The following is a 144179-nucleotide window of genomic DNA, read 5'->3' on the forward strand; positions in this document are numbered from 1 at the left end:
GTGTCCTTTTCACTAGTCTCTTCTGTCTGTGTAAAAACACTAGTCTGCATTTTAGGCTCTGCCCTCTGTCACAATGAGAGCTTTTTGCACACACTTGGATATGTAGAGCAGATAGCCACTGATGTCAAAGGGCCATGTCTATCCTTTCCCCCTTGGCCTGACCTATCCTTTTATGAAGTAGTCATTTTTAGAGTCAGATGAATTTTAATCTTTTCTCTGTGGGCAAGGAGTTTAATCTTTCTAGATCACAATCCCAGTGCATTCATTTGTATTGATGGACTAAAGCACCCACGGCTCCCTTTCAAATATATATATACGTATATAATGTATATATTTATAATACACATGTATGTAATGTGTGTATATATAATATATAATGTGTATATACAATATGTATATAATATATATGGATACATTTATAATGTATTTATAACGTATATAATGTGCATGTATGTGGTTATGCATTTTGCTCATGAGGGGCCAGGGATAACACTGTGATATGCGTGTGGTGTGTATGTGTATGGAATATGTGTGTATGTGTTTTTATGCCATGTGCTTATGTACACACACATAGAGACCAATAGAGGATGTCAAGTGTATGGCTCTGTCACATTCTACCTTGTCCCTCTAAGGCAGTGTCTCCCTGACCCTAGAACTAGGCTGGTGGCCAACAAACCCCAATGATCCTTCAATCTCTACTCCCCCTACTGGATTTACATGGACCTGTGGCCATTCCATACACTAACATAGAAGTGCTGAAATGCAAACTGGGTCCTAACATTTGTACAAAAAATGCTCTTACCCCCTGAGGCAGCTCCACCAGAGAAACTTTTACAGGACCCTGACATTGTATGCAGTAGGTGCTTTATCTTCCAAGTGAACAAATGATTTTGCATCGGCAGAGATGATACTAAATTATTAATGGTAATTAGAAAAATCAGGGCATGAAGGAATGAAGAAGCTATTTCAAATGATAGTACAACACTGAACATAGCACAAGAATTGGTCATCCATGAAGCTGGTCTGGGTGGTGGTTATCTTTAAGACTGGGATTATAGAGCTGCTGTTCCATATTTCAAACATTCTATGAACTGAATATACTTGAAAATGAAGTAGGAAATCATTTCAGAACTAACCCCATGGAGTAAGAGCAGCAGTATACGTAGGAGAACCTGCACAAGCCTATCCAGACCCCAGTGCTCACGCCAGAGCACTTGCGCATGTGCAACAGACACTTCCTCCCTGAGCCATGCCACAAAGCCAGCCTAAATGCCCAGAGTCGCTGTCAGAGAGACACCTGACCCAGAGACACCAATGAGGAAAGGACATACAGCAGAGTCAGCTGACTGAGCCAATAGGACCTTGGGAGGAGGTATAAAGGCAGGCCTAACTTCCTTAACGAGTCTGCAGCGTGCCCTGCTACTCACTGACTCCCGGTGCATGAGGTATTGGTGCTGCATCTTTTCACACCCTCCCTCAAGGATTGAGTAAGGTAACCCGCAACATCTGGTACCTAAATGCAGACAGAGTTCATGGATCCCTTGCTGGCATGGGTCTCAGCCCTTTTGAATCAGGGTATATTCTTTTTTGTGCTTTTCTTTCTTCCTTCCTTCCTTCCTTCCTTCCTTCCTTCCTTCCTTCCTTCCTTCCTTCCTTCCTTCCTTCCTTCCTTCCTTCCTTCCTGTCTGTCTGTCTGTCTGTCTGTCTGCCTGCCTGCCTGCCTGCCTGCCTGTCTGTCTGTCTTTCTTTCTTTCTTTTTTTCTATCACCACAGCTGTTTTTTTGTTTGGGCCCTGATCTTTGCCTTTTGTTGCTGGTGGTGCATTGTTGTAGCCTGCATTGATGCATTTTCACATTTTCTACCTGCACCCTTTCAGACTCCTTTTCACTCTCATGGTGTGTTTCAGCACCCCCTCTTCGGTGACTTGTTTGGTGAGTTTATCCCTGTGTGTTTTATGTCCTTGGTACTCACAAAGGTGAGTGTGGGGACCCTCCTTTTTCTCTGTCTTTTCCTTTGTGTCTATCTGCTACCCCTGGTGCCTGCACTTAGGTCTCACACAGTTCCTGTTTTTATACTCATCCAACACACTTCCTGTTTTGTCCTAGACTGTCTTTGTCTGTTTTAGACTTTGTTCTTGTCTATATCTGCTGCCATTAAGAGAATGGGGAACTTACCCTCCCACTGTAAGGAGCCTCAGGAGGGGGCATTAAAAATCAATATTAATTACCAGGGGCCTTAAGGTTAAGACTGTTGAGCTGGAGGAATTTTGGGATGAGGCCATGGTGTTTGCACCCCCCCTAGATCTTACCCTAAAACATGTGAGAACCTGACCTCTGGATGTGTGTGCTCTTTCTTGCCTAAAAGTGCGATGCTGACTCAGGAGTGACCCCCTTTTTACTTTTGGGGGTATTGTCTTATTACTAATCACTCTATTTGTTTCTTACAGTGTAATTCCACACTCCAGGTTCTCATAGCACTTTGACACCCAGAATGTGGTTCTCCTTGGGAGGTCTCTTGAGCCTGGCTCACAGAAACTCCTTAGGCATAGTTTGGTAGGCTTTCCTCCCACCTGGGCATGCTTCCCAGAGATGTCATCCTTCAAGAGCCACTAGTCAATGACGGGTAAGGACCTATAAGGCAGTCCAACCTAAGACAGGCACAGTCTATCTTGCTGTATGCTCTCTAAGGTGGGAACAACAAGGTTACAACTTCAGCTCCTGCTAAGCTGCACATTACAAAAAAAAAAAAAAAAAAAAAAAAAAAAAAAAACACCTGGATTCAAAAGAGCATGAGACCCATGCCATCAAGGGATCCATGAGCCCTGTGGGCACTAGATATTGCAAGTTATACCCTGCTCGGAAACCCCTTGAAGGAGGGGGTGAAAAGACTCAGCACCAATACCTCAGGAACTGGGAGTCAGTGAGTAGCAGGGCATGCTGCAGACTCCTTTAGTAGGGAGGTTAGGCCTTCCTTTATACCCCCTCGCAAGGTCCTATTGGCTCAGGCAGCTGACTCCATTGCACATCCTTTTCTTGTTGGTGTTTCTGGGTCAGGTGTCTCTCTGTCAGTGTCTCAGGGCATTGAGGCAGGCTTGGAAACTTGACTCAGGGAGGAAGTGCCTGCTGCACATTCACATGCTCATGTGGGCTGGCCTGGGCATCAGGGACAGGGTGACTGTAGCTTGGGTACTCTGGCCACAGTTTCTTCTACAAGCATGCATGTCAGACCACAAGACAGGAGCTCCTTCTCCTGCTTAGGTGACTGTGTACAGTCTTGTACAATCTGTGTTTCCTAGTCCCGCCCCCCCCCCAGTACTGTCTCTTGATGCTAAGGGCACTTGTTTCCTTCCAGTTCTTGGATGCTGAGACAACCCCTGGGGAAATGCTGTGTGAGGTTTTCTTTTCTTTTTTCTTTTTCCCCCCAGAGGTTAAAAGAGTGTGGGAGAGCAAGGTCTGCCAACATTTCTTTTTTTGGAAGAGTTCCTGGCCAGGCTCTCAGGGGCACCACCCTCTTTGCAGAAATACCCTCTTGGCAGCAGTTGGTAGTTGCTCAGGGATGGATGCTCTGTGTGACTCTTAGTAGTGTAGAAGAGGCAGTCATGTATGTCACTTTAACTCAACACCTCAGTCCTGAGTTGGGCCTGGCTAGGAGGGAGGGGAGCGATGTGTGGTATGTAGTTCCCTGTTTTCTTACAGCAATTGCATGAAGACTACAAATATTTGAGCTGATTGTACTTGCTTACACGCAGCAATGAATCATCTGGTGATGAGAGGCCTGAAATATGCTGGGATGAAATTAACGTCAATTGAAACAGAAAATGGATTCTAGCTTCTTCCACAATGAGCCTCAGAAGATGGGCTCAGAGTGTGGGGAGCTGGCTGTAGCTATTCTTAGTGACAAAGAAGCCCATGCCACTGGTATTGCTTTTTCTATTTTTATTTTCTTAAAAAGCTTCTTTTCAGCTCCTCCTCTGGGGGTACCTTTTAATCAGGGACTTTGTCTGGTTCAGGCTCCGTTTTGACTTCTTGGATCTCTGGGGATAAAAAAATGTTTAAGAAAAAGGAACTCATACAGACCTTTAGAATCTGAAGGAAAAGAAAAATTAGGACCTTTGTCCTAAAAAGTTCACATTTCTTCCAAACATTAGATGAATAGTGCCTAGCTGCTGAGGTGTGTGATTTTTGTGGGCAGGTGATGGGAGGATTCTGAAACACTAACCCATGTTCCCTCTGCAGCTCTTCACTCCCCTTCCAGGCATCTGCTTCCATTGTGGACTTTTATTTTCATAAATACAGGCCCTCTAGGAAACAAAAGAAACTGACGCATGGGGTAGACTTAGAGACTCCATGATGGGTCTGAGTGAAGTTTACTAATGTAGCATTGGAAAAGGATTCCCTGGCCTAAAGTGAGCACAGTGTGGGCTGATGGTGGGTATCTGGGAAAATCCTGGGGCACTGGGTCCTTTGTAACCCTGGAAATCTCCAGCAGGATGTCTGTGTGGTGACTAATTTGGGTTGTCAACATAATATACCTGGGAAGAAGGAACCTCAGCTGAAGAATTTTCTTCCATCCAATTGGCCAATGGTGCATTGGTTTGGTCTCGAATTGATGTGGGAGAGTACAGTTCATTGTGGGTAATACACTCCTAGGCAGGTGGGCCTCACCTGTACTAAAACACTAGCTGGGCAAGCTTGAGGTTGCAAGCCACTAAACAGCTTTCCTCCATGGATCCTACCTCTGCTCCTACTTGACTTCCTGCTTTAACTTCCCTTAGTGATGAAATAAACTCTTCACCAACATGCCTTTGGTCATGGTCTCTGTTTATCATAGCAATGGAAAACAAGCTAAGACACTCTAATTTTGATTTGCTTTGCCTGTTAGTCTAGGTCTGTGGCCTCTGCTCCTTGTATCCTTCCATGCTTGATGGGAAGGCTGCTCACAAACCACCAGTCTGAAGATCTCTGTTGTGGGATATTTATACACTGTGTGATAATGTATTGCTGTGATTGTAAAATCAAAAGCTGGACATCTAATAGCTAGGCTGAAGGTATAGGTGGGGCTTCCAGTTACAAAGAGAGGAAGGAGGAAGTGATAAATGAGATGCAGGAGATGATAACAAGACATGGAGTGTGTTGGGCATATAGAATGAAAGAAAGGTAAAAAGCCATGAGGCAAAATGTATATTAATACAAATGAGTTAAGTTATGAGAGCTAGCAGGAGAAGCCTAAGCTAAGGCCGATCTTTCATAATTAATAATAAGCCTCCTTGTCATTTGTGAGCTGGTGGCTGACAACAAAGCTTGTTACTATGTCTATGCAAGTGTTCTGGCTACCATGGATGATATGAATCTACCCGGCACTAATTCAGGAATTTGAAGTTTGAAGATCAGAAAGACTAAGGGTCACTAGCACTTAATTTCACTGATCTTTGATTTTTCACAGAAGTGAAATGGGAATAATGCAGTGTGCTCACCAGAGGTGAAGATACACCAGACTCCACTGTCAATTCTGTTATGTCTGTGTAGTTGCTCACCAATAGTTTAGTAGCTTTCCCAGCATCCCAGTTAATTCCCTAGGCTCTGCCCTGAGCCCTGGCACCTTTCCTTAGCATTGTTCAAGCCTCATTCTGACTCCACTGAAAAATCTTAACATTCCAGCATCACTTGGGACTGATTCCATTTAAGCAGAGATGCAAAGGCACAAGCTTTGGAGGTTACAACCTGTGTTTGGCAATTTGATATGTTCTGGGAAGATGAAACCTTGACCTCTAAAGAAGGGCAGGCCTGAGTAAATGTCATATGGACCAGCTTGTAATGGCATTTAGGAGATCAGTTGTTTGCATTTGAATCTAAATATAATGCCTGAGAAATACAAATCCCTACTCTTGACCTCATTCAACCCATTTCTTTCACCAATGATTGGATAATAATCATGACTGTAGCCTCCCTCCTGGATGATGAGGAGTATATGGGTCAACACCTGACAAATACTTAAGAAAGTACTAGGTATATAGAAGGGATGGCTAGTTTGGACCACAAATCTAACAATATCATTTTCCTTTCCTTCTTTTTCCTTGATTTATCTTGCTGATTCAGTTAGGCTTTCCAGGTGATAGAGACTGGAAACTTTGTCTTCTTCAAGGAAGATTGATTTCTCTATAATAGTCTTGGGAATAGGAATGGACTTACATAGCTCTGCAGGATTGAGCCACCTTTGGAGAAGAGGAGCCTCTATAGCCCCCTCAAATTTCCTTCTGCCCTTTTTACTTGCATATCTTCTCTGCCTCTGCCCTCTACTTCCACAGAACCTGATTTCTCTGACTCTCTTTCATGCCTTTAAAAGTTCCACAGATGGATTCTAGAAGCAGGCCATGACATGAGGAGTCACGGGCAAGTGGCTACTGGGAAGTGATTCCAGGAACCATATGGAAATGGCTGGGGGTAGTGGGAGCAGAAAAGCAAGGAAACTAATAAGGGCGTCTCATCAAGTAAATCACTGTGATGGATAATCTGAGCCTAACCCCTCTTGGGGAATCTGTTGTTTCAGCATAGAGAAAGAGACTCCAAGATAGTTTACATGAAGGGCATGAGAGCTGAGAATTTTATATATCAAATCCTGTTCAGTTTTCAGGTCTGACTATAGGAAGCCTATCTCTTAGTCACCTTCCATGCTCTCTTCATGTTGGCCAGAGTGTGGATGTTTGTAGAAAGCCATTTGTGGCACCTCTAAGTAGATTCAGGACCTGAAGGGTGAGAGAGTCAGGCATCCAGAGCACCCACCACAATTCCTCATTGTTAGATGACAACTTGTCTCTTTAATTCATATTTCTAGAGGTGAGGTTTGAGCGAAGGGGGGAAGCTGAGGAAGAATGAAGGGTATGAGAAAGATAGAGGGAAAAGGAAAGCAGGAAGGAGGGATAGCATATCAATCTAGAAGATGCCTTTCTTCTCATTCCCTCCCTCACCCTTTACTCTGCTGAGCAATGGCCAGAATGGAGAAATCATATGGTCTATGTGAGGAGACTCATTTGAATGGCCTGTTAGGTTGACTATTCCATTTTGATTTCTTTTGTATAATATTCCATAGAGGGTGAACATAAAACTGGGTTTGCTCTGACAGCTTGAGGCTCAGAGAGGTGAAATCAGATGGTCTCAGCCTTGTTCCCATGTTTCTCAGCATCCGCATCGGCAAGATTACTGAATTTCTTCCTGCTCACAGATGAGGTGATGAAAAGTCACATCAAGCCAGATGAAGCCCTGGGACAGTTGCCAGCTCAGAGCAGTTGTTTCACCTTAAAACAAGCCTCATCTTGGCGGTGTCACCATTGTGAGCAAAGTCACACATGGCTATGTTGTCTTCCCTTTCCTTTGCAAAAAAAATTGGATGAGGAAGTAACAGCTTCAATGCCTTGACATGTTTTTTTTTTTTTTCTTTCTTTTTCATTCAAGATTAATCTCAGCTAGGAATGGCAGAATCACATAGCCAAATCCTACCAGGAGAAAAGTCAGCAATTATTTAATGCATGGGAAACCAAATAATGGAGGGTGCTAGGTAAAGGTCTTCTAGAACAGTGAAACTGAAATGTCCATGAGACACCTGGTGATGGTGCTAACATGTAGGCTCTGATTCAGGCAACCTTTGGTAAAGCCAGGAAGTTTGTGTCTTCTGACTAGCTCCAAGATGCTGCTGCTGCTTGGTCCAAGGACTTTGAGTAAGTTGCAAGGGCATCATCTTCCAAATTAAGGATGATTAGATTCAAATTACCCCCAGTTATGGGGAACTCAGCAAGTTATGCAGCATACTTCAACTTCAACTCTTTGACACTGAACATGTGGAACAGAATTCCCACCACTTGTGAAGATGCAAAGGGTTATTATGTGCTGATAATCTCACCAAATATTCTGTCTCACAGTTATGGAAGAGCTGGCATCAGCTCATCTTACCTTTACTCTATTCATGGAACATTCCCCACTCTACTACTTCCTGATTCCAGACTCACAATTCTGTTGCTGGCTTCCCACCCTTGTGCCCACACAAGGGTTTATACACACTGCTAGGCTTAAGTTGCAAGGGCTGCTTGTCTCTAGGCAACAACCTTCCCTTCATTTCCTAGAGAGGATTTTCCTTTCTCAGTCTCAGTTTCCCCATCTCTACAATGCTCAGTGTAGGTCAAAGCAACTTTATATATTTCTTTCTTTAGCAGTAGGGTTGGCCACAGTAGCCCTGTCTAAACTCATTTAAACAATTTTCTTTTTATTTTTTTGTTGCAGGCCATTTGATTCATAGCCTGCCTTATTGCCAGGCCATATACATGTAGGAGTGTCTGTTTACATAAAGTGCCCCCTGGAATTGTGCAGTGCATAGGATGTGCACTATGTACTGGGACCTTGTGTAACTATAACTTGGAAAATTTGTTGTACATTTTGGATTCCATAATCCCATGCTCTTGATTCCAGACTCTTTCATTTCCATTTCCACTTTCAGATTTCAAACCCTAGCATGCAGTAAACTTCTGGATTTTTCCTCAGGAGTCCCCAAATAGAGCTAATGAGGCTTATATCACACCAAAGAATTAAGGCACAAGTTATGTGTCCATGGAGGCAGATGACCAGACCAGCTATCAGTATAGTAAGCCCTTCTTGCGTTTGTGCCTCAGGCTTAAAACTGTCTCACTATCTTAGTGAATATCATAATTTGGTGTGGTTCAGAAAGCTGTCTTGCTCAGCCAAGAAAGAGCATGGCAAATCAATTTTGGTCACTGGATAACAAGCTCCAGTTGTATAACAAGCATTTGTCTCTGTGGCAGCCACAGTAAAAAGGCAAATGGCAATTAGGCATCTATCAGCCTCATTGCTAGTTCCTTTTAATGGAATTGACTTCAATAGCTTTGTTTTTAGAATAGCTCTTTTTTTTTTTCCCAGCCACAGGCTCAATGTCATTGTTCATGTTTTGATGTTCATGTTTCAACATTCATGTTTCAATGCCACTATTCTTGCCAGCAAGGAGCCCGTATTTTGTACTAGAGTTTTGTAAATGTGAATTGAACAATAAATCATACTTAATGTAGGAAACAGAAATGTATGGCCTTTTCCAACCCAAAGAATATCTCAAGGACATGTAAATAAGGGGGAGGAGGTGGACAGCCTATGAATGGAACATTAAACCACATACTTGACATGGCTCTCACTAACTATGATTTCAGCACACACTATGTGGCAAACAGGCTATGGACTTCAGAGCAGATTATATCCACTTCTTCCAAGCTCTTCTTTTAGACACACTATGTTAGTGTCTTGAAATTGGCCATAGTGAGAGCATTTTCACCATGAAAATTGGTCAGTGCCTCAAATAAGAGCTGTTGTTCTTTTAGATATTTTATAAAATGTTAAATGTTTTCTAGCATACTACTGCAAGAGGGCTGCAACTTCCCCCATCCTCATGCAAGACAGGCCTCACCAATAGATCCCAGCATACTTTCTCTCAGCACACACAAGGCCTGGGACCTTTCCCAGTACATTTTTCCAGTAGCAGTTTCTAATGAACTGGTATGAGTTCACAGTAACAATTTGCTTACATTGGTCTAATATATTGTGCATAGAACCTCACAATAATATGAAATAGTAGGCTTCAGTTTTTTTAAGGCCCTTAAAATGTCACTAGTTTTTTTGGAGTACCTTGGAATAACTTATTACATGGCCAACTAAGGAGATTAAAATACGATAACAATGAAATATCATCAATCTTCTGCCATAATCATTTCAATCAGAAGGACATTGTCTTGGCTACTTTCTTGTCATAAAATACCTGTACAAAAGCAATCCATGGGAGAAAGAGTTTTTTTGTTTTTGTTTTTTTTTTTTTTTTTTTTTTGGCTTATAGTTCCAGAGAGATACAGTCCATTGAAGTACAGAAGTCATGCTAGTGGAGAAGAAATGACAGCAGGAACAGAAGACTGCTTACATTGCCTCTCACATAGGAGAGGAATTTGAACTGGAAGTCTACAGGCTATAAAGCCTGACCCCAGTGGCCCATTTTTTTTTTTTTGTTTCTTTTCTTTTTATTCTTCTCTTATACATTACCCCCCCCCCCGCATAATTTCTTCTTCCTCTACTCCTCAATTTCCCTTAAAACAAACACAAAGAAAACAAAAAAACTGAGTAGGCCTCCCAGGAGTACTCACCAAATAACAAGTTACAATAAAACTAGCTGCAAACCCTTATATCAAGGCTGGATGAGGCAACCCAGTAGGAGGAAATGGGTCCCAAGTGGAGGCAAAAGAGTCAGATCCACCCCTGCAACACTTCCACTGTTGTGAGTCAGTCCCACAAGAACATCAAGCTATACAACATAACCTATGAAGAAGCGCTAGCTCAGATTCATACAGGGTCTGTGCTTGTTGCTTCAGTTTCTGAGAGCCCCCATGAACCTTGGTTATTTGATTTAGCCCTCATTAGTTGATTATGTGGTGACCCATTTTCTTTAGTGAGGCTCCATGTCCTAAGTGTTCATCAATTGTCCCAAACAGTGTTACCTGTTGGGAACAAAGTGTTCAAACACACGAGGCTGTAAGGAACAATTCACATTAAAACCATGACTTATTTTAACAGGTTGTTCCAGACACCAGTGTTTTCCTCAGGATAACGGACACATAAGTAAAGGAAATAAATACTTTTCCATTTTTCTCATTCTAATGCAAAGTTTCCCTTGGACAAGACTGAAGTTCATTGTTAGGCTTGGGGGAACTACATGCTTTCACAATGTGGAGGACATTGCCTGAGCCAATGATTACAATTTTCCATTCTTCCTTTATGGGGCTACAAAGACAATGGAATAGGATGCCTTTCATGAAACTACTTCCATTAGTAGAAAGAGTTGCTAATGTCTCTGTATTCATATTTGCAAAATTAGAGAATACTCTCCCATGTTAATAAAACTATTACACTAAAATCAATCACACTAGTTTCCTTGGTGAGATTTAGGCTAGTGAGATGAATCTGTTTTTGTTATTGGGAATGAATTCAGTGAACTACAAAAAAGGAAATGATTTCCTGCTCTTTTTCTCCTTCCTTCCTTCATTCCTTCCTTCCTCCCACCCTCCCTTCTTTTCTTTCTTCCTTCCTTCCCTTAAGTAATATCCTAAGGATATATACTAGCTGTGTTAATGGGACATACCTTTAATCCCAGCACTCAGGAAGCAAGGGCAGGCAGATTTCTGTGAGCTCAAGGCCAACCTGGTCTGCACATTGAGTTCCAGTACAGCCAGGACTACATAGGGATATATATATATATATATATATATATATATATATATATATATGTGTGTGTGTGTGTGTGTGTGTGTGTGTGTGTGTGTGTGTGTGTGTTTACATATATATGTATATGTATATGAAAATACATGACCATTGCTTTGTCTGCCCACCTTGTTTCTTCTCCTGCTATGTGGCAGGTCAAGCTAGCAAATGAAGAGGCAAGTCTGTCTAGGTCATTATCCTGTGGAAATCTCTAGTAACTCCTCCTTGTCCTCAGAGAAATGTAAAACTCCACATGGGAAACATAGCTATTTTATAAAATTTGGTCATTGCCAACTCCTGTAGCTTTCAATCCTCCCACTTTCCAGTAAGCATGATGTCCTATAGCTATAGCTAGTTTATTTTTCATTCCCACATTTGTTCTTTCTCTCATATTTTTTCCTCAATTTGTCTATGCTCTCCATCTAAGTTACACAAATCTTTTGTGGCTCACTCCTTTCTTCTCTTATGGTTTAAATCAGGGATGACCATTTTTTTTTTTAAGAAAAACTTTCCATCTTCTTTTGGGCCTGTACCAGGGCACAAATCTTATGTACTTGAATGGTTCATTTACATGTCTTCACCACTTGTCTCAGAGATCCCTGAGGATATAATGCCTTATGGTAGGTGCGCAAACATTTGTTGTACAAATGTGTAGGAGTACATTATGCAGAAAGAGAGGGAAAAAGTCCCCTTCAAGGGAATAATCTCAGTCAAAATAAGCCAGTGAGGGGGAAGATGACATACTGTGAGGGAAAAACAACCAATATGTCTCAGAGGGAGGGTGTGTGGGCTGAGTCTGCATAGGTAAGGCTAGAAAAGTGGTCTGGAGGTAATTTCTAAAGAATCTAGAACACCCTGCCTGGGGTCTTAGAATTCATCCTGAATGTAGAGAGGTTTGAAACCCCAATGAGGTGAAAACGTAAGCCTGAATTCTTGAAACTGAAGCAGGGCAAAGGATGATGGGATGAGAGAATTGGCATAAGATAGAACAGGTATTTTGCTCTTGTCACTGTCCATGCAGTGGGCTATGATAGAGTCTAAAGCAAGATACTGTGGACAGACATGGAAGGCAGGGTGCATTTAATGTATAGTTTTGTGCATAGAGTTCAAGTTTATTCCTGGAAGTAGCTTCAAGACACTCTGAGCAGATGTTTCTTTGTAGGATGTAGCTGACAAAGCAATCAGGTGTGTGGCACTAGGGAAGCCTGAGATATAAATTAGCACCACTCAGAAAAACCATCCACGGAATCTGAACCTGCAGGTTAACATAGCTAATTTTGTTAGGAACAAACAACCATGTTCCAGTGACTGCACGCTGGGGGTATGTAGATTTGGAACACATCTTGATGCTTTGCTTTGCCAAAAGCATTGCTTGGAACATTTTTCATTAGAGCAAATTTGTTTCAAAATTGTTAGCAAATTTTATTGCATTTCATTTGAAAGAAGTTTATGAATTAAAATATGGAACTGGATATGTGTTAAGCAGAAGTTAAATTACCTGCAACTGTGGGGTGTTCTTTCTGTGTATAGATGGAGTTACACGTGTAAAGATTTCAGTGCTGGGACATTTCTCTACAGATTTCTTTGTTCAGCAATCCCAAAATAGATATGAAAGCACAGAGAGGGAAAGGAAAATGCCTGAGGTTACATAGCAAGTTCATTGCAAAGTTGGAACTGGTTTATGTGTCCCGATACTGTTTTTTGATGAGATAGAAGAAAAAGTATATTTCTGAATTTCCATGTCACAGGCTATCCAATCTACAGACTACTGTTGAAATAACTTGGCATCAAACAGATTCCAGGACCGAAAAGAAAAAAAAATGCCTAAAGTTGTAAATCTCTGTGTTATCTCACAATGAAAAATTCTAGAGAGGATAACAAAGCTATGCCCTTTCATGTTCAAATGTGCAGCCTACCACAGTCCTGCCTTTTGATGGAATCTAGCTTTATGAATCTGTTTTGCTTGGCTTCAAAGAATCTTGCATAGATGAACATCAGGTTAAGGACTAACCTGATGCTGTGGTCTCTTTCACCCACCTTATACAACCCTTTGCCAAATTCTGCTGATTACCTCCTAGAAATCTCCAGGTGCTTCCTGTCCATTGCATCCATTTCCTTTGAGTTGAAATAGTCCCTTGGGAAGGAGGAGGAGGGCTCAGACTCAGGAAACTGAGGAAATTTAACAAGGCTCAGTTCATTCACAAAACTAAAGAGGTTAGGAAGCTCAGAAAGCTGCAAGAGTCACAAGGCCTTTCTCAAGGCTATGCAATAGTAATACTTATTGGGAGAGGAAGATCTCTGGTAGAACTACCTTTGGTTGTTTGAAGAACTCCTGTGATTCAGTTCTCATGAGTTCTCACCATGAAAGGGGCCTTTCCAGTATTGTGTGGCTACCTTTGTCAATCATGCTTCTATAAGAAGCTCCTCATTTATTCTCTTGTAAGTGAACTCAATAAGCCCATTGGAACAGAATTGTTTCATTGCTTCTTTATTTGCAGCTTATCTGGAATGAATAAACATTTGTTCACATCCTTCCAGGAAATGCCACACACTATTTACTGAAATTCAAGTTCATCACTCACCTTGGGTCATTGCAATAACATCTAATTCAGTCTATTTTCCTCCCTTCTTGGCAAAATCTATAGCCCTATCACCACACAGCATCCAGATTTAAACATTTAAAGCCCACTGGATGGTGGTGGCACATACCTTTAATCCCAGCACGCAGGAGGCAGAGACAGGTGATCTCTGTGAGGTCAAGGCCAGCCTGATCTACAGAACTAGTTCTAGGACAGGCTACATAGAGAGACCCTATCTCAAAAAACAAAACAATTAAAACCCATGACTCATGATGCTCACCTGTTATTTCAGCTTAAATCCTCACCATTGCCTGTGCACCATCCTCATCCCATTCTTGGTTCCCATTCTTTCCTTTCAATCATCCAGACTTCCAGAGGTCTCTCTCACCATAGAGCTTTTGTATACCCTCCTCACTTGCCTTTGCCCTTTAGCTACTCAGTATCAACTCATTTGCTAGACTTCAAGCATGATTTGTCTCATGTCTTTGTCTGATCTTCAGACCAGATAAATTTCCCAAATTATGTCCTTGCACAAAGTCATGGAGCTTGTTGGAGTTACTTGTGTAATTTTTAGTTAGCACTGAGACTCCCTATCCATGCAGAGTGTGCATTCTAGAGGGGATTTTTTTTTCTGTGTTGTTGAGTATTGTGCTATGGTTAGAACTTATCACAGTGAGAGGCTCTCAGCTGTATACAGCTGAATACATGTCTTCCCAATACAAACATACTCTGGATAAAATAGCTCCAGCAACTTGGGTTCACTATGGAAAAGACTGTATTTCTAAGTTAATGCCATTGGTTCCCAGGAAACATTAACAAAACAAGGGGTTGTGGCTGATATACTGGCTCATAAACAGACTTAGCATCCTGCACAGTCTCTGATGCCTATGAATCATTGTAATTGTTGCTTTATAGGTGAATCGTTGTTATAATCCTAGGTGTACCTTTCATTTTCCCTCCACTTTTCTGTTCCTGGCAGGAGTTAGTGAGACAGCTTTCAGCTACAGGATCTGGTTAGAGCCGGTCCTGGAATATATGAGGAGCTGATTTCAGAGTGAGAAAAAGCAGAGAATGAACACTACTACAATGATCTTGGGATGCTGAGCTTATACCTGGGAGATGCTGAGCAAACCTGTAAACAAAAGCATAGCCAACCAGTTCCTAAGCAAGTTGAACCCTGGGGTAGGAGTTGAAGCAACAGCTTCTTTTTCTTTCTAAGCAACAGCTTAGTTCTTTTTCTTATTAAGTGACTAAATACCTGACAAAAACTGCTTAAGGAATGCAGGAAGGAAGGATGAGAGAGGAGGGGGGAGGAAGAAGGAAGAAGCAGGAGTTTATTTGGGCTTACAGTTTGATGGTACAGTCAGTCATAGCAGGGAAGTGATGGTGCCAGGATCTTGAGGTGGCTGGCCACATCTCATCCATTGCCACAAAACAGAAAGAGATAAATGCTGGAACTCAGCTCACATTGTCCTGTTTTTGTTCGGTGAGGAACCCTGCACTATAGAATGGGACTGCTCACATTTAGGGTGGGTCTTTCCACTTCAGTCAACCCAATTAGCAACTCCCTCACAGACATGCCCAAAGGTTTGTCTCTAAGGTGATTCTAGATCCTGTTGACAGTCAGTATTAACAGCACAGGCAGAAACAATACACACATGTCCACTATAGTAGAGAAGACAGCAGACCAGAGGTGGATATTCTCTTGTGGAATTTGTGAAGGAGTGCTTTAAATGCTGAATGACCCAGCAAACATTCTCCAGTTCCCTCTTCTCATCATGGGTTTTGATTCTAGTCCAAGTCATCTCATTCTATTCTGGCTCCATTTCTCAATTACTCTCTTTCTATTTAACTTATAATTATTGTTCTGGAATCTCCTTAGCTTGTTATGGATATAGTATTGGGCAGAGGTTCTTAAAAATGTAATGTATCACCAGGCAATTCTGTAGTTGTATGGGCATTACAGAATTGAGTTACATAAGCTAAAATGTTACTTGGGTGATAAAATCTTATGGAACCACTTTTTCAGATACTGTCCATCATTGACGTTGACTAGAATGCTATTACACAGTTCATGTTGGAGCATTACTTATAGATATGAACAGTATATTGCCTATTTCCTCTAAGAACATGTATTCTCTTTATGGAAAAAATAGTAGTACATAGGGATAGCTTTCACAACATTTCTTCCATAGTGCGAAAATATCAAATAAGTCATTCTTAATAGAAATTTGAGGACATGGGAGTGAAATAAAACTAAAAACACACCTCTGTAGTTAAAGAAACAGCCAATCAGAGAGAGAGAGACAGAGAGACAGAGAGAGAGTCCCACCAGTTACACATGAGAAGATGGTGCTCTTAGAACAAAATCAGATAACTGGTCAACTCAATGCTGAGGAGGTCAGGCACTGAGGAGGCAGAAGGAATTCCAAGTAGCTCTGCTTTGTTGCTAGAATTGGAAGGTAATACCCTGGATGGAACACTGGACAGCTGTGATGGAATCTCAAGGTCCCTCAGCACTGCCAGTACTTGGTCCTTTGTCTCTGCTTTTAAATCCCTGCTCCTAGGGCTCAGTGCCATGAGGACAGGTGTTCTCCTCATGTTTGAATATGGATGGTTGACCAACTCAGGATAGAAATGAAGTGGTTAACTTTCTGAGAGCTAGTTTAGTCAATGGGGACAGAGATTAGAAGAGTGCTGGCAACAATGCTGTTTAGCTGTGCTTCCATAGAACAGCTGAGAATAAACTGTATCATGAGGACCAACATTGTCTTTCTCAAAGAGAATGAGGAAAAGGCAAGGGATGGAAGCAGAGACTGTAATCAGAGATGATGGCTTTAGCTTTGAAAAGACGGTTTCTTTCTCCACCACCTTCAACCTTCAAAAGCATCTGCACTAGATAAATGCTTTCTATGCATTGAAATTCAGTTCAGTAGTTGAATACCACTAACACTCTCTCCAGCTTGAAATCTGAGAGAGCTATTTTCTTAAACATCCATCGAAGGGGCTCTTACCCACCTGTTGAGCATATCAGTCTGCCATTCGTATTCCAATGTATTTGTGAAGTGATTGAGTTAGTGAATAAATAAACAAAGCAAACAAAAAGAGTTTCTTTCTACTAATAAAGGATAGACTATATGCTTATTCACTTTAAATGTGGGATAACTGTTTTTTGAAGTGATGACTCTAATCAACATGGCACTAGGAAATAGCTTAGTGGATAAAGTGCTTACTATGCTGTCATGAGAACTGAGTTTGGATCCCCAGCACAGTGTTAAAATCTGGGTGTGGCCGGATATGCCTGACTCTGGGCTCACTGTAGCTTAGTGGAAATGGTTCATCTCAGACTCAGTGAGCCACTCTCATATATCACTCACTCACATACCTCCTCCTACTAAAAAATTCTGCTCAACATACAGATATGACTTACATAATGACTTGCTTAATAAGTAAATACTTAACCTTGACCTCATGGTGGTGTATTTACCTTCAGTTACCACTCTACCTCTTCCTCAAAATCTGTCTCTACACTCTTAACTTCCTCATCCCCCCGTTTCTACTCATGCCCCTGCAAGTGCAATGAGTTGCTTTCTGAGGTCACCTTATTAATCAGTTTTGTTGTTGTTGTTGTTTTGTTTTGTTTTTGCTACTGTGACAATATACCTGTGTGTGTGTGTGTGTGTGTGTTTGTGTGTGGACAACTAAGGGAAGAGAGATTTACTTCGGATTTTGGTTTCAAAGATTTCAGTTCATGGTTGGTTGACTCTGTTGTTTTGGAGTTTATGTGTGATGAGGCAGAACATGGCAGCAGAAGGGCTAAATTCCTCACCTTGTGATGGCACGAAAGCAGAGCATGTTAGGAAGATGCCAGAGCAAGACACAGTCTCAGTGACCTACTTCCTCTAGCTAGGCCACACCTCCCAAACTTCCCTGAACCCCAAACAGTACCACCAGCTGGAGGCTAATCCTTTAAACCCAGGAGTCTGTGGGGGACCTTTTATAATTAAGCCACCACAGTCACCAAATAGCTCAGTGCAACAATTTCCAATACACCCCTTTCTTTCTATGATCTCAGGGACAGTTGTTATGCTGCCCACGGTTTTTTATTTGAGATCCTTCGTTGTTCTCTGTCTGACCATCATGTGCACACAACTCTGACACTTTTATATCTAGATCTGCTATTTCTAAGTGCTTTAGAATATTTTTCATTTACTTGACTAATTTGCATTTAGAACTTACCATACAAGGACCGAAGTCTAGATCACCCACTGCAGACGTCTAACAATCTGTATTCTCCATTTTGATAACTACCACCCTAGATACTCGCAGTATAAACACTCCAACTCCTCTCCTTTTCTGCACATCTCTTTCATTCTTTCAAGGATTTCAACTGCTTTTATGATACAATCCAAGCCACTTCACTTAAATTAGCCAGTTATGCTGAAGATGTCATGAAGTGGATGGACAAGTGTTGAAACAGAGATGGGAAGGGGAAAGACATAGCCAACAGGGCAAGCTCAAGGGGCTATAGAAAATGCAAGTCAGAACTGAGCTTACATTAGCATTTGAAGATTTATGTCCAGGGGTGAGGCAAAAGGGGGCCTGGACCTAAACTTGGTAAAAGTCTCAACCAGAGTTTTGGTAGGGATGGTGTGAGTATAGATGGAAGGTTAAGGCTCAGGTGACCTGGATTGTTGTCAGGTTTGAGATTTAGGTCATTGGTACCCAGTTCTCTCTTTATCCTAGGGATAAACTTGTACTGATCCCTGCTGGGTTTTTAAAGATATTTCTGTTACACTGGCCTGGATTTTGTGGCTTGCAAGTTTAGAGAGGTTAGAGTTTTAATATTAGCAGCTGGAATGAGTAAGGGTGGGAGGTGGCTGAAGTAGACAGTGTCTGCCTTAATCTAGATCAGGTCACCAATTCTTGGTGAAACAAAGGAAGACGAGTCCTTGGCTCTTTCAAATTTTCTCTCTGGTCTGCTCTCTATGAACAGCCCTATGTATTTGACATGGTTCCAAGGGTGAGCCCTTGTCTTTTGTAAATCATCACTGTCTGGTGCACAGACTCACTCTCACTTTTCCAGGGAAGAATGACAAGGATTTGTCATAATTCAGTGCTGTCCTCCTTCTGTGGCCAATGCTCCCCACTGGGAGCTCTGAAGGTCTCAGTGGTTGAAAGAATGAGATGGGATGGCATAAATGAATGTGCCATTGCAAATGCCTCATTTTTAAAGTTTATGATTTGAGATCACATTTCACTGAATTCTGCCAAGTCACAGAGTGATTTGTGATAACACATTCTGGTGATGATTTAGAAGAATCCAAGCAATATTTCAACAAAGCTGTAGGAAAAGTTAGGTAGGGAGAAACCCCATGGGCCTTCATTCAGTACATTTGTTTATGCCTCTCTTCCCTTAGGGATGTGAACCTCACCTTACCAGAGCTCTGTTCCTTTTAGATAGGACTGTAGGACCAGTCTTAATCTTTCTACATTGCTTCAGAACCCTCTAGAATAATCATAGTAGTGATGAGAAGACTTAGTATTCATTTCATACCTATATAGGGATTTAAAATAACAAAGGCATGTAAGTGAACATTTAATGATTTTAGTTTGTAAAAGAGGAAACTGAATTCTTAGAGAGTGGTTGATATTTTTGAATCCAGCTGTGTGGTGGTATAGATGTAATCCCACATCTGTTAAAATGCAGAGTTCCCAGGAAGAATTGGTCCAGTGGACAATGAGTAAATAAATGACTGGGGACTTATACTATGGAGAACAGGTCACATAAGACCTTGTCTAGGGGTACTGTGTGTCCCTGTGCCTCCAGGTCATTGGTGAGAAATTAAAATTTGCTATAAAGAAAACTTCTTCTGATGAAATGCATGGACTTGACAGGGCTGTACCACCTGTGCTGGGGTTCCAAGGAGATTGGATTATACAGTAACTAGGTCTTCTAGAATCCTAGGACTCTACAATTCTGTTAAATGTTACAGCTGTATTGTTCAGACCTACAAACATCTACATGCAACAGAACAAACAGTTCTAATGGAAATTGATTGTTTACAAATATCGTATGTGGTTTCCATCATGATAAGATTATATAATTATTTTAATCTCTGGTGTTGCTACTAGGTAATGTGGAGGTTGTAATGGTAGCTGAGGGGTTTGGATGATGAAGTTAAAGTGTACAGGGCTAACCCTAAGAATTCTGTTAACTCTGAATATGTTTCCAATTTTGAGCTCCATTTTCTCCTTTTCCTTCAGCATAACAGTTTAGAGCTCAAATGTCTCAATATGATGGAACAAGTTTATGTGTGAACCTAAGCATGGCATTTGCTTTCCTTATCCCATTTCCTTACCTAGAAAATGAAGTTTGCAGTGTCCAACACACAATTTCTGCTCAGAGCAAATGGCAGAATGCACACAAGGGTTTTGAAGTACTGCTAGGCATACCGTGCTCAGTAAGTGCTCCTAAAGTTCATTGTGATTTGTTCCATATCAGTCACAATGTGTTCACACTTCACAGCATGATTTCTGGGCTTCGTGATGAGCTGTATAGTTTTTTTTTTTTTTTTTTAAGGAAATAGTCTGTGGGCCCAGAAAGGTTCTGGACAAGGAATACTCAGATCACATAGGGTCTTTCAATTCCCACTACCTTGTGTTCAGTGCCCTTTCACTGTCTTGATGAGTGTTAGTTCTCCAAAGCCTAGTGATCTCCCACATGTGCTACTCACCAAGAAGATCCCCATCAAGGTTACTGACTGAGTGCCTAAGGATCTTGTAATCACCACAGTAGAAGGAGCTCATCCATTTCCTTTCCTGAGAACCCAGTCTTCTTGCTTACAGTATAAAAAATGTTCAGAGCAAATGGGTTCTCTATCCCCTTTTAGTGGTTAATGGGTTCTGCAATAGAGCTAGACACAGAGTATGTATCCTATGAACTGATCTACATATAAGACCACTTTGGAGCAAGGTAAATGAAACATCTAAAGAGTATAAAATTTAAATGGGTACGTAGGTTGGCGAGCACTCAAATGTCAAGATATCTGAGAAAACATCCCAAACTGCTTTTCTCACCCCACTCCCAAGTCATAGGGTGGGAGTGTATGTATAAGAATTAAGCACTCAAGGTCTCTGGAACTTTTCCTATTTTTAAACAACCAGAGTTCTGCACTATGATCATTTTTAATAAAAACTGGCTGGTACTTTGAATAACTCCACTCAAAAATACATTCTGAGAAAGGCTGCTATTCACTTGGTTATGTATTTTAGGCTTCTGGGGAAAACAGTAGGGTATGAGCTTGTAGAAAATAGAAGTGCCATGAACGGGAAAAGATGAAGCTGCTGGCACAGCCAATAGACTCACCAAGACACTAATTTCCAATGATATGGTCATTATTTAAACAAGTGTCTCCCCAGAAAAAACAAAGCAGACCAATGGAATTTTCACACTTACTTCTTTGGTTTAATTGTCTATTTGTTTCAAAATGAAAGCTAATTAAAAGATTATTTTCATATGCTTTAATCACACTACAACTAACTGTTGGAAAATTTGCAATTAATTGATGCAACAGTTGACATAAGAATGCGTTTTTTAAAAAATAACATCACTATTTGATTATACAGAGTGAATCAATTAGTCCTTCATTAGTTCTGAGTTATTTCACTACTTTGAAATACTGGTGTGTTTAATGTTTAATAGTCATGGAAATATAACTGGCAGGGGTGCTAGTTCCAGCGTCTGGAATTAAATAAGGCCATTTGGGGTTGAAGAGAGCTTAGGGAGAAAGATGTCAGCCTTGCAACGCCTGGATTTGGGCAGTCCCATCCTCTGCTGAGCATATGCATGGTGAAGACTGTTGTTCTTAAGGTGTCCATACTTGTCACTTCACTAGGATGACTGCAAGGTGATGTCAGTTGTAGTTATAGCTGTAGTGGGATAGAGCCAACCAAGGCAACTTGAGTCTAGCGGCTTCTCTTGGACTGCACGGGGTTTCACAAGCTATTGAAGAAGGTGAGGGAGGGACTAGAAATTCTGATGTTGGACATAGCCTGGCAGTCCTTTCCATCCACAGGAGATGTATTCCAAGACTCTCATTTGGATGGGCACTACCACACCCCACATGCTATATTCTCTGTCTCTCTTTCTGTCTCTGTCTCTGTCTCTCTCTTTCTCTCTCTCACACACACACCACACTACACCACACCACACCACACATCACACACACATTCTGAGGAGTTCTGTGCAGCTTTGCTTATAATTAACCAGACCTTTTGCCTTTTTACAATTAAAAGAAGTAATTTCCCATTTCTCTTGAGGGCATGTGAATTGCCAAGCTTCTCTACCCTTAAGCATTGGTGCTATTGCTAAGATAACAGTGATTGAACTCAAGCACTTTGAGGAGAACCAATGCAGCTAGTAAGTAGGGAGGATTGGACAGATGGACAACTTATGAGGATAGAGTGTGAATTCGTCTTACTGAGCACCCCTTAATTTCTCTCTTCACCTTCTTTATTTCCCCTCTTCTGTGGTGCTGAGGATCACACTCTAAGCTATGCAAGTGCCCTGCCAGCAGCACTGAGATCCAAGTTTAGTCTTCATTATGCTAATTACAATGGCATGCAATATGAAAATTCATAAACATTTTTCATGGAATCTTTCATTTGGTATCTTTAGATCATTATTGATTTTGATAAGTGGAAATAGCAACATGGGTAAGTGGAGGGAGGGGGTGCTGTATCCAGATTCTGAGGATCAGTATTCCAGGGAGAGGGATATTGCTGGAGCCTTAGGCAGGTGCATTGAAGTCTGGCTGAAGCATGTTTCCCACAACAACAGAGTTGGAAAGGAAGCCCTACCTGGAAGTAAGGCTTCAGGGGGCTCAGGCATCAAGAGGCTTATTGGCAGGCAATGGCCATGGCTTTAGTCCACAGCTGGGAATCAAAGGGATCTGCTCAAACCAGTGGTGACAAGCTCCTTCCCAGGAGCTTCCTTATGGCCATCAAACATGAGTCATATCACAACTGTAGGTCACATTTCCCCTGGATCAGTGGGAAACACATCAAAAGACTGTACGTTTCCATCCTCAGGAGACATGCCCATGGACAATAAATAAACTTTCATATCTATGCTTTGTACTAAGTTCTGTGCAATCCTTTTCTTATTTACGTCTCACAGTATTCGTTTGAGGTATGCCTGACTGTAGGCCCCATTGAAAATCTAAGGAAATGAGCATGGAGAGGCTAATGGTAAGGAAACTGAGGCATGGAGAACATAATGAGTTATAGGAAGCAGAGGAGGACAAAACTGGGATGCTGAGGCAGGATTGGGATAGTCTTTAAAGTCCATTTATAGCTTCAGAACATGGATATCCTCTTTTAGAGAGGTGGCAGAGAGCAAAGAAAGGTTTGTAAGCAAAGAATAAGAAACACATTAATGAGTGACACATGAAACCAAATCTATTATCATGCTTCACTTGTTGGCTTGTGGGGGAAATTGAGTCACACACAAGGTGTTCTCTCTTGATATAGAGAAAAATATGACTTGTATAGATTAGAAGATCTGTCTCCTTACTCTCTTTCTTTCTCCACCTACCCACCCACCCACCCAGCAAATGACTGAAACAATGTTAGAGCTCAAGTCTTGCTGACTCTGAATTCTGTCATTTTGGAATGTGGGTACATGTTTTTGTGAGTGAACTGTGTGTGCAAACAGAAAGCAACAGTTCTCTTGGGGCACTGTGCCATGTTGGAGACTCCCTCTGCCTTATCAATCAAGACAGAAAATTTAGAGAGACAAACATAGCTTTCACAGGGCCTAGGATGATGTCTTCTTTTCTTACAAAAACCAACAAGAATTTTTCACCTCTGAAATTTAAAACTATCAAAGTCCAAGACTGGGGTAATGGCAGTGACACACATTCCAGACAGCTTTCCTGCAGATGTATTGTAGGGTCAGAGGTAAAGTTCTCTGGCAGGTGAGGGTGGCATTAAGGAAGCTGGGGGTGACAGGGCCATGCCATTTCTAAAGCTTACACTGACAATGAAAATTGGAGGGATGGCTCTTAGGTCTGTCTGCCTGTTTCTTACAACACAAGCTAATGCCCTTCCTTTGGGCAAGCCCTGCCTGTGCTCTACTCCAAGGGTGGCTCCTCTTATAGGCAGCTTGCAGTCTTGTGGGAGAAATGAATAAGACCAACAGAGGAATTACTCACTGGGTTGGTGATAACTAAGGCATCAGGACTCCAAGCAGGATGGAGATAAACTTTCAGTCTTGTCCTTTCCATGGAGTAAATAAGGGAAATGCATTAGAATTTCAGGAGCAGTCTTAAGTTCTTTTCTATTGTTGTGATAAAGTACCATGAATAGGACAGCTTATAAAAGAAACTGTTTATTTAGGGTTTACAGTTTCAGATGTTTGAGTCCATCACAATCATGGCATGGAGTTTGACAGCAGACCGGCAGGCACGGTTACATGATTACATCTTGATCCACAGGCATAAGGACAAGAGAATCACTGGGAATGGTATGAGTCTTTTGAAACCTCAAAACTTGTCCTCAGTGATCCACCTCCTCCAACAAGGCCACACCCCCAATCCTTCATATGGTTTCACCTCCTGGGACCACAGATTGAGATGTATGAACTCTAACTTAAACCACCATAGCATCCCTATGTGCCAAGGTCTGGAGAACAGGAGGGAGCTCTGTGGATTTAAAGACCAGAGAGAATTTTAGAACGGGAATGTTGGAAACAGGGAAGGACAGAGTGGAGCTGCTGAGACAGGATTGGGAAGATCTTAAATTCCCTACACCTACTGGAGCCTGGATGTGTTCCTCTAGGTAGAGTAAACCGCTTCATAGCAGTGAGTATGAAAATAATCATTATTTCTGAGATGTTTGTGGTGTGGTAAATGCACAAGGAAATGAGTGGATTTTCCTATAAAAACCATGCACATTGGTGTGCACACACATACACACTTACTTTTAGGTTTCTATGTTTTTTTACAAAGGAGGGAAGACATACATACTTTTACAATAACATGTGTAATGTGTAATAAAAACTGATAGACCAAGTTCCTGAGAGAGTTGGGATGAGTTCTAAGATCAGTAAGAACATGGGCTCTGTAGTGTGTTGAGGAACTCTAAAAATAGCCCTGGGGCTCCCAGAAGCCAGAGCCAGGAGGAAAGCAAAATACAGTATTCCAATCCGTAGTGGACTTGTGACCCAGTGAAGCAGGGAATTAGTTTCCCTTGTTACAGAAGAGACAATGCAACCATTCTGATTTACCAAAAGGAGTCCCCCTGAGAATGTTGTAGGTGTTCAGTAAGTTGTTTCTCATGGGGGGGCCCATGGCATAGAATGTGGGGATTTTATTAAAATCCTTTTCCTGGCAGAATTACCAAGAGCATCAGAGCAAAGCAACTCAGTCCAGGCTTGAGATTTCCTGCCAGCTGGCTTGATCACAGAAAAAAAAAATTAGGCTAAAAAGATGGCTTTTGTTCTGTTCAGGTGTCAAGCCTCATGTGAAAGATGATTATTTTGAATTCTCCAAACCCAGCATCTCTTGTGTATAGAACAGAACTGGCATTCTCTGGACTGGAGCAGAGGCAGGGAATTGGTCTCTGAAAAAAACCTCAGGAATACCTCCAGGAATTCTAAGGCTCTGGAGAAGGTGATCTGAAAAACTACTTAGCTGAAGGAGTAATGGGCAGCATGTCATTCAAGCAGGTCTATAGATACCATTCTTGATGGTGGGAGCTTTGAGGGTGGGTGAGGATGGTTGGGAGATGGCTTCCAAGACACTTGTTGGGAGATATTGCAAGTGATTTCTAAAACACTGGCAAGTAGGAAAGTGTCACATTCCCTGGACTCACCAAGTCTCCAGTTTCAAGCCTCAGTGGATCTTGCCTCAGAGAATTCAATGTCCTGAGCATGAAACACAAGGGTCATATCCCTCACAGAAGCCTTGGTGGGAAGCACATTCCCTCTGACCAGTGTCCTCCAGGATCATCAGGTTGTTCCAGACCTTTTAAGCTGTTTCTTGATCTGTCTTTAAGCTGTCAGGCTGAAATGTGATATCTATGTGTTTGTCTAATGTCCCTGGAGGGAAACACATGGATAATCTTTATGAGTAGGCATCCACCAGTGAGACCTCTCTCTCTTTAGGCTGTCTTTCCTCACCCGGAATGGGTCTGTAGTAGTTCAGCAACAGACAATGTCTCTGGAAGTGATGACAAAGCACTTGGCTTGGAGAAGCAAGTCACTGGCTGGTGCTCAGGATACTGGGGATGCAGTGGCATGTGCCTGGTGTAGCTATGAACCTGATCTATCTCAGGCACAGAGATGGATGGTGGGAGGTTCCCACAGGGAGGACGAGGGTAGAGGCTCTTAGAAATATCCTACCAGGTGAGGAACCATCACACCTACATGTATTGTTTTCTGTTGTAAAGAAGGGCCCAGAAGATGTCATTTGAGTGGGTGCTTGGGGTGGGGGTGGTCTATTCTCCATCCTTCTCTGATATGCTCTGTGTAACACATGCTGAACTACACAAATGCCATCATTGAGTTCTTTGCTTGCTGCTTTCAAACAAGTCCAGCCAATAGGGGACTACGAGAACATTTTAGACAGGGGTCAGATAATGTATTTAAATCATCCATATCTTCATTATCAAAAATGAATTCTGGCAAAGTAAGGGGGAGGGGACTCAGATTCATTGGACCCATAGTTGAAGTAACACTCTTAATCTGCATACTTCAAGGTTTAGTGAAAGATCATTGTCACACAGGTACTGTGTTAGAGTAGCTTTGGCTGATTCTGTGTTTCTGAGATTATCTCTATGACTGGAGTGAGGTCAGCACATATATAGCCTAATCACCTCTTTCTTAGGAAGCCTTTTGGTTGGAATATGCTTTGATTGACTGAAGACTATTGCTCATTTGAAGAAAACAAGCTCTTGTTTTCTGTCTACTCCTAGATTCTGGTAACTTCCTTGTTTTAGAAAGGTTGGTCTTAAAGATGACATAGTTCTGTTGTTAGCAACCCCAGACTATTGTTCTATCCCATTAGTGAGCTTTGCCTGCACTTCTCTACACAGTATCTTCCAAAAGCTCTCTTTGAATATTCTCATTTATTGGAAATACTGCCTCTCTTTTTTAGTGCCCAGGCTGCTTCAAACAGGATTGTGTTAATTCCTTAAATAGGAAAATAGCTTTCTTGAGGGATGAGTCTTCAGGAAAAGATCTTAGCAGTGGGCCAACTTGGAGTCAGAGATTACTAGGAATACAATCTACACGATCTTGCTTACATTTACCAACAGTCCCAGATGAGCCAGGCCTGCAGAGGACATCTTTGCTTTCATGTTTTTGTGAACAGAGAAAGGATACTATATTATTCAGCTCACATCCAAGGTCTCAATACTGCCCTCAACTCCATATTTCTTCTTGTCAAAGACTTACCTGAAAATATAAGCAGCAAGTTGGGCTAGAGGGAGAAGAAAGTTCTATAAACAATGGAAGATGTGACTGAGAGTCTAGGAGGAAAAGGGATGACTCTGACTGTTATTAGGAGCTGAGGTTGTATTAAGTAGTCAAGCCATGAAAACTGGGTGTGATAGCTAATCTTGGTCATAAACTTGACTACATTTGGAAGTAACTAAAATCTGAGGAACTGGGTGAACCTTCAAGGGATTTTTCTTTGTTGGATTATTTGAGGTGGGAAACTGTAACAGGAGTAATATAAACCCAGAGACTGATATTGGGATTCAAGCTGAGGAAAAGCAAAGCAGCCAAGTTATCAGAGAGCTCTTACCTTTGCTAGGGCTGGGGAGATCTTGAATCCATTGTGGCTGGACTAATTTCCTTCCTTTCCTCAACTTGGCTGGAGAATAAGTGCTCTTATCTTACATACCTATTGAGTGCTTGGATTGAAGGCATGAGTTATGTTTCTCTTTTAGACTGATTCCCTCTCATGTAGCCCCTGGGTGGCCTTGAATTCACAGAGATCCATCTGCCTCTATCTCCTGAGTCCTGGGATTAAAGGTGTGTGCTACCACTGCCTGGTTTCTGTGGCTGTGCCTAGCTTTGTATTCTGATCACCAGGAAAGCTTTATTAGACCATAAACAATTATATCAACACAGGAGACTCACTCTAAATCTGGATCATCTGAGGTCAGAAGAACCACCCTAAATCTGGTCCACATCTTCTGGGGGCAGGCCACTTAAAAGGTAACAGAAGAAGGGAACCTGTGATTTTTTTTGTCTGCTTTCCCATACTCTCGTTGGCAAATTCAGTCTACCACGAGACATTCATTTACCGTGTTAGAAACTTCTTTTGGATTCCAACATGGATTGAAAATTGGCAGCTCTCTATGACGTCCCTGGGGCTCCAGTACCAGATTGGGACTACTGAGACATCCAGCCTCATGGACTGAAGAACTACCAGATTTTTGACCTTTCCATCAGGGGACAATCACTGTGTGTGTGTGTGTGTGTGTGTGTGTGTGTGTGTGTGTGTTTATGTGTGTGTGTGTTTGTTTGTTTGTTTGTGTGTGTGTGTTTATGACTAATACACCAGTGTTTTGAGTTCCTGAAACCCTAAGAAGCTATGCAGGCTTTCACAATCCAGGGTTCCTCATCTATTCACAAGAGATCATGATAGAATCTGCTGCAGAAGGCTCTACTGAGACTTGTCATACACAGGCTTTGCACAATCTCTTACCCATATTAGACAATTGATAAATAGTGGCTATTGCTGTTGTTGACAAACAAGAGGTATATTTGATCAGGCAGCTGTGAGAAGAGACAAGTGAGTAGTATGACTTTATGATGTGGTGTGATTGGGAAGTCTTGTCAATTGATTATATTGAGTAGTGAAATCATTCCAGAGAGGATTAGTCAAAGGGTGAAGACTAAGAGCAGTCAAAGGGTGGCTGCTCAATCACTTATGTGACCTGGGTAGAATATGAAGGGAAAATCCAGCCATCCCATCTCTCTTCATCATTGTCACTACAGGGTGAGTTATTCTACTCCATTATGCCCTCCATACCCTGAGAGAATGAACCCTAAGAAACTGCAAGCTTGGGAATGCTGTCTTCCCTTTCTGTATGGGGTAAAAGTAGTGACAAAACCAGCTAACATAGACTGAGGCTAGAGGTGAGTGGACACACAAGTGAAGCAATATTGGGTTGTGGTCTGAATAGTAAAACAAACAGTAAAATAATTAAACAAATGATGTGTTCTTTGCCCACAGAAACATGAGAATAATGCTTGCTCTCAGATGGCCTCCTCAAGCCTGACTGGTCTTGAATGGAGCATCCCTGCTAATAGAGCTGTTGGAAAACATAAGGGAGATCCTGTAGCTTGTGTTGAAAGTACAGTGACCTTGATCATAAGCTCAGGACTTGAACTCAAGTCTCTTGTTTTTCTAAAACTGGCTCAATTTTCTCCCCCAGGCTTTTCTCACCACAACAGAAGTGATGGCTCTCACAGGCTTGTTAATGTCATTTTGTGGGGCATCTTAGAAAATGATGTCCGTAAATCACAGTGAATCCATTCTTGGGAGAGAAATAACAAAGGTTGATTTTGCTCTGGTTTAGAAACATCCCCAGAGTCACTTAACTGGTGGGAGATAGAAGCAGGATTAATTAAGATGCTGTCTTTTCTGGCCTCCAACTTTTTGTGTTCTCCTATTCATCATACTCTTTCAGCCATTTCTTCATTGGAATTAAGAATCAAACAGAGCCACTTGCTTCACACACTCTTACTTCTTTGCTGGAAGAAACCTGCTTTTTGTGCCTAGCTCAGGCATTGCTGCTTGTTAAAAAAAATGCCAAGGGACAAGAAAACAGGGTCTGAAACATTTTATCTAGAAAAACAAACTCACATGCAGACAAACAAGGGGACAATTAGTTTTTGTTTGGGCTGAAGCCGGAGGGATATTTGTGTCATGGAAGTGGAAGTCTATAGAATTTAATAGGATTATTGTAGGGTGAGAAGAGTGTGGTTGGAAATAAACATAAAAAATGAAAGGAACAAAACATACCTATACACATTTTGTGCATATCAAAAGAATAATAATTAAAAATTAAATAACATATGCATTTATATCCATGTTTACTATTGTACTATTTTTAGTAGAAAGAAAATGGAGCCAGCCAAGGTGTCCATCATAGATGAATGGACAAAGAAAATGTAGTCCATATACACAATTTAATTTTATTAAGCCACAAAGAAAATTGAAATCATGAATTTGAAGGAAAATGGATAGATATTGAAATTATCATATTAAGTGAAGTAGCCTAGACCAGGGAGACAAATATTTCATATTCATACATGAATCTAAGACTTTAATTTTTACATATGAAATAGATGTGTGTGGGTATAGGTTATAAAACAGAAAGGCAATGATGAAAGGAGAAAATGGATTCTTAAGGAAGGGGAGGAGGAAATGAGGGTGCTAGAATGCATCAGACATGGAAGAGGGAAGTGGCCACTAGGGAAAGGGAAGGTACAAGTTGAGGGAAGTAGAGTGAGTAGTGAAAGAGGAGCAACAAAAATAAAGCATATATAAAAATATGATAGTAAAATAAAGTAATTTGCACGCTAATTAACAATGAGAAAGAATTCACAAGATAAAATAAATGAAATCAAATAGAAATGCAGAATAGGAGTATCTTAGTAGTTGAAGTTGCACTACTATCTCTGAAGATAATTTCATCCTTCATAAATCAACATTTATTAACTAAGAGCCACACCTTGTATCAAGCACTCCACTTATATGTTCTCATTTAATCCTCCAGGATGCCACAAAATGCATATTGTCAGTTATATTTAAATTTTTTTCATACAAATATTTTGATCATATTCTTTCCCCTCCCCAACTCCTCCCAGAGTTTCTCCTCTCCCCTTTCACACATCACATTCTTTTTTCTCAAAATCAAAACCAAAACAATAAAAAGCACACATATATGCAAAAACACACAAAAAATCCCCTTAAACAAAACAAAGCAAAACATGGTGTCCATTTTGTGTTGGCCAACTGTTCCTGAGCATATGGCTTGCCCTGGCCTATGATTGATACACCCATTCATTCTTTTGAGGAAAATTGATTTTCCATTTTCCAGAAGCTATCAATTATAAAAAAACTTCTTTATTTGGGGTGGGACTTAGCTTCCACTTCTCTTTCTCTGTGCTGTGATTTTGTCTGGTTTGAATTTGTGCAAGACTTGTGTTTGCTATCCTAGTCGCAGTGAGTTCATCTGTGCTTCAGTCCTATTGCACCTAGAAAATGCCATTTCTTTGGAACTATCCACCACCTCTGGCTCTTAAATTTTTTTCTGCCTACTCTCCCACAAGGATTTCAGTGCCTTGAATGGGAGGGCTTGAATGAAGACATTCCATTGACAGCTGAGTCTTCTCTTTCTTCATGTTGTCCAGTTGTGGATTTTTGTGCTAACTACCATCTATTGCAAGAAGAGGCTTCTGTGGTGAAGATTCAGTGATGCACTGATATATGGGTATAGAAATATATATTTGTGGTTGTTTGATTGCTATTCTTATTTTGTAGAATAACTGTAGTGGATTTTCCTATATGGCCCATAGGTCATGACTTACCTTGTCTCAGGCTCTTGGCCCCATTAAAAAGGTCAGGTGTGGGGCCATCTCGTGGAATGGGCCTTAAATACAATCAAATGGTGGCTGATTTCTCTCATAATATTTGTACCATCATTGTACCATTGGGAGTATTTTTCAGACAGGTCGCTATTGTAGTTGAAATTGTTTGTACCTGGATAAAATTGATGACTATTTTTCTATCTTGATGGTGAAAGGTATTAGGGCAAAATAACTTAAGAAAACCTGAAAAGTGTAAAATTAATGTGGAATCCGAGCCTCAGTCAGAGTCATTTTTCTCAATTCTGCCTCCTGTGAGTTCAGAAAGGCCTCAAAACCCTAGCTGATGGATAGTAACTACAAATATCTAAGCAACACAAGGGCCTAAGTCAAAATCTGTGATTAGTTCTGGTCCAAAATCAAATTTATTGATTACACACTTCTCCTGAGACAGCAAAGCAGCCTTTTAAGTTTGAGCATCATATCTCCTGAAGCATGGCCTTCCCCCAGGTAGCATGCATATTTTAGTTCTGTTCCCTACTCCTGATACCCAATAAAAGCTGATATCAATACAAACATGCTGATGTACCAAGCAATTTGGTCAACTGATTAATTGATATATTTGGGGTTGTATGGCCAAGAGCTTCCAACTCTTGTTGGGAATTAGTTAAAAGCAAAATCTATCAACTCACTTATAGGAGATGGTGATGAGACACATCTTATTAAAGAGAAACTGAAAATGTATCATCTTCCAACAGCTCAAGGCTATTTTGAGAAAGAGAGAGAGAAAATCTGTTATTATTCAATATCTAATTTATTTGTAGTTTTATTGAGGGAAAAGAATCTGTAATTTTTTGTCCAATTTTCAGCCAGATAAACAAAAAGCTCACAGAGAAGGACATGGTGGAAATGAAAGGTTTTGTCTACCTAGAGAACCACTTTCATTAAACTTTTGCTGTGATGATTTTATTCTCAAACCTTTGTTTGGTGGTTTTTAAAATTTTTTTTTCCTTTTCAGGAGAGGAATAGTCAAAGTCTTGCAATGTCCCCTGGAGTGATGATCTCCCTACCTTTGCCTCTAGAGTTGTGGGATACAGGTGTACACTACTATACCTGTTTCTAGGCTCCATGGCTTATGGTCTTTTTTGTTGTTTCTGACAAAAGATTCCATTGTTTGAGTGCTTCAACTTGGTTTTTGAAAGCTTTTTCTGTGTCATAAATACTTACATGTTGTTTATAAAACTTATCATTTAATGCATTTCACAAACTAATTAAACTCTCAAGCAGCACATAAATAGTGCCCACTGGCCATGGAAACATTTACCTTGTCTGGATTGGTCAAGGACCTTATCTTGTAGGGCACATGCCACCTGAGAGCTGGGTACTGAGGAAACAAAGCTTGTGAGGCTCAGGAGTGGGTACATGGGATTGACTAGGACCATTCTATCTCCTGTTGTGACAATAATGGGCTGTTAGTGGGATATAGGATCTTAAGTATAGTCAGGCAGAATTATCCTTGTGATAAATTGAATTCCTTCTGGACTTGCTAATCTGAGGAAGGATCATAACAAACGTGCCTGTCCACATTTTTCCTGGCATATGGGTGAGATAGTTATAAAAACTAGAAGAGGAAGGCAGACCCAGAGATAGATGCAGCCTTATCCACATTGAGAGCCCCTTGCTTCTCTTCTATGCAACTACATGAATTTCTTCTTTTCTAAACCTCTGCCTACCAGTTATCACCAAGAACTTTTACCACTACCGGTAAGTTTATTCCCTCCATTTTACACTGAGTTGAGGCTCAGTGAGGTTGTACTTTAAGATTATAAAATGATAATTATCACAGCAGGCTCAGAGCCAGAACCAAGTGATCAGTCACACCCCGCCTCAGCACCCTACACTCAGGATGAGTCAGAGATCTTTCTGTTTTTCCATTATTCCCTTGACTTGCTTTATAATCATACTTGCTTATTTTTAATGTTTTCTAATTATAAAATTAATCCATACCCATTGTGGATGTTACAGAGAAACATAAAAAAAGACAATAAATTTACTCACAATCTTACCTCCTAGAGGAAATAACTGTTGAAGTAGTGTGCTATTTTCTCTCCAGGCATCAGGAGCCTAAATGTTCACTGAACTCATCTGCTTTCTTAATGAATAGATAAAATTGGCTCACCTCTCCTTTCCCTGACTCCCATTAGTTCAATGTCATGGAACTGAGTGCAAACTCTGTCTTGTACTAGATGGGAGATTTTTGTCAGTACCTTGAGTCCTTTATTGATCTATCTTTTGGAGTTCATAATCTTCAGAAAGTTTACATGAGAATTTAATAAATCAGCATACTTTGGAAAAATACAGAGTATGACCCTAAAGGAGTAAAAATATTTATAGCTTATGAATTTGATCCCTTTGAAGTCACAAAACATCTTTAAAACCCTATATGAAATCACTAGATATAAAAGAGATAAATAAATGATTTTTTAACTTAAAGCCAGCCCAATCTATATGCTGCCCAAAGGAGTTATTTAGAGATCACGTTTTTTTTTTTTTAATATTTAGATGAATTTTAAGTAGCTTTAATCTTAGAAAGTAGCCAAACAAACTCTCAAGACACTGAGGGAGTAGGCTAGGAGGGGAATAAAAAAAAAAAAAAAAAAACCAGTGCATTGTTGCCCCTGAATCCTAAGGGATGTGAAGCATGCCTGGCACCTGCATAAGAAGATGGTGTCGAGGGGCTGCAGAGCAGACTGCTCAGTCAGTTAATACAGTGCTTGCCTTATAAGCATAAGACATGAGTCCAGTCCTGAGAACTCATGTACAAATGCCAGTCATGGAAATCCTATGTTGGGGAGGTGAGAGAGAATGATCCCTGGGGCTCACGTTAGTGGATCAGGAAGATACTGGTCCCAGTGAAAGACTCTGGCTTAAAGAAGCAAGGGGGATGGTTCCCGAAGAATGAATGATACCTGAAGTTGTCCCCTGGCCTCCACATACATATACACATGGGCAACCCCTAATCCCACCCACACATAAAAGAAGGTGAGGTCCTCGTACTAGATGTGGCTATTGCTGAGTCCACTCAAGTTCTCTTCATGGTATCCTCCCACCCACTTGCTGTGTGTTTTAGAATGGTGAGGATCCATTTAGTACTAATGTCTAAGCGTGTTCATGTATACATTCAGAGATACTTTGAGGCTCTGGGGATAATCTAGACAGTGTGGGTTAAACACTGGATTTGTACCTTGTTGGATACTGGGGACAGCATGGGTCTGAAAAACAACTGCAACTTTATTTTCTCCCTTTTCCCTAAGGACTGTGATCTGGGGAGCCACATATGAGCAAAAACAAACAAACAAAAAAGTAATAAAGTTAATGTAAAATTACATTAGTGTATGTACCATATGAACATAGACTGTGATGAGAGATACCTAAGCTATGATCTGACCTTAATAAACACTCAAATAAGGGTTTTGTGCAAAGATACTGTGATGGATAGGGAATTAGTTCCTTCTGGGAACTGAAAAAAAATGGTGTGTGTCCATAGCACAAGATATGACAGAGAAAGGAAGCAGATCTGAGGATAAGGGATTTCTTGTGGACCATACTAAGGATTTTATCCTTTATCCTAGGAGTCATAGGAAGCTGAGACTCTGGCACCTATCCTATCCTTCCCAGAAAAGATGATGAGAAGGAACTATAATTTAAATTATCTTAAAACAAGTTAAATAGGTCTTAGCATGTCTGTTATTGTATGTTTTCTTACTTTCCTGTTGCTATTCTGAATATTTTAAATTATGGCTTGAAACAAGAGGAATGAATTCCATTTGTGAATTAACATTTGTTTTGGTGGCTCAAAATAGAGACAAGCTAAAATACAAAGTATCCACAAAGTTTGGTTCCTTCTAAATGATCCAGGAGATAATTTACCCCATATCTCTTGCAACTTCTATTCTATTGGCTGACAGTGGCCCATGGCATTGGTTTTGATTGCTTCACTCTGTTCTCTGCTTCTGTCTTCACCTGACTGTCTCTCATGTGTTATCAATATTCTTCTGCATCTCTCTCATCTGAACCATTGGGATGATCAAAGATACTCTTATTTTTGAGATCCTTAATTTGATCACATCTTTAATATCATTTTTTGGCCAATAAATCAACATTTATAGGTTCCTTTTACTAATGCCTGAGTATGTTTGGGGTCATAATTTAGTTGGCTTTAGAAGAGAGCAGGGCCTGGGGCATGGATGTTGCCTGGAATTCTGGCTTGCAAACTGGTTGAATGGTGCTGAGATGAAATTGGAGTCACTGAGAAACTCAGTTTCATCATGCCGAGTGGGGTATGTCTGAGAGATCTTGTAAATAGAAGTCTGGAGTCCAAAAGAAAACTCAGATCTAGAGACACATTTTGGGATCAACACAATAGGGTGCAAATAATATGCTCCAGAAGGATGATTGCCCAGGGAAGACTATAAAGGGATATAGAGAAGTGTTTGGAATCAAACCTTGAAGGACATAGAGAAGAATGATGAAATAAAGAAATCATCATTGAGCATTGGAGACAAGCAAGCATAGGGAATTATGACCTTGGATTACATTTGTCTTGGGCTATCTCCACACACACTCTTGTAATGATGCTCTAGGCAACCTCAGGCCATCACCTGCATATGGTACACATGATTCTCTCTCCTAAAAAATTAACATAGTAACCCAGGACTCTCACCATGGAGCTATGTGGAGGTACTACTAAATTTCTCTGCTTCAAATAAATATCAGTGAGTCCCCTTTCACTGAGAATTTCTATCAAAATGTACTCTAGTATATATGTAGGAACAGAAGTAAAGGAGTAAATCTAGCATAGACTGGTTTGGAGTGCATGCTTAGTAAGATAAATTGTCTCCTGTTTCTTTTGAGGAGAAGTCTCCATTTGACATATACTTTGGATGCATAGTTAAAATCAGATGTGTCATAGGAAAAGTAGAAAAATGGTTAAATTACTCAAACTTGTTAGTCATCCTAGAAAACCACTGGCCTGCTGCTACTCTTGATTCTACTCTGAGCTGTACTATTACTTTGCAGCTGAATAAAGTCTCTTTGTCACTGTGTAATGATTGTATCTTTCAATTTTTTGAATAAGATGCAAAAAAAAAAAAAAAAAAATCTAGAAGCACCTGGTTTTAACACTGACTACTATTGCAGTTAAATAAGGATCAGGATAAACAAATAGGCCGAATAGATGTTTACTCAGGGAGAAATAACTTACAACCTAGACAGATGAACACCAGCAAGTTCCACTGGATGCTCTCCTGTCCAAGTTCTGCCAGCAAGAGAGCATTCCCGGTTCTTCCTCAGACCTCCTTCCACAGGTCACTTCTGCCCATGGCTCCACCCCCAATGGGCATGGTCAGTGCCACAGAAGGAGGTAATGTAACTATCTCACTACAATTCCCCTTTTAGTCTAAAGAAAATATTTACGCTTAATACAAAACTATATACAAAACAGTGAATAACAAGTGTGCTCTAAGAAAAGGAAAATCGAGAACAAAATGACCTACATATCTAGTCCTAGGGTGAAGGCATAATAGAGTTTACAATAGAGTTGTCCTAAGCTGGAAAACATAAGTCTAGTACCTAATATATCTAACTAGGAAGAGAGAATAATAGTTGTGATAGTTTAATCTTCAACCTCATCAAGACCTGAGAAGGAAAATAATGATACTAGGGTAGACAGGAAGTGCGGATGGGCAACTTCCAAAAGGTGCAGCAAGGACAGAAACAGCAAGCCACCTGAACAGTCACCCTAGGTCTCACAGCAACATTGGTACACCCAGATTTGGCTAAGGCCAAGAGAATTTGACAGACCACAACAACAGCAGGGAGGTAGAATGGCTGTCTTACCCTGACTTGGCAAAGTCCAGCAGTCTTCTGTATTTGTCTCCTGCAAGCACATAGGACAGCATGTCCAAATCAGTGGTCAAGGTGGGGGCAGTTCTTTGCCCAACAGGCCATTAGCTGAGGCGAGAATGAACTCCAGCAGGAGCAACAACAGTGTCCAACATATTTTCGGGAAAGTGCATGGTGCTGTCAGGAGCAACAGTGTCTCATGTCAACAGAGTACTAATATTAAAACTTTTAAATGCCATGTTTTGCATGTCTATGAAGTGATTGAAGATTAAGCATCTATGTCTGACTAATCTCATAGGTACAGGAAAACATGAGTGAAGATTATCTGTAATACCCAGGAACTTAGCTAAAAACTGATTGAAACTTCCCTGAGTAAAGCAGGAATAAATTTTAGAAACAAAAGAACAGAGACAAGCAAGGTTTCTTGGTTGCAGCATTTTTCTCGGTTGGATTCTGCTTTGCAAGAGACAAGCAGATAATTGCTCAGCTCTTTTAAGGAAGGTTTCCTGACTCAGCATAAGCTAACTCAGCACTGCTAACAATTTATTGGTGTGTACAAGAGCTTGCAATGGCAGTGACCACATCTCCAAGCCAGCAGCATGCAGACTAAGGCAGTGAGCACAGTTCTCACTGCTGGCAGTAAAATAGCCGCTGCCATCTTGGATAGACCGCGTCTAACACAGCTATGGTTTTCATTTTAACAATGTTGTTGTTTAAGAGATAAAGACTCGTGGCCAGAAAAAGATAAAGATTTACAGTAAAGACAGACTCATATTAAGAAAAACCTTTAAAGGTTTACAGTGTGTTTTAAAAAATATGTAGGCTTGAAAAAAAAAAAAAAACTTGGTTTTAAAAAGACAGAGAACAGCTGGGTGTGGCCTTTAATCCCAGCACTCGGGAGACAGAGGCAAGCAGATCTCTGTGATTCCAAGTAAACCTGGTATGCAGAGTGAATTCCAGGACAGATAAGAGTTACACAGAGAAACCCTGTCTCAAAAAAAAAAAAAAAAAAAAAAAAAAAAAAAGCCACGTAAAGATGGAGAGAATATGGATACTGTATGGCATTATATTGTCTTTATATCGTTTGATTGCTGAGGAAACAACAACTGTTATAGGAAATGCTGCTGGATCAATTCAAATTATATATTTTAAAAATGCTTTGACTCAAAAATTTAAGTTCAAGGACAAGTTACTGGGGAAAAGGATTTCTATTTTTGTTTCCACAGAAAATGAAAAGCTGTGGATTCCGTTCAGACTAATGTGGTTTGAGCAAGCCAGACCCCCTGAAACAGCGTTCCTGGTGATCCAACATTCAATACAGCTTGAACAAGGCAGCCTTGCAGACTTCAGCCAGGATTTCTGCATGTTCTTAGGATCCCCATGACAGCGCCCCCTATCTGCAGGAAATAGTTTGGAAAGAACGACGCCCAAATTCCCAAATATTATTTATAAATGTTTGTTTTCATTTAAATGGGCTTGGTTATAAATGGTTAATGATCACAGCCAATTATTTTTAAAGGTAAAAAGGGGATTATGGTATAGATATGAATACTTTGTTTTGGAATGGATTTTCATTTATTGATACAATTTAAGGTCAATGTTGTGATGTGTATATTCTCCTTTTGTTTAGGTATTGTGTTTATATAGCTCATTTAAAAATGTAATGTATAATTTAGTACAGATTTTAGATAGTTACCTATAATAGTAAAAACTTATAGCTAGGTGAGTTAGGTTTTCTAGATATATAGAGATGTATTTGAGATAGATAGGAATTCTTCAAACCTTTCAAAGACCTACAGAATATGGCATTTAAAATGGTTTAAGGTTTTTCTTGACAGTGAGACATAACTGCTCCTGGCAACACTACCTGCACCAGAAAGGAAGATGGACATTGAAGAAACTCGTTATGAAGTTTACTTCCAATATGGCAAGACTAGCCATTTGGACAAGATACTGCTCTTGTCTGGACTGTTTAACCTTATGCTGTATTAACTGGACATGAAGGACCCACAGAAAAGTGACTGATTCAAGATGGACATTGCTACAGAGTTCCTACTTCATGGAAGAGTCTGCCAGACAGTCTGCAGGACACAAAGAAAAATGATTGACAAACTGCCAATACAAGAAGACAGTTTAAACTTTCCTGCTTTGCTGAAGAGTCTGCTAGACACACTATGGCCTATGGACTAAAGATGGAAGATTACAGAAGAACTTCAGGTGACTGACAAGGCGAGATGTCTCTGTCATTTCTAGAGTTTATATATTATCCTTCTGTGGTCTTTGAAGGAGATGAAGACAGATAGTTATGGTTATAGTTTTCCTTAGTTAGTCTTAAAGATAAGTTACATATAGGACTTTAGACTCACAAATATGGGATAGATGATAAAATAGTTTCTTTTAATGTTGCTAAATGTTAATGGACTAAATATTGTTAACTGTGATTCTTATTTGGTAACTGTTGTGTTATATATTTTGCTATGTTAAGGTTAAAACCCTTCTTTTTATTTAGACAGAAAAGAGGAGATGATGGGAGATGCCATTATGTATATATGTTTTTCATACTGGTTAATGAATAAAGCACTGTTGGCCAATAGGAAGGCAAGATAGGAGGGACTAGGAGACAAGGAGGAAAGAGGAAGTAGTAAGGAGGGGTTAAGATGGAGAGACTGGAGAGACGAGACGCTGGCCCAGTAAGAAGACCATGTGGAAATATTAGATTAACAGAAATGGGTTAATACTTAAGAAAGAGCTAGCTGATAAGAAATAAGTAGCAGGCCAACAGAATTATATCTAATACAGAGTCTTAGTGTGTTATTTGGGGCTGGCGCGGTGGCGGGACAAGACTGGTGGCAGGAAGAAAAACCTTACTCCCTATAGACCACCATTAACACATGCAGAGAAGCAAAGAGGTTTGTGCAGGAAAGTCAGGAGGTGATGTCAAGAAAGCGGTGGTTCAGCTCTTCCTCAAATGCCTGAGTCTCAGTTATGTTGAGAACTGCAATTGTCTATGATCTTTACCCGATGGGTGCCAGTTGCAAGAGTCTCTTAAACCACCTCACCCAGCAGAGTAATGATCTGTGGGAAGCAAGAAGCTGGTTCTGTTCTGGTTCTACACAGCCATTTAGCCAGTGTTGGTTTAAACTTAGAAAATTTGACCCTGAGTAGTTTATTTTAGGCGTATTTAAACACAGCACAGTTTGGTGAAAACTTTCCTGGTGGTAATAACTCATTCCTATGTGCACAATAAAGCTTAAAGTATAGCTATATCAAAACTCTTTGTAAAGACTACACGTGATACCTTACATAAGATAGGTTCTATAATTGGCAAGCTCATGATAAGTGTCTGGGGGAGGATCTCCTGTGGTCTTGGGCAAACAGATAGTGCAAAGGTCAAAAGGCTATTAATTAAATCTGCTCCCAGCCTTCTGGATGGATAACAGGTTATGAATCCCTCCCTTTGAAGGAAAAACCCTGTGTGTTTAATATTCCTGGTTCCCACAGTGCTTATCTGTGAGCACAAGAACCTTCATGCCTCTCACAAACTCTTATGGCAGTGTTGAGAGAAGCCAGGTTATACAGGGAGCAGGTAAAGTGTGCATGGTTGGAAAGAAAACACAAGACAAGAGGAATGAATTCTTTCATGTTCATATTAGTATTTTCTTTTTGCACATTGCATTTTTACACTTCCTTTTCTGATCACACAATAATTGCTACTTCTTCAGGGAAGAGATCCTGGGGATTCTCTTTTTTTGTTCTCAGAACCCTGAGTCTTCCTCCTATTTAGTTATAATTTGAATGTGAAATAGCTCATGTTAAAGTCTGGGTCCTCCTGTTGGTGCTATTTTGGGAGATGGTTACCAGCAAGTGAAGGCTCAGCATGTCTAGGCAGAAAGGTGGGAGCTATAAAGACCTAGTTTTCCTTTAGAAGAACCTCACTTTCTTCTTTTCTGTTGCCATTTCAACCAGGTACCAGGCAAGGGAGGTGGGGCTTACCTGGAGGAAGTAGGTCACTGAGGGTCTATCCTTGAGGATATCCCATCCCAGGCATCTTCCTGCTTCCTGTATCACATGACATGAGAACCTCCTGTGTAACACACTCCCACTGCTAAACAAACATGATGGAAGCTTCTGAAGCTATGATAGATCTGATGCTTAAGTCATTCTCTCATGTAATTGGTCACAGAGACAGGTAACCCTAATCAATAATGATGAAAATGTAATTATATGTGTGATAATTTTTATTTAAATTAGAAACAATCGTATTTTACATATAAATCCCAGTTCTCTCTCCCTCCTACCCTCCCATGTTCCCCCATAGAACCCCCCATTCCACTACCTATCTATTCCCCATGGAGAGACCTTCCATGGGGGATCTTCAAAGTCTGTAACATCATTTGGGCCCTCCACTATGTATTTAGGCAGAGAGAGTATCCCTCCATGAAAGAATGAGCTCCCAAAGTCCATTCATGGACTGGAAATAAACACTGGTTCCACTGCAAGAGGCCCCATAGACTGCCCAGGCCTCCTAACTTTCATTCAAGTTCAGGAGGCTTGGTTTGGTACTATGCTGGTTCCCTAGCTGTCTGGCTGGGGTCCATGAGCTCCTACTTGCTCAGATCAGCTGTTTCTGTGGGGTTCCACAACATGGTCTTGACCCCTTTGCTCTTCACCCCTCCATCTCTACAACTGGATTTAAGGAGTTTGGCCCAGTGCTTAGCTGTGTATTCTTCCATCAGCTGCTGGATGTAGGCTCTAGGATGGCATTTGAGGTAGTCATCAATATCATTATAGGGGGAGGGCATTTAAGGTAGCCTCTCCTCTATTGCTTAGAATCTTAGTTGAGGTGATTCTTATGGATTTCTGGACGTTTCCCTATTCTCTTATTTCTCTTTAAACATATAATGGCTCCTGCTATTAAGGTATCTATTTTCTTGCTCTCCTCTATTCATCTTCTGACACAGTCTTCCTGATTCCTCATGTTCTCTCCCCTCCTCTTTTTCCTACCTTCCTCCCTGCCCCTCATCCATCCCTCCCACTTCCAATTTGTTCAGGAGCTCTTCTTGCTTTCCTCTTCGCTGGGGGGGGGTCTATGTATATCTCTCTTGGGGTATCTGGTAATCTTTTGCTCTATGTCTAAAATCCATATATGAATGAGTACATACCATGTTCATCTTTTTGTTATTGGGTTACCTCACTCAGGATCATTTCTTCTAGTTCTATCCATTTAAGATGTCATTTTTTGTTTGTTTGTTTTTCTGCTGAGTAGTACTCCATTGTGTAAAAGTACCACGTTTTATTTATCCATTCTTTGGTTGAGGGGCACTTCCAGGTTCTGGCTATTACAAATAATGCTGCTATGAATGTAGTTGAACAGATTTACTTATTGTATGAATGTGCATCCTTTGGGTATATGCCTAAGAGTGGAATTGCTGGGTCTTGAGGTAGACTAATTCCCATTTTCCTGAGAAACCACCATACTGATTTCCAAAGAGGCTGTACAAGTTTGCATACCCACAGTAATGGAGGAGTGTTCCTCTTTCTCCACATCTTCTACAGCATGAACTGTCATTAGTGTTTTTGATTTTAGTCATTCTGACAGGTGCAAGATGGTATTTCAGGGTTGCTTTGATTTGCATTTCCCTGATGGCTAAGGATGTTAAGTACTTTCTTAAGTGTCTTTCAGCGATTTTGTATTCATCTATTGAGAATTCTCTATTAAGTTTTGTACCTCACTTTTTAGTTGGGTTATTTGCTGTTTTGGTGATTATCTTCTTGAGTTCTTTGCATATTTTGGAAATCATCCTTCTGTCTGATGTAAGGTTTATGAATATCTTTTCCTATTCTGTGCGCTGCCATTTTGGAGGTCCCATTTATTAATTCTTTATCTCAATGTCTATGCTAATGGTCTATGTTCAGGAAGTGGTCTCCTGTACCAGTTTGTTTAAGAATAGCTCCCACATTCTTTTCTAGGAGGTGTAGTGTGGTTGGAGGTCTTTGATCCATTTGGACTTAAGGTTTGTGCATTGCCATAGATATGGATCTATCTAAAATCTTCTATGTGTCAGCTTCCAGTTATGACAGCACCATTTGTTGAAGATGCTTTCTTTTTTTTCTCAATTGTATAATTTTAGCTTCTTTGTCAAAAAATAAGGTGTTCATAGGTGTATGGATTAGTATTGGGGTCTTCAATTCCATTGCACTGGACTGCCTGTCTGTTTTTGCACCAATACCAAGTTGTTTTCATTACTGTAGCTCTATAATAGAACTTGACGTCTGGAATAGTGATGCCTCCGGAGGTTCCTTTATTGTACAGGGTTGTTTTGGATATCCTGCGTGATTTGTTTTTACATATAAAGTTGAGTATTTTTCTTTCAAGATCTGTGAAGGATTGTTCTGGGGATTGCATTGAATCTGTAGATTGCCATTTTTACTATGTTGATCCTATCTATCCAGGAGCATGGATGCTATTTCCATTTTCTGATGTCTTCTTTAATTTCTTTCGTTAAAGACTCAAAGTTTTGTCATACAGTTCTTTTACTTGTTTGGTTAGTGTTATTTTGTGTTGTTTGCGGCTGTTGTGAAGAGTGATTTTTTTTGTGAAGACTGATTTTTTTTCTTAGTTAATCCTGTATCCTGCCATTTTGCTGAAGGTGTTTACCAGCTGTAAGAGTTCCTTGGTAGAATTTTTCAGGTTACTTAATGTAAACGATCATGTCATCTGCAAATAGTGAAAATTTGACTTCTTCCTTTCCAATTTGTATTCCCTTGATCTCCTTTTGTTGCCTTATTGCTCTAGCTAAAACTTCAAGCACTACATCGAAGAGATAGGGAGAGCGTAGACAACTTTGTCTTGTTTCTTGAAAATGAGATTCAGTTTATTTTCTGATTATTTTTTTCCCAGAACACAGCCCCAAACTGGCACATAGTAGGCATATGAATAGCTTCTGTGAACAACTCAATGATCTGATGAATGCTTCAGTTATTAAGTAAGAAAGGATGCAATACTTTCTATGTTGCTGACCTAGGCTTTGGTATCAGCTATGTAGAGCTTTACAAACAGAGCCTTCCATTTCTTAGTAGTATGGCTCCTGAAAATTTAGATTATCTGACTCACTCTGGACATCATAGTTTTCATAGCTATACAGTGGGATGATTGCTTTTAACTGTAGAATACCATCTACCTGGCCGAATCTGAGGCATTTTGCCTCATCTTGTCAAGAGCTGACAATCAGACACACAAAACAGGTGATGCATGTGAATTTTGCAAATGTATCACTTTGGGATAGAAAATAGAGATAGAGAAAAATGTGTGGTAGGGGAGAGTGTTACCGTGTAGTGAGTGCTTAATGAGTCTCATTTAGTAGTTGTGTTGGGTCTAATTTTGCCCTTAGCACATGTGCTTGAACTTTATGTAGCTGGTGAGGCAAGACTTTCTAATTTGAGAAGATGGTCTAGTGAAAACCTGTACCTGCCCATGTTGATGAGGGTTCAATGCAGCGAAGCAGAGAGGCAAGGCATTTTCAGACCTAGTTTTCCTTCATGGGGGCCTCACTTTCCCCTGTTGCCATTCTATCTGGACAAAGAAAGACAAAGTGTATTTTTAGATTGAAGCCACACTTCTGAGATCACATGGAGAGATGGGCTGCTTGTTGGAAATCTCTAGTAATTTCAGTTTATTGGTCTGGGTCCCTGTAATTAAACAGTCATGTTCATTAGCATTTCTGCTTGTATGCCTTCCCTTTTCATGTTAGAGTTGAAGCTCGAAGTAATTATTTATATGATTTCTCAATTTGTTTTGGATTCTGTTTTCCCAGAGTGATACTTTTGCAAAATTCATACACAGCACTTGTTTTGCATGTCTGATTGTCAGCTCTTGACAGGAAGAAATAACAGCAAAAGCAAAATCATCAGATGGAGTCTGTGTTCTGGCTGTTAGGTAATTGTGAGAAGGTGCTCCTTCTGAAGAATTTTAAGATATTCAAGCTTCATGTACACTTGTGTGTACACATGTGTACACGTACATGTATGTATGGGTGTGTGTGTGTGTGTTGTAAATCTGGGAGCTTATAAAATTGTTGTTGAACAATTATTTAGCTTGGTTTGAGCATCATAACAAACAGATATTTTCTTTCTAGTATTTTGCAAGAATAGCAGAGTCTTCATCAAGAGGCTGATGGGAGTCACAGGGCTCAGTTAGGGGTTCCCGTTTCCTTCTAGTAGATCCTTTTTATGATTGATGGCAATAATTCCTTCCAAGGACATTTGTGGGACATATCTAAGCAACTGTCACTCTAGATAAAGCAATCTGTGGTTCTTTTTTCTGGAACATTTATTTACCCTTTTCCATTCATGGGAGACAAAAGTCAGATTGATCAGTGGATCAGTAAAGACACTCCAAACACAAGAGCAGCAGGATAAAGAGTATAGTGCCACATTGGTGACATTTATAACAAAGGATGCTGATGGATGGATGTGTTAATGCTAAGGAAGTAGAGACAAGGGGAAAAAATAAAAACAAAGAAAGGGAGGAAAAGACAATTGACAATGGTTTTGGTTTCTGCTTGTAACTGTGATACCTGGCAGCTTTGATATCTAGCTTTTCTTTCTAGTTTCCATCTTACAGGGGGCACTGAGTAACTCAGGGATATACTCAGAAGCATCCATTATAAAATGTTATAAACAGGACTTATATACCATCTCTCTCCCCAAAGCCTGTGTGCCTTCTGATGTCCCATGTAGCTGCTTCTGACAGCAATTAGCATGCCATTTGGGAGATAACATAATTGACCAGGAACTCCAGATTTATTGACCAGTCACTACATGCTAGGTTTTCAGTTATATGGCTGCATAATGCTCAGTGAAATGTGGGGGTGAGTATGGACTTGGAACCAGAAGCCTCTAGGATGACGATATAACCAATACAAATGTAGGTACCATTGTGATGCTACTGTAAAGATGAAGAAAAGGAGAAACAGAATAATGTATGGAAAAATGCATGAGTTGGGGTACTATGAATGATGAACACTGGCCCAGGGACAGCCCAAGTGAGTGAAGCTGTATCATCCATGATGAGTCCCAGGTATGTCCAGCAGGATATGTGAAACCCATATAGGAAACACTGAGCGATGGGTACAGAGAAACAGGGTTGCCAGTGGAATAGAAAAGAAATAGTGTGAGTTTTGAAAGAAGAAAAATTAAAAATAGAAAGAAAGAAAAACCTTTTGGTGTGCAGATATTGTCCCTACTGCTTAGCTATACATGGCTGTGAATCAGCACTCACTTTCTTATGGGATCACAATGAAGATTTTGTAAGTTTGTATCTGCAAAAGAGCCCAGAGCAACACCTGACCCACTGGCTTGAGGAACACTATAAATATTTGAGGAAAAAAGTAAAAGAAAAGAATGCCAGTGGGGAAATCACAACAATCTTCACCAAGCATAGTGCATGGGCAGTGGGTCTTTGACAGTAACAAGGTTTCCCATGTTTTATGTGAAAAAAACTCCAGAGGGATGTCCAGGATAAGGCAGGCAGAAGCCCCTGGGTATTTTGTGACATTCTAGGAGGCTATGGAGAGGATCCTATGAGTCTATATGATGGATGATAATTCAGTTAGAAGTAATTACCCACTGTGAGCTAGACACATGCTGGGTGTCTGCCTTATTATCACCTGCCTGCAAGAGAACCACCCAAAACCATCAGTTTTGGAGAGGTTGAATGACTTGTGCAAATTGTGCTGAGTCATGCTGACTCATAATTCGTGGTGCTTGAGGATGACTTGCCTGGCCTCATGGGACTTCCAGCTTTTGCATTTTTCATCATGCAGCTGAGACATCCAAGATGAGCCCCCAGAGCTAAACCCCTCTGCCAAGACCCATTGGCCTGCTCACATTAAGGGAAATTGACTGCCATGTGCAGTTGAGCCTCCCAATGAAGATGTATGTGTGGCTCACAGGGCTGTGATTTTTGACATGTCACCCCCAGCATAAACATTTTAAATTCCAAAACTCACTGTGGAAATGATTTGGAAGAAGGCCATGCAAGTTATCATTTATTTAGGGGTCTTTATCAATAGAGGGCTTCTCTAGCTTTAATAAACAAAATGTGTGGGGTGTTGAGCAGGATCATTGAGGCATGAGAGACCATGTCTGCACATGAAGGGCTGTGAAATTTACTTCCTGGAAGGGTATCTTATGACAGTACTTATAATCTCCTTATTTGTTCAAAAGCCAACATTTACAGCCAGCATTTTTGAACTGTTGCAGTAGGTAAACTCATCTCTTTATTAAGTGACAGGAATCAAGCATGGCAGAGAAAGGGAGGTTTCATGGAAATTGATTCCTCTTTGGTTATCAATATTTTATTCTCCAAAACAGCCAATAAATAATAAAGTTCAGTTATTAAATTTTTATTTTAATTAATTTATTAGTAGAGGGGCTCTTTTAATTTGAAAGGACATGAAAATGAGCTTAGGGGTTTTACACAGGTGCCCTTATTAGGTGCTTCCATTTCTGATTACTGCTTGGCCTCTCAGCAGAGGCCTGGAATTTGTTACTGGTTGCTGTAGTAGGTACAAGAGGCTCTTCTAGGTAATATGACCTTGGACAGCCAAACCAAAGAAACATATTGAAAAGTTTCTACATCCCGACAAGCCTTTCCACTGATGCAGCAATCCAAATCAGACCAAATCAAACCAAATTAGAAAAGGCCCAGGTTTAATGGATAAAATGTTCCTGGATGATTTTTCAGCTCCCCCCAGAGAGCTGGAAAAAGCCAAGTGTCTGTTTTCTGGGGGGTGGGGGGGAGGCAGTTTAACTACCCTGTGGGAGTGGTCATGAGCATTTCTTGGGGAGGGATTCATCTTCTGGCAGACTTTCTGAGATGTGGCAGGGTTTGGAGAGGGATGAGGGAGGGGGCTTGAGGTGTAACTTCCACCAGAACATACCAGGCTCTGTGGGTATATGGATGCCAGGAGCTGGGGTGGAGCTTCCGCCAGAACACATGCTATACTAGAATGTCTGCAAAATAGAAAGAGAACATTTTGCTCCTACCAGCTCTTCAATGTTTGGTGCCTGCAGGGAAATACATCATGTCCCTCAAGAGTCCAAAGGACTGTCTGGGCATAACCATGAAGCACTCAAGAGGTAATCACAGCTAGTGTGTCCCTGTGAGAAGCTGTCTGGCTCGAGTGAAGGAGCTTGAACATTGGTTTTCTCCAATGTTGGTGTCGGGGGGAAATTAATCTCCTTTGAGCTTCTCTTTTCTCCACCATGGAATAGATTAATGATGTTTGTCCCATAAGTTTGTACTGACAAATATGCAATTTCCATAAGCAGCACTGTAGCTGTTTAAACAGCTACTCTAAATATCCTAAACTGAGAAGTCCTGGTGCCCCACAGTCATTCCACCAGGCAACACTAATGTGAACCTTTTGAATTGGTAGTTAGCTTTCCATCACTAACAAAGCACTAGAGACAGTCAACTTATAAAGCAGAAATGTTTATTGTGGCCCAGTTTTGGAGGTTCTAGTTTAAGACTGGGGATTGAGGACCTATTAGCTTTGGGCCTGTGACTAAGCAGCACATTGCAACAGGAGGGCATGGTGCAGTAGAACTGCTCACATTATGGCCAAGGAACAAAAAAGCATACAAAGGAAACAAAGTTTTCCAGTCCCATTCAATGACATACCTTCGTGATTTAAAGTCTTCCCATAAGGCCCTATCTTGGGGGAGATTCCACTATTTCCTTATACTGTCATTCCGAGGAATGAGCCTTTAACATATGGGTCTTTGGAGGATATTCAAGATCCACAGTCTAACTGAAGCTAAAGCATCTCCTGGGAATTTCAGGTTCTTCATGCCACTATGTTAGCAAGCAAAGAAGGGGGCTTTTGGCTGGTCTAGTGGATAACCATCTCAATTACCTTGACAAATCAGGCTGTTGTTGCAAGATATTGGATGTGATTCAGGAGACCATAAGACTAGGAGGGGGAAACTCTTAATTGTCCATTTCCCGGAGTCTTAGCTAATACAGTTATGGTAAACCCCCTCCCCCCCCAAAAAAAAACAAGACCACAAGGGACTGTTCCCTCTCAGAGCTGCAAAACTGATTTACCTTCAAGGTAGAGAATGCCTCTAGAAAGAGGGGAAGAAGGTTGTGAAATGTTCAGTAGAAGAGACTATGTGAATCTCAGTGACCAGAGGACTCAGGGAAAGTGTGATCAACTCACATTATACTGACAGTCATTCAGCAGTCAGTGTGACTTCATGCATCCTGTTTTATTGGGCACACAGTCTTTTGACCTGTAAGTATGGATTTTTTTTGCTTTCTGTATTAAGAGATTGACCTTTCTGGCATATCAGCCCATTCTATACTGTAGATTCCTCCTGCTTGTGGCCAGTGTGAGTGAACAGGAGTTCAGATGGAAAAGCAGAAAGTGCTTGGGTATTTGCCTCCTGTGTGCCACTCCTCTTGGATCCAGGAACTGGCTGTGGCTATTGCCATAAAGTTACACTGCCTTTACCACAGCCTTCTTTGGATCTAGTTATAAGATTATCCAGCCTCTTCCTGCCCCATTTTTCTGGGCTGTGGTAGAGATGGCTGTCCCTGTCATGAGTCTAGGGAAGAGATCAGAAAAGACAAGAGCCAGGCTTTTGGAGAGGTCTGGGCTTTGGTTTCCATTTCCTGAATCCTTCTAAGTGACATCAATGGCTTTTCATGTTTGAAATCCCTTCTGCTATGGTATGGTCCCTCATAAGCAAATCCATAATTCATTACAAGGTTTAGGATGTAAACACAGTTTACAGATATATTTGAGGAATCTGGGAACAGGAGTATACATTAAGATGGATGCTGCAGAATCCCACTGCCTCCAGCAGATGTGCTCGTAGCCCCCTTGCTTATGCAATTCAGCAGGTGTTGGCTTTCCACTTGCCCTCTGCTGATCAGCAGGCCAGATAGGAGGCCAGGTAGCAAAGACTCAATCAGGCTTCTGTGGCTATACTTGAGGAGGTGTTTACTTGATGTAATTAAGTAGAGTAGGTCACTGAGAGCTCTTTTCTTACTTTCCAATCAAAAGCAATACATTAGGCATGCTGCCTCCAAAACTCCTTCAGTAGCCAGCTGGACAGCTGCCTCAAGTATGAGCACTGATTGGAACTATGGAGAAAAGTCCTGCCCAAGCTCACTGATGCTGACTGTCTTTGATGAAAAAACAACAGTGTGCCCTTTAGGCATCTCAAGTGAGACTTTGAGGAAAGATGGAAAGAGTCACAGGGCAAGGCCATGGATATGGTAACCAGCAGAGTCCTTGAGACATTGCTTCAAGATCAGCACGAAGTTGAGTCTCTCATCCATATTCTTCCAGAGTGCTGTTCTGGGTGTGTTTTCACTGTGCCAGAGGATTCAAAGAGAATAGGAGTTGGCTTCCAGGTGCTAGAGCTAAGACAACAGAACAATGGGGACAGGTCAGTGGAGCACAGCGTGTAACTGCTTTATCACAGGATAGGCAGAAAACAGGACTAGGAAGAAAAGGAGATGCTGAACTCAGTGGAGCACATCTGAACTCCCCCTGCCACTGGGTCCTCAGAATCTCACCAAACATTTATGAAATGGGTGAACAGATGAGTGAATGAATGAACGAACAAATGCAGAAAGGGAAATAGAATTGCTAAAGGTACATCAAGGAAGTCCTCTGTATACATGATTTGTGAGCCATCTTGAACACCATACTGGCTAGAGATGGGAGGAAGGAGATTGATGCCTACAAGAGACTAGGCCACAGAGGGAGCCTGGACCATGACACTTTCCATGCAGGTAGCACAAATGATCACAAATAGAGTCCCAAATTTCCATCTTTGGTGATCACCTTTTCTCCAAAATGCAGAGAGTACCTGGAATTAGGATGTTTTTGATATCTACAAGCCCCAGGTAGGGAGAGGAAACACATGATAACAATTCTGTTTCCTAATGTTATTTCAAAAGTTCAATATGTTGGGTCTGGGAAGAAGTGGGCTAACAAATCAGATGAGGCATACTTTGGATCACGTGTCTTAACCAGGCAGCCAGCCAGGGACTTCTCTGGACTTCCTCATTTACTTACCCAGAAGGATGGGACAACTCACAGTAAGGCGTCTTCTACTTTAGCTTCCTCTTTTCAGAAGTTGAAGGAAATCATTTACCTGATTTACCAGGAGAACATCACTCATTTTTCCCCCAGTGAAGTGCCCCTTCCCACAGCAACCACAAATCAAGGAAGTGTAAAATAACAGCGCTAAGAGCTGACAATGTCACCCAAAGCACAACATGGTTTGAAATTCACTGTTTGATCTTGAAAATCAGATTTTTCAAAAATCCTACTTATCAGAATAGCTGAATCATTTTCTATTTGTATATTTTAAATGACTTACTTGCAAGCCTGTCCTGATGAGGAGAGCTGAGTACTCACCTTTGGACAACAAAAAGCAATCACGTTAAATAACAATGGACACAGGATCTTAATAGTTCAAATTATCAAACTGCCCATTTTACGTTATAAATAAAGTTTTATTGGATATAGAACTAAGAATAGTGGCAGGAAAGTGAAGCAGAGCTGGGCCAGTATAGGAAGGAATGTTACTTGTGTTTAACATTTTGCTATTTGGTTCGCCATGGATTTGAGACTATTAATTTGGAGGTTTGTTAAAAATTGCACTAAAGTACATCTTGTTTACTGAGTTTTTTGATATCCATGAGTTTTGTTCTGAAGTAAGACACTTTTTATTTCCCCTAATGACAACAACAGATGTGCAAGATGCTGCCTTATGGGTTTCCTTGGACCTTGTATCAGAGTTCAGAGTATTGTCATGTAATACACATATCTCCTTTGGGGATTCCCTGGATCATGACACATAGCCTGGCACACAAGACATTGACAAATGCCATATATAAATGCCATGTGCTGGTGTGTTTCCCTATCTACAAATGCTTCAGTGTTCTCTGGGGATTCCCTACAGATGTGTTTCTACACTTAACCATCAACAAGATGAGGGGTTGGGTACAGGCTATCTTGCTCCTTTCCAGGTTCAAGGTTCTGTGTTCTCTGAAGCTTTAGGAAGTCAGGCTTGAGAGGAGTGACTAGAAAATGCTTCTGGATAGATCCCTGGTCAGGTCTTCCTGAGAGTCACAGAATGGGAAAAGGTCAGCACGAGAAATCTTTGGTGTTGAAAAGAGATAATAAGGCATGTGTTTCCAGGGTTTATAGGAGGTTGGGAGGAGATGCTGACCGGGCTCTGCACAGCACACAGGCCTTGCACTGAGAGTAAAGCAATGGTGACAGAGTAGGGGAGCCTGTATCCTTTGGTCTGTAGGAAAGATGCTGTGTGCATGGAAATCTGGCAATATGATGCAGAGAATGACAGGATGGGCACTGTGTGAAAAGACAGCACAGAGATGTCTTGGAAGGCTGGTTTGGTCTGTAGAGGTTTCTTGGAAACGATGGTCTTGATTCATATGCTTTGAGTGATGGTGAAACTTTATGAACCCAAAGAAGCCTCCTACCCAGAAGGAAACATGGTGCTTCTATTAGGGAAATATAGGAGAGGTTGATAACTGTGTATGACAGTTGGGGGATGGAATGGTGCAGGAAAAAACAGCATGGCGGTACACTTTGGTAGCAGCAAAACAATGGGGCTGTTGTCGTACTGAGGTTTGATCAGCAAGGGGAGCTAGTAAAGGTTACTGGAACCTAGAAGAAGCTGCCCTTATTGGAGAGGGCTTCCTGTTGGAACTATGACTTTCAGAATGAGCCTAGTTGTTGACTGCCTGTGGGTGGAAGGTTGAACCACGCAGTTGCAGTTGACACTACTACTTTCCTTCTACTGTGCAGGCTCTTCTCAGCGCCTGCCGTGGGAAGGACCTGAGGGATAGTTTCAGTTCGTGTCATGCATGCAGCTAGTGTCCCATTGCAGAGTAGGTTGAAAATGGAATAGGAAGAGGAAGCACACTGATAAAGCTGGGTGCATTATCAGGTAGAGATGGTGGCTGTGCAAATGTCTGTGTGGGTAAAGAATATGGGATAGTGAGTCTCCACTCACTGAGCTTTCCACACATGAACCCATTCCTTAGAATACCTGGTCAGGAAGCCATCATTATTTGTACTTTGCCAAAAAAACAGAGGGTGGCAAGATTGACACCCAGAACCCGCTATCATTCATCTCAGCCTGCTGCAGAATCTGCTATTTCTGGAGAAGGATTTGGCTCTGTTTCTTGTGTTCCCTGTAGGGTGATCCCCACCTTATGCTGTAATTTCAGACTCTACTGTCTGAGAAGTAACTCCTTGATGGCTCAAGACTGGGGAGAAACACATCCCCAGGACAGGGATGCAGGCAGGCTGCATGTATATGGGTGGGGTGGGAGTGGTGGGGAAGGGCTCCTGCCCATGTGAGATGTGTGTAGTATGGAGCATGGGTCCTGCCAACCCCTGGAGTTGTGAGCACTGCCATGAGTATGGACAGACTGTGATAGACCTGGGGACTCCCAGGTAGAAAATTCAGGGTGACCAAGGCTGGTACAGTCCTTCCTATCTGTAAATGTGCCTCCAATCAAGCATATTCCCTGAATGCTATCGAAGTGCCAGGTCTGGCTGGAGGTTGTGGTTTTGAATGGGAAGACTCAGTGACAAATAGTTTGCTCCATTCCTCATCTGTTTTTCATTCCAGCCACCATCACTGAACTCTCAACTTCTGCCAATTAGTGGTGTGTCCTTAGAAGACACAGCAGGGTGGGTGCTATTATCACCATTTGTCTCATAAGACGGGGCACCAAGGGCCTGGATTTAGTGAGGAAGTGAGGAGGGGACAGGCAGTCATGATCCTCAGACAGTCCTGTAAGGGAGTCCTGCTCTGCCACTCTTCATTGGATTTCCCTGACTTCTGTGTCTCTATGCACTAGAAACCCCATCACATAAGCAGTTTTGAGGAAGAATGTCCTCAGGAAGCTGCGAGGATGCTCATGGTGCATGGCCCTCTGCTTAAACATAGGCTGCTGTTCTAATTGTCATGCCATCATTTTATCTTCTTTCTGATCTTCTCCCCTCCTTTCTTTACTCTTTTGCCAGTCAAATCCCTCTATCCTTTGACTTGGGCTCCTCAATCACCAGTGTCTCATAAAACCAGTCAAGCCACACTGTGGGTTTTTCAGAGCACCACACTGGGTGAAAAAAATGGAAAATTGTGTCTAGTCTTATTTAGTGGTGTGTGTGTTTTCTCTCTTTCCTTCTCCTCTTTCCTTTCCTTCCTTGCCTTTCTCTTTCCTCTATCTCTTTCCTCTATCTCTTTACTCCATCAAGGGCCTAGAAAAACCACCACATAATGTCTAATATCTACTAGACTCCTGAGTGTTTCCTAATAGCATACAACACCACCATTAGCTGTGGAGAAGCTGTGTAGATGTGCAACCTGAAGCTCAGATGAAGGACAGAGTTGAGACTTTCCCATTCATATTACCACAGGTCTGTCTGACACTGAATCTTTGAGGCCCCCTGCCTCCTGCCCACCCTTTATATGTTGGGATGTTATGGTCTTCTTTGTTGTTTCTGCTTTTCAGTTTGGTATTTATAAAGGAATTTTCTTTTCCCCCTGGTGTCCCCAAGCTGTCTCCAAGACTGAGAAGGTCAGCCTTTGTCTCTTCAAGGGGCTAGTTCCTGGGAAATAAAAATAGAGTCTGTGTGGGCCTGAGATAGGAAGAGACTGGATAAAGAGAGCAAATGAATCAGGCCTGAGGATGAAGGATAAACCCAGAGAAGCCCACTGGAAGATGATGGAGCTGCCTGGGCCATCCCTATGACCTAGAGCTCAGATGCAGAAAAACTATGGGTATCATGCTACCCTTGGTATGCATGTATTCCATCTGGAAAGGGATGATCTGGAGCCCTGAAGCAGTGATTAATAAAGCTCTCAACCCCACAGTGCAGACATTTTTATTAGCAGTTGCATGTACAGATGTAGCAATTTTTAGAACAGGAGAGCAGTGACATATACCCTGGGGCTGCTGGTGCTCCTGCGGTCTCCATTTTGTATCTCACGATCTGAGCACAAGGGAGGGATTCTGCCTCATCTTCCCATGCTGGGCTGGAGTCTCACAAGGGACAGCACCTGGCTGTCATTACTGTCTTGCTCACAGACTCACCTGCAGAGCTGTAAAGTCCTCACAATCCTTGTGCTTTGCCTTCAATAAATCTGCAGAGAGCGATCATTCTCTTATTTCTAGCATGTACCCAGATGATGCAGAGGCTACTGTATTGGTATAGGACCCCTGATCCTGGCCACTGTAAGAATCACCCGCAGATCCTTTGAATAGTACTAAAACCTGAGTTTTATTGCAGAACTGCTGCAGTTGCTGATCCATACATGATTCCCCCCAACCAGAGCCCACAGCTGATTCAGCTGCACCAATTTACACACTCTCTGAGTCCCCCTCTCCTCAAATACTCTGCTGGTTGTTACAAGATTGAGAATAATTTTCGACCATAAAGGGGGGCATCCAACAAAGAACACCTGTGAAATAGAACATGCTCCTTCTTCACTTGTTTAATGTGTTGAATCAGTCAACAGAAATTTACTGAGTATACATACATCATGTGCAAGAGTTGGACTGAGTACTAGATTCGGAAGAACAGAACTGACCAAAGACATCCATTGATATAAGCTGGGTGCTGTTTGTTGGAGAAAAAAAAAGTTTATAATTGTTAGATATTGAGTGCACATGTTCAAGCTATACTCAGAGTGAGTTCATCTATTACCCCGCCAAGTTCTAACCAGGCCCAGCCCTGCTCAGCTTCTGAGATCAGACGACATCAGGTGTGTTCAGGGTGGTATGGCCATAACCAAATTCATCCATTTTCAAGAAAGCTCCCCGCTGCTTATGTCTTGTCCTTGGGTTTTTCTGATTCTGGCTAAACAAAAACAATTCTAGCTTTCAGATAGTGTTGACATCCCTAGGAAACTGACCAAATAAGTGATGATCTTTCGCTGCAGGAAAAGCCTACCTTTCCTCCCACATAGATGTCAGAGTTGCATGAGACAGTGTCTCTGCCGCCCTGGCCCCATGTACTTGGTTTATGGAAAATTGTCATAGATGGAAAGCCAGCCAGGTCAGGGTAAGGTAGTTTTGTTTGTTTGTTTGTTTTTGTTTTTTGTTTTTAACTTTCTGTAACAATTAACATTATTAAGAAGTGTATGCATCTCTGTATAATTACTGTGTTCTGTGGGTTTTTTGTTTTGTTGTTTTGTTTATTTTTTTTTAATCAACAAAAGGACCAAGTATTATGGTAGAGCCTAAGGTCAACTTTTAAGAGTTTTCACATGGCTCAAACCAGAGATCAGATGTGTATTTAATTTGGAAACTGTAAGTCAAGGGGATTTTGCTACTCATTTTTGCTAGTAATGTAAGTATAGGAAAGAAGGTGATTCTGCAAGTTCAATCTTACAAGAGCCATGGCAGTCCCCTCAGTGTACAGAACAAGGCTATGTCAGAGGTGGTATAGTGCATCTGAGATGTTTTCATGAGGGGAGGGCATGACACCCTGCTAGTGGTTTCACTTCATATCCGCAGCCATTTCCCCCTCCCTCCACACAGTGACTGACATGGCCAATGTTTCCCAAGAAGGCAGCCATATTGGTTGAAAATTTACTTTTTAAAGGGAGACCCTCCAGTCAGTAAAGTGCTTGCTGCAAGCCCGAAGACCTGAGTTCTAGTCCCCAGAATCCACATAAAACAATAACAATAACACAGCTGTGTACAACATCCTGTGCCCGTAATCTAGATGCTAGGGATGTAGAGGCAGAAGGATCCCTGGGGCTTTCTGAGTAACCAATCCAGGTGAATCAGTGAGCTCCAGGTTCAGTGAGAGGTGCTGTCAAGGTGGAGAATGACAGGACACTTTGTGTCTTTTAGTGGTCTCCACATAAATATGCAACGGACAGAATTTTGCCTGTAAGAAGAAGCTTAGGGAATGTTAAAAACCCTAACCCAGAGCCAGATGAGGTATTGTGAGCCTTGGGGGAAGAGAGCAGGAAAGACAGTATCAAGGTTTATATACCTGGCTCCCATTCTAGCTTTCATACAGGGGAGGGACTGGGCTGCCTGTCACCTGGCAGATCAGTCACTTGAGACAAACATCTGGATTTTCAGTTTCCATAGGTGCAGTTTCCTCTGCCCACACAGCACAATGAATATATACTAATTACAAGTGAACTCTAAGAATGTATGATTATGATTTTTACATCATTCTCCTCTGTTGGGTCCTGTGTCTGTGATAGGAGAATGAAAGAGCTAGACTTTATTGCTAAGATGTTGATCCCCTCATCTGTCCTAGAACTGTTATCTGTTAACTGGATAAACTTCCTGTTAACTGGATAAGGCTCTTTAGAGATTTTCTTTTAGCTCCCAACAAAGCAAGAAGCATCCTTTGCTGGAGAGAGAAGCTGCTGTCTCCTCTTATTTCAATGTTTCTCCTCTTTTTGTAGTAAAAGTTAAGTAAGACAGTGCCCTGGAGATTTGGCTCAGTGGGTAAGGTACTGATTCATAAGCATGGGGACCTGAACTTGAATTCCCAGGCTCCAAGTAAAGCTGGGTGCAGTGGTATATGTCTGGAACCACACCAATTGTAGGTGCAGAAAGACATCTCAGGGGATCACTGGCTGGCTAATATATCCAAACTAATAAGCTCCATGGATGCACGCTTAGACAAATAAACCACTAAAAATTAATTACATATGATGATTGGCATTATTCACAGTGTTCAGTTGTGTGCATTTTTACATACTTGAAAAATTGAAGACACTTGAGAAGACACCCTACTTTTAAGACCTTATGTTGTCATTTTATGCTGTGTGGCCTTGGGGAATTCCCTTCTCCTCTCTGAGTTTCAATTGCTGATCTGTCAAAGACAAGATTGAACGATTGGTCTTAATATCCAGTAGGCTACAAACATGTGTATTTACCTCAAACTCCAGGGTTGTGTCAAATTAAAAAGATGGATGAAATCAGTACAAAAATTATTTTAAAAGGTCATTTGTTTCATGGGTATCTCAAGGGTTAGAAAAAGGAGGGATGACTTGGTCTTCATTCTCATTATACATGACATTTAGGCAGTCATGAGTTCGGATCCCACCTCTGCCATTCAAACATCATAGCATTTGCTGTAATTGTTTCTTCTACCATCTGTGACTTGGTTTTCCTTTCTATAAAATGTGAGAGATGTCTCCAGCAATCTAGTCTGGAAACCAAATGAAGGATGAATAGGGCACAGTCTTTTCTACTGTTCACCTTAGCTCCCTGGTTCTTAGCACAAGGAGTGACGCATGATGTCACTTACTAATTATGGAATAACAGCAATACCTGGCTACAAGAACTTCTTATGCCTCATGCACAGAACACACTTATATGATCTGTGAATGCTGAAACAAGAACTAAATGTGGCCACCTGTCGTGTGTGCTCATTTTCAAAGCCAGGCTGCCCCTCTTCAGTCCTGAAATGAAGGCAGAGAGCTTTTTGTGCCTTCCATATGCTTTTAAGTTAATTGCTTTAGTTGGAGTTTTTGCTTTTGTATTTTTAAAAAATAATACTTCAAAGGGCAAATCCTTGCCATTTGTGTTCCTGCCAGCCATGCTAGTCCTTGGGAAGAGTAGACAAACTACAGTGGGGAGAGCTTGGTTGTAACGAGTACTGTTTTTCCGCCTGCCTCCTGGTATTGTCCTGCCGCCACGCCGCCAGCCCCAAATAATGCACAGAGACTCTGTATTAGATATAATCCTGTTGGCCAGTTACTAGTTGCTTATCGGCTAGCTCTGTCTTAATTATTAACCCATTTCTATGTATTTCCACATGGTCTTACCAAGAGCGGAGGAATGGCAGTTCTGTTCTCTCCAGGCTCTCCATGCTGACCCCTTACTACTTCCTCTTCCTCCTTGTCTCCTAGTCCCTCCTATCCTCCTTTCCTATTGGCCAACAGTGCTTTATTTATTAACCAGTATGAGAAACATAAACAGAATGACATCTCCCATCAGTTGGTGGCTTCCTCATGTCAGGGCCGTGGGCCTGAATTCAGAAACCCCATATTAAAGCCTATTTGGTGGGTGAACTTTGGAAACCAACCACTAAATGCAGGAAGACTCACCCTCATTGTGCACTTTTATTACTTAGTGAATGATCCCATCCCCTGTACTCTCCCCACCCCCTTTACTTTATGGTGGCTTTGGGGCCATAATTCATGTGAAACCCTCATGCAGTCTTCATGTCAGAGTAGTACTCATTGCAAGTGCTGGTATAGCATTGGGCTTATATTGGAGATGAAGAAGGGAATGTTCAAAGAACTTGTCTCTTGCTCAAGGACTGGTGTCTTGTTTTTTACTCTTTTGCTCTTGTTGGGGCCTACCACTCAGCTCCCCAAAAGTACACACAGAGACTTATTATTACTTATAAATGCTTGGCTTTAGCTTGGCTTGTTTCTAGTCAGCTTTTATTAAATTGTCACATCCGTCTTTTGACTCTGGCTTTTACCCTTCTCTTATTTCTGTGGTTTGCTGTGTAGCTGTGTGGATAGCCCCGTGCATCCTCCTTTCCTTGTTCTTGATTCTCCTTTTTTGTTTTCCCTCAGATTTTTCCTTCTATTTATTCTCTCTGCCTGTCAGCCCTGCCTATCCTTTTGCCTGCCTTGCTATTGGCTGCTGTTTAGCTCTTTATTAGATCAATCAGGTGTTTTAGATAGGCAAAGTAACACAGCTTCACAGAGTTAAACAAATGCAACATAAAAGAATGTAACACAAATGTTCCACAGCATAAACAAGTGTAATACATCTTAAAATAATATTCCACAACAGACTGATAGCTCAGTTGCCACACAGCCAGACACAAGATGGTCATTGGATTGATATATTGTTTGGTCCCCAAGGTTGGCTCCCTGAATCATTTACCTGCCTGAATACTGTAGTCTTGGTGGTGGCCTTTGCTCTCATTTGAAGTGACTGCTGTCCTCCTCTACTTGTTCTAAACCCTGACTGACCTACAGTTTCTGGGATGATCCTTCAAGAAGTTCCAGGAACTTCTCCAGTTCCATCTCCACATCTTGCCTTCACCTAGTATCAGTAACTCCAGGTCCTGATTCTATCCTTCAGCATCCTGGTAACATCTCCAGCTTTGTATCTGCCCTTAACTTCACCCAGGTTCTAGTCTAGCACAGCTTGCTCCTCCACTTCCAACAAACACGGACTCCCACTGCTATCGCTAGCACCAGTGTTTTCCTGGGCAGTGGATCACTGTTTCCTCATCGACTCTGTTTTTAGTTCCATGACTCTAGCATAGTTTTTCCATGCACAGTCTCCTTCCTCAGTTCCAGTAATCTCCAGTAGCAGCATCCATCAGAAGGGTCGGGAATCCCAGTAGGCTGTCTAAGATGGTGGGGCTCCCAAATAGAGGCCTTCATGAAGACTGAGGGCTTGTCACTAACACAGGCTTGACACTAACTAGCACTCAGTGTCTGCTGATGCTGCACTTTTGTTTTTTAAGCACTGCTGTAGATTTCTATTCAATACTTTTTTTTCCCCCAAGAATCTCCCAGTGTTCCCCTGATTAAAAACTAAGAATACACTCTACCTTTGAGTGGACCCATGATCCACATAGCAGTTCAAGTTTAGTTGCAGCTTAGAATCACCTGCAGAGCTTTAAAAATTCTACCTACACCCACTCCCACCCCACGCAATTGGTCAAAAATCTCTGAAGCAGGAAGTGGCATTGTTATCCTTGTTAATTTCCCAGAGGATGCTAAAATGAAGCCAACCAGGGCTGAGAACCACTGGTCCACGGAGGGACCATCCTGTAAACAAGGAACCATTCTGCTAGAATCAGCAGGATATTTCACTTTCCCCAGAGAAGTGTTAGGCAAAATGGCTTCAGCAAGGTGTCCTCAGACACTGGGTTTTAATTCCAACTCAGCTTTGTATATGCAGGCAACTGTCTCAGCCTCTGGGGTCTGGGTATGGGGATTAGTGCAGGGATGGGTCTGAAGGGTCTTTGACAGCCTTTTCCACACCAGCACTGATAATTCATGTGATGAGAATGAGACTCTAAGATGGCTATTCTTAGAGTTATCAGCTTGACTACATCTGGATTTATCCCAAACAAACAAACAAACAAACAAGCAAAAATGGCTGGGTACACCTGGGAGGGACTTTCTTAACTAAATCATTTGAAGTGGAAAGGGCTACTTCTCATCAGGATCTTGGAGGTTGGAAGATCCACCTTTAATCTGGGTCACAGCTTCTGCTGGCAGCCTATGTAAAGGACATGGAGGAAAGAAGCTGGTTCTCTTTGCCTGCATGTTCTCGCTCTTGCTGGTAAGTCCATCCCTTCACTGGCCTTAGGGCCTACTTCTTTTGGATTATGGAGTATGCTGAAGAGAAGGTAAGACATCCTAGCCTTGAGGTCTGAACAACTACTGGATTATTGGACCTTCTGTTAGTAGACAGCCTTTGTGGGCCTAGCTGGACTACAGCCTGTAATCCATTGTAATAAATCATTTTCATTTATATGAAAAGAACCCTGATTAATACAATCTCTGTCATTCTACAGGGATTTCTAAACCAAGAGGCTAGTATGTTACTGCATATGAAAGCAAATTAAGAAAGATAATGAAACTGCTTAGTGGCACTAGTGCCATGCCAGAAGATCTATGAATTTCATATCACTCATACTGTCTTTTAGAAACTGTAGGTGGTTTTCCAGAGGGGCTTTCTTTGTATTAGGCTGTGGACCAGCAATACCTTCCACCCTCAGCATTCCCTAGGAGGTTCTTAGAAATTGTTGAACCATGCCCACCCAGACTGCTGAATGAGAAGCACTTGGGTGAGTCCAGCAGTCAGGTGTTCATAAGGTGCTCTGGTTAACATGAACTGGAAAAATGCTGCTGTGGTGGGAAGAGCCCCTCCTCTGGCCCACTCCACTCTTGTATCAGGAGCTGATGGTGGTGAATGCTGTGTGCATCTGTAGAATAACTAGTTTTGCAGGTGTTTGAACAGAAAGAGAGGGAGGTTGCATTCATTGACAATATTTGCTCACATCCTATAATGTTTTTTGACCTTCATTCAGCTTTGGAGTTTGATACCCTTTGTTTAATTAGCACAGATAAAAGGAAGTATCACTGCCCAATAGGATGGTTGCTTTTCTCTAAATGTGTCCATGTCCAGCTTTACTTTTGTGATGGTCCTATTGCACAGCTCCAGGGACTGACTTAGATTATAATGGAGGGACGACATCATTTGAATAGGTGTTGTTCTGTGCAAAGGATGAGCTAAACCAACAGCTGGACCATGGTTTGGGCCAGAAAAGAGAGGGACATGAAAAGCTGGAGAATGGCTGCATTGTGTCAAAGCAGTTAAAAGGGAACTTGTACTTTTAGCACAAGAGGGATGTCTGCAAGGATTCCAGGTCTGCTTTTATGAATATGTGGCTCTAAGAAGTATTGCAGTTGTGAGCTGTGGGGGACAATGTCACCTTGATCCACCAATTTACTGCTGCCAGCAGTCAAAGGAGGCAAACATCTTCACAGGCTTCTCCATCCACTTTCATTTGATCACCCAAAGAGGTGCCTGGGACAATTGTCGTTGGATGTGACATTGATGTCATATATATTTGCTTCAACTAAAAGGAACAGGTATCTTTGAAGAGCCCAGACTTAAGAGAGGTTTCTGATTCTCCAGCTCCCTGGTACCCTGAGAAAGTAAAAACAGGGTTTTTCATCAATCTGACTCTTGCTTGACCAAAGTTTCTCCCAAAGACTTTTCTCTAACTCCCAAATCCATCACTGCTAAGGATCTCCAGCCACTACCTTTGTCCGATCATCTCAGGCAGGTTTCCCAACCTTTGTGTCTCATTCTTCTTCAGTGCCCTTTCATAGGCAAAGGTGTATTTATTTGAATTCCATTCCAAGAACAACCCCCACAAACATTGGATAACAGCATTTTTCTGCCTGGTCTGTTTAATTGGTGTCTGGCAGGTTCCCACACCCCCTTCAGTCAAGCTCTGGAAACATCTGTCTTTTTTACCCACCAATAGAGTTTAAAAAGAGAACCAAACCTGTTAGACAAAATATCAAAGTTATGAATTCCGATTTAATAAATGTGCCTTTGAGAGATGATTCATGGCGTGTGTGATGGCTTTCAATTGCTTTCTCAAACAGTTCATGCTTCATTTCATTAAGAGCTTCAGTCAATGCCAACTGATTAATTATCACAGTACTAGTCAGCTTTTGTTTTGCAAGCACATGTGCAGTACCTGCCTAGGAGTTAGCCATATAGACATTTATTGAAAATGCAAATAAAAATGTTATTTTTATAAGTTTTGGAATCCCATCAAAATGATATTAGAAATCATTCCTGTTTTTAAAAGATTTGCTTGTTTTTATTTTATGTCTGTGAGAGTTTGCCTACATGGGTATGTGTAGCACATGCATACAGTTCCCTCCAGGTCAGAAGAGAGCATTGGATCCTCTGGAACTGGAGCTATGGGTGGTTGTTCTTGTAGAGGACCAAGTGCTCTTAACTGCTGAGTCATCTCTCCAGCCCCTGGAAATCATTTCTTAGCTTAAAACTTGCCTAATGGGAACTTCCAAGCCCATGAGCACCTGGACAGGACACACCCCTTTGCCTCCAGGAAGTGTGGGCCACAGAGCTAGTGTGGGAATGAGTTCACTCTGAGGAATGGTTTTGCTGCTGCAGCTTAGGATGGAGAGCTCCAGCTAGAGCTCATAGCAGCCATGAGACACCGAACAAGGACATATTTGCTTCTTTCCTCAGTTTCAACACAAACAGTCCATGGAATAGGCTTTGAAGCTTACAGAGGCAGCCACACTACTGAGTAGAACTCTTCGTTTCAAAATCATCGATATTCTTCACACTGATTTCTCTGCTCTTTCCATAATTGCAGAAGTCACAGTGAAGAGCTCATTTACAGGTGAAATTAAAGATCATAAAGCGTGGAACCCAGTGACCTTTTTCCTTCATGCATAGTCTCAGAGGTTTTGAATTTGTTTTTATTTTTATAAAGAAGCCCAAATCGTTTTTAAACAAATAAAAAAGGGATACCTTCTTCAGGGGCCCCTGGGAACAACATAAAGCGTGGCTAGCCCTGGCAATAGGAACCCATCACCTTGATCACCACGTGTCTTTTTGGTCACAATTTAGCTTATTCCTGTGGTCCAGGAGCCATTAAAGAGGGTGTGCCAGGCTCAGGGGAAATCTTACTGGGTTATTTCCTCTTTCACCTCAATGTTTTCATTTGATTAAATGTAGCTTATAATGACTGACAAGGGTATCCTTGAAGTGGAGGAAAATCTACTGCAGGGCATTGTGGAGGCCTATGGAGAGTGCATGGAAGGCATGAGAAAAACTGCTCAGTCACTGCCTTTCTGATGGGAGTGAAGCTCTGTAAGATAGCTGAGCTTCTACAGAGCTTGGAGAGCTTCTGAAGTATGAGTGTCTAGTTAAAGGAGCTTTGGCCCTTCTTCCTGAAAGGCATTTTCTTGCTAGAGCAGACCTTTCAGGAGTCAAGGCAGGCAGATACCCTGGCGATGGGAAGATGATGTGTTTGTCTTTTTGGCTAGGAGTATCTGTCCTGATTCCATCATTTTGGAGATGCGTTTGTATCAAAGCCCCTTTACTTATCTCACCCTCAGATGTCTATGCCTTCCTGATAATGACTGTTTCTTGACAACTGAGTGAATGAAAGGTAGAATAGTACTAATACCAATGACAAAATTATGGATTATTGTAGTCGAATTGAGTATTTCTCTGTGTGTACACATACATCACTTCACACAGGCAAGCAAGCACTTCACAGGTTACAAATCACATCTACATTTTAGGTCTCATGTGAGCCTTGCAGGTGTTCTGCAGAATAGTGTGAACTGTATTACGCAGATGAAGAGGGTGCGTCCACCCAATGGGAACACAGCTCAACCCAGATATCTTATAGGTCAGTTCTCCTACCCTTCCAGCCAGGGGACCCACTGAATAGTTGGTAAGCAGTTTCCTGATTGGCTGACTGAGTGCCAGTTTTCACTGGAGGTGTACTGACCTTTCAATTCAACAGTATTTTTTATTTTTTTTTCAAATTATTTTGTCACAGTGCTATTTTGTGATGAATAAGTTAACTAAAACATGTTTATGGGGCTAGTGAGATAGCTCAGTGCAGAAAGGTGTCTGCTGCCAAGTTGATGACCTGAGTTCAATCTCTGGAACTCACATGAAGGAAAGAAAGAGCTGATTCCCACGAGTTATCCTCTTACCACCACATGTATGTATATACATAAGAATGGGTATATACACATGCTCACATAAATGCATGTACACAAAATAAACAAATAAGCAAACAAAAAAATGAGGTAAAATAAAGAACCATGTTCACAGAAGAAAGTTGTGGCTATATGAATGGAATCTTTCTTCTCTCTCGTCTTTCTTCCTTCCTTCCTTCCTTCCTTCCTTCCTTCCTTCCTTCCTTCCTTCCGTCCTTCCTTCCTTCCTTCCTTCCTTCCTTCCTTCCTTCCTTCCTTCCTTCCTTCCTTCCTTTCTTTCTTTCTTCCTTCCTTTCTTTCTCAAAGGAAAGGGAAAAAGTAGCTGCATGTGGTTGTGTACACCAGTGTGTGGGAGGTAGAGACAGGTGGATCTCTGTGAGTTCAAAGCTAGTCTACATTATGAGTTACAGAAAAACCAGAGCTACATAGTAAAACCCTGTCTCAAATGAAATGAAATGACAAAACTTCCCATAATCCATAACTTTGAAATAATTATTTATTTCTTTAATGTCTGTTCTGTACTTCAGCGTGCTTACTGGGATGTGGAATTATAACAGAAGCATTATGCTGTGTGCATGTAGTTTTTCAGTGTATACAATAAAATTAATATAATATGTGTGTTCTTATATTCTTTCCATTTTAAACATCACAAAAGTTTTGAAACCATATCAATCAACTCTTATGACTTAATCATCTAAACTCTTACTTTTTAAAAACACTTTTCTCATTGTTCTATTATATTCTCTCCACCAATGCCCATGTCTCAGGTTATCTGTGAACACCCATGTCTCAGATCATCTGTGAGAGCTATTAGTAATTATCAACTTAACTGGATATAGAGCCAGGCTTCTAAGCTTGTCTGTGTGAGATTATATTGATCAGGATGTGACACTTTCCACCATTCCGTAGGCAGGGGATCCTGAACCACATTAAATGGAGAGGGTGAGTTGAGTGCTAGTGCTGCATGAATTTATTGTTGTGTCCTGATTATGATTTTGATTACAATTGTGTGTCCTATGATGAACAGTAAAATGAAACTGTGATCTGAAAAGAAACCCTTTCCCCATATGTTGCTTTTGTCAAGGCATTTTATTCCAGCAACAGGAAAATAAAACAAGACACTACCTATATATTATTATCTGTCTGTCTACCTACCTACCAATCTTTCTATCATGACATCATCTATCACTTATCCACCTATCATCTATCATTTAACCATCTCCCTATACAAAGCCACTATCTGACCTGGATGCTTCACCTCAGCTGGTGACATTTGAAATAGAATAATTCTTTGCTAGGGGCTTTTCTTTTGTACTTCAGGGATATTTATCACCATGCTTTGTCTATAACCTCTACATTCTAGTAGCGGTTCTCACCTATTTCCAGTTGTTATGAACGCAAATATTTTTAAACTTTAGCAGTTTTATCCTGAGGGAAAGAATAAACCCTGGTTGATGACCACTGTTTTAGATCCATTTACAACGTTTACAGTTTAGACACATGAATTCACATCAATAGCTTCAGTTCTGACCCTGAACCTCCCATCCAACCTCCCGCTCTATGTGTATACATGCTTTCCTGTATAACCTGGCTGTTATTTCTCTCACTGCAATTTTTTATTTGTTTAAACCTCCTGAATGTAATCAGTGTCCTTATTATGTTGTTCACTTTCCCAACTCCTCAGACCCCACTGCTATCCGAAGAGCTCCTCTCATCTTGTTCTTTGGTCTTATGGTCATGCCAGAGCACTTCTGTCTTTGCTGTAATTGCTTTCATGCATGTTTTCCACTGCTACGTTTTGAATCCCATGAAGACAAACAACAAGATTGTTCCATTCCTGTCTAATTAATTCTGATGTTTACCACAGTGCTGGTATATAGTTGGAGCTCATCATTTGTCTGATGAATGACTAGGTGTATGTATGCTCACCTTTTTGATCCCATGGAAGCATGGAAGCATGAAAGCATTGCCCCTAAGCATATGGGTCATTGCCTTATGCCCAGCTTCCAGGTAGGGAAAGCTGAGGCTGAGCTCTGTGTCTCTCCTACTGTCAAGTGGCCTTTTATGCTCTTGTACCCCATCAGGCAATGTGCCCTTTCTGACCATGTGAGAGTTTTCTCATTCTGCAGTGTTCAAGAGCTGAATTTCTAGCTGCCAGCCAGCCTTTATTTGTGTCTCTGTTTGACAACAGGGAAGCTCTCTTCTGCTGTCCCTTCCTTCGTGACCTCATCCTTAACAATCCCGCCACCAAGCTGCCCCCTCTCCCATCCCTCTGTGGCAGCCAGTGATATTTGTTGTTCTCTTGGAGCTTGCATGGGGTAGACCGATGATGTGGAAAAGAACTATTTCTCTGGCACCCTGAAGGGTTTTCAAATAGAACTCCTTTATTGAAGTTCAAAGACACCTGACTACCTAGCACCAATGTTGATAACCCAAAGGAGGGGGAGCAGGGATGTTAGGATATTGCTCCATTTTGTCTTTCATCTGAACCTGATGCTATGGCTTCCCTTGTAGGTAGCGTAAGTAATTCTGAACTTTCTGCCTGCCTCCTATAGTCCCCAGCAGAGTGTGTAATGCTGGCATCCTATAGACCTGAGAGGTATCTGTGTGGTGTGGTCAAGTACAGTGTGCCAGCAAACCAACAGCTCATTAGAAAATGGCCTTGACCTGGAAGCACTGGTTTCATTTCAGTATTTCAGTTCTTCTTTCTTTTCACTGTGTCAAAATCTCAGAACTTGTCCCAACCTCTGCAAAATATGCGTTAGGAGAAATATAAAGAAAGAACACTTTGACCTTGAGCATGCAAAAAAGGATTCCTTATTTGAGAGGGAAACTGCATGGGGAGAGAGAAGGATTGCTTGACACCAGGGGAGCCATGTTCCAATATGTGCTACAAGCCTGGCCTTGGAGTCTCCTTGGTCTTTCTTGCCATGGGACTGGGACGCTTGGAGAGTCATCAGTATAGGTAGGCCTGCAAAAGTCATAACCTCAGTGTTTGTTTTTTCTTGAAAGTTCTTGAGCTCCAGTGCCCTTGCTTGTGAAATTGGGATAGCAGCTTGCTTATCCAAAGATGACTAGGAAGGACTGAGATGATGCATGGCGAGTACTGGCTGCTGCTACCTGGGGCCAGGGTTCATGGTGTTCCCATTTGCATTGCACGACTCAGTTTACATGCTTCTGGAACAGAAAGGGTGAAGAGAGAGATATAGAGTACAGGGAACAAAACAAACAAAACAAAACAATTTCTTCATATTCTGGGATTGGCATTTGGTAGTGAGCAGATCTGCAAGCCATTATACTTGCATATACTTTTTACTGTTCTATTTCAGCTCCATGACTGTTTTGTGGAGAAAAAAAAAATAATGGAAAACATCACTAGGTGATAGATCAAGAATATATCCCCTAAGCAGGTAAAGAATTTGTGTCAGGCCACTGCCAGGCTATGGTGCCAGAATTTCAGCCTTCATGTTCTCCTGGTTCCAAAGTAGGTGTTCCTTCTACCCACTCCCTCCCATTAAGGTGTCTATATGATTTATCTGTCAAAGTCTACCCATTCCTCTCTGACCCAAAACTGTGACAACGGACTCCTCTAATTCCAAATAGGTGGTCTTTACTATCTATTTGGGAATCCATTGACAGACATATGGATCAGGCCAATGGGTATTGACAAGGAAATAACTGCAGCATCATCACCCCCACTAACTGTGTTTGATCCAGTGGCTAATGGGGTCATTAGCAAAGGAGAGTAATTGTAGGTGTGCCTTGCCCTACGGTTGCCACCAGATCAATGACCATTTATCATTTTCCGACGCCTTTGCCTGGGTTGCAGGCAATGGCATCAGGTTGGTGTTGGTATCAATTCTTGGGAAGGTAAACATACTTTATAACCACCTCAGGTACCAGGCACTGCCCTTCAAGGCTTTCCTGTGCTAGGAGCCTACAGCTGCTGGGGTGGTGTACCTTGGCCCAGAAAAGGGCTTTGGTATCTCAATATTCTCCATGTAAGACAAACCAGGTCCTGAGGGCACTGGGAATGCTACATTTGATCCTGAAGGCACCCAGCAAGCCTCCTTCTTGAAACAGCACCAGCTAGACAGAATCAATTTCCCATTGACTTTCAGCTCCATCTCAGACACAGTGTAATTCTCATCTGAGGGTTTATAAAGGCCATTGACTGTCTTATAAAAGATTTAAACACTCACCTAGTGGCACATAGGAGCTCTATCTATCATGATGCCTTTTTGACAATTTGTGGGGGTGGGGATTAGTTGGGGGAGGGATGTTTGAGGTGTCCAGGGCAGCTGTGGTTCAGCCTGCCAGTGACTGCAGGATCTGCTCACAGAAAAATGAATGGATCAATTGGAGGGCCCTCCTCATTCATCACAGAGGGGCTCATCTCTACAAGGAGTCAGACTCCCCTGCTTCACTTTGAGAACAAATCACATGTGACATCAGATGAACTTTGCCCCCACATTGCCTCTGATGGAACCAAGGGCATGTAGCTGGCACATGGTGAATGATAATACTTGTGGAGCCAGTTCTCTCCATCTATCGTTATGTGAGTCCCCAGGGATCAAACTGAGATTGTCAGGCCCCCTTTACTGGGAGACAGCCACCTTTACCTGCTGAGTAATCTAAGGTAGTCCCAAATCCAGTCATGTTGACAATGAATATTAACCATGTCACTAAAGAAAAGTTTATTTGTGGAATCAAGATCCTCATAGGGAGAAAGGATATCAAAGACCTGGTAGACTCTCAGGACTGAGAAATGAGGCAACTATCAGGCACTTTGTGGGTGAAAGGAGTACTATTTGGGTATGGACTTGCCAATATCACACTTGGTAAGAAAAAGTTCCCTTTCACAGAATCTTCTGGGGTGTGAGGATGTCTGTGGAAAGAAGACCCAACTCAAAAAATAGCATTAAAGCCACCCTCTAAAATATTTTCAATGTACAAAAGTAAAAAAACTAAACAAAAACATATCACCACCACCACCACCAAAAAAACTACCTCGAGTTTAAGCCATTTTTGATGAGATGTCAGGAAACCTTTGATCTCATACTAAAAGCATTTTGTAAAAGAGAAAAGGGTTTTGTAGGTTTATACTCTAGCAAATCGCAGTGCATGCTCAGTGGGCATTGTGTTGGGAATGTGGCAGAATGGTAGAGAAAACACAACGTGCTTACCTCTTGCCCAGGAAACAAAGAAATAAAGAGGAGGTCTGGGAACCCCTAGTACTCCTAGGGGTATACCTCACACTAGCCCCACCTCTTGAGGTTCCAGTACCTTAAAAATAACAGCATTCTGGAGATCAGGCACTGAACACCATGCCTTTTTGTAGCAGCTGTTATAGAAGATGTGATACAGTGATACAGTAGAACCATTATAGAATACCAGAACCGGCAATTTTCATTTTCCTTCTCTTTTTCTGGCATAAAATGGGGGTTAAGATTAGGTGTCTTTGGATGAACTTGCAAAGCTAAAACTCATTACTAGCAGATGGAGAGATGGATACTATTTAAAAGCATTGTACTAATACAGTAGAACCAGGATGGGTGGGAAGTTGAATTATTGGATGGGTGAAATAAAGGAAGGGAGTCAAGTACAACTCCATGTTGCTCTTACTGGACCTGGAGTACTTTTAAGGGTGGGAAGAAAGCAAAGGATAGTGGATGCTAATGCAAAGACAGGGAAGACACCAATATTTGAAGGAACAGGTCAAAAGAGAGAGCAGGACATTCAGTTTTAGTTTTGAGGTATGGGGAATGGGAGCATACTCACACAGATCTTTGGCAAGAAGAAGCCTGCCAATACAAAATGCAACTGTAACAATTGAGCAAGAGCCCTAGAAGAATACAAGGGTTCAGAAGTTGACATAGCTTCCACTGAAGTAAATGAGAAAATATCTAGTCTTCTAAATGTGAGTAATAAATCTGAATATGAGTTTACACCCAAATCTTTTATCCTTACTTTGCAACAGGACACAGGGCTCTCTGCTGTGAGGCTGAGAGAGGTGATGGATGGAGCTGGGGTCTTAGACAGTGTAGCAGATCTATTGGAGCTTGAGGAACATGATGCATCAGTGCCACAGCTGGCATAGGGAATGGCTGGGTTGTCTTTTTTACCATGAGGTAGGACCTAGTTGGACAGGAACTGTGGCATGGTTTGGGCTGGCTACACAGTGTGATAGAGTAGCTGTAGAGCAAAAACCTAGAGAGCGATTAAAGTGATGGATTCCAATGGTGGAATGAAGGAAGGATTATTCTGGGAACTGATGTGCTGGGAGAATAGCTCACAGGGATGGACATCATGAAAAAGTCAAATCAAAGATGCCACATGATTAAGGGGGCTGTGAAGAAATGGGCTATATTCAGATGTTAGATATATGATTTTTAGAGCCAGAAGCTGCTTCTTTAGTAATCACATGTCCCAGAGCATGGAAGGAGAGTAGAGGTGATACAAATAGCCATTAGCATGATGCTAAGCACAAAGCTACCTGCTTTACCAGATACTTTCCTTGACTCTCATAGCATTCCATGTTCCATGGTGTGTGTGTGTGTGTGTGTGTGTGTGTGTGTGTGTGTGTGTGTGTGTGTATGTGTCAGGTGCAAGTGTGTGCTCATGCATGTGGAGGCCAAAGCACAATCTCCTCTGTCATTCTGGTGCCCTCTACCTCTTGAGACAGAATCTCTCAATTGCTTCCACTTGCAAAGTGGTAGGGATAGAACCATGTCTGAAATAGTGATGCCTTACAGCCCAGGAGTGGAGATCACATTCCTCATGCCATAGATATTTCTGGATGATGCAGGATGACTTTTCAGTAACATGCCCATTTCAGAATTTCTATTCCAGATATTAGGTTTTTGGGCTGATAAGTCTTTGGCTATGTGGGAAGTGAATGTTATGGTTTGTTGTTTTCTGGGTGTTTCCATTTAGATAGTGTACCGTGTGCTATCATACAACATTTATTCTCACATACTGTGCCATATTTTTAGACACGGAAGGCATTGCAACTGTGTGTAAAGAGCACAAAGTGTCTAGTGAGGCTACCTGGAGTTGATTTCTTATCTACAAGTATTTACAATAAAAATGCCACAGAGTCCTTATTTAGTCTAATGACATAATGCAAGAGAAAACACCATGCAAAATGCAAAGTACCAGGAAGGGGGGATAGGTCAGTAAGTAAAGTATCCACCATGTAAGTGTGAAGTTCACAGTTTGATGCCCAGAATCTGTGAAAAAAGCTGGATACAGTGGCCAGTATTTTTATTTTGGTGTTGAGAACTGGAGACAGGTGGGTTCTTATGGCTCACTAGCCATCCATCCTAGCCTACTGAGTTTGTTTAAAGCCAGTCTTTAAACTTGTCTTACAAACAAGGTGGACAATGCCTACAGAATGATACCCAAGATTGTCATTTGGCCTGTGCATGTGCACACACACACTCACCCCCACCCCCACACACAGTGTACTTGCTCAAACACATACAAAACATGTACACATACACAATGTAAAGAGCTCTGTAGATACTGCTTACAGATTTATTTTTACCATTCTCCAATTCATAAGCCATGACCCAGTCTTTGATGACAGACTTCAAGAGTGAAATATTTATTTGTTATTAAAATACCATTAATCTATCAGGCCATTAATAGAGAATCAGATGGAAAATTTCCTATTGTTTATGCACTCATTCTTTGCTTTTAAGAGTAGCATTTGGATGGTTGGCATATGCAGTGTTAGAATCCATTTCCAGTGATATAAAATGTTTTTTTTTTTTTTTTTTTTTTAGCTTTTTAAAAAAAAAAAAAAAAAAAAACAGTGCATTAGCCTTTTCCCCTTCTTTAGCGGTGAATAAGTGAATGAAGTCCACAATGTTATCAGTGTCCATTTAGAAACCACATGTAATCTCTCAGATTCCTTGAGCTGGGAATAGTAAGAAAATTGGCCTGACTCCAGAGATAAAATGCACAACTGACCAGTGTTCTCTTCTCCTTTGTTTTTGCCTCACCTGTGGGCATACCCCTTTTAGAATCCATACCATCACTCTAATGGCAGATGTCATTCTGTAAATATGTTTCTCATACTGGTTAATGAATAAAGCACTGTTGGCCAATAGGAAAGCAAGATAGGCAGGACTAAGAGACAAGGAGGATTCCAGAAGGAGGAGGAAGGAGTCAGCATGTAGAGACTGGAGAGAACAGAGGTCCAGGCCCACTCTCCGGTAAGATGAGACCACGTGGAAATACTTAGATTAATAGAAATGGGTTAATAATTAAGGCAGAGCTAGCCGATAAGAATCTAGTATCAATACAGAGTCTCTGTGTGTTAATTGGGGCTGGTGTGGTGGTGGGTCCAGGCCGGCAGGAAAATCTACTCATAACATCACTCTGTATTATTTTGCTCAAAATCTGTTTGGCTCCTGTCTTAGTCACTGTTCTATTGCTCTGAAGAAATGTCATGACCAAGGCAACTCTTATGAAAGGAAACATTTAAGTGTGAAGTTGCTTACAGTTTCAGAGGCTTAGTTCATTAGCATCATGGTAGAGAGCATGGTAGCAGGCTGGCATGGTGTTGGAGAGTTATCTGAGAGCTATAATCTGATCCATAAGCAGAGAAAGATCATGGACCTAGCATGGGCTTTTGAAACCTCAAATCTTCCCCCAGTGGCACACTTCCTCCAACAAAGCCACACCTACTCCAACAAGGCCACATCCACCCCAACAAGAAGGTCACACCTCCTAATCTTTTCAAATAGCTCCACTCCCTGTTTAATTAAATGTTTAATTAATGTTTAATTAAACATTAAAATATATGGCCTATAGGGGCCATTCTTATTCAAACCATCACAGCTTCCCATTGACTACTACAATCCCCAGAGTCTGGAGATTGTACCCTAATTCATTGGCATTATTCTTCCAGATTCTGTCATTCAAGATCTGTGTTCAGGTGTTTGTTGACTGTATTTTCAGTCATCCTGCAAACTTTCATGATTAGCACTGAGTCCACCTACAGCACAGTGATACAATTATGAATTTCCATGGTTTCTCCACAAGAATTACTTTCTATCTAAATGATGCTTAGTGTCAGCTTGCCTTCTGCAGATGTCTGTCTTAAATGGAGGAGAGATGAGGAACATATATAGATATATAACTAGTTGCAGAATCCCTACAAACAGGTTGCTTTTCAAGATAATGAAATTCTGACATCTACCTGTGATGTAATATCTCCTGGTTAGGAAAATCTGTCCTCTTATGCACACACCTGGTTGCTTTGTACAGATCTTATTTGTTCTTTAGGCTATGAACAAACTGAGGCACATTTCACTGTAAAATCACATAGCTTGCATTATAGTACACACAGAAAAGGTTCCTGCAGTGAAGTTTTCCAAGTGCATTAAAGTTAAAGTTTCTCACAGCCATTGCAAGTATGATCTCATAGCACCTGAGGTTGCCTATACTGGCCCTGTACAAGACTGGGCTTCTCATTGTTTAATCATGGATGGGTGGATCCACAATCTAAATGATCAACTATTGGTGAATTCTGAGGGAGGAGAAGTCATTGTGTTCATTTGTGTATCCATGGGTGAGTCCACCAGGGTTCAATGGACAGTTCTAAAGTCATGGCCAAATAGAAGGTCCTGATTAGAATGGAGGAGTTACCAAAAAAGACATGAATGAAAGAAAGGGAGGAGTAGAGGGTGGCACAGGAGACAGGAGAGGACGACGAGTGAGAGATACCAGAATTCATTATGAACATCGAAACAAATTTAATAATAAAAGTTATTTGAAAATCAGCAGAAAAGAGAAAATAGTCCTCTGTATTCTCGTGGGTTTCCCAAAGCTTAGAACCTTAAAGCAGGAAAAAAAATCACAAATGTTTGTGAGTGTGATAGCCCTTCCTGGAACAGATGCAACCACTACAGCATGAAGTCAGTGGACAAAATGACTTAGAACTGTACACACACACACACACACACACACACACACACACACACACACACACACACTGCCATAACAAATTGCTTGAAATTAGGTGGCTTAAAATAACACAGATTTATTATTTTACACTTCATATGCTTAATGTATGGCAAATTTCACAAGGATAAAATGAAGCTATGAGCAGTACTGTGTCCTCTTCCGAAGCTGCAGCAGAAAATCTATTTACTATCCCAACTTTCAAAGGCTACACACAGTCCTTAGCTACGGCCTCAAGTCCATTTTCAAAGCCAGCAATGTTGCATCTGTCTGGCCTTTTGCTCTTTCGTCATGACAATGATAACATCTAAGAAAGTTGCTCTGAAAGAGCTCTGCCTTATTCCTCATGCTCCTACTTTTAATGACTTCTCTGATGTCCCTGGGTCCTTTGGATAACCTAGGATATTATATCTGCTTGGTTTACTAGCATTATCAATTTACTAGCAACTTTTCATTTGTATGTAGTATGTGTGTGTGTGTATGTATGTATGTATGTATGTATGTATGTATGTATGTATATGTGTGTGTATTTGTGTGTGTTTGTCTGAGGGCAACATCAGTGTCTCCCTTGATTTCTCTTCACCTTATTTTCTGAAACAGAATCACTTATTGAACCTAAAACTCTGTGTTTTGGCCAGACTGGCTATCCAGTGGACTCCCAGGACTTTCCTGTCTTCACCTACTCAGTGATGCATGCCAGTGTGCTTGACTTTTTATGTTGATGTTAGAGATATGAATCAAGGTCCTCATGTCTGAAGCCCTAGTCCTGCAATCTTAATAACTGTACTTTGCCATATAACTGAATATATTTCCAGACTCCTAGGAATGAGATATAGGCATCTATGAGGGAGGCATTATACCTATCACAAATACAGAAAAACAATGGCCTCAGAATCCATTTTTATCTCATCTGCACTGAATATACTTGTATATCTAAGAGATATCCACACTGAGATCTCATCTGTTGAGATAATTTGGGCTATGGCTACAACAGAACTCTTGATAAAGACCCTCCAAAAGGTAGATTTCTGCTACATACAGGTTCTGAGACATCTGTCACTCTATAGAAGGAAAATACCCAAAGAGACAAGATGCTGTTGTGGAGGCTTCAGAGAGAGAGTTTGAAGGGAGACATTGGACATGAACTAATGCCCATTTGACAGATAAGGGCATTTCTGGCAGAAAATGTGAAAATTGTAGAGATACAGACCAGCAGACCAGCCCAACATGTTCCAGAAATAGTCAAAGGAAGAGCCCTCCTGCCATGTAGGAGCCCATGGAGAACATGGCATCTGGGCTTTCAAATGACAATTACATGTGGAAAGATTTGTCCCCAGGTCACTTTAGCTCGCAGAATTTTCCAAACCAGAAGGCACATACAGATTTTCTTGAAGATATTTATGCCTGAAGTGAAAATGAATTTTATTTGGACAAAAGATATGCTTATGTGTACAAAGCAAAGGATAACACAGGATCTGTTAGCTTCTAGCCAATCAAAGCCAGAGTTATCTGGGGAAAGGCAACTTGTGTTCAAGGATACAGTAGCATGGTTTGTGCCATATTCTGAAGCAAATTTCTTGCTAAGGCCACAGAGACAGAACCTATAATGTTATATGGCTAAAGATTTAAGAATCAGAGCAATAAAATAAAATTCTGAGGTTAGGGGTGAGAATCAGATACTGGTCTGATAGTATTTGATCATATGTGGTTGAGGGAGAACTAAGTAACACTGAGAAGCAGCAGGTAGATAAATTGAACCCCTTAAAATCTATATGCTGAATCCTGATCCAGTGTCTGAGGATGTTAATGCACTTAAAATAGATCCTTTGAAGAAGTAACTGAAGGAAAACATGGTAAAAATGAGTAGGCACTAATCCAACATGACTGGTGCTCCTATAAGAAGAGGACACAGACACACACAGAAGGGACACCGTGTACAGACAGAGGATGGATGACCATCTATAAGGGTGTTCTTACAGTAAATCATTCCTGTTTCTTCATCTTGGAGTTTTGGATTCCATACATGTGTGAAACTAAATTTCTGTTGTTTGGAACACACACCTGTGGTGCTTTGTTGTGGCATTTTTTTTTTTTGCAAATAAATGCAGTGGAGTCTATAAAACTATAGAAATTATTGAATGCTACATCCTCTGGCTCTAATTCAACACTCAGTTCTTCATTTGGGACTGGTGAATTCATCTTCCCAATTGCTAGGAAAGTTACAGCCACAGCCCTGAACTGTCATTTTTTTTTTAATATTTTCTTCAAGATTTGTCTTGAATTAAGAGTTGTGATGCTGGGCAGCTTGCATATAAGATTTGTTAACATATCACTATCAAGGCTTTGTTCCTTTGACTAACTCAGATTGGATCTTCCAGGCCATCTTACTTTCCAGCTTCCTTAACAGGTGGCTAAAGCCTTTGTTGCACCTTCATGATGTTCAACTCCTATTTAGACTAATTTTATATCCCTTTGGTTTAACCTCAAGAGTGTGCCCACATATATACATGATACATTTTTTTTTTTTTTGTCTTATGGGCTGTATCTGAAGAAGTTCATATTCATAGAGATGTCGGGATTTATCAGGACAGAGCCTGGGATCTACTAAAATAGTATATTCATATGTGCCATTATTTGTAGTAGGGTTGGTTTAACGGTTAAGTTCAAGAGGATCAGATTGGATGTAAATAGATCAATTAAATACCAGTACAGGAAGCTAAAGGAATGGTGACAGTAGCCAGGCTGCTCCTGGTTGTTCTTCACAGGGCTTCTTTTGGATATTCTATCTCTTCTGAATCTCAGAATCATCCCAGCATGAGGGATACATGGTCCTGGCTTGACTGGCATTCCCTTCTTTGTAAAAATAATTTGAAGGGAGCTTGTGTCAGATCCATTTTTGAAAATTCAAGAGCCAATTAAGACCACAGATAAATACAACATATGGATCTTGATGCTCCAGTACATTCTCATAAACCTAGAGAGGAATCAGAGAAGAAAGTGTGCACTTTGTCCCTACATTGTGCAGCTGTCTCATGAGCTAAACTTGACCGGATGTAAGCTACACAGCAGCCCTGACTGCTCATGCCCTTCCCCCACACCATATCACAGTGGCCCCTGAGAACTAGCTTATATCTTCCTGTTTCATAAACTTCATTTAGCTTATTTGTCACTCAAACTTTTTTTCTGTATGCACTGCTTCCAGAAAACCATCCCTGATGGCTTCTCTCATGCCAGGTTAGGTAGATTTTCTTTTCCCTTATGTATTTTTATCATTGTTATGTTTTATAACCAGACCATAAATTCCAGGACAGCAGAAACTATATTTTCTTTAAGAGTTGGAACATAAAACACTTTATTTTTGTCATTCAATGTTCCAATCATTAGAGAATATACACACAAAGAACAGGTTGCTGCATGAGGATTTCTTTATTTGCTTTACTAATGTTATAAAATGCCCAAGCCATCAAACCTGGTAACTGTCTGGAAGTTTGTGGCTTTGTATCTGGGCTGAACTGGTTAGTATATTTTTCTTGTTATCCTACATTTATACGTCAAGATATTCAAGTTGAAGGAAAATTATAAACTATGCAGCATGGTATGCAGAATAGACTCCAACCCCCCTTAGCCATTCAACCTGCCAAGCAGAACTGCTGGTCTGCCTACATTAACCACTCAAGTCAACGGGGAGCAAAGAGGAGAGTGAGGGTTACAGTGAGGCTGAAGATGCTGAAAGGGGACCCTCCCTGGTAGGGCTATGATAGAGAGGTGGAGAAAAAGGAGGACGGAGGCCAAAGTGGAGAGGGAAATTCTTCTAGACAATATCTGTGCTTGTGAGGGAAATGTCACACATGAGATTTAGACTGAGAAATTGGAGTAAACAGTCATCCTTTTTTGCAAGGTCAGAACAGAGAGACAGTGGAGAGAGAACAATAGGCACCTCCATGTATGAGGAAGTGGATGGGAATATGGCAAAAATAACCATTTTCATAAGACAAGATGAAGTCACTGAAGAAAGACTACATGTGAGTTTCCATCCAAGTCTCCTGGTCTTTGTGTCTCCAGCAACTAACAAAAGATTGGCCCAATGCAGGTGTTTTCCAGTGCCTTCTGGCAGAATAGAAAAATGGATAACTGAATGGACAAGAAGTGACATCAGCTAACAGATTTATATTTCTCCATATTGCTAATGGATACTTCAGGGTTATTATTTTCATAAGTTATTCTCAACATCATACACCTGCCACTGCAAACCCCTTAAGATCTCTTGTAACCTTTCTTTCAGGCTCATCAGCTGTGAAGTTGTATCATTATCTAAGATTATTTGATGCCAGAGAGGTGATGGGATGAAGGTAGCTTGACCTGGGACCAGAGCCTGGAATCAGAGGCTTCTAGTTATCCTGATGAAATGAGCTCTGCTTGGAGGCAACTTGTCTTGCTTTTTGGTAAAAGCTTGTGCAGTAGATAAGTTGAATGCCTGGGGAGGATGGAAACCAATGGTAGTTGTTGTCTCCTTTGCTTTATCTACTTATAGTGGAATGCAAGTAGGATGAATGATTGGATTCATTGCTGAGTCTGTTGTCCCCAGAAATCAGATGGAAGCTTAGAATCTAACCCCTAGTCTCAGCAGATAATGACAGAGTAATGGAGGCCACAGCCCAATGTCAGAGTTGATTCATCCAGACAAGTATTAAGAAGGAGCTCTTGGAAAGCAGAGCCATTTTTCCAAATGCACAGTACACAGTATTCAACAAGCACACATGTTCATTACTCTTGATTGGATGACTTTTGCATTTGGGCATGCTATTTCCCTACACCAGGAGGCATAGATAAGCTCTTTACTATGTGTGGAAGATGCTAAAATATACACCAATGAAGTTTCCCTTCAGTGTGGATTTGTTTTTTCTTTTTTCTTTCATTTTTTTCAGTCTGAAATAGTCTGGAGACTGTCATACTCTTTAAGGATGTCTGAAATGTCAGGTCATATCTCTCTTTGGCATAGCGTGGTCTAAGAACTAATAAAAAATATCTCAACTCAGGCCACTGCTAAATGGCCAGTCTAACTCCAGAACTTCCTGTAAGTAAGGTCATTTGAACCTGCTGTTGGGTCCCTATCACACCTGAACATCTGAACATCTTTTTTTTTTTTTTTTTTTTTTTTTTTTTTAAGAAACAATCTCCCTCTCATCCTTTGATGCCCCCCCAACCCCCCAACCCACCCATTCCCCAAGGATAGTGAGGCCTTCCATGGAGGATCACCAAAGTCTGCCACATCATTTGAGCCCTCCTCTGTGTATCTGGGCTGATATAGAATCCCTTCCTAGGGAATAGGCTCCCAAAGTCTGTTTATGCACTAGGGATAAATACTGGTTCCACTGTTAGAGGTCCCATGGACATCCCAGGACTTCTTAACTGGCACCCACAATCAGAGAGATTGTTTTGGTCCAATGCTGGTTCCCCAGCTTTATGAGTGGGATCCATGTGCTTTCACTAGGTCAAGTCAGCAGTCTCTGTAGGCTTCTCCACCATGGCCTTGATGCCTTTGCTAGTCCTCCCTCCCTCTCAACAACTGGATTAGAGGAATATGGTTCAGTGCTTAGCTGTGGATATTTTTTTCTGCTTCTATCAGCTACTGGATGAAGGCTCTAAGTTAGCAATTAAGATAGTTATCAATCTTATTATAGGGGAAGGGTATCAAAGGTGGCCTTTCCACTACTGCCTAGATTCTTAGTTAGGGTCATCTTTGTGGATCTCTGAACATTTCCCTAATGCCTCTCCAGCATTCCTCTATTGAGAATTCTCTATGCACACTCATGTGTAATGGAGGAATGTTCCTCTTTCTCCACATCCTCTCCAGCATTGACTGTCATTGGTGTTTTTAATTTTAGCCATTCTGACAGGAACAAATCTCAGAGTTGTTTTGATTGGCATGTCCCTGATGGCTAAGGATATTGAACATTTTTTAAAGTGTCTTTCAGCCATTTTGGATTCCTCTATTGAGAATTCTCTATTTAATTCTATACCCTACTTTTTGATTGTATTATTTGGTGTTATGATGTTTAGCTTCTTGAGTTCTTTGTATATTTTGGAGATCAGCCCTCTGTTAGATGTGAAGATCTTTTCCCATTATGTGAACTGCCATTTTGTCTTGTTGACTGTGTCCTTTGTCTTACAGAAGCTTCTCAGTTTCAGGAGGTCGCATTTATTAGTTGTCACACCTGCACATCTTATGCTGCCAATTTCTTCTCTTGCTTTTCCCTCCTATAGTTTAAATCTGAAGACACTTGAACATCCCACATAATAAATACACTGTTTGTTGCCTATAACCCTTCCCTTTGTATAAAGTGATTTAATCTAGCTTGAGAAGAGACTGAAGTGGGTTAAATCATGAAAAGATAGAGAGCTTTGGGTATATTAGGAGAGTAAGAACTTGACTAGGTGATGCTGATGACAGCTCACTCCAGTGATGTTCTAAAGGTATGACATCATGGGAAAAGATGATTGTTACCCCAAAGTATCTGGCTGATGTTATCCAAAGGGATTATTTAAAATCTTGCCACTCTCAAGAAGTATTTTATTTTAATCAGATGATCCATCCATTAGTAGATATTTTATGCATGCTGCCTGTATAATATTTATAACTTTGAAGTATAGTTATTTTCAGAATGTTACCCACTACCATGGCCTAGAATGTATTTAAGCCAAGCCCCATCTAGAGAAAAGGGAAGCAAACTGCAGATACTAATTTGTGACTTGGATCCTCACCTTAACTTTGTCTGTTTGTCTTGAGAAAATTCTTTCCTTCAAGCCTATAAATCTGAAAAACAAATAACAGATTTTCTACTTCTCAGACTTAACATAGAAATTGAAGGGAAAGTACACAACTGTCACCAAAAGAAAACTTAAAAAAAAAAAAGTCACAGCTTTCATTGTCTTCCCTCAATCACTAGTAGCTCCTGGGTACTTACTCCACTTCTCACATATTAGTTTCTTAGGAAACAGTTGCGTATTAGGTATCATCCATGTGAAAGGCATTGTTCTAAGCAGTGCATAAACAGTTACCAGAAAAGATGTCCCTTTTGGGTACCTCTTATTTTCATGTGGGGAGCAGGTACAAAGTAATAGAAATGACATGGCATTGGATTCCATTTGGCTTTCTGAAAGTGTTAAAGAATGTGTGCAGGGGTGAGGGTTGGGGGGAGTGTCTAGGTACAAAGTTGGTGTGACACATACTCAAGAAATGGCAACAAAGGCCACAAAAATCCCACAGTTTTTTTTTAACAAGAGAAGATGCAAGAAGTCAGCTGTGCTCCATTGATCTGTTTCTCAATATGCTATGGATTCACAATAAGTGAAGCCTTAGGGACCATGCCACCTCAGTGTCCCCCATTGCCAAAGCCAGCTCTGACAGTCTGCCCTCTCTGAATGGAAGGTGCATATGGGGAATTTAAAGTTGCTAAGTGCTTATGAGGTTGTCAACTACAGAGTATTAGGAATTCAGACTGATCTCTCAGACATATCCCAGGTTATTGAGGATCACATTGACAGTGCTGTCATGCTGCTGGCTCCTATACTGCTAGTGAGGTAAGCCAGAATTCCTGATGCTTGGGGCTTTTTTTTATCTAAAATTGGTAATCAATAAAATCTACAGACAACAGGCTCTGGTCAAAATAAAGTCACACGAAGTTGGCCAACCCTAATTTAATGAGAGTAATTCATCACTTTAAGTAAAGCACTATTGGCCTCAGAAGTAAGAAAGCAATCTGTTAGGAGAGGGTGGGGATGTCTGAGGTGGGTACGTGCATATATGTGGCATCACAGGCGTGTTTGCTCCTTTGATGCCATGGTACATACAGAATTGAACCCTCATCAGCAAAGATGACACCAAGTCACATTTAGGGGTAGCACTGGGATAGGAAAAGTATTAGTGTAAATACATTTAATATTTAGTAATACAAGTGCTGATTAGCTAGTGAAAGAAGTATCAGGAAGCTCATTAAAGTAATACAGTATGTTTTGGCCCTCCTATTGACCTAAGTGTCATCATTAGCATCCACACCCACACAAAATGCAAATGGAGTTGTAAAAGGAATCTTGAATGTCTGGTTTCTCAAGCTTCATGGTTCCCATGCCAACAGTGCACTTGGAGTCTGAGTGCATGGAAAACATCTTGTTCTTAGCTCTTCCACGAAGTTCTCAAACACATGGCTGACACTTTGTACTCTGTAGAGGAGAAGGTTCTATATTGAAAGAAAGCAACTTTGTTATGGGCAGCAATCTTGTTCCGGACAGCTGAGCAGCTGAGAACATTCATGTTCCTATTCCAAGTGATGTGCCCTAGTAACAGCTCTTTCCTTTCCTGTTGGTTTAAGGACTTGGCCGAAAAACTAACTCAAACCTTTCCTCCTCCACTGCCTTCCATGCTACCGCCTCTTCTTACTTCCCTTCTTTTGTTCCATAAGAGTTTGCTTCACATCATGAAATGTTATTCCAACCATGCATAAATAATGAAACCATTCCCAGCTCCAGGTGCATAGCATACTAGTACTATACAGGACTGTGGTTTGATGACCCTTCTGTGCCCTGTTAATTCTGTGCTTACAGCTTCTAGGTCCATGTCCTTTGAGTTTGAATTGGTTCTGCTGTTTCTATCTACATGAACTTGGGTAAGGCATTAGTTCTATGCCTCAGTTTCCCTGTGTATGAAATCAAGAATCAGTGACATTATGATTTGGGATGAGGACATTTGATTAGGGAAGTGTACTTATCAATAAATGCTTAATGTTGACGGATTTGATGCAATTGCCACTGTGATGGTATCAGACAAGTGCCAGTATCTTAAAGAATGAGCACATGCTCACTGGTGGATTAAGGACTCCCTTAGACCTGATTCCATGCTGCCTCCTGCCATATTTATTGCTGAGCTTTGTTGTTGTTTATTTATTTTTGCTTGTGTTGCCTGAATGTCATTTCTCCTCCCTCCACCTCTCCCAGCCCATCCCCTACCTATCCAGTCTTCCTCCTCTGTTTCTCTTCAGAAAAGGGCAGGCCTCCAATAGCTATCTGCCAGTCATTGTATATCAAGTTGTAGTGAGACTGGGTACCTTTTTTCCTATGAAGACAATCCTCTGTAGGAGGAAAAGGTCTCAAAAGCAGGCAACAGAATCAGAGACGCCCCCTTCTCCCACTGTTAGGAGTCCCACAAGAGGACCAGGCTACACAACTGGTAACATATATGCAGAGGGCCTATGTCAGTCCCATGCAAGCTCTCTGATTGCTGGTTCAGTCTCTGAGAGCCCCTATGAATCCAGATTAGTTGATTCTGTGTTTTTTTTTTTTTTTTTTTATGATGCCCTTGACCTTTGTGGCTCCTACAATTCTTCCTCTCTCCTTCTTCCACAGGATTCCCCGAGCTTTACCCAGTGTTTGGCTTTGGGTCTGCATCTGATTCCTTCAGTTGCTGCATCCTGGAAGCTTCTTAAAATGAATTGTAGCTGTGGTCTTTCAATATCTAGCCTGCTTTCCTCCTTACAACATTCTCTCTATTGAACCACCCCAAGGTTGTTAGTGACATGCAAATTTCCAGTTCCCAGCCCTGAAATCTGGTATTCTTCCATCTCCCCTCTTCTGTGGCTTGTGTGAACTCTTCAAGCTGTCTGCCATGCCACATCTAAGCTCTCTTTCTCCTTTCTTCTTCCTCATTCACCTCATTCACTCACTTAAAAGGGACATTCCTCTTAACATCTTTGTCTCCATTTTTTTTTTTTTTTTTTTTTAAGTTTTGTCTTTAGATTTCAAGAACGACCTTCATGTGGATGGTCTTCATATGTCCTTACTAGGCCTCATCTTTGAAACACTTGGTCTCACAGATGACCTCTGAGCAGCCCAACTAGTATGCTGCATGTGCCTCAAATTTACTAGCACAGTGTGTCTGAAATAAAACTCTTGCTATTGTGTCATGACTATTGTTTGTCCAAACTTGGGGTACTCTGGCTTCTTTGGAAGTGATGTCAAAGGAGTCACCTAGACTTTGAAAGGGCACAGAACAGCATTACTAGTCACCAGAATATGGACTCCCTTCGACGTCTGATCATGAATGTGACCAGTGACCAGAAGAGCATCATATGTTGGATGAAAGACCAGCTAATTTTCTGTTACACCAAATTCAGAAGCTAATTTTCATCGTTCAAGTCTGTGTCACATACCTCATTTTTACTACAAAATTCTTTCATCATTGATAGTGTATTGATAACTCAACCAAAATTGGATAAACCAGGCTCCTCGTTGTAACAGTTTGGAAACTGTGGGAACTTCTGGGCAAAAACGTCCCAGTTTCCCAATTTCTATTAATTTCATGACCATCCTTTCTAGATACCTATTTAAGAAACACTCACCAAATCCTCTTATTGCTCGTCATTTTCTATTCATGTCCCTTCTACCTTGGCAGTATATGAGTTGTTCTTTCCATGTTCATTTTCCTATTTTACTCCTTAGATTTTTTTTTTAATCATACTGGAAATTGAACCCACTTTTTATCCCCAATACTCTTCATTTGTTCTTTAAAGTTTCACTAAGCTGTCCAAGCTGGCCTTAAGTTCAGCGAAGCTGACAGAGATCTTGGACATGGGATGCTCCTGTGTCAGCTTCCCAGGGATCTGAGATTATCAGCCTCTGCCAGCAGGCCAGGGTTCCTTTTTCAGTTCATGCTCAGCTCTTTTGTAACTCACTTTTAAAGAGCCTGCCACCCTCTCCCATCTCTGTCACATATTCCCTCACAAATCAATATCTCAAATAACATTTCTACCTTTTCAGAAACTGTTCCAAACCTTTCTTGATTCCCTATTATCTATGAAATAAGGTCTGGCCTTCAAAATATACACTTAACCTCTTTAGTTAGGCTTGTTCCTAAATGATTCTCTTTGTTGCTATAATAAATGGAGTTGTTTTCTCAGTTTCTTTTCCAGACAGTTAATTATTGGCATTTTAGAAAGAAATGATTTTTAAAGTTGATTTTACATTCTACAGTTTACTGAATTTGTTGGTTAAATGTAACAGATTTACTTTTTAAATGGAACATTAAAGGTTTTAAACATATAAGATTGTGTCACCTACAATTGGAGCTAATTTTATTTATTTTATGACTTAGATAACTAATTTTTTTATCTTGCCTAAATTCTTTGACTAGTGTATTCATAACTATTTTAATAAAAGCACCAGTATTTGATAAAAAATGTAGGCATAAATAAACAAAAGCATTAAGAAAAGCAAATATTCTCTACTGCCTGGAGACAAGTGTTAAAATAACCATATACTATTGGAAACAGTTTTCAGATTCAAGACAATCTTTTTGAGAGATCTAAGATTTCTTTGCACATAAATAGGAAAAAAAACATGAAACTGCAAATAAAATAATAGGTAAATAGATAAACTTGAAATAGCTGAGGTAATTTATGTAAAACAAAACTAGGAGCATCATACTTCCTGACTTTAAAATAGACCACAAAGCTATAGTATGTAAAACAGGATGGTACTGACATCAACACTGACTTTTAAAACAGAATGGATACAATTAACCCTCAAATACATGGTCAGTTAATTTCTATAAATGTGCCAACAATACACCATGGAAAAAGAATAATATTTTAAATGAAAAACTTGACATCTATAGTCAAAAGAATGAAATTGGACTCTTATTTGTACCCCACACATAAAGTCAAAACAAAATGGATAAAGGTGTAAATATCAAAGTCAAAACCAGGGGTTAGGTGCTTGCTGCAAAAGCATGGAGACTTGAGTTTGAGTCCCCAGCATACATAAAGAATGTTGGGCAGGGCTGCACATGCCTCTCCCCCCACTCCCAGTGTTGAGGGGTGGGGATAAGAGGAGTCTGGGATCTTAGTGGCCAGTTAGTCTAGCTGAAATGCTGAGCTTCTGTTCTGGTTCCATGAGAGACTCCGAATGATATGGAAAGCAACAAAGAAAGAAACCTGATGGTCCTCCTCTGGCTTTGGTATGCACAAGTCAGTACGCACACCCACATACACTACATACATGCAAAACACACACACACACACACACACACACACACACACACACACAGAGAGAGAGAGAGAGAGAGAGAGAGAGAGAGAAATAAAAAGACCCCCATAAGCATTTTGAATAAATAAATTTTTTAAAAAAACATTGACATTCACTTCATCAATGATTTCTTGGATATGACACTCAAATCACAGGCCACTAGAATCATAGCCAAATGGAATATCACCAAGTTAAAGTCTTCTGCATAGCAATGGAAACAATACACAAGGGGAAGAGGCAACCTAGGCAACCTATGGACTTGGAGAAAGTATTTTCGAATCTCATGAGGGCATAATTTCCAAAATATATAAGAAATCCCTACAATTCAATTTTAAAACATTTTAAAAATGGACAAAAGGCTCAAACATTTCTTCAAAGAAGTCATAAAAGTGGAAGCTATGTATGTTAAACAAAGGTTAACATCACCAATCATCTGGTTAAATTAAAATAAAAATATCAGTAGGGATGGACTAAATAAAAATAGAAATATAAGTGAGAATGATTAAAATGAGGGAGGAACCCTTCACAAAATGTGGTTGTAAATGTAAATTAGAAAAGCCATCATAAAAAAACAGTATGGAGGTTCTTCAAAATGTTAAGAATAGTAACACCTCAGGGCAATGGTGACACATGCCTTTAATCCCAGCATGCAGGAGCCAGATCTCTGTAAGTTCAAGGCCAGCCTGGTCTACAGAGTGAGTTCTAGGACAGCCAAGACTGTTTCACAGAGAAACCCTGTCTCAAAGAAACAACAAAACAAAACAGAACAAGAGCAGAAACACCATATAACCCATAATCCAACTTCAGTGTCTTCATCCAAAGGATACAAGTATGACATAGGACTTGTTGGTTGAAGAGATTATCTGGACTCTTGTATTCACTTCAGTGATATTCACAGCAGCCAGCCTTTGTTCACCAGACGATGCCTGGATAAAGAAAATAGATGAATAAAAGAATGAAACTGGGACATTAACTAAGTGAAATAAAGCTAAGTACAGAAAGACAAACATCCCATGATCTCCCTTATTGTGCCACTCATAAATGTTGAACTTGCAGAAGCCCAGAATTGATGGAAGGTTTCCACAGACCAAGGGGCAGGAGATCCTGAAGGTGTTAGACAAAGGAAGCAAAATCATAGAGAGAGAACAAGTTCAAAAGCTATACTGTGTTTCATGTTAACTAGAGAGAATAATGTTTTATATTTGAAAACAACAAGGGAACAGTTGAAATAGTTTCCCTGCTAAATGGAGTAATGCCATATTTCATATGTAAATTAGCTTGAGTTAGCTATGTCACATTGTGTATGTCTATCAAAACACATTCCATATTATCAGAAATAATAGTTTTACTTAATAAAAATGAGAAATTCTGTTTTACCATTTGTACCCATAAATATGGAAGACACATTAAGAAAATTTTTAGTCACAGGAGAACAAATAACCCAGGAGTTCTCTAAGATGAAATATCTATAATTGTCATCATATAGAAGCAGACAATGGGGGATTGATTTCTGAGAGTGGGGGTCAGTATGGGAACTTTTTGGTGGCTGTAATGCTACTGTTACATAAGACCTGTAAAGGTTCCCCAATGCACAGTGCCACAGTAGATATTAGGCCCTTACCACCTTGTTAAAAGACTAGACTTCAGGTGAAATATTTTGAAACATGTGTTCACAAATGTACACACACACACACACACACACACACACACACCCAAGCACACACACAGACACACAGACACACACACAGAGAGAGAGAGAGAGAGAGAGAGAGAGAGAGAGAGAGAGAGAGAGAGAGAGAGAAGGAGGGAAAGAAAGGGGGCACAGATATTTGTAAGTGATGGATGTGTTTATTATCCTGATCATGGGGAAGGTAATCTGAATTTTGCATGTGTCCAAACTCACTAAATTATAAACTCTTTTCTTTTTGAGTTCTTTGTATATCAGAGATGTTTTAATAAATCTAGGGGTGGGTGGGCACAAACTTCTTTCCTGTCTGTCCCTGAGCTTCCTTCATAAATGTTCCCAACTAATCAATGGCGCTGTATCCAACATGATCTTGTATATGAAGTATATTCCTTCAGTCTGATGTGGCTGGTGAGTTTTGTAATAGTTCTAGTTCATTTTACTACAAACCAATGGTACCCAAAGGAAAGAGTCTCAGTTGAAGAATTGCCACAGGCAGAATGGCCTGAGAACATATTTGTGAAAGATTGTTTTGACTTATGATTGACATGATGTGGAGGTCCCAACTCACCAACTGATAGCATTGAGTACCTAACAGAGCCTGGGTCATATAAGAAAGGCAACTGAGCAATCTGGAGAACAAACTAGTAAGCAGAGTTCCTCCATGTTTTCAGCTTCAGTTCTTGCTTGAGCTCCTCCTCTCCTGCTCTGATATCAATGATGGACTGAGACATGGAAACATAAGCCAAAGGAACCCTGAAGTTGCCTTTGGTCATAGTGTTTGTCACAGTAACAAGGAGTTAACTAGATCAGTAATCCTGTCCTTTTCTTTGGGGGGGAAAGACTGCAGTTTTCAACCTGAGGCACCCTAAACCAAGCTGAGTCCTGTTGCAAAGCCACAGAAGCCAGGGTTATTGCTCCCAGGATGCTCTTGTTGCCTTTATAAGGGCTCTTTCTGAGACTGTTGACACTCTCAGGACCTTGTGTGGCAAATGCAGCAAGCAAGTGAATGCTGTTTGGCTCCTAGTACAGGGTGAGGAGAGACGGAGAGGGAGAGAAGCAGTTCCTTAAATGACCTACTGCTATGTGTGCCCCCTCCTGCCTCCCTTATCAACATGAAGAGTCTACAGGAAAGGCAGGGTTCTCTTTGTATAGGCAGGTTATTGCCTGCATGTATGTGTGGGCAATATGTGTGTGCTTGATGCCTGCAGAGGTCGGAAGAGGGTGCTAGGTCACTGAAACTGGAGTTACAGATGATTGCGAGCTGCCCTGTGGGTGCTGGGAACAAAATTTGGGTCCTCTGCAAGAGAATTAAGTGTTCTTAAGCACTGAGCAATTGAGTCTCCATGGCTATTTTCTTCTTTTATTGCTTCCTCTCAGAACCCAGAACTCAGCTTGGTAAGAGCACAGTACACATTTGCCAAATGAATACACTGAAATGTGCATTTGTCATATGAATTATTAGAAGATACAAATGTAGATAGAACTTTCAGCAAATTGAGGTATCTGAATGTATAATTGAGGGGTTTTCCTCGGCTTTCTTCTTTCAAAAATTTTATTTTTTAATGCTCTGGAATGCTGAGTCCAATGTCATATAACTTATCTAGTGGCATCAAAGGAAATCTGCAGAGGTTTCTGTCTGGTAGCTGTAGTGAGTAAAACCCGGCCACCAGAAGTCCATGTGCAAAGAAGGAGTTCCAAGACAGTGCCAGCACAATTTTCCTACTCAGGGCCCAGCTTCTCCATGGACAAGCACACATTTTCAGTATTCTCTTTTTGTTTTACTTAGTAATAACTAATGGACAGAGATTGCTCAAGCAGAAGCATTTCTATATAGAGCTTCTTTTTCACTCTGATATCACCCAGGATAGGAGGCTTACAAAACAAGTCTTTCTCACCCTTCTATTGAGTAACTGATCAAACTTGTAGGTGGCAGCCACTCTGCAGAAGTCTCCTGGACTGGTCAGATCACTTGTTCTTGCAGTGTGTGTGTGTGTGTGTGTGTGTGTGTGTGTGTGTGTGAGTGGTGTGTGTGTGTGTGTGTGTGTGTGTGTGTGTGTGTGTGTGTGTGTGAATGCCTTGTTTTTTGAGGCCAGGTTTCTTCACTGGGAACAGGGGCTTGTTGGTAGAGACATTCTTCCTTGGGCTAATACTATGCCATATTCTTGTCTTGGGCTATCTGTGGACTTCCTGTAATGATGTATAAAAATAAATCTCCCATTTACTGAAGGCATCAAACAAACATTTTAAAGGCTGTTAACATAGCCTCTACTGCAGGGAGGGATGTTCACTTTTGCCTCCATTGAGAGTAACTGTCTTAAGCTTTTCCAGTTTTAGATATTACTCTTTTTTTATTAGTCTATGCCAAGTTAAAAGACACTGTGAAGGAATTTCATTACTAGCTCCATTTTATTAATTTTCCTTTAATTATCCAAAAGATGGAACAATTTTAATATGCTAATCAATCATTTGCATTCCTTCTTCTGCAATTTATCTTTAACCTCAATGAATTAATTTAAAAAAATCCCTCTACCCCCACAAATGACAGTCTTGTTTTTGGCTTTCTCTGGATAAATTCATAAAAATCAAACATCCAGTGGTCAGAATCATACTCCTGTATTTGTGTGTATTGCCATGACACCATTTTCTCCTTCGCCATATGTGTGTAAGCATTCTCTGTCTCTCTTCCTCTCTCTCTCTGTCTCTCTTTTTCTCTCTCATACACACATTCACACAAATGCATATGCTTGCAAGCTCATGCAACCACTCAAAGATACAATGTATGCTTGTATATAGTCAATCATGTGTGGGGTATATATACTCATAAGTATTAAATTTAAAGTATGGATTGGCCTTTAATGGAGGAGGTTTGGTAGCAATAGCTGAAGTAAGGGTATTTTTCAGTTAAGCCAAATGAGGAGTCAAAATATATTTTGCTTTACAATGAAAAGGAGCGACAGTTGCTTTATAAACCCTGGGAAAGTAGCTTCTGAGTTTATCATCACACATCATAGACTAGTCTTTTCTCAAAGCACTTGATGTCTTTCTGGTCACTGGTCACTTCTATGGTCAGATGTACAAGCAGAGCCAGTAGAGTCAGTATTCTAGTGTTTAAGCATTGCTGTTCTGTGCTTCTTTGAAATCTAGAATATTCCACTGATGCCTTAATGCCTTTTCCTGAAGTAGTGTTTTTTTTTTTAGCTAAAAACTGAACATACATGTGATGTGTGCTTTTTTTGTTTGTTTGTTTTTGCATATACATACATTAGCATCTGGGGATTGCATGAAGTGTTCCTTCTAGGTGGGGATAGGAGTCTCTGAGAGTAGCCAGGGCTTCCACAGGACCTTTAGGCCGTGTTGTCTAGGATCCTTCAGAAGCTCACAGTGCTGGCAACTGTGGATTTATGAGATGCATATTATGGCAGCAACAGGGCTATATGTATCAGGCTACAACACCAGGGCACTGGGAATGGCGGGGGATTCAAATCTATTTCATGGCAAAGATGACTTTCTCGATAAAACTTTTACTAAAGTGCTCACAAGGTTGATGCTCAGTGTTTGAACATGCTACATATCTTCCCATGGCCCACCTTATTTGCTGTCCTCTTTGCTGCCCACCTCCTCAATCAGAAGCACAGGTGTGTGGTTACCCTATACCCAACACTTATGCTTCTGGCTCCTATATCCACAATTGGCCACAAGGAGATTCACTTGTCTGGGGAAGTTCTGTTCCTGCTCATATTCTGATGTTGCACATCCCCCAGCTTGCATCCCTCTGTCACAGCTATATGACCTCTCCTCTGCTCTCCCCATGAGCATCCCATCCTTTACTTCTCCAAACATTCTTGAATACCTTGACATAAGGACCGCTTTTCCTTCAGGACCAAAGATTTCTCCATTGTAGCCAGCATCCCTTGCACTTGCACACTTGTACATTTGCACTATGGCTTTTCACATTTCTAATTTCAGCTTATTCATTGGTCTAGACAAGAAGTGCTTTAACTGCTTGGCTTCTGTCCCATGGGAGCCATTCCAAACTGGCTGCATCCTGGATATTCTCTGTAGGGCAAGGACATTTGTAGCCATAAAGTCTTTAGAAGGAAGAAAACACATATCCATTTAGAGAACATTCATTCCTGGATGACATTCAGAGCAGAGGTGAAAGGGTAAGCAGCTGAGGTGCCTTGCTGAATTGGTGAAACCATGACCTGGAATTGGGGATCCATGTTGGGGTCTGAAGTTTTAGACGTAAAAAAAAATGAAATTCAACATCAGAGAGTCCCTGAGATAGAGTTCCAGAGATGGACAAGCCATCACAGACACATGTATGTGAGCTCTTACCACCCTTCAAAGAGGGCTGGCCATTTTTGTTAGCTGTGCTCCCAGCAACCAAGGCAGACCTACTCTAGATGCACCTATAACTAGCACATTCTGACTTGTAAGTCAGTGAGCTGAGTTACAAGAACAAGAGTTGAAGGCCTGTTCTCTGTCCTGTAAAAAATGGAAGACTGGGAGCTGGAGAGATGTCTTTGTGATTAAGAGCATTGGATGTTCTTCCAGAGGATCAGAGTTTGGTTTCCAGCACCTACCTGGTTAGTCATCATCTTGTCTGTAATTCTGGTTCCAGGGGATCTGATGTGATGTCATCTTCTGATTTATGTGGGCACTGCATACATGTAGTGCATAGCATCCATGCAGGCAACACACACACACACACACACACACACACACACACACACACACACACACACACACACACACACACCTAACAGGAGGACTTGGGGGAGTCCAATGATCCACATGAAATACTTTTTTTTTGTATCAAAGTGTTTCCTGGTGCTCTGAAGGCCTGAACTGAGATTAAAGAATGTTATGGAGACATCCATTTCAACTTCACTTCATTTTAACAGTTTAAAGAGGCACAGGGATGAGTCCTTGGATAGGGAACACTTTGTAGAAGATATACTCATGAACAAGAGGCACACAAGCTGTTGCAGCTGATACTTTGGGGAGAACTTCTCAGGTAGCCTGAATACTGCATTATTATTTGGGGCCTGGGTTATAACTCAGTTGGTAAAGGGCTTGCTTGGTATACACAAAGTCATGACCTTGGTTTCAATACCAAATCCAAGCCCTCTAAAGGTAGGGGGCAAGAGGATCAGAAATAGAAGGTAATTCTGGGCTACATAGTAATTTAAAGGCTGATCTGGACTACATGAGACCCTTCCTAAAAAACAATGGAATCAAAGAAATGGTAGTGAACATTTCTGGTGGAGAGACAAAGGTGACCCCCAGAGAGGCACACTAAGTTATCAGAGTCTTTCATGTAGGTCCTGTGTGTTAAGAGAAAAGAAAAGAAGCAAGATGCTATGGACATGAAGGATGCTAAGTCAACAAGATAGACTGAGAGTTTGGGCCTGAAAGTTTTGGGGGATGGGGAAGGTAACTGGGAATTTAGACCTTCCTTAGCATGAAAAGCCTAAGCAATGAGGATGCTTTTTTTTCCCAGAGAACTTTTTGATTTTATTAATATATGCCTCCAAAAAGAAAAGAAAACAAAAGGATGCCATAGGCAAAAAGCTGAGAAAGATGGATCTGGTTGCTACAGACAGGGATGGAAAGCTATCAGGACCAGACCCAGCACCCACAGCACCAACATCATTCAAGAAGTGCGCGCACGCACGCGCGCACACACACACACATACACACACACACACACACACACACACACACACACACAGAGAGAGAGAGAGAGAGAGAGAGAGAGAGAGAGAGAGAGAGAGAGAGAGAGAGAGGAGAAACCAGGAAATAAAGGAGGGAAGGATGAATGAGGAAAAGGAAAGAAGTGGCTGGAAGCCGCTTTATGGCACAACATTTCTGCTGTCTCCCCATGTCTGCTCTCTACGATGGCTTCTGTTTTAATGGCCTCCATCTCCTGGAAAATACATTTCTGTTCAGATGGATTTAAACACTAAATGTTGAACAGCATTTAGCTCATTCCACAGAAATGACTGGAAATTATGGTACAGAAGATAAAGGCAGAATTAGGTCTGGATCCAGATCTCTCTTATAACACAGGGCTTATGGGCCACAGGGCATGGGGAGTTTGGGGGGATTGTAATAATTGATACACTAATGAGTGTCAGCACTGCCCAACCTAAGAAGATGAGGGAGTGAAAAACGGGATGCATTTGTTTATGGTAGTTTTATTTGACATGTTTTAAAGCATTTACATGGTGGTTTGGGAACTGTGTGCTGCCCTTCTTGGTTCTTAATTTATAGTTTAATGTGGACTCTTTGAAGTTTGCTGTCAAGAGGACAAAGAGGCAGTGCCATTGTTTCGGGGCTGAATCAAGTTGTTGTGGTGGGAAACAAATTGGGCATTATGGGAGCCTGAGAAAAGTTCCTTAGAGCTGGAGGATGTGAGCATAACCCCAATTCAGGCTTCATCAAGACCCAGCCTGGTTATCTCTACACTCAGGCCTCTCAGGTGTCTTCATCAGGCTTTCATCTCCCCAGGTAACCATCTAGACTGCAAGGAGATGAGTCATCCTCATGACCAGAAAGCAGGGCCCCTAAACAGATGTGTAAAGAAGACATTCAGGAGAAACTCAAAACATAGCCAGGCTGAGGAAGGGGAATCTCTGGAGATAGAGAAGAGGTAAGGTCTTTTCTTGCTGGGAAAGTACTGAACTGTTGTTGTGGCACAGGGTGTCAGTTGGAAGGAAGCTGCTTCTGTTTCAAGCTAGTAGAGGCAAGGTGTGGGAAAACATCTGGGAGAATCACCAGTATCCTTGAGATACCCAGCCCTGCTCCCTCACCAGGTATCTGCTGCTCCCTATTCAGGCCAGACAGTGTGAGAGCAGCAAGGGGAGTTGCTTATACTGTCCTGCTGCCAGGCACCCAGCCAAGAGCAATGGTATACTAGAATGTTCTTAAGAGCCAACTGACTTGAAAGAGCCCAGTCTTCCAAAGGAGACAAGTTGAGCTTCCTTCATATCCTATTCAGCAGTATAAAGAATATGCTGCCAAGGGCTGGGAAGATGTTTAAGTCAATAGAATGCTTGTCTTGTAAACACTGGGGCCTGAGTTTGATTACCAGAACCCAGATTTGGTACAGAAGATTCAGAGACAGGAGGATCCCTGTTACTTGCTTCTCCACCCACATCTGAGATTGATTAAGAGACATTTACCACAAAGGGTAGATGGCTTCCCCAAGGAATGACCTCTGATGTTGTCTGGCTTCTACCTGCATTCACACAGTTGCACTCCACCAGCAGACACTCATGAACTTGCACATGTACATGCACGAAATAAATTGCTAGTGGAATAAGACAAACAATGCCTTCAAATTGAGAAAAAGAAGCCAGATACAAAAGAAAGATATATTGTATGATTTCATTTTTAAGATGTACAAGAAATGAAAACAGTAGTCTTTTAGGAGTGAAGGACAGGGGTGGCCTGCAGAGGAACAGGAGAGAATTTTGGAGGGAACTAGAAATGCCTCATCTCTTCTAATGAGCGTTTAACAAAGGTGTACATATCTGGTAAAATATTCAACTGTACCTTTAAGACCCATACATTTCAATTGGGTATATATTTTAACTCAAAAATGGAAGCTAAATGCCCTGCCTTACCATCGAAGAGGAGGCTCCTCTTCTGTTAACCCATTGCAGTGTCTCTGAAGTAGGCCATCAAATTGAGACAGTGAAACCAGTTGGAATATAATGAAGACAAAAATGGGCCTGGGCTGGGGCTGGGCACAGCTTGAGCCTTGTCTTTAATGATAAGAAGACCACCTCAAGGACAAGGGTGTGTGCTATTGGCCCCAAGAGCTAAGCTCTGTCAGTATCTGCCTAAAGCAAGGAAGGGTCTGGGTGTCATCCTCAGATTCAGTTAGAATGTAGTCTGTGAGACTGAGTGATCAAATAAGGATTCTAAAACATTCTAATCAGTGTGTTCTCAATAAAAATATGTTCATAACAAAAAAGACAGAATCAGAGGTTGATCATGGAGGAACTACAGGGGTATAAGGTGGAGTAAGAGTTTGATACAGGATGGACAGAGTTTGAAATCCCAAAATAATGATATGGAAAAAAATCAAGTCAAGGCATCCTCCCAACTGGCAAGCACAACCTTTTCTGTTTGTAGAAATTCATATGCCAGTACAAAATTTGATGTATTCAGTTCTGCAGGTACCCACAGAGCTGTTGACTAAGTGTGGCTACTATGGACTTAGCCTGGGTTTTTGCGAGTATTGATTATTTTCCTGAGTAGCATTCTGAGTATTCTTAAGTTTGTTTATTCTCATGTTGACAGTATTTTTATTTTCAGATATTTATTAAAAACAAAGCTAGTGTTGGTATCCTTATTAATGATTTTGTATTTATGGCATGCGGATATTTTGCATTTAACTTTTCAATAATATTAGAGTGATTTTTTTTCCCCATTGAAATCATAAATGTAGAGAGGAGTTTGGAGAAACACCAGAATTTAAGTTCCATTCCACCATTTAGTTTTGTTTGTTGTTTCTCTCTTGTCATATCTCCTGTACTGGTTTTCTAAGCCATCCAAAAATCAATAAGAGTGCAATTGGTATGGACAGAAAGGGTTCCTTGAGAAGACTTGTATTTCTAGTTTTTATACAATGCTTTTTTGTGTTTCTTCCTGACAGAGTAATTATATAGTGAGACCACTGTGTTAGAGTGTTATGTATCTTTGCCAATTTCCTATTAGAAACTTTTTAAAGGAGCACAGACCTGTTTGGGCCCACACTTTTATAGGTGGATGGTTTCTGGTCTTGTTTTCTTTCTGCCTGAAGCCAGGCTAACCATCATGGAAAGAGAAGGATATGATACAGAAAGTGTCTAACATCATGGTAGCTAGCATACAGAGGGATTAAGAAGAGTCTTGGTCAAGATATGTCCTTCAAAGATTCAATCTCTGTTACCTACATCCTCCACTCTAGGCTCCAACTCCTAAAATTCTTATCACCTCCCAAAATATCTCCACCAGTGGGAAGATCAAGCCTCCAACACAGGAGCCTGTAGGAGGACATTTTCTATGCAAACCATAAAGGCCCAAAGCCCTAGTGTGGCTGTTTGGGAGATGCTAGCTGTGGAATTAATTAAGCTTAAATGGGGCCTTAAAAATAAGACTTTAATACAATAGTGCCCTTATGAGAAGATACCAGAAGCATTGGTTCCCTTCTCCTCCACCCCTTGAATGACAGAGAAGAGCCATGAGAGCACAGTGAATAGACGCCTATTAGGAGAGAGGCCTCATTGGAAAGCAAACCCAGATATGCAGTCTCCAGGGCTGAGAGAAAACCTATATGAGAAATATAATGCCTATTTATTTAGGACACTCAGCCTGGGGCATTTTGATCAGCGGGCCTGAGATGAATAATATATTAGTCCATGGAACAAGAATCAGAGTTCTTATATGAGAGAATGGAGGAAACTGTAAGGGGTGTATACTTTTACTATTTTCTCCCAACATGGTGTCCATGTGAGTGACAGATGATGGCAGCAGGCTAATAGACAGGAACCCAAACTCCAAGGATGGGTAATTTGCTTTCTGACTGGCTATGGTCCTAAAGTTGTGGGGACAGACCATTTTGCTTTTCTCTCATTATCTACTCCCTACCCCCTTCTCTCCACTCTACCTTTTTTTCTCCCTGCTTTTCTCTAAAGACACATTCAATATTAAGTATAAAACAAAATAGAGAAATTAAAGCTCCCAGGTTTCTGAATGGAACCCACTTAGAACCTTGAATGTCCAGGAAGTTCACAGAGAGATCCTAAGCAAAGATCCTATAAAGTTGTATCTTAACTCCTCCAATTACACATGTGTAGATCTGACCCATACACCAAACCAAAGCCCAAGAGAGATACAATATATAGAATACCATGACTGGGTTCTTAGTGGCCTGGCCACTAACATGTAAGGGAGAAATCTAATAGTTCTACAAACAATAATTGCCAATAAAGACTAACTTTAGCTCAGTCTTGTTATAAGGAACTCAAGCAGTTCTACAAGTCACCTGTACCTAACATGTAAAACACTGCACCTAGTATTAGCAGAGAAATCACTTTCAAGAAAGCATGGGCATTTCTATGATAGCCATAGGAAACAAGATTAGTCTAAATACATTTTAAAATGTCAACATTCAATATATATTCATGTTCTTGGACTGAACAAGTACAATAGACATATACTACAAAGGTGATTTATTAGGTTGCCTTACATGGTGTGGCCTGTGTAGTCCAACCATGACTACACCAGGGAATCTAGCAGAAGAGCTACAGCCCATATTTCCACTATCCATAAAACCCACTTGTATTTGTCATTAGCTTGAGAATTTAATCCATGCATTTTCCTTGGGAGTTTTGTTGGTCAGGAACGTTTTCAAATGAGAAGATCAGTGTTTATTTCTGAAAGACCATTCAAGCCCAGTTTTGTAAATGGCGTGTGCTCTTTTATGTCCTCCTCCTGCTGCCTTCAGGGGTAGGTTCTGTTGCTCCTATTCTACACAGGTCTGGAAACTGACAGGAGTAGCTTGTTGGAAGTGGTACAGAGGTTGGAAAGAGGGCCTGGATGTGATTGTGGGATTTCTGTTGCCCCAATTCTCCGATTCCAGCATGGATCCTGTTTCTCTAATTAAAATGTAAATCAAAATATGATAGGTTTTGTGTGCCTAGTTTGGATAAGACTTACCTTTGAAGAATGACTCCATGTTCTATCCCGGCAGGCTCAGCTCCACCAGCCTCACTTGCTCTTAATGATGGCCAGGGTGCAGGATCATAAATATTGCAAACGATGTGGCTTGAATGAAACACCCTATGAACCATAATAAAACCCTCGTGATTAATTCCAGGACTCGCTCTGTTCATATGAGACCTGCAGTGGCTTCCCTGATGAGATCAATACAGCGTGGCCGAGTGATCCTAATAGAAGTGTTATTATCTTTTAATCTTCGGGAAAACGCCAACTTCTCGAATCCGTCACTGGGCCGCCTGCTTTATTTTCTCGGTACAACCTTGAAGGCAGTTGTTTTCCCTGAAATGAAGATACATTAGAGTCTTTTCAAGGATTTATCAATAATAAGACTTGGGCTGTCTTTGCAAGGCCCACCGCTAAAAGGCACATTTGTATGCTGCAAGTCAGACCTGGTCGCAGTGACCTTTGCTGTCAGCTGCTATTTTCCCAGCAGACAAATGCTTCTGGAGAAGTGAGTGCTAAAGACAGATATTCATGGCAAGGAGACAGACAAGGAAGCAAGAATTGGGAGAGAAATAACACTACCAACAAATAATCAGGACGGTTTTAGGAAGCCAAGCATGTCCCTTGTTTAGGACTCTGGCAGCAGAAATGGTCTCTCTCCATGGCCCTAGCAAGCAGCTGTAGATTTTTTTCCCCCATTGTTTCTACAGGTCTCCAGGGACTGAAGCATAGTAAAACCAGTTGTAAGCCTCAGTTAGAAAATAAAATGTCACTGTCCAGTAGGAGTGTCCAGGCCTAAAGGAAGGCAGGCAAGCATCTCTTAGTGTCATGCCTCCAGGGTGCTAGGCCACAGGGGACCACAGGAGGCAGGGAAGTTCAGATAAGGGGAAGGTTCTCTGTCAGCTGAGTGAGTACTTTTCCTGGAGGGGAGAGAGAGAGAGAGAGAGAGAGAGAGAGAGAGAGAGAGAGAGAGAGAGAGAGAGATAGTCCATGACTGGGAGGTGAAAATGTACTTACCAGTGGTAACTCTAACTCTGGGGAGCCCTGGAAGGGTGCTAGATGCCATTTCTGTGTCTTGAACCTTTCTACTCATTTTTCTTCCTTCCTTCCTTTCTTTTTCTTTTTTTTTCCCCTAAGGCAAGGTTTCTCTGTATAGCTTTGGAGCCTGTCCTGGAACTAGCTCTGTAGACTAGGCTGGCCTAGAACTCACAAAGCTCCACCTGCCTTTGCCTCCCCAGTGCTGGGATTAAAGGCTTGCACCACCTGCACCAGCAATGCCCGGCTTCTACTGATTTCTAAACAGCAGCACCACATAGCCTCCCAGAGCCAGCAAGAGCCTAAGAGGAGAGGAGCCCTCAGTGCTGCTCTGCTCCTTCCCTTCTTAAAGGGACACTGCATCTCTACATGGAAGGTTGGAGTAACATTGGGTGTCATGTAGTCACAGTCTTACCTTGTACAGAGAGGGAAGTTGAGGCCCACCACAGGAAAGCAAAGAAATGTTTTTCCCAGAAGATTATGTGGAGGACTATGTCTTCTGGGCACCTGCCAAGGGCCCTACCTCCATGTGTGCTCCATTATCAGGGTATCTAAGTGTCTGAGATCTGCACATTGTCTTTTATATGTAGCCAGCAAACAAGGAGAAGAATGATGCCTGGAGCTTCTTGGGCTGGTGAAGAATTGAGCAGGCAGTGTATCTTTCATGTAGTTCAATTGGTTAGAACTCAGGCATGTGGCTCTGTGTGAGAGCCAGATGTTGGAAGGTATCACCCTCCAGTGTGTTACCGAAGCAAAGAATTGGAACTTGTAAGCAACCATGTCTCTCTTTCATCTAAAAATATGAAGATACATGCTGCAGGTTAGATCTTAAGCATCCCCTGAAGTGTCTTCTAAAGTATTTCCTAATGTGGTCAGAGAAGTTTGCTCCCCAGGGAGAGCTAGTGAGAAATTTGAATACTTTAAGGGGGGGGGGTGGAGCTTAGCAGGAGGACTTCAGGCTATTGAAAAGGCCTGAAGGAAATGATGAGGTTCTAGTGGCTTTCTCTTTTGTCTCCAGGCTGCCCCATAGTTAGCAGTTTTTGCTTTTTCTATGCAAGGTCACTTTACTATGGGCCTCAAACCAATAGAGTCAATGAGTAGTGGACAGAGAACTCTGAAATATGAGCCACAACAAACATTTCCTTTGTATACAGTGATAGTCATGTATATTTGTTACAGAGACAGAATGCTGCCTTGATAGTCCTATAAATGCACCCATTAGAGGGGCTACAGCAGGAACTAGAGAGAAATGAAATATTAGAGAATTTCTGACAAATAGCAGGTGTAAAATAAATGCCAGCATCAACTAACCTACATCTTAGAGATTGGGAATGTCTGCACCTGCTTTTTGTCAGTTTCATACTGGACTTGCCTCCTTCCCTTTGTTTCTTCCACTTTTCTGAGAAGGACCTGTGTTCTGATCAGAAAGAGAATCCCTAACTCAGCAGATTTATCTTTGCCACATCTGTTTTGTCCACTAGTCACGTGGTACTGCTTGGCATCCTACACTTCTCAGCTGAAAGTGGTAACAGCAGCTGGGAACCTTTGGTACCTTTATTTATGACCTTGTGACCTTTAGAAAGTAAAACCTCACTTAGATTCTATAAACCTTGTTTAAAACACACACACACACACACACACACACACACACATACACAAAATCAAAAACAAACAAACAAATAAAGAACCAAGACACAGGCTGTTGAGAGGAAGAACAAAAGTCATCATTGTGAGTCCAGGTAAGTGGGTGGGGCTGTACATGGTCTGGAGGGCATGGTGCTCAGAAGAGGGGGCGGAATTTATAAGGCAAGAAAGGTTGGGTGATAGCACCAGGGTTTGCCTTTCTCCAGAGTAGCATTATGAAGTTTCAGCACCTTTCCCCCATGTCCCTCCCCATCTCAGCTGGATCACCTGATCCTTTGCCACTGGCTGAGACTCAAAACACTAAAACAGTCCTGCATGGAGGAAATCCTTATGCTCAGGAGATCATAAGGGAAACTTTAGTTTCCAGGGTGTTTATTCCCCAAATCTGCCCTCTGCACCCCATGGAGCTTTTAACACTCAGCATATGGTCTCTGAAGAAGCTCTTCAGAGAAAAAGGCAAGCAGGACAGGTGAGAAGCAATGGTAAAGCCTTGTAGGTGGGGCCTTGTAGAATGAGGGAGCAGTATCTTGGCCATCTGTTCATGCTTTATTGAAGTACTTTTGCTTTTATGGATGTTTAAGAGAATACTCAAAGAGGGTCTGGTCATGCTGAAGGGGGGCATCAACATATGTCCTATTTCCTGCCTGTTAAACACATCCTACATGTGCAGATGCCTTAGTTCTGTTCCTCTTTAGCCCAGTCATATCAATACTCATATGGATTCTTTCTATCTTTAGGGAATGGTTGTCCAGATGCGTCAGATAGTCCAGCACCCAGGGATACTGTTCTTTCCTCCAATGCATGCATGCCTTTCTCTTCTCCACCCTCTGAACCATCTAGAAGATTTGTCTCTTTACCTAGCCAAGACAATAGTGACCACTATTATTGTATTAATTACAGTTACTTTTTATTAGCCCATTAGAAGGTGCCAAAATGTTTATTGGTGCTTTCAGCTGTTAATCCTCATAATGAGGAGAAGGTAGTATCAACATTCCCATGTAACAGGTGAGGGAACTAAGCCATGGTGAGGATAAAGAACTTATTGCAGGTTCTCCAGTGAGTAAAAAAGTGCTGGATCCAGCATTTACACAAAATTCTCATGGCCTCCAAGTTAGTGTTATTATATATTTAGACAGAGTTTCTATATACCCCAAGATGACTTTGAACTTGTGATCCTTCTGCCTTAGCTTTCTAAGCACAAGAAATCACAGGTATAGATTACCTTGCCTGTTCTAAGGCCAGGCTCTTGACCACTACCATTTGTCTTTATTTGGGTTTTAGAGTTAATATCCCATGGGTAGGTTCTTTGTCATTTTGTCTGAGGCATAATGCACAGAAGAGAGAATGGGATTTGGAATCAGACAGATTCTTTTGGAATCATCTTATGGGCTTAGGACCCTAACATTTTTTGGTGATCTATTTGGGCTTTCTGTTCCTCCTTTTTTCTTCTGTGAAATATAGAGAAGTATATGTACCTCGGGGTTGGATTTGGTGTGGCTTAGCTGATATCAAGCATGACTGGCCATTCTGATAATCTGTCACTGTTTACAGTATCAATATTTATTAAACACTCATCCTGTGGCATATGCTATATGTGATTCATATGGATTAATTCATTTAATTCATAAAATGTAGGAAGTGGAGTGGCTATATGACAGAAAATTTGATGATGGTGTGAAGGTCAGTCCACCAGGAAATAGCATATATAAGCACACACCCACATTCCCCCCACACACACACCACAAGTAAAAATAAAATTTTACATAATATAAAGGTAAATTAAATGTATGGACTCTAATTCATTAGTAAATAACTGGTGGTTCAAAAGAAATAGTGAATAGAATCAAAGCACACTTTGTAGTTAGTGGAAGAGGAAATGCAACATTCTAAGACTTACAAGTGCTAATTAATCAGTGTTTAGGTGGAAATTTATAGTTGTGTGTGTAGATGTAACAGAGAACCTGCAAGGAAGAGCTCCACCATTCCACCTGAAGACACTTAAGAGAGAAAAGTGAATTGAGCTGCAAATGAACTAAGCTTTCTATTTTTTTCAGAGTAATTTATCACACTTTATTCTTTCTTTCAGGCTGTTTAGGTGATTCCTGTGCCAGTTGATTACTGCACAAGTTTTTTTTTTTTTTTGAGATTGTAGTACAATTAGATCATTTCTTCCTTCCTTTTCCTCCATCCAGAATTTCCCATATGACTCCCCTTGCTCTTTTTCTAATTCATGACCTCTGTTTTTATTAATTGTCACATGCATTTGTGCATGCACACATGTGTGCGCACATGAGCTTGTATGTGCTTACACATGCAAACACACACACACACACTCACACAACACATAAGCACACAGACACATGCACACATAGTCATACACACACACACACACACACACACACACACACACACACACGAGGAGAGAACTTTATTCTCCTTACTTCTATTCAACTTAAAGCAACACATTACATTTAAAGTATTATCAAAATAAGTAAAACATTGAAGAATAAATGTAATAAAACAAGTGAAAATTTTGTAATTGGAAAACTATAAAAGCAGGCAGGAGGAAGGGACCTCTAAGAACTGGAAGTTAATAAAAACTAAAGAGTAGAAAAACAATAGGAAAATAAATCAATGAAATAAAATGTTATTTCATCCAAATGGCCTGTAAAATTGACAAATATCTATTAGAAAGGTTCAAATTACTAAAACAAGAAATGAAATAAATAGTGTATAAAGTTGCACTGTTAATAATTGCAGGTCAACAGTGTAGAAAGCTTGGAAGAAATAGGAAAAGAACCATAAACTCCTAAACTGACTCAAGAAAACAAAATAGATCATAAAAAACGTTAACACTTGAGAAGGTTAAATTAATAATAAAAAAAGTCCTGTAAAGAACTGCCCAGTATCAGATAGTTTCATGGGTGATTGCTTCCAGATATTTAAAGGATTAACGGCAATTATTTGTAACATTTCCATGAATTAAAAGTAGTATAATTTCCAACTCACCCTGAGAAGTCAGCATTACTCTTAATGTACCCAAGCCAGACAAATATATTGCCAGAAAAGAACAGACTAGTTCCTCACAGTAGGGTGTAAAACCCCTTAACAAAATTATAACAAGCCAAATTCAATAATGTATAAAAAACATTATACACAGTGACCAAGAGGGAATTGTTCTAGGAATGCACAGTTGGTTTAACATTTAAAGATCAATTAGTGTGATATACTACATTAATAAAACAAAGGTCAGCAAGTACGTGATCAAAAATTTGATAAAATTCAGCACCTCTTCACAATAAAACACTCAACAGAAGGAGGCTCATTTCCTCGATCTGGTGAAGGACTTCTGTCTTAGGACAATAAAAAATATGGGTAATATACTTAATCATGAAGAGTGAACAGTCCAATTAAGAGCAGAGATGTCCACTCTCATCACTTTCATACAACATTGGGTTTATTTAACACATCCCATTTAAAATGGTATCAGAATGAATAAAACACTGGAGAATAAATTTAATCTAAGTGAAAATTTTGTACTCTGAAAATTACAAAATATCATTAAAGGGCATTAGTAAGAGATCTAATAAATAGAAAGGCAGACTAAAATGGTAGAAAAAAAAATGTTCATGAGAGAAGTTTTCAATTCTTACCCTCTGGGCTTCTGGATTTAGCGTGGAGAAGAAAATAAATATCTACATATAAAACACTTACAAAAACTAACTAATACCACTTACAAAAATTAACTCAAATAAGTCAAATAGCTAATGTGACAGCTAAAATTATAAACTCATTAAAAAGATATAAATCTCAAAACATTGTTTTAACATGTTGTAGACACTTTAGAAAATATTATTGCAGTCCCTGTAGTGAGTAGGTGATAGAGTTGCCACATGTTTCAGCTATTCTGTTTCTAGGAATTTATCAATGATAAATGCCCACCTGTTCATATAAAACTTGTACATAAATTATTATAGCAGCATTAATCATCATAGCACAGTAGTGTAAACAAATGTCCGCCAATCCATGAATGGACAAAGTGTGATATGTCAAATAAATATTATTCAGAAATATAAAGGAGTAGGGTGCTCAAGACATGACTCAATGTGTTAAAGTTCTTGCCACACAAGGCTGAGGACCAGAGTCTCCATATAAAATCTGGACATGTTACATGAATGTCTGTAATCCCAGCATCTATGGAAGCTTATAGGTCGGAGTACCTGGCAAATGCAGTGGAAAACAACAAAATGGCCATGTCTCAAACATGTATGTCATGGCAAACATTCCCACACTGGAATACACCTACACGCACACACACACACACACACACACACACACACACACACACACACACACACACAGAGCCCACTCACACAGGTACACAAAGCAAAAAACAAATGAGTGAACTAAAGTTAACATGACAGCGTGAATGAGATTTGAAAACATTATGCATAGTGAAAGAACCCATTCACAAAAGCCTGTGTGTTAGGTTTATGTGAAATGATCAGATTAAGCAAGTATATAGCGATAGAATATGAATTAATGGTTTTCTAGATTGGTTGAGGAGTGGTTGAGGACCTGATAGCTAAGATTTACAGGTTTGGGATGTGTTTAGCTTTAATTGCTGTGTTGACACAACCTAGAATCACCTGGGAAGACTTTCAGTAAGAAATTGTCTACTTTAGTTTGGCCTGTGGGCAGATCTGTGAGAGGGATTGTCTTAAGCTAATAGGTTAAGAAAACAGAGACCACTATGGGAGGCATTGTTCCCTAGGAAAAGTTCCTGAGTTGCTTAAGAATGGAGAAATCAAGATAGGCACAAGCAAACAAACAAGCAAGTGAGTATGAATTTGGTCTCTTTCTGGTCTTGACTGTGAATGTGATTTGATTTGTGATTTGCTGTTTAAAGTTCTTGCCTTGACTTCCCCATTGTGATAGACTCTAAGTGAGTATTATACTCTAAGATAGAGCCCTTTCTCCCATATGTTTCTTTTTGTCAGAATACTTTATTATGACAATAGAAGTGAAACTAGGACAGAAGGGTAATGAAAATATTCTCAAATTGATTCTGATGATGGATGTATAAAGTACAATACACTGTGAATGCACTAAAAGTCTTTGAATTATATAGCTTAAATATATAAATTACATAATGTATGTATTATATCTCAGGATAACTGTTTTAAAACAATGAATAGATATTATTATTCAATGCATTTTACTAAGAGGTAGACTAGGTATGGAGAGATTATCTGGGTAGAGAATCATTGCCAGAGACATTTAATGGTGTCTTCTTTGTCGAATTAAATGGCAAACTAGTGTACAGTCAAAGGCCTGTCTTAATCTGGATTTGTGCCATTCAGAAAAGCTTGAGACTTTGTTGGAAAACCGAACTGATGTTTAACAGCCAAAAATGTTTGCTCATGAGCCACGAGTAAAGACACACAGTTTACTTTGTTTTGTTATTTTGTGTTGTTCTGTGTGTCAGCAAAGGCTCACCAGTAAGCTCTATCCTCAAGCCCTCTTTTTACATTAAAATCATTTTCTTTAAGTTTAACTTTTGAAACAGGACCTCACTGAGTTTCCAAGGCTGGCCTTGAATTCACTTTATAGCCCATGTAGGCCTTGAATTTAGGATTTATTTTTTTAACTTAGCCTCCCAAGTAGATGAGAATATAACCCTGCATCAGGAGCCCTGGTTTGGGTCTAGCACCTTTAATCAATAATGGTTTAACTTTGGAAGGCCACACCTAGGCAGAAGAGCCAACAGTAGCTGCTGCCTGGAATGGGAGGTAGTGATGAAAGTCACATAATTACTAATCACAATCAACAGTAGTGAAGACCAGTATTAATCAAAGACTGGTCACATTTTACTGTGACAGATACAAACTATGCCTTCACATGCACTGTGCTCTGTGGTTATTAAAACGGACACCAAATCTAAACTAAGACTTGTCATGCCTATAATCTCTGATGCTATTACATGATTACTGTATAATGTAGCTTCAAAGCAATTTAGGAGTTCTCAGATGCATTCAGTGGTCTAGGATAGAGAAGATAGTGTGGAATTGAGTTGGAAATGATGGCTCTGGGTGGGAACTAGATTCACATTTTGGACTGGGCATTGTAGAAGGGCTATAGTCATTTTGGCAAATTATTTAACCCTGAGCTTCAAATATGCTGTCTGTCAACTCAATGATATTGGGAGTATTCTGCCAATTATTTTAAGGATGAAATGAAATAATGCAATTTAAGTCCCTGTGCTTGGTAGAACTAATGTTTGAAAAATGTGTTATGTTCTTGTGATTATGAAGATAGAGCATCATTCAGGCTAGTGGCACTGATGATGGTCAGTATCCATCATCAAGGATGTTGGAAGCAGAAGGCTGCCTGTGGCTACTCTAGACACATCCTGTAAATATTTTTTTAAAGGCAAAGGGAACTCTGAGGGATGAGATCAATTTTCCAGTGACCTCATAGCAGAATTGTTGTTTGAACATGCTCATCTTAACCCCTCTGCCTTCTTCCTCTCCTGCCCTCCTCATCCCACAGAAAAAGAATACAACATTAGGTTAAAAGTCCAAGGTGGTATTGGTGAGGAACTTAATTAATCAGTCAATTTTGCATCCTAATTAACCATCTCTTTTCCAAGTGCTCTGTTCTCTGGATGGAAAAATCTGTCAGCAATCTGGGTTGAGCCAGGAGGAATCCTGGTCAAGATGCTAGGTTACAGAATTCACAATTGCCTGTGGCTTACAGTGTGGGTGAACAGCTTTTTATTAGTCAACATCATATCCCTACTAAATGGAAGGAATTGCTGCTATCCAGTTCTGTTTGGGATGCCAGTGAGTGCATCGTGGCATGGTGGTCCTGGTTTCCTTCTGTTTTTTTTTTTTTTTTTTTGTCCATCTTGTGTAAGCCTAGGGGCTTTACTTTTCTGCTCTCATCGTTATCAAATTCCTCCTGCACTTCACAGTGTGTGGTGTGTGTCCTGCTTTTTACAAAAAGCACAGTCTTTACTACTGGCCTTGCAATTCTGATTTAAACAGCAGGGACTTATGCTTATAATTACTCATTTTCTTTTCTGTTTTTTTTTTCCCAAATGAATAAACGGAAGCTTCTAGCAGTAACTTCTTTGAGGTCAGATAGATGAGAGGCAGGATTTGTATGCTATAGCACCGAATGGATGAGGGAATAGACTGAAACATCTCTGTTATTTCTGTACTTTGCCTTGATTCTTGGTTCCCCTCTTGATTTGGGATGGAGTGGGTACACAGAAAGAGAAAGCACATATGGGAATCTTTCTTGCATACTCTGGAAATGCACCCTTGAAGGAGAAAGGAGAAAAGAACTCTCCTTGCAGAATGTCTGGTTTCATGGGAAAACTGAAGGTACTCAGTTCTTGCTCTTCTAGTATGTTTTCTACAAGCAATCCCGGCGTGTCCACCCTGCCAGAGGATCTTGGGAGTGGAAGCTCTAAAATCAACTGCTAGAAGATCTCAGAGTTGAGGAACTCCTGATTTAGCTGAGCTCTGCTTCTACTGTCCCCTCAGGCCCCGCCTTTGATATTGCTATGTATTTTAGCTTTAGGAACCTCAGACCTTCAAATAAGTGTCAAGGGAGAATCTTGACCCCAGTTGTTGGGTTGCAGAGATGCTGCTTATGGGAATAGTCCTATAGAAGATAGTGTGTCTGGTGATGATCCTGTGAGGCTATAGGCAGATATAGTTCTCATTGTAAGCCACTCAGAAGCCTGTGATATGACAAGCTCTGGTTTCTAGAAAATACTTAGAGAGGAGGCAAATAAATATCAATGGGAATGGATGAATTAATTAAGCAAAAAAAAAGACAGGGAGAGAGAGAGAGAGAGAGAGAGAGAGAGAGAGAGAGAGAGAGAGAGAGAGAGAGAGCAGTAGAGAATGAATGGAAACCTCAATTCATGATGGTGATAGTTTCCTTGAACTGGGTGCTTAAGACTGTTTCTTTTATAGTCTTGAACACAGGTAAGGGTTTTTTATAGTGTGTCACAGCTGGTGGAAAGTAAAGCTGGGGAGCTCTATAGACTTTCCCAAGGTCACACTGCCAGGACACCAGAGAGGACCAGGACCCAGTGCCTTCAAAGCCTGTGTCCTCTTTAGTAGCAACTGTTCCTTCTTCCCCATCATGACTCAGGAGAAAAGTCAATTTTCCATGGTTGCGCTTGTTTGCTGAAAGGAGCAATTCCCTTTCCTCTATCTCTAATTTTCCTCCAACTAATTGCAAATTAGTGGTAATTTTCAAATGAAAAGAGGGATCCAGCATGCCATCCATTTGTGCTTACCCAGCAAGACCCTGGACTTGTGACAGCTCTGTCACCATGGCAACCCTGCCTACAAGCCTTTCTGGGAGCCTTGGCAGAGCTGCCTGGGCTCTGGAGGTGGAGCTGCTGGCCTTCCAGGTTAGCCTCATCTGTTGCTTGAATGCCCCTGCAAGGGCACAGAGTCTCCATGGTTTAAAAAGCTCTGTGCTTCCTATTTACTGCTCCCTTTGATGTCTCCTGTTCGAGAGGAAGTTTGAAATTAAAACAAGAAGAGGAGGAAGAAGAAAGAAAAAATCACAACAAAAGCAACTTAGTGGGGGGTAAAAAAAAAAAAAAAAAAAAAACTCCTTAAAACTGAGGACATTATCAACTTACTCAATACACTGCAGAATTATTGAGCCAAATTTCCTCTTCCAAGGCCTGGAGATGCAGGGGGCCCTAGATTAAATATCACTTCTACGTCTTGTCCACAAAAGAGGTATGATGGGAGAATTGTCAACTATTTGAAGTCTAGTCTAGAAGGGTGTCCTAGCTGGGAATCTCAGACCTAAAAGACAAGTTCTGTGCAAAGCATGATTCTATTAACTTGAGGCTAGGTGTATACTCCTTCTCCATAGCAAATGTTCATTGAGTATATACTGTGTATTCTGAGGACAAAAGAATGAGGGATTTGTGTTCTCTGATGTTAATCAGCTTTTGACTAGTGGGGAGGCGATGGATGGATGGGTGCCTTTTTTGTGAGCTAGAAACAGGATCAGCATGATCAGCTACACATGTGAATGTAGGGATATAGCCCAGTTTGGGGAAGAATTAACAAACATCTCAAAAAAGAAGAAATGAATCCCAGGCAAAGAGTAAGTGGGAAAGTATGAAGGTTAAATGAGATTTAATATATTATGGTAATTCTGAGAATGGCTTCTCTTATTACTCAGAGTTAACAAAATATATAAAAGTAATGAAAATGAATCAAGTACTTAGAACATGGCTTAGGGAAAATGGCTTAGTGTGGGGATCAGAGGAAGCCCATGTGGGTAGTTCTGACTGAATGTGTATAGTTTGACATGGAAACAGCCATGTCAAGGACTCTGGAGCCTTGGGCTCAGAGACATGGAAAAGTGTTGCAGAATATTTGTTTACACTGTGAAGATGTGTTTTGCCAAGGTGCCTCCTTCTGTTCGGTTTAATAAAGAGCTGAGTGTCCAATAGGTTGGCAGGGAGAGTCTAGGTGAGGTTTCCAGGGAGAGAAAGAAAGAGGAGAAGAAATCTATGCATGTGGGAGATGCCCATCAATGCAAAGTGATACAACTGGACATACAGAATGGAACAAGAGTAACAAGCCATGAGCCACAAGGGAGAACATGGATTAATATAAATGGGTTAATTTAAATTATAAGAGCTAGTTGGGGACAAGCTTAAGCTAAGGCCAAGCTTTCATTCATAATCAATAATAAGTCTCCATGTCATTTTTTATGACCTGGTGGTACCAAAAATATTCTACTACAGCAAAGCATGATTTAGGAGACAACTGAGTGTGAGTCTAGACAATGTGTGGGAAAAAAATTCTACCATAACCTTCTCCCCCTGGATACTTATGCCCCGAAGACTGTTCCCCTACAGAGATTGTTCCTACTGAGATCAGTTAAACCTGTCTCCTTCACCTTATCTTCCTGTTTGTGTGTCTGTGACAACCCCACCTCATGTTCAACTCTATAAAATAAACACACTGAGGTTCCAGGTGTTGTGGCTTTTCAAGCATACAGTCCAGTGTGTTGGCCTTTCCCTCACTCTCTCACCAACCCCTACCAGGTCCAAGTCCCTGGAACTCTGCTGCACGTGGTGAAATTTGATAAAGAATTTGCCATACAAGCATAAGAACTTCAGTTTGATACCCGAGAATTGATATAATGAAGCTGGGCATGCCTATAATACCATCACTGAGACAGAGACAGGTGCTTTATGTTTTGGGGATTGTAGGTAGCTTCCCTTGCCTCATCCCCTAGGTCAATTTCAAGGGAATCCCTCTCATGGACACTAGGTAAGGAATTAGACCATTGGCAGGTAAATCTGAGCCGGAGCCTTTCTGTGGAGGCTAAGGATTTGCACTTAATTGGGAGATGAGGGTGCCAAGGTGATGTGGATGAAATCAGAACATGGAGTGAAAGGTGGAGTAGTGATGGAGTAGCATGAGCTTCTAGAGATCCCAAAGCCCAGATCACACCTGTTCAAGGGACAGATGATGAATGCACTCAAGATCTGGCCTTTACAACTAGGAACCTCCTAGGCTATATAGTCTTGATGGGACCCTGCCTAACCCCATGCCAGTTACTGTGAGCTTCACTCCACCCTTCTTACCTCTGCATTGTTCTAAACAAGTTACAACAAGTTCTAACAATGAGTTGCAACTGAATATCTTTGGATGACTGTATCATGTATCCCAAGCCACACCCTTTCCCACAGTCCTTGTTTCCCATTGGCAGCCACAGTACCATGATGTTTACCCTGGTTTTGAACTTCATGTAATTGGAATGTCCCTTTGTGTCTCCTTTTGCACAGGTTCCTTTGATGTGGCTGTTGCCTACTGACCTTAGTTCTCTATCTCAAAAAAATAATTATGGGACTTGCTAGGACTCATCAACCCCCTCCTAAATTTCTTTGGGACTCATTGTGTCCTTAGCAGGAGTCCTGTCACTTCCATGAGGCTCTCCCTGACATCGGCACCCTGTCTCTCTCCATGTAGGTGAGTTTAGAGAGGATGGTGAGTAGAAGGACAGATGGTTATAGGGGCTCAGAAAGCAATACCTCAGAGGATCTTCAGTGTCCACTCTAAGTGGCTCAGGCTCTGGACCTACACCCCATTTTCATTATCATGCTGTTGTCCTTCATATGGGAATCAGAAGAAGCGGAGACTAGTAAAATTATAATAGGGTTCCCGACACTAAAAGTGTCTGCTGCTCAGCCTTCACTTAAGACACAACAGGTTAAAGGAACAGAGAGACAGGTGCAAGATGTCTAGGAAAACTTATTAGGTATCTCATCCTGTTACCAAAAAAAAAAAAAATGATAATTTTAGGTAATTTTTTCAGGGGCTTAGTAGATAATGAGTGTATACTGTTTTAAGTGCTTTGCATAAATGCTTTATTTGCCTTCACACAATTCTGACAATATATGAGTGATGGAGGACAGAGAGGTGTGTGACTTGTAGCCAGTGGCTATATTGGGATTCCATTCAGGATCTTGACTTTTTGATTCTGGTCTTTCCTGGTAATGGGTCATTTGAAGCATAGCCCAAATCTGGGTAAGCTTTAAGAGGGCATGGGTAACCTAGGAAATGTATCCACTGACTAGAACATAAGATTCGCTACCTCAAAATATGCTTAACAGTCAGAGGTCTGAGCTTGGGTCTTTGAAGTAATGAGGGAGGGGGAAATCAGCAATGAGATTTGTAGCCAAGCAATCAACTGGAACAAATCTTTTTTCACAAATGGGCTTTATACTTAAGGAGAATAGTACATGTGCTGAAGAGCCACATTAAGGATTAATCAGAGACAGAGTGTTCCTCCAGCATGGCACTCAGGGTACTTGCCTTGCATTTGCATTAAAAAATAGGATCAGGTTTTACTAAAAGCAGATGACAATTGTGGCCTGTGAAGTGACAGGGAATGACATTTTCCAGAACATCCCCACTAATGATTTCAGTTGCTGGATGGGGGAACAGGAATATGGTACCCTGGAGTTAAAAAATCTGTTCCATACACAGGATCCTTCAAGGAGCCTGACTGGTGCTGGCTGTGTCCTGCTTTCTTCTACCCTCCCCTCCTCCCTCCCCCTCCCCTTCTCCTCTTTATCTTTTGGAGATTTCCTGTATCTGGCCTCGAACTTTCATGTAGCTGAAGATGACCTATCATGAACTTCTGATACTCCTACCTTCATTCCCCTAATTCTGGGATTATAAGCATATACCACCACACTCAGGTTACTGGATACTTCAGATGAGTTTAGGACATTGTGTGTGCTAGGCAAGCATTATCCCAACTGAGCTACATCTCCAGCCTGTCTTGTTTTCTTAATAGTGATGTTCTTAATTGCCCTAGGCTTCACGTCTTTATATGTACAAGGTATTCTTATTGTGAGTGGCAGACCTTTTAGATTTTGCCATTAGACTTTAGGAGTCATGTATCCTTGCAAATTCTCTTCAGTGCATTAGTGAAAATTTAGAAGTCTTTCCCACTTCTTTATATTTTGTATCTAACCTTTTGAAATCTCAATTACCTTGCTCACTCAATGAGGCTAACAAATTCAATAAAACTCCCCAGGGAATAAATGATGTGATGTAATATTCCTTAGCAAAGGGCTGGTGTGTATGAAATTCTCAGCTTACTTTCGGGTCCTTCTTCCTTAATTCTTCTGTTCATGTGAACTCTGAGAAGAGGTTCCTTAGTTTATTTTCTCTTTGCTGAAACCCACAAACCTGTCTCCTGGGGATCTGGGAGAAGTACTGATAGCTTCCTGATTCTTCCATCATCATATGTCTATGCAGTTCTCTGCAATAAACCTGCTCCCTATAAAATTCTAAACAGTATATTTCTCATAGCCATAAGACTGCTGTTTATTATGGGTAATGATAAGTCAAGAATAGTAAAATAGCCACCATTTTCTTCCAAAGGCCATGTATTCTTTTACATATATAGATACTAAACAAATGGAGGTATCTTTTTGGATTCATATCTGCCATGCAAAGAAGTAATAATATTATAATTCCCCTAGTTGACAGATAAGGAAACACCCCAAGAAGGTTAAATGATTTCCAAGTGAAGGACATCAAAGAAGGTATCTGGCACCTGGCCCAGGCATGTTCAGACCCCTTCAAGGCCTCAGGCCACACTCCCTCCTTGTGACCCCATAGAAGGGTCTTCTCTTGGGGTTTGCCTTGGCATCATTCATTAGCAGATCCCAGCCTGTGGGCTGAATCTGAATTCATGATACACACTCAGGTTTTCTATGACTTGTGCTCCCAGAATTTCATTAGGCTGACCTGTAATTGTTGTGGTAAATGTTTACACATCTATAAATTATTATTAGGCAAGTGAGGCAAGGTCAACCTTTATCTTACAAGGCACTGGGAACAGACTCCATAGATTTCCCGGCAGACAGAGAGGCTGGGATCTGATTAATTATGAACTGTGTTGGTGTCATATTGACAACACTATTTCTTGCTGTTAATTTTGGAATCCCAGTTGGGTCATCTTTTCTGAGCATGAAAAATTATCACCCTTCTACTGATTGTTTTGCAAGTGATTCAATTTTAAATCACTAATGACTATTGATAGCTGATCTTTTTACTCTGGCAGCAGAAACTGGACCTTATTTTACCATACTTCTAGTCATTAGGTTGGGCTAATATCTTTATTGTCAACTCAAGGACATTCTAAAATCGTTGTTTAAAAATTGCAGTTTTAAAAACTTCTAAGTAGAAAGTAAGTAGTGTAACTAGATATGAACAACATGTTTGATACTTTTATCCATTGTGTTATTTAATGTAACAATTTTGTTAATGACTGTCTTCTCCTTCTCTTTCCCTTCTTCAATATTGAGGATTGAACATAGTACGTGTCCTGGCATTGAGGTGGATCTCTAGATAGATTTATTATTTATTCATATATTTATTTTATTTATATGTATTGTTTAAAGTTTGAGACAAAGTTTCACTAAGTTATTCATGAGGGCCTCAAACTTCCCCTGCAGTTCAGGCAGACCTTGAACTTGTGATCTTCTGCCTTCAACTCTGGAGTTAAAGGCCTATGCAGTCACTATCTATGGCTTGTGACTTTGTCTTATTGTTCATAGTAGTTTAGGTAGCTGACATAGGATAGGATGTTAGGCTTCTCGAAAGAAATAAAACCAACTGGATGGAGGGATAGATGACAGACAGATAGAAGATAAGTTATAGACTGAAATACAGATAGAGATTTATAGAAATAATTTGTTGTAGGCAATGAGACCGAGATCCCACAGTCTGTTTGCAAACTTAGGGTATAGGAAGGCTCATGGTAAAATTCTTCCAAATGTGCAAGTCTGAGGATGAGAGGAAACATGCAAGTCTGAGGGTGAGGGGAGACAGCAGTGTAATTCTCAAACTGAATGTGAAGGCCAAAGAACTGAGATGGCTGGTGTTCGGATGCGGGAGAGTGTGGATTTCCCAATGTAAGGAAAAGAGACCAAATTTGCTCTTCCTCCATGTTTAGGCAGAGCCTAATCATTCTCAGTGCTTTAGGTGGGGGCCCTGAATTCTTAGTGGTTTAGGTAGAGGCCCTGAACTCTCAGTGGTTTAGATAGGGCCCCTGAATTCTCTGTGGCTTAATTAGGGTTCCTGAATTCTCAGTGGTTTAGGTAGTGTCCCAGGAGTCTTAGTGGCTTAAGGTAGGGCCCCTGAATTCTCATTGGTTAAGGTAGATCCCATGAATTCTCAGTGGTTTAGACAGAGCCCTTGGAACTTGTGAGGGGAAGTCTGATCTTTTCTACCCAGTCTACTGATTCACATGCTTTCACTTATGTGCTCAGGAATAAAGTTTCACCAGCATCCTTAGCATCTATTAGACTAGGTGCATAGTGAACCATTACAAGAGGCTCATACACAGATGCAAGAACACTGATATTCATCCTCAGGAAGTTACTAATAGGAAAGAGGGGGAGGGGAAGAAAGTTTATCCACCCTTTGGAAAACTAAATTGGAAGTGACTATTACTTAAAGCCTTGAATACTTAAGTAGAACCCCTGATATGTAACTGAAGACCAGAAAGTTTCCTCTGCACTTCCTGGAAGTTCGGATCTACTCACCTGACTTTGTAAAGTTAGAATGAGGCTGTGTAATTTTTAGAGGTTAATAATATACTTCCACCCTGAAGCACCCAGATAAGTTCTTTCTGTGGCTCTACCTATCTCACAGGGTTTCTACCTTGGAAATGAAAGGATGGCAAAGCTGAGCTTCTTATCCTTTCTCCTGACTATCCCATCTTTGGCTACTTAACCCCTTAAAGTCTAATTGCCTTTTGTGACTCAAAATGTACAGAGCCCATCATTAGATGAATATTCAAATGCAATTCCTAGTCACTGGTGTACAGCACAGAGCTGTACACCCCTAACAAAGATACTTTGCTCAGTATATCTCCTATTTAACGCTCAAGATCATGTGGGCTGTCTAGCAGGTAAGATCCTCTAGAGATGGTGAAAGAGCTGTCACAAGACCATAGACAATTGAGCATCATGATTATGGACGTTCTAAGAAAAGCTATAGTCTTACCTTTAGAGATAATGCCATCTTAGGGTACTGTAGAGCTGACACCACTGACTTGTCTATGAAGACTGTCCCTAAGCTCCACTCTGTCTGCGTATGTGTAAACATCTCACTTGAAAATCATGCTGATTTAACACTCATTCTGAACCTCATTACTTGGCTTATAAACAAACCTTGATTACCACCACACAAATGCCTGACCCACTACCTGTTATATCAAGGATTGTTCATTTGCTAGCATCTTAGAAAATCAAGACAAACATCACATGAAAATATGCCAAGCTTTCACTTAAGCCTATCTGTTTGCTTGCTCAGTTTACTAAACACAACACTGACTTAATATGGACTCTTCTTCCCAGGCTCTGAATTCACTTTACAGGAAAGTGGCAATGAACAGTCCCTGCCCTAAGCTGGTCTGTGTTGTTATTCTATTAGATGTTTCTTTAATGTCAGCTTGTCCCAGACTGCATCTTACACCTTCCCTGCTACCACCTTATCTGTGGTCTCACTTTCCCTTAGTTACCCTGGGTCCACTGCAGTTCCAGAGTATTCATGTGCATGTGCCCACAGAGGCCTGAGGTGTTTGTTGGGTGTCTTCCTTTGAGGCTTTTCACCTTAGTTTTTGATATTGGGTCTGTCATTAAACCTGGAGGCCATGGACTCAGCTAGGCTGGCTGCAGGAGTCTACCAGTGTCTGCATTGTTGGCCCTCCCAACACAGGTGTTAACAGAGGCGTGCTGCCCCATTTATTGAGGTCCTAGGGATCCAAACTCAGTGGGCACTTCACCAGTTGAGCCATTTCCCCAAGAAATTGCAAAAGCCTTTTGCAAAAAATAGGAGAGCATAAGTAGTGAGATACCCACCCTGCCCACACCTGTTTCACTGACCACGCCCATTGTGGTGGGGACAGGTGTGGGCATGACCTGGGGGGGACTAGTTTTGGGGTTGAGGACTCCAGCTCTCTCTCGTGCTTCCTGGTCAGAGACAGAGAGCATTCAGAGGCATCCTTGGGAAAGGAACCTGCTGGTGGTCATCTGTGTCTGGTGTAAGTGATTTCTCCCTGAATAAACATCCATCAGCCTATCCTTTTCCCAGGTTCTTATTTATCCACGCTATAAGTATAAGGGCCTTCGAAAGTCCTTTTACAAGTGTAGGGCAGAGAGTAATAGACAGGGGAAACTGAGATACAGATGGTGTGGGTTTCTGAAGGCCTCCCCTCTAAACAATTGGAGGAAAACTCCTGAGAGCCTGTGTACTTCCAGGCTATTTCTTTACTTCCTTCTCTTAGGGTGCTTTTCTGTTTTGAGATGCATGGCTTTCACAGTTACCAGAGAAGTTTAATACAATTTGATTTTGAGTTAAATATGCCCCCCTTCCTGTCTTTCATAAAAGCCTAAAGCAGTCAGGTGTGTGAATCTTCATGCCAGAGCTACCACTACTCTTTGCCTCAATGACAGTGCCTCACATCTCAGAGGTCAGGATAATCAGAGCAACAAATCCAGGATGTATTGAACCACAGCTTGTTGATAATTATTTCTCCCCCTTTCAGCAAACTCCTATTAGTTGGTTCAAGGTTTGCATTTGCAGAGGGCTCTGTGCTCTGAATATCATTCTGCTTACCTCCTTTGCTCTGGCTCTAAACCTGAGTGCTGCAATTAGGTCCATCACCATCACCAGCTTCTTCTATACCCTCCCACATATTCACCCAACCAATCAATCACCAGGGCTTTCTGCCCTTCCACAAGACCTTCCTAAGGCTTTCTACCTCCACTGCCTTTATTTTATCCTTGCTGCATTTCTACATTTGTGTCCTCCTATGCATTCACCTGCCACATTCTCTCAGTATCCTGCCTGACAGATAGCCACCTTCAGTGCCCCATCTAATCCATTGTCGTTAGCACAGTTAGCAAACTTTTTATAAATGTGAATGCCCCACTTTCTGCATAAGGAGTAAAAGGGATTTGTAATTGTAGCAGAAGTCACGTGGAAAAGTGATCAGAGCCTATTGCTCTACGATCATCCCCTTGTGTCTGTGTCACCCAGTAGAATAGAATACATGCTCATTGAGAACAGGGCTTATATGAAATTTATGTTCATAGTCTTAGCAATACATAATTCATATAAGCCTATTGTGAAGGTTTAATTGTGAATGAAGGAGATTAGCTACATGAGGAAGGGCCCTGATGTTACAAGAGGAAGACAAATGATAATACTGGCTTTGAGATCCGAACCTAAGGAAGGTATCTGGACAAACTCAAAATGTTCAGAGCCGAGCAGGTCAGAGGCATATGGATGATAGACTGACTGGTAGTGGTGCCCTTAGTGATGGCACATCAGTCTGGAGACAGACATTCATGAGTTTCACTGAGCTCTGACTTTAACAGCTAGATTCATATGAGATACTAGCAAAGACACTGTCTTGTCACCATTCCTTATAATGCTATTCTCCTAGGAGCTTGTTTAATTCTTTTTTGAGTCTTAGTTTTTCAGCTTCCTGAAAGAAAGCTAAAAACAAAAGAGATATAGCTATTAACAGAGACTTTGTGTTTCATGCACAGGTCCCTGGATTCAATCCACATAACTAGAAAGTAAGCAAACTTGAAGAACACTTCCATGATAGAGAAAAAATGGTCCAGGAAAAAGAGTATAGTTTCTGGAATCAGATGGGCCTGTGATAAGTTCTGTTTTATCTGCATGAACTTGGGCAAATTACTTATTATCTGTGGGTATGAGTTCCATATTCTACAAAATGGGCAATACCAACTGCATGTGCAGAAAAATAAACAGAGTTGGTATAAAGAAGGTAGCATGTAAATGTGCCATGAAAAGTGCTTATTACAATTCTCTTGGGGAAAACCCACCCAAACCCCTCCCCACTTGAAAGCCTCCTTTTCTACCTTCCCTCTAGAAGTTAAAGTACACTCTGCCTGATGGCCAGTCTTTACATCCCCACTTTCTCCTAGCACTGTGAATGGTTCCCCTTTGTTTTCCTTTCTCCTAAAGAGAGAAGAACAATTTTATATCTTTGGCTTTTCATGGGCTCTTGACATATGTTAATGTTTGGAAAAATCAGCCTGGAACAGACAGGAAGCTCTTCCCAACATGGGCCTGGAGGCAACAAATAAATTGCTTTATAGAGATGGTTCTGTCTGCTTCAAGTTAAAGCTAAACAAAGAAAACAATCCCCTTCTGTCTTTGATGGCCACAAAGCTGTGGGCACAATTGCCTCTGGGTCAGAACTCTGCTTGTTCTGCCAGAGAGGGAGCCACTATCAAAGGCATCTTGCACCATGCGCCTGGCATTGTGCAAGACCTGTGTAGCTCATGTGTTACAGATGATGAACAGAAGTTTAGCAAGCTTAATTAACTTACCTACAAACTTACCTACAAAATAAATAGTCAAAATCAAATTTAAAAGCAGATGTGGTAGATTCCAATGCCTGTGTTAACTGTTCATCTTAATGACTGTCCTCAATATAGAAAAAGGGAGGAACAGGATTATGATTTTGATTTACAGAAAGCACTCAGAACACTTATCCTTGGGAAGTAGAGGTAGTGTGTCAAATGAAAGCCCTCTTGTGGTAGTCTGTGAACAGGGAGCTATAATTTCTCCATCCTTGAAAAGCTGAGACTTGTTGGGGAACACAGAGCTTTCTTTAGTAAGAGAGTCTGCAAAATGAAGGTGAACCATTTGCTCTATCCAGGTCTACTGTAGGCTTCTGCCCAGGGCACTCAGATTCATTTTGTGTTTTGCTGTCTCTTGTTCTAGAACAATGTGGTAGGTCATTGACAAATGACAACAAAAATTTCTTGCAAACCTTTATTATGTGACATTGTAGTTTCTTTCTTCAAAATATGGAATCTTTCTCTTTACTCCTTGAATATGTATTTAGGATGATAGGTTATTGGGAAATATGATGTAATGGCTAGGGGATGTAGCTCAGTGGCAGAGGGCTTGACTAACATGCTTGAGGTCCCAGGTTCAATTCCTAGTACCTAGGAGCAAAATCCCACAACCATGTTTTAATTTGATGTCCCATTGACAATACTTAGGACCAGTGAGATGGCACAGCAGGTAAAGGTACTTCATAGTCAGGCCTGGCAATCTGAGTTCAAATTCTGAAGCCCTTGTAAAAAGTGAAACAAGAGAAGTAACTTCACTATGTTGTCCTCTAACTTTCACACACATGCTGTGGCTTGTGTAATGATGGGAGATGTCATTCTGTAAATATCTTTCTCTTATTAGTTAATACATAAAGCTTTGTTGGCCAACAGGAAAGCAAGATAGGCAGTACTAGGAGACAAGGAGGATTCTGGAGATATAGTAGAGAGAAGTCAAGATGTAGGACATGACTGAAGAAGTCTGGACCCTCTCTCAGGTAAGATAAGACACTTAGATTGATAGAAATGGGCTAATATTTAAGACAGACCTAGACAATAAGAAACATTAGTAACTGGCCAACAGTTTCATAATTACTACAGTGTCTCTGTGTGTTATTTTGAGACTGATGAGGCTCTGGGACCACGGGGGCAGGAAACTGCTCATAACAATGTAACACTACCCATCCCTTCTGTCTCACACTATTGCTACCAAACATATAGATGGATATATAATTTCAAGACTGCAAAACTGCTTGTCTAATAATACTTGCCACCATCCCTCCTGGAGCTAGTTTTGAACTTCTGAGGACCATGTGGAGCCAAGATGAACAGAGCCAGCCAGGGGTCCCTGAGATATTCAACATGCAGGGATTATAATCTCCAAGGATGCCAAACTGCATCCAAAAGAATGCAACTCAGCTAAAATGCCAGTTGACAACAGGGATCAATTGAAACAGTCTCATCAAGAATCCTGTCAAGATGATCCATATTTGCTGCTTAAAGCCACTAAGATTTGGATTACATTTTTTTTCTTAAGATAATTACCTGTAATAGCAGAGCGGGAGGGCAGAGGAGATTGGACTGATTTTATTCCTGAACCCTCAATATCTTTGGTACCTGGATGTCATATTGTATCTTTTTTTTTTTTTTTTTTTTTTTTTTTTTGCCTTGAATTAGAACCTGAAAATGATCCTGAATAATGTGAGTTAGAGGTGAAAATGAAGGCTGATTCAACCACCCTCATTTATTTCCCATATGGAATCTAGGCTCTTGGGACAAAGACAAGATCACAAGAAATTTTCTGTTCTAGAAAGTAGACTAGGCTACATTCTAAAGGTATTTAAGACCCTTCAGAGATTTTTGTATATTTGATCTAGAAACTGAAGTTTGTTGGTGTTATTATTATTGTCATGATGATAGTGGGCATTTATCAAAATATACAGAGATGTACATTTTCTCAGTAATTTTTACTAAAATTTTCTGTGGATTATTCTTTAATCAAAGAGTTTGTTTTTTGAGAAAATCAACAAGATGGACGAACCTTTATACAAACTAATGAAAAAGCAGAGAGAGAACATGCAAATTAACAAAATCAGAAACGAAAAGGAGGACATAACAATGGACACAGAGGAAACCAGATAATTTTCAGGTCATACTTTGAAAACCTATACTCTACAAAATTTTAAAATTCAAAGGAAGTGGAAAAATTTTGTCAAGCGCTATCGCCTTGCCTGCAAGAACGACGCTCAACATCAGGATTCTTCTACAGCTATGTTTATTGAGCGGCTCATTACAGCAAGTTGAGGGAAGACCCAGAGGAGGAAAAAGGGCTCTGCTTATATATGCTCAAAGGAGTCATGTCCGTTACTGACAGGTGCAGCCCGCAACGGTCGTAACGGTCACCCCATGACGTGGATCGCATATCTGCGCCTTGCTGGCTTATGGACAGGAAACTGGCACCATCTTCGGGAATGGCACCGGAGGCTCTCTACAAAATTTCTGTGTAACTATCACCAAAATTAAATCAAGAACAAACAACTCAAATAGACCTATAACCCCCAATGAAATAGAAGCAGTCGTTAAAGCCTTCAAAAAAAAAAAAAAAAAAAAAAAAAAAAAAAACACATCACGGCTAGATGGCTTCCCTGCAGAATTCTACCAGAAATTCACAAAAATACTCAATAAAATACTGGCAAACCAAATCCAAGAATACATCAGAGAAATCATCCACCATGACCAAGTAGGCTTCATCCCTTGGTTGCAGGGATGGTTTAACATACAAAAATCTATCAACGTGATCCACAATATAAACAAACTGAAAAAGAAAAACCATATGATCATCTCCCTAGATGCTGAAAAATCTTTTGACAAAATTCAACACCCTTTCATGATGAAGGTCTCAGAGAGATCAGGGATAACAGGAACATACCTAAATATAATAAGAGCAATATACAGTAAACCAATAGCCAACATCAAACTGAATGGAAAGAAGCTTAAGGCGATTCCTCTAAAATCAGGAACAAGACAAGGCTGCCCTCTCTCTCCATATCTCTTCAATATTGTACTTGAAGTTCTAGCTAAAGCTATAAGACAACAAAAGGAGATCAAGGGGATCCAAATTGGAAATGAAGAAGTCAAACTTTCTCTATTTGCAGATGATATGATAGTTTACATAAGCGACCCAACACCTTCAGAATACTAGCAGGATACAAGATAAACTCAAAAAAATCAGTAGCCCTACTTTATTCAGACGACAAAGGGGCTGAGAAAGAAATCAGAGAAACATCACCCTTTACAATAATCACAAATAACATAAAGTATCTTGGGATAATGCTTACCAAACAAGTGAAAGACCTATATAATAAGAACTTTGTGGCTTTAAAGAAAGAAATTAAAGAAGATACCAGAAAATGGAAAGATCTCCCATGATCTTGGATAGGTAGGATAAACATAGTAAAAATAGCAATCTTGCTAAAAGCAATATACAGATTCAATGCAATCCCCATTAAAATCCCAGCACAATTCTTCACTGACCTTGAAAGGATAATAATCAACTTTATATGGAAAAACAATAGACCCAGGATAGCCCAAACAACCCTGTACAATAAAAGAACTTCAGGAGGCATCACAATCCCTGATTTTAAGCCCTACTACAGAGCTACAGTCCTGAAAACAGCCTGGTATTGGCATAAAAATAGACAAGTAGATCAATGGAATTGAATTGAAAAATCCTGATATTAACCCATACACCTATGAACACCTGATTTTTGACAAAACAGCTAAAAGTATACAATGTGGGGAGGAAAGCTGGCACAATTGGATGATGGTGTGTATAAGACTGCAGATAGACCCATGTCTGTCGCTATGCACAAAACTCAAGTCCAAATGGATCAAAGACCTGAACACAAATCCAGCCACACTGAACCTCTTAAAAGAGAAATTAGGAGGTACCCTTGAACAAATTGGTATAGGAAACCGCTTCCTGAACATAACTCCAGTAGCAAAGACACTGAGATTGACAATTAATTAATTGGACCTCCTCAAACTGAGAAGCTTCTGTAAGGCAAAGGACACAGTTGACAAGACCAAATGGCAGCCCACAGACTGGGGAATGTTTTCACCAATCCAACATCTGACAAAGGGCTGATTTCCAAAATATATAAAGAACTCAAGACACTAGTCAACAAAACACCAAATAACCCTATTAAAAAATGGGGTACAGATCTGAAGAAAGAATTCTCAATAGAGGAAATCAAAAAGGCTGAAAGACAATTAAGAAAGTGCTCCACATTCTTAGCTATCAGGGAAATGCAAATCAAAAGATCTCTGAGATACCATCTTACTCCTGCTAGAATGGCTAAAATTAGTAACATCAATGACAACTTAAGCTGGAGAAGATGTGGAGAAAGGGGAACACTCCTCCACTTCTGGTGGGAGCGCAAACTCGTACAGCCATTTTGGAGATCAGTAGGGCGGTTCCTCAGGAAAATGGGAATTAGTTTACCACAGGACCCGGCAATACCCCTCTTAGGCATATACCCCAATGATCCACATCCATGCAACAAAGACATGTGCTCCACTATGTTCATAGCAGCATTATTTGTAATAGCAAGAACCTGGAAGCAACCTAGATGCCCCTCAACTGAAGAATGGATAAAAAAGATGTGGCACATCTACACAATAGAATAATGCTCTGTGGAAAAAAACAATGGAATCTTGAATTTTGCAGGCAAGTGGATGGCACTTCCTGAATGAGGTAACCCAGTCACAAAGAGGAACATGGTTTGTACATGGTCATATATGGATTTTAGACCTAGAGCAAAGGATTACTAGCCAATAATTCACATTGTCAGAGACAACTAGGATACAAAGTGGATTTTAAGAGATTCATGTAAGGTCCCTCACAGAAGGGGGGAAAGAACAAGTTCTCCAAAGCACATGGGGGACAGTGAGGGGAGAGGGAACTCGGAGAAAGAGAAGGGAAGGAGAGGAAAGCATGTGGGACTAGGAAGATTGAGTCAGGGTAGGAATAGAAGAGAGGAGAGAGAGAGAGAGAGATAACACAAAAGAGGGAGCCATTATTGGTTTGAAGAGAAAACTGAACCTAAAGAAATGCCCAGATACCTACAAGACTGACTCCAAATAACAATTTGAGCAACAGTGGAAAGGCTACCATAAATGCCCTTTCCTGATAGTGAGATCAACAACTAATTTATCTGCCATCATGGAGCCCTCTTCTAGTACCTGTTGGAACAGAAGCAAATACCCACAGCTAAACACTGAGTTGATGCAGATGCAGAGAGAGAGGACAAGACCAGGTTGCAGAAACACATAAAGACAGCTGACCTGACCAAGGAAGATCTAACGGCCCCCAGACTGATAGCTGGGACTGACTCAGTCCCCCTGTACATGGGTCTCAGCTAGAAGGCCTGATCAGTCTAAGGGACCTCAGACAGTGGAACCAGGATATATTCCTGGTGCAAAAAAGGACCTTGTGGGCACATCCCACATGGAGGGATACTCCCTTAACCTAGAAACAGGAGAAAAGTCCTAGTCCCTACTTCAAATGAATTGACAGATTTAAGTGACCCCTCTTGGATGGCATCACCCTACATGTGGAGTGGGGGGGTGGAAGGGGAGAGTGGTCGGAGTGCATGTGAGGTGGGGAGACAGGGAAAGAGGGAAGGAGGGAAGAAATGAGGGAGGGAAGGAGAGGGAACTGGGATCGATATGTTAAAAAAAAAGTATTTAAAACAAATAATTTTGTAGGGATGCAATGGAATTTGAATGAAATCTTGAGCAAGTCCCATCATGAAAACCATTGTTATGCTGACTACATTTCATCTTATATAACTCATAAAAAATATGGTTTTAATACTTAATGAGTGCTACAGTTGAAAACATTACATTTTTTGGAAGTACAGACAGCTAAGTTTAGGAACAAATTCATATCTACAGTTAAAAATAGGCTGAATAGAATACGCTGAAATAAGACCCATGATAACATCACATAATTCTCAACATGTTTCCAGGTTTCACAGACAATCACATAACATACTAGTAATGGAAGTATCACAAGATGAAAGGGAAGCAACAATAACTAAGAGGAGACTTGGCAGATACTGCTATTACCCCATAACGATTCTAAAGCAGAGACCATAAAAATCCCACAACAACCATTTCAAAAGCACCTTAAGCAAGGGAAGTTACAAAGCTTCTGAAAAGGAGTATAAGATTTAATGGAGAATGAACTAGAAATTTTAGAACTAAAAAGTAACATAACTGAAATGGAAGGTTGCTGTGGGGTAAAAGGGCCAGCCAAAGTGGGCTGACCCACATTCACCAACTGACACCAGAGCCAACTCTGCCCCTGACCAATTGAAACACAGAGCCAGCCAATCCCTGCGCACCTTGACTCTGAACCCACTCAGAGAAACACAACACATGCAGGACTTGAAACATGAGCCAGTGAAAAGAACAATTTATCTCTGGGCCCAGAACCAAACAAAAAAAACCCTGACTTTGAAATTAGAACCAAAGAAACACACTTTGTCCCTAGAATCAGAGCCAGTGAAAGAAATATACCCTGGCCCTAAGACTAAAAATAGATATGTGAGAGAAATACAGATTACCCTGACACCTGACACACTAAAATAACCAATCTCTAAGCAGGAAAACTAACCAATCCCTGCACAGAAAAACTTCTCCCTGGGAAAACTCTACCCCCAAGAAGCCCTATATAAGCTTGTCTGCCTGTTCAGTTGTTGCCTGTCCTTCACCACCTTGGCAGGGACAGCCACTGTCCTGGACCCCTCCTTCCCAAATAAATCTCTTTCTCAAAAGAGTCCTTGGTAAAGATCTTCATCTGCTGGTGCAAAACAGAAGTATCTTGCTGGAGCTTTCTCTTAGGGGGCTGAGCAAGTACATAGCAGAAAAGTATCAACATTTCACCAGAGGGGAGGAGATTGCTACATTTCTGCAGAGGATTCCACTTTAGCACAGTGGCCCTCTAGGGGAAGAGCAGGATTGTTATATCTTATGAGGAGACCATCCCCCATGGAGCCCCAGATTCAGGTAACCTGGCTTCCCAGTGAGTTAGGACACCTTTCCCTCCAGGGCTGAGCTGTTCCATTGTGGCTCTAGGTGGCCTGGCTTTCGAATAAGTCAGGACACCTTTGCAACTCCAGAACTGTAACACTTACCCTGAGAGGTCAGCATTACTCTTATTATACCCAAGGCAGACAAAGCTATTGCCAGAAAAGAACAGACACACATATGCTTACATTTGGTGCCTAAACCCAGCAGTCATATTTACTTACAATGAACTAATAGCAGGTTGGGCACAGTGGAAGAATGGATTAATAAACTTAAATACAGGAGATGATGATTATACAGTAAGAACAAGAAGAACTAGACCAAAAGCAAAAGGAAGAGCGAAGAATGCTCTAAGATTATAATAAATGTCTATTATTTGTATGGTTGAAGTCCAGGAATGAGAAGAGAAAGCAAGAGGGTTTGAAAATCATTCAAATAATAATAGAAAACCTGCAAAAGTTGACACTCAAAATATAGAAAATTAAGATACTGTATGACCTCAAAGAAGGATAAATGCAAAGACACACCATTGAGCATAATAGTTATACCTATAGTCCTAGCACTCAGCAGGCTGAAACAGGAGGATTGCTGCCTATGTTACAGAGTGAAACTTTGTCTTATTTAATAAAGACAAATGCAACAGCTATCTCTCAAACATATCATACTTCTGAAAACAGAAGAAAGTGATAAAAATCTTAAAATACAGCTAGATATTGCAATAAATTGAATGGCAGGGGACTTTTCATTTGTAACGAGAGACTAGAGAAAGTAGCATAATAGTTTGCAAGTACTTTCACCTTCTTCCTACCTATACATGTGTGTGTGTGGCACAAACTCTTGCACTTGTGTGTGTGCATGCACAAGCGCGCGCACACACACACACACACACACACTTCATGTTTATATTCAACAAGTAACTTTTGAACATTTCCTGCTTTATTAATTCTAGGCCTTTGCTGCAAAGTAGAATCATCAGGTAGCATGTAAATGATGTGCACACTGAAGCCTCCACTTAGACTTATTGTCTCAGATGTGTCCTTGATGGGCTCAACTTTTAGCAAGGGTTGCAGGCTTCCCAGGTGAGCATTACTGACTGTTCCTTGTTCTGATGCATGTTTGATGAGACCTCTCCCTACTTAATATCTGGTTAATGATCCTAGGACTGTTTTTTGTTGTTGTTGTTGTTGTTGTTGTTCTTCCAGATAAGGCTTAAAAAGACAGTGACTCAGAGAAGCTAAAGCAGCTTCTCAGGCTGGGGATAGTGGTGCACAGCTTTGATCCCAGCATTCTGGAGGCAGAGGCAGGCAGATCTCTGTGATTTTAAGGCCAGCCTGGTCTACAGAGTAAGTTCAAGTTCCAGGACAGCTAGGGCTACACAGGAAAACCCTGTCTTAAAAATACAAACAAACAAACAAACAAACAACAACAACAAAAACCCAAGAAAGAGAGCTTCTCAGTCTACAGGGAGGGAAGTTAGTGGTATCTTAGTTTACACTGTCTATGGGTCAAAAAGGCACTGTTCCCAAATGAGGTAAGATACAGAGTCAGTCTGAAAGAGGGCACAGTGAGGGGGCTGTGGCCTTCTGAAGGATAGTGGACTTTTCCTCAGTGTGTCAGGGAGCCATGGAAAGGCCTCATATGTAGCAATGACTTGGTGACATCTGCAACGCAGGAAGCCCTTTCAAGTATGCCTCTAGCCTAGGCTGATCCAAGCTCACTATGTAGCAAAGGATGACCTTGATGATCCAAACTCACTATGTAGGAAGGTTGACCTTAAACTTGTGATCTTCCTGCTCCCACCTCTCTAGTACTTGGTGTGTAGACATATGTTGTGGGATGGTTTGTATGGTGATGGAGATTAAATCCAGGGCTCCCAGCATGCTAGTTAAGCCCTCTACCAACTGAGCTATTTTTCCAGCCCCACTCTCACATACTCCTGCATTTGCCAATAAATCCACTACAAAAATAAGACAAGCTCTTTGAGGACTTAAGTTAATTAGTAACAGAGTTTCCAAAGCAGAATTTTCAAAGAATTCAGATGACTGGTGTATGTTCACAGATGACCACAGTATTGTTACTGTGGCTCTGCTACATGGTGCCACCCATCCCATGAGGAGTGAGCCTGGGGACATAAAAAAAGTATCCAGCCTCTCCTGTCAGTCTGTCTGCTTAGCATGGGATCTGGCACAGAGATAGAGACCCACCCAGACTCCGGAATTGAAATGCATGGGTCCTCGTGCAGTTTCTTCCCAGCTGCTGTCTAACAGATGGTAAAATTCCTTTCCAGGTGTTTCATGACCTAACAGGTGTACATGTGCAAGGCCTTCTCCTTTGCAGAATGTCTGCAAGTCTGATTTATTATTAAGAAATATGGAGAGTTCAGAACAGAACCAGGAAATGGGCAGAGACACAAGTAAATGGTTAACAGCTCCTTGGAGGGTATGCTAAAGTAAATTCACCCCAGCTCCCTCCTAACACACACACAAGGAAGGCCATAATGTATGAGGTGTCAGTCCTTTGAGGGAATTTTGGGAAGAAGGAACTTCGCCTTCACCCTCACTCCATTCTTCCCTCCCTCCTTCCCTCACTCCCCTTTACTTCCTCTTCCCTCTCCCTCTCTTCCTCTCCCATCCTCCCTACTCTCAAAGTCCCAAGCTCTAGATTCTGAACTGCTACAGGTTTTACATTCCTCTCAGACACACAAGCTCCCTCCCCTTCGATCCTAGCCCTTCCCCACTTGCTGGCCTGTTGTAATGTTTTTTGAGCACCTATCCTTTGCTAGGCCTCATGTTAATGGATGGGAAGGATGAATAGGTTTATAATGCATACACTATGCCTTCAAGGCATTTGCAGTATGGCAGGAGACAAGAAATGAATAGCAGTAATGAAACATCAAGATAAAATGGTATGAGAGGTCACAGGGAAGAAGCAGAGATCACTTCTATCTACATGAAAGCAGAGGTGAGCTGGAAATTGGACTGGAGTTGAAGGAGGGTCTGAATCAAATTAATTGGCATCATTAAGAATGCTGACTTTATCCAGCAGCTCTGATCTGAAGCCCGATTCTCATGTTATCAGCTGTGACTTAATCAAGTCACTTCACTTCTCTGATTCTTGGTATCCTCTGTAAAAGTAGGTAAAATATTTGGCCATCAATATCCTTTCACCAGTGTGATGGAGTCTGTCCAGCCCTTGCTTGTTTCCATCATGCTCTAATAGCTCCCATTGAAAGCATGTTGTAATAGTCTATTGAAACCAGCTACCACCCATTCTTCTTGCATCACCATCTTCTTGCAAAACAAACTTTTAATGCAAGTTGTCCATATTTGCCTGTCTGTCATCTGCTTATTCTACTTCTGTTACTCCTACCAGGCTGTTGCCTTCATTACCCTGCTGCAGCTACTACTGCCTCAGGATCCAGAATTCAAGGATCAGTTATTCAAATCTCTTTTTCCTTAGTTAAAAATGTCTGACCTTAGCTTGGCTTGTTTCTAGCCATCTTCTCTCTCTCTCTCTCTCTCTCATGACTTTTTTCTTTAAATTAGAAACCATCTTGTTTTATATGTCAATCCTAGTTCCCTCTCACTCCCCTGCCCCACACCAAGCCCCCATCTCATCCCCTTTCTGCTCCCCGGGGAGGGTGAGGCCTTCCATGGGGGAATCTTCAAAGTCTGTCATATCATTTGAAGCAGGGCCTAGGCATTCCCCTGTGTGTCTAGGCTGAGAGAGTATCCCTTTATGTGGAATGGACTCCCCATATACTGCCAAGGTCTCCTAAATGACACCACATTCAGAGGGTCTGGGTCAATCCTATGCTGGTTTCCCAGCAATCAGTCTGGAGTCCGTGAGCTTCCTCTTGTTCAGGTCAGCAGTTTTGTGGGTTTCCTCAGCCTGATCTTAACCCCTTTGCTCATCCCTTCTTCCTCTCTGCAACTGGGTTCCAGGAGTTCTGCTTAGTGTTTAGCTGTGGGTATCTGCTTCTGCTTCCATCAGCTACTGGGTGAAGGCTCTAGGATGGCATATAAGGTAGTATGTCACTCAGCAGAAGCTCATCAACCATTTCTCCTCTTCCTGTTCCTTCCAGAAGCCCACATGACATTGCTTCTTCTACCAGTTACCAGGCTGTGGCTTCTCAGCCAATGCTTGCTTCTTTGCTTCTTGGATTTTATTCAGGTTCTGGCACATTGAGGATCTCACTCAGTGGTACCCTGACATTTTTCCAATTGCTGCTCTCAGATGTGCTTCCTGGGGTTCAGGCTCAGGCATTTAGGAGTCTGCTAGGCACTTTGACCTGAACATCTCATCAACATCTGAGTTCAATGCACCCACATTCAAACCCTCCCTCCAGCCTGCTCTCTAGCTGTTTCCATCACTGTGTGAACGAAGACAGGAACATGGCAGTCAACATGTACTCTTCATTTCTTCATACTCCATAGAAAATCAACAAGTAAATTCTGTGGGTTCTACCTTCAAAATATACCCTGAAAATGGACCAGTTTTCACCGTCTCTGGTGTTTGCACCCTGGTTCAAGCCACTGTCATTACTTGTGGAGCAGCCTGCCAAATGACACACTGTTTCTGAGTCAGAACCCAGAATGAGCCCTTTATATTGTTCCATGTTGTGGTGTGCCATGCCACATCATGCTTTCCATCTGTCCACAGAGTAAAAGCTGAAGTCTTGTCATGACTCATGACATTCCCATGGTCTGTCCTTACATATTTCCCTCCTCTATCATTCTGACTTTATGTGCTGTCAGTCTTCTGCTTGCCCTCCTCCAGCCATACTGGCTGGCCATAGGTGATCCTTAAATCTACCACATATGCCCTACTTCAAAGTCTTAGCATTTTAAGAATGACTTTTACAAGACTTATTGATGTGAATGTTTGCCTGCACGTTTTTCTGTGTACTACCTGTGAGCCTGGTGCCTATAGAAGCCATTGAATCCCCTGCAATCAGCGTTACAGATAGTTGTGGTGAGCAACTGTATTAGAACCATGAAACTGACTCTTGTCCTCTGCAAGAGCAAATGTGCTTAACTGCTGAGCTGTCTCTCCAGTCCCGAATTTTAGCATTTTTAACAGTCTGGGTTCCAGATCTTCAAGATCTGGTTTATAGTTCCCCCAAGCTGCCATAGCAAAATACCCCTTAAGCAAATAGAAATTCATTTATCACAGTTAAGGAGCTGGGAAGGTTCAAGGTCAAGGACAGGCAGGATTTGGTCACTGGTTATAGCTTCCTTCCTACTTTATAAATGGCTACTGACACTGTCCTTTTATAACTCTTCTCCACACATGCACATAGATTTTCCTCCTTCCTGTTCTATAAGGTCAACAACTCTATTGGAGTAGGACCCACCATTAAACTCTCATTTGATCCTAATTATATTCTGTTCTTTTTTTGTTTTTTCCCAACTTGACATAAACTAGTGTTATCTGGGGAGAGGAACTTTAACTAAGAACGTGCCTCTGCCATATTGCCTATGGACTCATCTGTAGGGTGTGTTCTTGACTGATGGATGTGAAAGCCTGCTTCTGCCTTGGGTAGTACCACCCATGGAAAGTCAGTCCTGGAGTGTATAAAGCAAACTGAGAAAGCTAGTAAGAAACATTCCTCCATGGCTTCTGTTCCAGTTCCTCCAGTTTTATACTTGATTTCCTTCCTTGACTTACCTTAATGATAGACTCACCTGGAACTTAGAGGAAAGAAAGCTTTCCCTCCCCAAGTTGCTTTTAACCAAGGTTAACTACCACACATCCTGAAATCTCTATCTCCAAATACAGACATGTTTTAAGGATTAAGATTGTAACATTTTAATTTGGAGAGAGGCAGATTTCACACACATAAACACACATACATACACACACACACACACACACAGAGAGAGAGAGAGAGAGTTAAGAAAGATATTATGTATTTTATTCAATAACTTCTGAGTAGTACTTAGACAAATGTTCTGACATGCTACTTCTCTGCTACTTAATGTTTGGTTTGGTCATGACACTTACATGCTAACTGTTATGTACTTATACACTTATTGATACTGCTTGCCTTCACTTAGGCAAAGGCTGTCACATGGAAGTGTTAAAAAATGTTACAACTGTTTCTAGAGAATGGCAATGAAGTGAGTGAATGGCAATGAAGTGAGTGAATGGCAATGAAGTGAGTGAATGGCAATGAAGAGTATTTGAAGGAGGGACCTCTGTAAAGCAGGGGACAATTTCCCAGATGTGGGGAAGAGCAAAGGGAAGGTTCCATTGACTTGGATAGCCTTTGCTAAGCTGTCCTAGGAGGATGTCCTTGGAGACCTTGAATGGCAGATAGAAGACAGTGTCCTTGGGTAGCAGAATGTCATAGTCAGAATTGGGTGCAGTTCACTTAACCTGTGCTGAGGAACTGGGGAAAGGTAAACCCTGAGCATCAAGAAGGGGTTTTCAAGTAGGTCAATTTGCCCAATTGAATTTTCAGTATCAGACAATTGGTAACCTCTGACTCTGTCTTTTCTACAGTAGTATATTTCAACAATTTATTTTCACTTAGAAACCGTGCTTTTTGATCCTTTTGCATATAAGCATTCTAATTACTGAAGAACTTTTTGAGAAATCTAAATTAGAAGATTTCTCTCATTCTCTTGCTCTCTTGTAATGTTGTCTGCATTATTGCTGTGATAACTCAGAATGATCTCTCTCTTGTGAACTTTTGTATATTCTCAGGAGTTCAGTCAGTGGTTTCTCATTCTCTTGGAGAGAAGTTCAACCTTCCTACTGCTGGAAGAGCAATGAACTTGAATGGATATTTTTATCAAATCTTTGAGGCTAATAGAATACAGGAAGTCATGCATTTCTTTGGGACCATGCTTACTTGCACAGGAAAGCTATTGTGCAGAGGGTGGCATACATACTAACTCTTAGTGGAAGCCACAGTGTGCCTTTCCCAGGTAGAGATGTAGAGGTTATCTAGGGTAGTTCTCTGCTCTGTCACCTCCTCAGCTGATGGTCAGGCTTCTGCCCTGTCCACCAAACCTCTTCGTACCTTCAAATTCTTGAGGGCAAGGAAAGTCTTGAGGGCAAGCTGGTCCCAGCTGCCCTGGACCATTTCTGCCTGTGCCACATGCCTTTACTTTAATCTCTGACTTTCAGATTCAATGCACTTGTACCATGTGACCATTGATTTTATTACGTGGACACTGAATTTGTTCTTTCTTGACCACAGTTATATGTGAGCACAACTTGGAATCTCCTGGAAAGCTTAGTTATCATGCAGATTCCTGGCCTTCACTGGGAACTCTTCACATGGAAACCTGAGTTCTATTTCTTAATTCCCTATTGGTGACTTTCTTTTAATGAATGTGTGCATGCATGCATGTATGTATGTATGTATGCATGCATGTATGTATGTTGTTGTTAATGTTTGTGCACCGTGTGCATGCAGGCATCCTCAGAGGTCAAAAGAAGCCACTGAAACCTGGAAACTGGACTCAAGAAAGTTGTCAGCCATCCATTGTTGGTGCTGGAACTGAATCCACATCCTCTGCAAAAGTGGTGAGCATTCTTAACCACTAAGCTATCTCTCTTGCCCCTGAAGACTTACAGAGATAGCCCTTTATTTTGCCTTTCCTAGGGAACTGTTGTCTTTATCATTTATTCAATTGAAATATAACTGTACAGAAAATCTAGTTTATACATATTCCAATTATATTTATTGGTCATTTGCAATGGAGATTAGAAGGGTGGGGGATATCTGTTTGCTGATATGTTAAGACACTTACCATCTTATTCCATCAACTCAATAGATGAAATAGTTTTTATATTCATTGTACGTTTTTATTATGACAATAAAACTATATTGCAGAAATCTTGGGAGATAGGTGGAAAGGTATAATTTCCCCAATTTGATGCAACAACTGTTTCCATGCTGCTCTGGTCCCCGTGGGTCTCTGTGCAGAAGCATCTGTAAATGTGTGCTTTGTCACTGTGAGTGTTCACACCATTTACTGTGACATATAGTCAGAGAGCAGAGGCCAAGATCACAGATTGCTCTGTGTTACATCCTTCTTGGAGGACTTAGCCCACTAGATTCATAGGAGATTTACTACAAAGTGTTCATCCCAAGGCACCCCAAGGCCTCCTGAAGCATGAGATGCAGAATAATTTAAGCCCACATCCCCAGTTTACCAAAGTCACAGGCATCCCCTGGGCTAGTATGGATGGGATTTTTCAATTTAGTCCATGTGTACTGTCACTTCCTGCATGCCATAAGATGAACAAGATTCTGTCACTGCCCTGGAGCTCCCAGGCTGGTGGGGAAGACAGGCACATAAACAACAATTACCATATGTGTAACACTGGAGTTTGGCACATGATAGTACCCTGGAGGCACAGCCCAGACACTGGCTGACCCTCCATAGAGTCCTGTGCTTCTATTCGTCCCTCAGATCCCTGTGGAACCAAGGGACTTGAGAGGATTAAAATCTCAGAAACTCTGTTATGTACAAGATCTTCTATTACATTGTGGCATCACTTTGTGAGGCATACCATACTGCCCCCTTTTACATTTTATTATGTTTTGTTGGAATTCTGAAATATCTAAAGGACAGAAATGTGATTAGCTAAACATACATACATATGCCAGAGTAACTTAAACAAAGGCACTATTTTACTGCATTTGTTTCCTATAGTCTGTAAAGCAAGCAAGACCCCATGCTGTTTAAGTGTACCCATTGCACAACATTTGTACCCACTGCACCACATTTCCCTCCTTTCTTCTCTCCTAAACTAGACAAAACAGTACTTTGAAGTAGCAATGAAAATAATCTTATGGTTGGGAGTCATCACAACATAAGGAACTATATTATAGGATTACAGTATTAGGAAAGTTGAAAACCACTGTGCTTGGGGTGAGAGAAACTCCACATTTGCCTGCTGTACATGATAAATTCTTTACTTTGTCCAAATTTATCATTATTCTAACTGTGATGGCAATTATATTGTGGCTTCTAATTATTGTTTTACAAATTATTCAAATAGCCTGAAATGAGTAAAAATAATATTTATTTAAGTATACTTAAACTCTAATGTTTAGTTTTGTTTGTATTTTTCAAGCTATGTATAGATGAATTCTATAGTAATGTTGTACATTAACTCCCCTTTCCTATTGCTATACCAAAATATTTGAGACTTTGTAGCTTATAAATAAAAGAGATTGTCAGCTCATAGTTTTGGAGGCCAAAAGTCTAAGTTGAAAAGCCTTGTGTCCTAAGTCACTGATGAGGGTTCCCTGGACTGCACCATATCATGACAGTTGACATCATAGCACAATGGCATGTAAGGGGAGAGATTACTAGATGAGACAGGAAACCAAAGAGTGGGCAAAGCTGCCCTTGTTCTTTTTGTAGTCAAACCTGCTTGTAGGAACTAAGCATTGTCCTGAGGCAGTGTTTTTAATAACCTGGCCACCTCCCTCTAGATGTTGCCTCGTAAGGGGTCTACTACCTCCACACACTAATTGGGGAAACAGCTTTCAACACATGGAACTTTTGGAGATATATTCAAGCCATAAACTAGTCTTCTGTGTCAGCATTATGTTCCCAAGTGTTTAGCCTGTTGAGACTAGTTTAAGTGGAGACTGTTTCCATCACGGTGTGTGGACATCCCATAGTGCATTTATGCATGAATATCCCACAATGCACCTATGCATCCTGATGCTGTCAGACATTTTGACTGTGGTGGTTTGAGGATACAGAGAGGTTGATTGCATCTCTATCCCCATGGGGATCCAGACCTCACCAGATGATTACCAAAGGCTTTCTTTTCCCTAAAAAATCTGTGGTAGGCAGCATCATGGACATGGATTAAGCCTCCCTCTGTGTGGGCTCTTTTCTGTATTTTGTTTTGTGATCTTACTCTATTTGTCTCTTCTTGTATCAGTAGCACTCTAACTTAATTAACCAAGTTTTTAATCACTCTGAAGCCCAGGAAGGCAAATTCTCCCCTTTCTTCTACTTTTTCAAATACATCTTTAAATTTCCTGGGTCTTTATATTTCTAGGTTTTAATTAGCCTTTCAAGAAACACATGCATACACATATATGCGCACACACAGTTTTCTTTTAATTAGAGACCATCTGGGTTTAATTTTGAGTAAGTTACAAAGTTGGAATGTAATTTTATTTTGTTCTGATTTCCTTCTTATAGTGATGGTCAATTGTCCTGCTTTATTTCTTGGCTGTTCACTGATTTATTAACATAGAAGCAACATTTTTTTTCACAAGTATAGGTGATCCTCATTATTCATAGATTCTGACAATGTCTACTCACTAAAATTTATTTGTGACCCCAAAATCAATACTCATGGTATCATTGTGGTCATTTTCTAATATGTGAGAGCAAGGAAAGATTTGAGTCAACTGATTGGTGTATTTTCAGTTCGTGTCAAACAAAGTGGCATGTGTCAGCATGCTTCAGTTCTCATCATATAAACAAGGGTTCCTTCTGGAAACTTTTAATGTTTCTAAAATTTTATTTATTATAGTATTATAGTCGTGTGTGTGTGTGTGTGTGTGTGTGTGTGTGTGTGTGTGTGTATGCGTGCCATGAGGCACATACAGCAGACTGCTGAAGTTCTATACTACAGTTTATATATCAAGGAATCTATAATGTGCCTTATGGAGAAAATTTGCTTGTTAGATAAGTCTGGATCATGAGCTGTAATGCTGCTGGCTGTGAGTTCAAGCAAGGTTAACAAATCAACAGTATTTTAAAAATTCTTTAAACAGACACATTCACTCATGGCTGATGGAAATGTTATAAATGCAGGCTTACAGGACTATACATACATACATATATATTTTCCATAACCAATGGTTCAATTTAGTGTTACGGTAAATTCATAAAACATAACTATGATCAGTATAAAGAACTGGTTGCATTTGATTATGATTGGCTTTCTTTTTCTGTCTTTACTTCAAGAATTTCTGAATGACTTTAACCGTCATCATATAGCTTACATGTTTCCAATCTATTATGAGAATATTTGTCTTTTTAAATGATAGTTAATATGTTCATGAATAGAGACATATATTGGCTCCTTCCTCCCTTTTTACTTTGTATTTTGCATTTACCTGATTGTTTTGCTTCTCCTTATTTTATTTCCATGTTTACATTCTCAAATTATATATATTTATTTTTGCACTTTATGTTTTTATTTTATACATTTGACATAATTTTTGGTATATATGTTGTCCTTAAATTTTAACATATGTATTTGCACAACAAAGACTAAGCAACTATATTTCTTTCTTTCCCCCTCAAATTATAAGGATGTCATAATATGTCTGCTTTAAATCTGACTGTGAATTCAGCCCAGTATTAAAATATTTGCCTAGTATGTGCAAAACCCAGGGTCAAATCCCCTACACACATTACACACACACACACACACACACACACACACACACACACACACACGGTAGATAGACAGACAGATGGACATCCAGATACTTTATATTTAACCAGAGATGGTGGCACACACCTTTAATCCTGTTGCTAGAGAGGCACAGGCAAGTGGATCTCTGAGTTTGAGGTCAGTCTCATCCACATAGTGAGTTTCAGGACAGGTAGGACTATGTAAAGAAAACCTGTTTAAACATCAAAGCAACAACAACAACAAAAACAAAGAAAGAAAGAAAAGAAAACAAGAAAAAATATATATGTAAGTACTATGTCAGTATTTGTTATTGAATTGTCCTTATTAAATTTTGAATCTGAAATGCCTCCCACAGATGAATACTTTGCAGCCTGTTCCAGGCCATCTAGTCGTACTACCTGGGGGGCAGGATGACAAATCTTTAGAAGTTGAGGCTTAGCTGATAGAAGGAAGGGCTCTCTGGAGGTTACCAACTGACCTTTGGCCTGTCACTCTGCTTTGTTGTCCACTGTGGCATGCTCATACACCATGAACAGAACCATCCCACCTTGATGTCCCCTCCCCTGGTGGACTGGAAATCCTCTAGATCCATAAACTAAGTAGATCTTTCCTCCCTTAGGCTGTTTGAATGAGGTATTTCAGCATAAAGCAAGAATTGCTGTAGTATGGCCTTTCTAGGCTATGAAGAGTATCTTGGCCAGGAGCTTGGTCTCAGGTGGCAGCTTGAGAGAAGAGATTGATGCTAGTGTTCACATAGGGTTTTGTCTTCATCACCTGCTCCTTCCCCCAGGACATGTGGAGCTGATGTTAAATGCAAGATCCTTGCAGTGTCACCCCAGGGAGATTAAGAGAAGGCCAGCCCGCCTCGCTACTGTTCTGACTTCAGCATGGTGCTGAGGGGTTGCTCTTCTCCCAACTATTTTTTCATCAGCTGATGGCCTTGCCGAGTAAGGACTTCAAATCTTGAACATTTTAAGCAATTTTAAAAATGTGAAACAGGGAAAGAAAATGATTCCCACTCTACCTGGGAGTCCTGTGGGTCCTCACAGTCAGACTAATGCCACTTTTTAGAAATGATTAGGCATCACTACCCAACGTGGGGCCTTTCTTCTCCCTTTCTTTCATTTCTGTCTCTGTGGATTATGGATGAAATTGGCTCTTGAAGCCCTGCTGGATCCTACCTGGAGCTTTAGGTCGGAATTGCATTCCTCTTCGAGGGCAGCTCTCATCAATGAATGTGTGTTTTGTGGCAGGCCTTGGACGAAATGCTTACTTACATACCTGCTAACTCACTTAAGTTCACCAACACAAGGCAGAGCCCTTTAAAACCAATTCATTGTCTGCAGTTTGTAGCTTAGGAGACAGAGGGGCTGTAAGGCCAGAGACTAGGCAGATCCCTGCTTTAGCTCATGTGCTCAATTCTGGTTCTGCCCTTTTCTCTTGAGCAGGGCCTATAATTATTAGGGATCTCAAAATTGCCTGGGGAGCAGATAAACTTCACCTTGTTGGATAGCGACCCTTTCCTGTATTCAGCCTCTCCTCAGTAGTACCTAGGAGTCTGTAAAGTCACCATTCTCCCTAGATGCTGCAGAATGTCAGGATGAAGGCAAAGCATCCAGAGACATTTAGCCAAAGAGATTAAAGACCTGTCCAGACAAGAAGTAACCCACTACATAGCTCCCCCAATGTAACACCTCTCTTCTCTGCTTCGCTAGTCTCAAGATTGTGTCTCCGATCTGCTTCTTTCAGCTTCTCGCTTCATGCATCGGATACATCCTTGGATTTCTAATTTGTGCAGGGTTAGGAACTAGCTTGAACCAGACCCTTCCCAGAGGACCCTGAAGCATCTCAGACTGGGAAAGGGGGCAAGAGGATCAGTCTCTCTAGGTCTGGCACTGGGTCCTGCATCCTAGGAAGCTGAGAGCATTTGCAGGAAGAGCAACAAAAATGAAGCTGGAGAGAAGCTTCTCCTTTGTGTCCTCCTCCTGCCTTCTCTGAAAAAAAAACAACCCCAACCAGGTCCATTTCCCTTATTTCTCACATTCTTAGATCTTCCTCCCCCAGGGTGCCTTAGTAAGGAAGAGAGGTGTCTAGGACAAGAGGCATGTGCAGCAAATGCCCTGTTCCTCTGGCTCTTCAGGGTTTTTGCCTTCTCTTCCTCTATGGCCATGGGATCTGGGGCTGGAGGCACAAACTCCAAGCTTGCTATGAGTTTCTGGCTTTCTGGTTCATGTTCACAAATATCTGTGATGTAATGTGGTCCAAGTCGGTACCTCCGGTGGAACAGGAGTGGAAAATTGTAGTGAAAATGGCAGGGGTTTGGGGGAGGAAGCAAGTCATTCTGGAATCCCAGAGAAGGTTTGGGAAAAGCCACAGGCTAGCCCCTGCCCGAAAGCTCAGAACCTGAACATAGGCTGGTTTTCCAAGGCAGGAGGGAATTTCATTATGTCTCCTTTGTTTTATAAGTCACTGTATTTTAGAGATTTACAAGCCATTAGGGAATGGCTTAAGAAGTTAATAACCTGTTACCATTCTGGAGAATTGCATCTGATGTTGTTTATAGCTGTTTGGCTTATGAAAATAAATACATTAAGATCGAGAGGTAGTCCTTACTCATGCCACTTACTGAAGGCAGATCATCCAATAATAAGCAAATATCATTAGTCTTTAATTCACATGGGGGAGAACTTAGATTTTAAATACTAATTATACTTGTGGGCTTGCAGTTTTTAAAAACTAAAGTGCAAATGACACAATTAACTTAACATCACTGGTACAGACTATTATTTGTGAGGAAAAACAAAGTAACAGGGAATGATAGCCAGGGGGAGTGATGCAGATTATAGTGAGCTATAATTAGGGTATCTTAGACAGGGCACTGGATTCTTCTTTGTTGGGGAAGAAGTTCCAGGTTTCTTCTGAAGCCAGGAAGTTCACTTCCTTTGGTTGGCTTTACTTTGCTCATTCAGCTTTAGCTAGGGACAATTCCCTAAATGTAAGCATTGAAACTCAGGTGTGTTTATGTGTTTGTTTTTGCATTAATATTTATCAGGGGAAGTGTGTGTGTGTGTGTAGTTATGCAAGAATATATGTGTTTGTGAGTACACTTCTGTGAATAAAAAAAAAGAGACCAGAGGTCAACCTCTGATGTTCTTCATCAGGAGCTGTTATCCATTTTTTTTTTTTTTAAACACAGGTCCTCTCACTGGGACTTGGGTCTCACTGATTTGCCTATTCTGGGGAAGCCTAGGGGTCTGTCTGTCTGTCTCCCTTCTACAGAACAGGGATTACAAGCACTCAACAACAGACCTGGCTCTTCTATAGTTGCTGAGAATTGAACCCTTCCTCATGCTTATGTGGCTGATGCTATCTCCCTCCTCCTCCCCCTTTGCTGGATTTTAATGGATAAAGTGAAGTTTACCAAGGACAAGAGATGGGTGATATCCAGGGAGAGGCTGGAGAGATGGTTAGGAAGCAGGGTTTGTGGGAGATGCAAACAGCGTCTCAGCTTGTTCATATACTCTGATAACTGAGTCCATTGCCAATGTGTTTCTCGCTTCAGCCCAAGGAGCCTGACATTGTTCTGCTTTTACCTTCTCCCAGTCTCTTTCACAGTGCAACCTCACCCTGTGTCATTCATGATCCACAAAGGAACTGTCTAGGTCTAGGTTGGCCTCTGCTGACTGTCCAGCCCTTGTGTTCTCCTAATGACTTTCCATCTCATTTTGCTGTCACACCCTTGCTTCCTCTTTGTTCTCATCCCCATCTGCCTCATCTCTCCTCTGAGCCTTCACATATGCTATTCCTGCTGCCTGGCAACCTCAGTTTTAGAGAAAATATTATCTTT

This window comes from Phodopus roborovskii, unplaced genomic scaffold (assembly GCF_943737965.1).
Source record: "Phodopus roborovskii unplaced genomic scaffold, PHOROB, whole genome shotgun sequence".
NCBI lineage: Eukaryota > Metazoa > Chordata > Mammalia > Rodentia > Cricetidae > Phodopus > Phodopus roborovskii.